Consider the following 144,179-nt stretch of genomic DNA (forward strand, 5'->3'; position numbering starts at 1 on the left):
TATCTCTAAAGGTATTGACTTAACCCCAAAGTGCATACTAGATGTTGGCTTTTCAGATAATTTTTGTATTTTTTTTAATGTTGCTCTGCTGACCGAATATGTACCTGGTTTAAAGCTAGTCAAAAAACAGGCCATTTGTGCAGAGACATCTGACAGGTTTATTGCTAGATATACAAACTCTGTTAGGGGTAGTAGTTCACAGTCTGGTTTTAATCTGTCCTTATGTGACAATTTGATCAATAATTTAAAAAATTCAGTGACACGATTTATGGATGATGTTGTAGCTATGAAAACTAAACTAATTTCTGGTAAAATAAAAGCTCCTTGGAGGAATATGGAAAGTGTGAGGGAACTAAAAAGAACCTGCGGCAAATCTGAACGCAAATGGCGTAAATTCAAATTACAGGTTGATTATGGCATCTATAAGGTCCTGCTTAGTAAATATAACAAAGAAATTAAAATAGCTAGACAACATTATTTCTCTCAAATTATTACTGAAAACTTAAATAGCTTAAAGTGCTGTTAAGTACTATCGACAAACTGGTTAATCCGCTTAGATCAATTCCTGCTGAGTTTCACTCTTCAGTGAAATGTAATGAATTTGCCACATACTTTAACGATACAATTTCAAATATTAGAAATACAATTGTGGCTTCCGCTACTGATGGGTGTGACCAATTTCTCTGCACCCAACACAGCATTACCAGCACTCTTTCCAGCTTCACACTGATTCTTTCCAGTGAGCATCAAGATGTGGTGCAGCAGCTCAGTTCTGCAACATGCTATCTTGATCTGATGCCTACAAAATTATTCAAACATGTTTTTATCTGTTTGATAGAGGATGTCCTTGATATTGTTAACGCCTCCCTACATTCAGGAATCTCCCCCTCATGTCTCAAACATGCTATTGTAACACCTCTGTTAAAAAAGGGTAATCTTGATCCACTTGTATTCAAAAATTACAGACCAATATCAAACTTTCCATTTTTGGGGAAAATTCTTGAAAAGGTTGTTCACCGACAATTATATAGGTATCTGTCAAACCACAATTAGTTGATGTTTACCAGTCCGGTTTTAGAGTTAACCATAGTATCAAAATTGCCCTGCTAAGAGTTGTTAATGATCTTAAAATTAGTACAGACAATCATGAAGTTTCTATTCTAGTTCTTCTTGACCAAAGTGCAGCTTTTGATACTGTCGATCATAAAATTCTTCTTCAGCACCTTGAACACTGTCTAGGCATTAAAGGCACAGTTCTTCACTGGTTTTCTTCATATCTTACTGGAAGATCTTTCTCTGTGTCCATTGGTAATTCTGATGAGGTTAGCATTTCTGATGAGGTTGGCATTTCATATGGAGTCCCCCAGGGGTCAATTCTCGGTCCTCTGTTGTTCAACTTGTACATGCTACCACTTAGGTCCATCATACAGCAACATAATATTTCATATCAGTCATATGCCGACGACACACAGTTATACATTTCTGTTTCTATCGATATTCTATGCCCCATAAATGATCTCATCCAGTGCATTACAGACATCAGATGCTGGATGGTCCTGAGGCTCTGAGGCAAAATATTCAATCCTTGTTAACTCCCCTGTCTGTAAAACCATGTGAGCATGTCAATAACTTGGCATACCTTCCTAAGGCATATCTCTAATGTTTTTGAGACTGCTTTTTATCATCTTAGAAACATATCAAAAGTTAGATGTTTCCTGTCTCAGTCAGACTCTGAAAAGCTGGTTCATGCTTTCATTTCCAGTAGACTGGACTACTGCAATGCTCTTTTTGCTGGACTGAATAAGCAGACTTTACTTAAACTCCAGCGTATTCAAAATGCTGGAGCCAGAGTCCTAACGAAAACTAAGAGGTTTGAGCACATCGCTCCTATTTTATCATCTCTTCATTGGCTCCCAGTTAAACAAAGAATTGATTTTAAAATACTTCTTATTGTTTTTAAATGTTGTGATGGCTTGGCTCATTCTTACGTTATTGACATGCTCACTAAATAAACACCAGTGAGATCCCTTAGATCATCAGCTAAAGAGCTCCTATATACTATACCTCCCTATACACTATACCCAGAATCAACTCCAAATCAGCTCATGGCACTTTCAGCCACTATGGTCCTACTCTCTGGAATTCCCTTTCACATGAACTACGGTCTGCTACAACAGTGTCTTCTTTTAAAAGTAAACTAAAAACGTATCTTTTTTTGAGCTTTTAGCTCCAAGCTTTTAGTTATGTTTCAGAATGGGTTTTATTTCTGTCCTGTTTGTTTGCTTTAAGAATTGTTATTATCATTATTATTACTATCTCCTTTTTAAATTATGATAATAATACATTCTTGTATGATTATATAATGTCCTAAATGTTTTTTATGCATGTAATATATTTTTTTAATTTTTTAAATTATTATTATCCTATATGCTATTTTATGTTATACAATGTATCTTTGTTTTAATTTCTTGAAGCGCATTGAGTTCACGCTTGCCGTATGAAATGTGATTTATAAATAAATTTGACTTGACTTGACTTAATGCTTTTCCAATGCAAAAAAAAGATTTCTGAAATTCCGCCATAGCTGATGAGGCTTCATCACTTTAAAAAAATAAACTTTTTTATCTTTTTATCTTATTTTAAATGGCATTCCTTCGCTCCCTGACCTGAAGGCTCCAATAAATGCAGAAAATCACCAGCAGAAAAGATGTTTCTGATACAATAATGCTGATTCAGATTTATATGTTTTACCTGGAATAACCTGACCAAATAATTGTAATGGTCATTTAAATGCATGTCCTGATTACATAGTTATAGTATTATGCTTGGTGCTGCATGATACTTTGTCATTTTGACAAAGTAATAAATCCATCCAAAGGCTTCTTTATATATCACATATGAAATGAATCAACAATATATGCCACCTCATAGGGACCTTTTCAATTATGTAAACATTTTCTGTTGCAGTGTATGTGAATGACATCAGCTGACAGGAAGTTAAGGAACACGGCTGTTGCCTAGCAATGGAATTCCGTTGAAAAGGTCTGTAATATTCTTCAACTTGTGTTATGTTTTACAAATAAATTCAACCATAAAACAATAAACTGACATGATACAATTTAGGCTCCTGGAGTTATCTTTAAAACAGCTGGATGATAAATAGATAGATTATGAAAAAGGTGTGTCGGGAAAGACTGTCCAACTGGTGGCTGGAGTCTTTTGAGTCTGTGGTGGAGAGGAGAATGCTGAACAAACTGTTATCCATCATAGACAATGATCAGCTCCCTCTCCGTCACACAGTGGTCAGACAGCAGAGCACCTTCTCACACAGGCTGCTCCAGCTCCATTGTCCAAGGGACAGATACAGGAAATCTTTCCTGCCACATGCATCACACTGTACAATAACAATTCAACTGTTCAGAACATTACAACCAGAAGCACCTTGTATGTTTTTCTCAAAATCTGTCCACTGCATCTTAGATTATTATATGTTTACATTTGCACTGCAATTAGTCTGCTTATTTATACATTTTATTTTTAAGGTATCTTTTATATTGTATTTTTATATTACTGCTTTGATGTGTCTGTGTGTAATGCTGCTGTTACACTGCAATTTCCCAGCTTGGGATCAAAAAAGTTTTTCTAGTCTATTCTCATGTAAGCTACTGTGATGAGAAAAGGCTTGGTACCTCACCTGATCCCACATCCTGTAGTTGATTTGTATATTCTGAATAATAATAAGAGACAGAAACCAGGAGACATAGTTGAGACAGTTAAGACCCATCTGCAAAAAGAATGGTACTCACATTTACAGATTCACACAGATGGGTCTAAGGATCCAGAGAGTGGAAAAGTGGCACTCAGGGTAGCCATTCCCAAATTAAGAATTAAAAAAGACATAGAATTCCTGACCAGATGACAGTGTGATTGGGTTCAATATGTTGTGGTTGGATCACTCACACTTTCTTGAGAAGAACCAGCAGGATGGAGACAGATAACTTTCTGAAGCAGCACTTTACTGTTTATATCTTCATCTGCTTCACAATAACCACACTTCCTGTTCCTGACTCACAGGTGACCGCACTAAGCAAGAAGAAGCTAGCAGGTTTTAGACTGAGTTACCACAGGGGTAGATCCAGTAGATTTAATACTTCAAATATATGAATTAACCTTACTTCTGAACCTTACAAATGTTCTGTTTTTGTAGTCTTCTCCGATGATAGGCACAAAGGACCCTGGGTAATGTAGTTCCTAAAAGGCGCATATAACAACACTACAGTATTCACAGCAGAGATGTTGGCGCTTGTCTGGGCACTTTGGTGGGTATACAATCAGACTGAGAATCAGAATCAGAAATACTTTAATAATAATGAAGCTGAGATCCTTCAACGTGTGCAGCAAGATGTTGGAGATCTTTTATCAGTCTGTGGTGGCCAGTGTACTTTTCTTTGCTGTGGTTTGTTGGGGAAGCAGCATTGATGCCAGCGACACCAACAGACTCAACAAACTGATCAGGAAGGCTGGCTCTGTGATTGGCTGCAAACAGGACACTATGGAGGCTGTGGTGGAGAGGAGGACACTGAAAAAACTGTTATCCATCATAGATAATCCTCTCCACCCTCTCACTGGTCAGACAGCGGAGCACCTCAGCTTCGCTGTCGTAGCAACAGATTCAGGAAATCTTTCCTGCCACAATCCATCACTTTTTATAATAACTCTCTCACCTCTGCCTGACAGAGAACTCTGCTCTCTACTGTTTTTTTTTGTATATATTATTATTGTTTATTGTTTATGTGCACTGTATATATACACTATGTATATATTTGATTCTATTTATGTTATGTACAAAGTTTTTATTTGCTGACCCACTACTGCTGTTACAAAATAATTTCCCAGTCTAGGATCATTAAAGTAATTCTATTCTATTCTATTTGGAAAAACAGAAATATAAAATAGTATATATATATATATATATATATATATATAAAATATCAAATACAATAATTCCAATAATAATAGATACAGATCAAAAGTACTGTAATAATACATATATAACCCAGAAAATGCAGTTATATGTAGTGATTCAGCAGCATGATGGGATCCCCCAGTAAGAGCTGGTTAATGTGGCCTGGGAATGGGAAGTTTGGGGTCCCCTGCTGGAGATGCTGCCCCTGAGACCTGATCCAGGATCAGACGCTGAAGATGAGTGATGAGAGAGATGAGAAATGAGATGTACAGGATATTGAAAAGACCAACCGACATCTTTATTGACTTTTCTAGATAATTGACACAGTCACATGAACTAGAAGTTATTGTAAAAAATAACACATGAATTTTCCATATTTATATTCATTTATAATTATAATTCATGAATAGAATATGCAATACAAATACAATCTAAAGTGACATGTATTATATTTTCTAATTTAAATAGACCTATTTGTTATAAATCAATCAATAATGAATCAAAACGAGTCTCCAGTCAATTCTGTTTTGATTAAAATGTTGAACAGTATGGCCAAGTCAGCATGAATTAATTTTTAAAAATCTGTTCTGTGTAAACTCAACAATGCAGTTCGTATGAATATTTAGTTTAAACTAAACAGTTAGTATGAATATTTAGTGAAAAGTAAACAATACAGTTAGTATAAATATTTAGTGTGAACTCAACAATACAGTTCGTATGAATATTTAGTGTAAACTAAACAATACAGTTAGTATGAATATTTAGTGTAAACTAAACAATATAGTTAGTGTGAATATTTAGTGTGAACTGAACAATACAGTTAGTATGAATATTTAGCGTAAACTAAACAGTTAGTATGAATATTTAGTGTAAACTAAACAATACAGTTAGTGTGAATATTTAGTCTGAACTAAACAATACAGTTAGTATGAATATTTAGTGTGAACTCAACAATACAGTTAGTGTGAATATTTAGTGTTAACTAAACAGTTAGTATGAATATGATTCAGGATAAAGTCACAATATGCAGGGTTTCCTCCAGAAAAGTTGTTAGCCATTGGGGCAGGTGACCAACCGACATCTTTATTGACTTTTCTAGATAATTGACACAGTCACATGAACTAGAAGTTATTGTAAAAAAATAACACATGAATTTTCCATATTTATATTCATTTATAATTATAATTCATGAATAGAATATGCAATACAAATACAATCTAAAGTGACATGTATTATATTTTCTAATTTAAATAGACCTATTTGTTATAAATCAATCAATAATGAATCAAAACGAGTCTCCAGTCAATTCTGTTTTGATTAAAATGCTGAACAGTATGGCCAAGTCAGCATGAATTAATTTTTAAAAATCTGTTCTGTGTAAACTCAACAATGCAGTTCGTATGAATATTTAGTTTAAACTAAACAGTTAGTATGAATATTTAGTGAAAAGTAAACAATACAGTTAGTATAAATATTTAGTGTGAACTCAACAATACAGTTCGTATGAATATTTAGTGTAAACTAAACAATACAGTTAGTATGAATATTTAGTGTAAACTAAACAATACAGTTAGTGTGAATATTTAGTGTGAACTGAACAATACAGTTAGTATAAATATTTAGTGTAAAATAAACAATACAGTTAGTATGAATATTTAGCGTAAACTAAACAGTTAGTATGAATATTTAGTGTAAACTAAACAATACAGTTAGTGTAAATATTTAGTGTGAACTAAACAATACAGTTAGTATGAATATTTAGTGTGAACTCAACAATACAGTTAGTGTGAATATTTAGTGTGAACTCAACAGTTCGTATGAATATTTAGTGTAAACTAAACAATACAGTTAGTATGAATATTTAGTGTAAACTAAACAATACAGTTAGTGTGAATATTTAGTGTGAACTAAACAATACAGTTAGTATGAATATTTAGTGTAAACTAAACAATACAGTTAGTGTGAATATTTAGTGTGAACTCAACAGTTCGTATGAATATTTAGTGTGAACTAAACAATACAGTTAGTATGAATATTTAGTGTAAACAATACAGTTAGAGTGAATATTTAGTGGGAACTAAATAGTTTGTGTGAATATTTAGTGTAAACTAAACAATAGTTAGTATGAATATTTAGTGTAAACTAAACAGTTAGTATGAATATTTAGTGTAAACTAAACAATACAGTTAGTATGAATATTTAGTGTAAACTAAAAAATACAGTTAGTATGAATATTTAGTGTGAACTCAACAGTTAGTATGAATATTTAGTGTAGAGTAAACAATACAGTTAGAGTGAATATTTAGTGTAAACTCAACAATACATTTAGTGTGAATATTTAGTGTGAACTAAACAATAGTTTGTGTGAGTATTTAGTGTAAACTCAACAATACATTTAGTGTGAACTAAACAATAGTTTGTGTGAATATTTAGTGTAAACTAAACAGTTAGTATGAAAATTTAGTGTAAACTAAACAATACAGTTAGTGTGAATATTTAGTGTGAACTAAAAAATACAGTTAGTGTGAATATTTAGTGTGAACTAAACAATACAGTTAGTGTGAATATTTAGTGTAAAGTAAACAATACAGTTAGTATGAATATTTAGTGTAAAGTAAACAATACAGTTAGTGTGAATATTTAGTGAAAAGTAAACAATACAGTTAGTGTGAATATTTAGTGTGAACTAAACAATACAGTTAGTATGAATATTTAGTGTAAAGTAAACAATACAATTAGGATGAATATTTCGTGAACTCAACAATACAGTTAGTATGAATATTTAGTGTCAAAGTCACTTTAAACCTAAAAAAGCCACTTTAAAACTCTTGTGCAATAATAACATGTTCCACCCTAAATATACATATTTTATTTTAGTATAGTTCTGTTCTCCACCCATCTGTTTATACTGTTCCCATCTGTTTATACTGTTCCCACCTGTTTATACCGTTCACATTATTATATTGTTTATACTATATTGTGTGTTTATTGCTTATATTATACTTTGCTTATTGTTTTATTATATATTATTTTTGCTAAAAATGTACCAAGGGGGAGTAGCACTCGAATTTCGTTGTATGCAAATGCAATGACAATAAAGGCTATTCTATTCTAGTGTAAACTAAACAATACAGTTAGTATGAATATTTAGTGTAAACTAAACAATACAGTTAGTATGAATATTTAGTGTTAACTAAACAATACAGTTAGTGTGAATATTTAGTGTTAACTAAACAATACAGTTAGTATGAATATTTAGTGTTAACTAAACAATACAGTTATTATGAATATTTACTGTAAATGAACAGGGCTGTGTGTGAACGCTACGTCCTGCTACGTCACTTTTAACAGTTACGCGCTTTTAATGTGAAGCTGCACTGCACATATAGGAAGTGTTCCGTTTTTATTCACAGTAGCTTAACTTGTCCTGAGCCATGAGGAAAAAACTCTTGACTCACCTCACCTGCGCCTCGTTTCAATACTTTTCAATACAAAGCCATGATAAAAAGTCCTGTCCGCATTCTCTTATCTCCTTCTGTCTCTCGCGCTCATAAAAACGGTTTCGCGCTAGGTAGAGAAGAGGACCAAACCATTACTTCTAAATTCACAGGGGGGTACGCAAGTTTGAAATTGTTACTTTTAGTCAGTCATACTTTTAATGAAAATTATTAATCAACGATGACAGGTTCATTTAATAAAATGTCCTCATGTTTTTATATCTAAGGGTCCGGTACGGTGGCCCTGAAGTGCAAATCACAACAGCAAATAGAAAAACGCAACAGCAAATCATAAAACAAAACGCCAAATCATAAAACAAAACGCCAAATGAGAAAACAAAACGCAAAATAAGAAAACAAAACACCAAATTGTAAAGCACTTCAACAAATTGGAAAGCACTTCATAAAATCCTTAAACACAACAACATTAACTCTCTCTAATCAGAGGATGGACCCTCCTGATTGGACAGACGGACTGTTTGTGGTTTAACAGGAAGGAGAGATGGAAACTCCAGAAAAGAGCCTATTTTCAAAGCATGAGTATTTCCGAAGATACTTTTGCTATTATTAAGAATTATTTTTGATGCAGGGCATCTGTACGGCGTGACAGATGATATGTTGTCAACCAACCTTGACATCAGGATGAGTATATCGGACTATGGGGGAAGTACTTCAGCAAAAACACTATCTGCGCGTTAAACGCAACCCTTGCTCACAGCAGATAGCCGAGTAGCTGCCCTGGTCCACGCAGCTCTGTAAGGAGTGCACGTCTTACCTCATCTAGATGTGAACAGTTCTTCCTTCTGTACAACCCTGCTTCTCTCAAACGTGACTTTCATTATAGAACTTCACACTACTTTTATGGGGCTGTAACGAACCAGGAGAGTGAGCAGACACACAGAGAGAGTCTGACTGAGACAGAAGTCATTTATTATTTTTTTACTTAGTTATTACTTTGTTTTTAAACCAAGTAATCTAACAAACACTGATGCTGAGTGTTCAGCAGCTTTTAAAACCCATAACTCATTGGTTTGAAACAACATACCGGATGTTTTATATGTAAGGTTGACTTATCTCTTTGAGCTTGCAAATACAACTAAATAGATGAATAGTCACATTAAAAAAGGGTATCCTATTAATAAAACAGTAAATTAAAGACCCTTTTAAAACTGAATCTGGGTTATTTTCCGTACTATTTTTTAAGTATGAGATCATCATTACCTATTTCTACCTTTGAAATGTTTCTATCATTATTAACTGTAGATATTGTGTCCATATAACCAGGCAGTATTATAACACAGCTAAGATGCAGGTCGTCTGCTCGGCCTGTGGCAGGCACATTAGAAAGCTCTTACCTTCACTAGTTCCATCATCAGGAGACAGTTTCCAGAAGGAGAAGGACTTTAGATTATGAAATGTTCCGTTTAGGTGACAATCTACAAAAATACTCAAAGTGTCATACTGTATCAAAACATTTCATGCAGTTAAGATCAGTTACTGCATTAATGTTAGGCCTGCATACAGAAGTTAAACTATTTACCAACATCCCAAAATATGCAAACAATTCATGTATTTTTATATTCAGGAACTACAGTTAAAACAATAAGAAACATTCTGCAATACAAATGTAAAATAAGAGTTAACTGCACCAGCAAAACTTAAAACACAAGACTGGATCTTTTAAAAATGTGAATGTGGATGTGCCAAATGGTCAAAAGTAAAAAAAAAAAAACAGATGGATTCATTTAAAACTAGAGAGCACTCATTATATTGTACAATCCTAAATTAACTATTTTATTATAAGAAAAATGTTTTAATTGATCAAAATATACAGACAATCATGAGATATATGCAAACAATTTTCTCAACTTAGTTAAAATATGCAAACGTCAATAGTGACAAACAGGGCCGGAGTGGTACTCATTTTCAGCCCTGGAGTTTCATACCTTAGACCGGCCCACTTTAGATCACGACCTATTATATTAAAATAATGTAATTATAACTTTACATGTTAAGCAAACAATAGCGCACTGTTCTCTAAAGCCTTGTAATTCCTACTGTAATTCTTACTATTACTAATGATCAAAAGTATAACGGGCCACTACTATCAGTGGGGCAAAGAAAGTGGTTTTATTGGAACTGATGCTTGCTTGTTCACACACTAGCTCACCTGTTTCTTCCTCACCACTGGCTCCTGGCTCTGCCTCTGCCTCTAAATCATAAAAATGTTCATAAATCTCGTCACAAATCTCCCCTTTTTCAAGTCAAAAATTCAAGTCAGTTTCATTATTGTAGTGCTGAATCCTCTATCATCATCAATTGCAATCTGGGTCCAATCAGCTCTCGTTTACATCTTCATGCAGTGTTTGTTTACAGCCTGCGCGCAACGAGATTCCCGGCCAAACGTTAGCGATTGGTTATGGCAGATCCAGAGTGGCACTGGGCAGATCCAATAGTTTTAAATTTCAACAGACACCTGCCTGCCAAGTTAGTTAAAGTTTATCAATTGAGTAGGTCCAGACTCTCTGTGCAAATGAAATGAAGTACGAGTCTGGTAGGACCAGGCTAGGTCTACACCATACTCTTCATTATCTCATCTCATCTTCATCCGCTTATCCTGGATCAGGTCTCAGGGGCAGCAGCTTTAGCAGGGGACCCCAAACTTCCCTTTCCCGGGCCACATAAACCAGCTCTAACTGGGGGATCCTGAGGTGTTCCCAGGCCAGTGTGGAGATCTAATCTCTCCACCTGGTCCTGGGTCTTCCCAGAGGCCTCCTCCCAGCCGGACGTGCCTGGAACACCTCCCTAGGGAGGCGCCCAGGGTTCATCCTTACCAGATGATCCTGAACCACCTCAATATTCACTTAATGAGCAATCCTACCTGCACACTCTGGACCTGTGGGCTGATGGCTGGTGCTTGGTGATGCATCTTGTATCTGAAGGGCTACAAATCCCCTAAAGTTTGTGGCCAGTTATGTGGCGTTGCATCATAATATTATTTAAATTATGTAACGTTAGGTTAGACAGGCTATAAGAAATTATTATGCCAATTATTAGTAACATTCAGGGTTGCCGCGGTATGCGGTATTACCAGTGGTTGAGGCCAACACCGAGTTATTTTGTATTATTTTTTTCCAGTAATAAAAAAAAATCCGGTCTTGTGTGGAACGCGGAAGACCGGTTCCACACAGCAACGCCGGTAAACAAACCCCGGGAAGCCCAATCCCTACGAGAGCTCCTCGTGCTACGGCCATCCGGAGGCGCACAGAGCTTTTGGCCGTGATATTATATATAAAATTATATTATACTATTATATGATCGTTATAAGACGCTGTCACCGAGAATTTGCGCGCTGCCAGGTGCTGTCACCGAGTGTGAGAGGAGAGTTGCCGATTTTTGCCCATTTGGCTGCATCTGTCTCCAGGGCTTTTCTCTTTTTAATCCTCGCTTTTTCTGCGCCACCCTTGCTCTTTTTATTTTCCATTTTGGTTTATTATTTTCCTTGTACATCTGTGGTTGGAGCTAGGCAAACACCACTGAAGTGTGCGGACTAGTGCACGACACGTACGTTACATCAAGCTGCGTCTGCGTCTTGTTGGTGGGCGTGCCCTTAACCTGCGTCCGCGTCCCAGTTTCATTGGCATGATCTAACAGACCGCCAGCTCCCTGATATGACCAGCGACAGCGGTAACAGCATACACGTGATACCCACTCCACTCAGTGCCATGACTGAACACCGGCACAAAATAAATAAAAATAATAATTGAACACCGGCCCTCGCGGCCCAAAACTCAGACCGGCCCACTGGGAATTGTCCCGGTCCTCCCGATTAGCCACTCCGGGTCTGGTGACAAAGGTAAAAACGAACATCTTGCAATGTTTAGAAAACCTTTTTTCATTCATATGAATTGTAGACTTTGATCTGACTTTTTCTTGACGAATAATAATCTTAAGCAGTAAACTTTCACACTGATGTCCTGTGTTAAACTGCAAATGTTGTGTGAGAGACAGGCTGTCCAGCTGTCCCCGGGGATGTTTTGGCAGGATGTGGAAAGGGAAGGCAGCACGGCTCTCTGGTATAGCTGTCTTTGATGAGATGATGATGTGATGTCGTCCTCTCTCTGTGACTCTGTTAGGGCTGATGTGAAGGCTGAGGAAGCAAACACATGCTTTTAGATCACATTCAGTGATTCAGTATCTCCTTGATAGGGCGATCAGACGTCACCATCACTGGTCCATCAACCTCTCAGCTGCCATCATGGTTTAAAAGCAGGACTGCCAAGAGAAGCCTGGAGAAAAAGCAGATTATACGGTTTACAATGTGATCATTTGTGAAGAAATACAGAAGTAAAGAAAATATAGTATACAAATGAAATCTAGTATGTAGAAACTTTTTTTTGTATTTTGTAGATTAGGGGATAACTACCACTCTGAATAAAACTGTTGCATTAAACACTGACAATAAATAGATAATGTAGTCAAACACAAGGGCCCTGCAATGAATTCAATATGCATGACGTTTATAATGTGTTTGTTAAAACTGTTTTAGAGATGATTTAACTTTATTGTCTGCAGTCGAATCGTATTTGAGGTGTTTATAAGTCCAGCTTTACTGAGATGAGTTCATCACATTATGTCATTAAGATTATCATATAATATTATCATTGAGGTCAGAGGGACTAGTAGAGTTGTGTCTGACTGCATCATACTCAGTGGTGTTATTTTACACACGTCATGTCAGTGGAGTGGATACATGTTAACTAGAGAACATGTACAGTCAACAGTTCATGCTAAATAGCAGAGTAAATGCACATGTTTTTGTTCTGAATCTACAACACTGTAGCTCTGTAACTGAAGGTACATCTGTCCCTACATTAACGTTACTGACAGTCTCTCCATTAAACTTAGAAACTGTCGTTAACACACCAACATTGTTGTTAACGTTACTTGCCTGATATCTCCGTTTAACTGACTGTGGGCTGTCTGGACCCAGGCAATAACAGACTGTTACAACCATGAATTATAAATACATTAGCTGTGCAAACATAATCTCAAACTAATGCTCTGTAACTACACTTCAGGGTTTTAACATTAGCGAACTGAATTTGTTACAGAATTTGACGCTAGGTTTGATAAAATCCGATGCTAACTGCTAATGCAGGCTAACAATACAGCTTATTAGCTGGTGTGTTTTGGCTGCTTTACAGCAAGAGGACTAACCACACCTCGGTTCTTATGACTGAAACACTTATGCTGGTTCATGTGGAAGCTGACAAACATTAGAAAATTAAACTTACAATGCACAGTTCATGTTTTCGTCCAGCTGAGTCTCCATGGCCATGACCATCCATCCCACCTGGGGCGTCAGCTGCACCGGAGGCTGACGAAGCTGCTGCACTGAAGGAGGTGCACTAGCTGTCTGCCTCACATGTGTGTGTCGGTGTCGGCTTCAATATCTCACTCTGAAACCCGTCATATCACCGGGAAAATCAGAGAGCGCCCTAACATTACACAGCCATACATGTACAGCTGCAGCGGGTTTCTTCTTCTTCTTCTTTGCGGTTTTACGGCAGCTGGCATCCAAAAGTTGCATTGCTGCCACCTATGGTACTAGCACCTTAGTGCTCTATACTCTACTATACAGCCCAGTGTCACTGTATTTTCCGCAATTCTCTAAGGTCTTGTCTTTGGCGGTCATATTTTCTGCAAGACATAAAAACAGGTTTTACTGTCTCAAGTTCCAGACAGGAACACAAGCCATTCTGGTGTTTTCCTAGAATAAACAAAGTGCTGTTCTGATTTGTGTGACCAATTCTCATTCTAGAAATAATAACCTCTTCCTTACATCTAAACCCCCCTCTTTTGCAGATGTTAACTAAGTCAGTACCCTACTAGATAATGCGAATAGGTGCCTTCCTTTGTTTTCTTGCTCCCAGAGCTGCTGCCATTTTAAAATGGTTTCCTGCCACACTATACTTTTACCCTCTGCCTTTGATAGATTTATGTTGACATCTACAGTTTCCTTTAGAGCAGCTTCCTTGGCCAACTTATCAACCTTTTCATTTGTTGCAATACCGTCATGAGCTGGGACCCATAGAATTGATATTTCTACCCCTCTCCTTTTCACATCTCTTATTGCCAGAAGAATGTCATATTCAAGGTCTTGACGACTCTTTGACGATCCTTTCCCAACACTATTGCTAGCTGACACAGAGTCACTACATATCAAAACTTTATGGTTCTGGATCTGCTCTGTCCATTGCACTGCCATCAGGATTGCATATAATTCCACTGTGAACACGCTTTGAGGTGCTCTTAAAAGCTTGGGCATTCCATCCCTGCACAACGAAAGCTGCTCCTGTAATGCCTGTTTCTGGATCCTTTGAACCATCAGTGAAAATTAATAAGTAAACTTGATATTGTTCTATTATATGACACCGGAAGTGATGCACCAAATTTGATTCAGGATTATCTGATTTAATCTCAAGTACCTCTAAATTGATCTTTGGTACCTCCTGTTCCCATAAAGGAACTAATGGCCACAGTACTCCTGTACAAAAGTTCTTATCATATATTGACATTTCCTGTGCAACTGCCTTCCCAGTCCATCTAAAACTTGGGAGTCTTGCCACCTCTCTCTCCCAGCTTTCCTGTATTGATTTTTTAACTGGGTGGTCATCCGTTTGACCCATCAAGCTGACCCAATAGTTAGCCTGAAGCTGCTTTCTTCTTAGACATAGTGGCATTTCTCCTGTTTCTACCTGCAAAGAGCATAGTGGAGAGGATCGCACCGCTCCTGTACATATTCTAAGTGCCAGAGCTTGGACTTTATCTAATCCAGCTAAAACTGATTAGGCTGCAGATCCATAAACCAAACATCCATCCATCTTCAACCGCTTGTTCCTGTCGGGGTCGCGGGGGGGGGGCTGGAGCCGATCCCAGCTGACATTGGGCGTGAGGCATGGTCCACCCTGGACAGGACGCCAGACTATCACAGGAAACCGAACACCTGCACGTCTTTGGACTGTGGGAGGAAACCGGAGAACACGGAGAAAACCTACGTAGACGCAGGGAGAACATGCAAACTCCACACAGAAGGGCCCCAGCCGGGATCAAACCAGGAACCCTCTCGCTGTGAGGCGACAGTGCTTACCACCACACCACCAAACACCCATATTCAATTCTTGCTCTGATTAAATATACATACATTTGTTTCAAAGAAGTTATATCTGCTCCCCATACTGTTCCAGCAAGACATCTCATTAAATACATTACTTTTTTACCTTTATCTTCTAATTTTGATACATGATCCCTCCATGTAAGTCCTGTATCAAAAAACACACCAATAAATTTAAAACTTTTAACCCTCTCCAAATTCCTACCATACAGCTCCAGTTTTATACTTTCATCTATTTTCTTTCGAGTAAAAAACACAACCTTAGTCTTCTCAATAGAGAATCTAAAGGCCCATTTCCTTCCCCAGTCCTCCACTAGTGTTAGAGCTTCCTGTACCTTCTTCAGGGTGTACTCTACATTTCCCCCCCTTTTTCCATAAGCTACCATCGTCTGCAAATAGTGATTTTCCAATACCTGGCTGAACGTTAGCAAAAATATCATTAATCATGATGTTAAACAGTAATGCACTAATCACACTTCCTTGTGGTGTCCCATTTTCGACCAAGCACCTTCTTGATGTTTCTTTCCCTATTTTCACCTGAATACTTCTATTATTTAAAAAGTCCATCACCCAGTTAAACATATTTCCTCCAATTCCTAACGTATGCATTTTGATTAAAAGGCCCTTCCTTCCATTCACCAACCTTTCCATTAATTTATTTTAAGTGAGAAGTTAGAGCTATTGGCCTATAATTAGCTGGATTACTAGCAGCTTTTCCTGGTTTTCTTATTGGAACAATAACTGCCTCCTTCCATCCTGCAGGAATCTTTCCTTCTTCCCATACTTTATTAAATAAATGTAAAACCTTCTGAATTCCAGTTTCACTTAAATGTCTTAACATGCTATAACAGATTTCATCTTTACCAGGAGCCGAGTTCTTACACTTATCCAAAGCATTTCTTAACTCTCTGTGTGAATGGAACATTATATTTATCCTCTATTTTGACTTTCTTTTGAATAATCTCAGTATATAGACTCCCTGTTTCTTCCCTACCCCTTCTTTCTTCTTCTGATAAATTACTTGAACTATGTACCTTACTCAGTGTGTTCACCACCATTTCTCACCAACTGTTCTCCATCTGACAGGATTGGATAATTCCATTCTCTTTTATTACCTTCCATTTTCTTGATCATTCCCCATACATCATTTATTCAATTCAATTCAATTTTATTTATAGTGTCGAATCATAACAAAAGTTATCTCAATAATCTTTAATAGGACTTCCAATTGAGGTACAATAATCTCTCCAGTATGTTCTTTTTCTTTGCCTTATAGACCTTCTCACTACTGCCTGTGCTTGTTTATAATCAATCAGATGTTGAAAGTTATGAGTTCTTTTTAACCTTCTAAATGCTCTGTTCCTTTCCCGAACTGCCTCTTCACATTTAGCATTCAACCATGGAACCACTTTTTTTACTAGTTTTCCTGAACTTTTTGGTATTGAAGCCATTGCAGCCATATAAATACTGTGTCGTAACTGACTTTCATTTCTTTCAACATCATTTGTTTCTTGGATTGAACTAATGTACAAATCACTTTCTTCCTTAAATCTCTTCCATTCTGCTTTTTTGAAAATCCACATTCCAAGGCTATCTTCTAATTCAATTCAATTCAATTTTATTTATAGTGTCGAATCATAACAAAAGTTATCTCAGGACACTTTACAGAGTAGGTAAAGACCACACTCAATGACTTATTTATGATTTACATAGACCCAACAATTCCTCTGTAGAGTACGGTGGCAACGAAAACCTTCCCTTTAACAGGCAGGAACGTCAGACAGACGCAGCTCTGTGGAGGACGGCCATCGGTCTTGACCGGTTGGGGAGGAAGAAAAGGAGAGAGAAAGAGAGAAAAGACACACAGATGGACAGAGAGAGACAGACAGACACACTTCCAGAGATGCAAGCAAAGCCTAACAGTAACTATAATAATATTTATAGTAATGTGAATATAACGTATATGTTAAGACAGTTAATACAACAGAATAGTAGAAACAAGCACAGCTAAGGTGACAGAATATGAAAATGATAATAATTATGGTGGCAAACATGATCAATGATGAGTAGTGGCAATAGCAGCTACGATACAGCTACAAATTTTATAGTTTATTAAACAAGTGATAGTATATATGAGTAACAGTGATAATAGCAGCAGGAAGCGTCATGTAGGACCACGGCAGCAGGCACCACCACGATCAGCAGAGACCTGCGAGACGACAAAGCACAAACAGCTCCGGGGAAGAAGCTGAATTAGTAACATGCATTGATGAGACATGAATGGTACACACAGAGAGGAGAGAAGCTCAGAGTATCAGGAAAAGTATTATTCCCCGGCAGACTAGGCCTATAGCAGCATAATTAAGCAGAATAAAATCTTATCGTAAGCCCTGGCTGTAAGCTTTATCAAAAAGGAAAGTTTTAAGTTTACTCTTAAATAAGGGGACAGTGTCTGCCTCCCGAATAACATTTGGGAGTTTGTTCCACAGGAGAGGAGCTTGGTAGCTGAAGGCTCTGCCTCCACTTCTACTTTTGGAGACTCTAGGAACGACGAGTAGCCCTGCATTCTCAGAGCGCAGAGATCTAGTTGGGTGATGTGGTACCATGAGCTCTTTAATATACGACAGAGCCTGACCAATAAGAGCTTTGTACGTAAGGAGAAGGATTTTAAATTCTATTCTAGATTTTACAGGTAGCCAGTGCAAATAAGCTAATACAGGAGAATTATGTTCTCTTCTATTTGTTTTAGTTAGTACATGAGCTGCAGCATTTTGGACCAACTGGAGACTCTTAAAAGACTTATTTGAGCAGCCTGATAATAAGGAGTTGCAATAGTCCAGCCTAGAAGTAACAAATGCATGGACAAGTTTCTCTGCATCTTTCTGAGACACAATGTTCCTAATTTTTGCAATATTACGCAGGTGAAAATATGCAGTCCTTGTTGTTAGTTTTATGTGAGAATCGAAGGACATATCCTGATAAAAAATAACACCCAGATTCCTTACTGTGGTGCTGGAGGACAACACAACATCATCCAGAGTAACAATGTCTTTAGCTATTGAGTTTCGGAGGCCTTTGGGGCCAAGTACAATAACTTCAGTTTTGTCTGAGTTTAACATCAGAAAATTGCAGGTCATCCAGCTTTTTATTTCCTTAATGCACATTTGAAGTTTATCTAACTGATGGGTTTCTTCTGGTTTGATCGACAAATACAATTGTGTATCATCAGCATAACAATGAAAATTTATGGAGTGCTTGGTAAATGGTAAATGGACTTGTACTTATATACCGCCTTTCTAGTCATCTGACTACTCAAGGCGCTTCACAGTGTCCGTCACATTTACCCATTCACACAGACATTCACACAGATGGCAGTGGACATCTACATACCATCTAATTTGATCTAACCTTTCACAGCTCATTTACACACCCATGCACAGCACGGGGAGCAATTCGGGGTTCAGTGTCTTGCCCAAGGACACTTCGACATGTGGGGGGGAGATGGGGATCAAACCACCAATCTCTCGAACAGAGGACGACCAACTCTGCCACCAGCCCACAGCCGCCCTGTGCCCTGCTTCCTTATAATATTTCCTAAGGCAAGCATATATAAGGTGAAATAATTTGTTAAGGTCGACTGTAGAAAAGCAGTCCAAGAATATATCAGGTCGTACAGTTTGTAAGGTTTCTTGGTTTGATGAAAAATTGGTGCCAAGCGAGTTGATTTTGTCTCTAATAGTTATAATTTTGTCATTAAAGAAGGTCATGAAGTCGTTACTACTGAGGGTTATAGGAATACATGGCTCAATAGAGCTGTGGCTCTCTGTCAGCCTGGCTACAGTGCTGAAAAGAAATCTAGGATTGTTCTTATTCTCCTCTATTAAAGATGAGTAATATGCTGCTCTGGCATTACGGAGGTCCTTCCTATAGGTTTTAAGACTTTCTTGCCAAACTAAGTGAGATTCCTCCAGTTTAGTGGAGCGCCATTTACTTTCCAACTTTCGCGATATTTGTTTTAATTCACGGGTTTGTGATTTATACCACGGAGCTAACTTCCTCTGTTTTATTATCTTCTTTTTTAAAGGAGCAACAGAGTCGAGTGTTGTTCTTAGAGAGCCTGCAACACTTTCAACAAGGTGATCAATTTCAGAGAAACTAACGTTAGTGCAGGATTCTTGAATATTAGGATAAGGCATTAAAGTAAATGCAGATGGAATTGCTTCCTTAAATTTAGTTATAGCACTATCAGATAAACATCTAGTGTAGACACTTTTACCCAGAGGTGAGTAGTCCTGTAATATGAATTCAAAAGTTATTAAATAATATTCTTTCCACAGAATCCTATTTTATCAGACCATTAAGTCATTAATTTCCACACCATAAACCAAAACAAGGTTGAGGGTGTGATTAAAACAGTGAGTAGGTTTATGTACACTCTGACTAAAACCAATCGAATCTAATAGAGAGATAAACGCGATACTGAGACTATTATTATCGCTGTCCACATGAATATTAAAATCACTTACAATGATTACTTTGTCAGATTTAAGGACTTAATTTGACAGAAACTCTAAGAATTCAGACAGAAATTCAGAGTACGGACCAGGAGCACGGTACACTATAACAAATATAATTGGCTGCACAGTTTTCCAGGTTGAATGTGAAAGACTAAGAACAAGACTTTGCAATGAATTATAATTTAGTTTAGGTTTAGGGTTTATTAATAGGCCTGAGTCATAAATAGCTGCAACACCTCCTCCTCGACCACTGCCTTGAGGAATATGAGTATTAATATGACTGGGAGGAGTGGATTCTTTTAGGCTAACATATTCTTCGGGACACAGCCATGTTTCGGTCAGACAGAGTAAATCAATATGGTTATCTGATATCAGATTGTTTACTAATACAGCTTTAGATGACAGAGATCTGATGTTTAAAAGTCCACATTTTATTTTCTGATATTGTTGCATTGTCGCAGATTTTGTGTTGATTTGTATCAAGTTTTTCTTTATAGCTCCTCTTCTGTTCATTTTTGATCTGTTTAATTTAAATGATCGTGGGGCAGACAGTGTTTGTATACTAAACTGAGCTGGAAAATGCTCCACAGGGAGCGCAGAGAGGTGTGTAAGACTGCCACTCTGCTTCCTGGGCACCTGCAATAAGGGCAGCGCAGAGAGGTGTTTTAAACTGCGACTCTGCTTCCTGATCCCAACACTGGGTTGTCATGGTTTTAGACCGCTAACAACTGCGTCCAGGTTCTTAGATATGAGAGCGGCACCCTCCAAAGTAGGATGAATACCATCTCTCCTAATAAGACCAGGTTTTCCCCACAAAGACTGCCAATTATCTACGAAGCCCACATTATTTACCGGGCACCATCCAGACAGCCAGCGACGGAATGATGACATGCGGCTATACATGTCATCTGTACAGATATACAGCTCTTCTGAGCTCAACCTTACATCAACATCCAGTTTACATATAATTGGGGAGTGATCACTTCCAATAGTGCCTTCTCCGTGCACACCCCATTTGCATTTTGGAGCCATTCTACTGGACAGAATTGTGAGGTCTAGTACAGACTCTTTACCAGTTCTAATATCAATCCTAGTCCTTCTACCATCATTCAAACAAACTAAGTTCCTTTCATTCATTAATTCTTCAATTACCTGCCCATTGTTGTCTGTCTTTTCCCCTCCCCACAGTGAATTATGGGCATTAAAATTTCCACACCATACAACATTATCTCTATCCTGACCTTCTATATCCTCCAGTTCATTTAATGCTAGCTGTTTACAAGGGTTATTGTCATGATTGACGACGGAGGATACACGGAGGAGGGGACCCAAATGCAGACACGGAACTCAGGAGACGGTATTAACAAATTTAATAAAACTAATTTACAAAAGGTGCACTAACACAAAGGAAAAACACAGAGAACTAGATACCAACTCACACGGAGAATGGACACAAGAGGAACAGGTACACAGGGAGACATCAGGGTAGGTAGAAGGTATGATCCGGCACTGAATGAGGCTCAGTACCGGATTATATACAGAGTGGCAGGTGATCAATGCAAACAAGGATCACCTGCCAGGAAAACAAACTCAACACCAGAAAGAAAGCACATACAGAAGAACACCGACAGAGGGAGACAAAAACAACGACTAAAGAGGAGAACGAGAGACTGTCCAGAATCACGACTAATTAATCACTACTATTTTCTTTTTATCTGACCATACTTCCACTACCACATATTCTTGTTCCTTCCCTGTACCCAACACCCTATAGGGAACACCCTCCCGTACAAAGGTAGCACATCCCCCACCATTTCCTTGTTCTCTGTCTTGTCTGATGACAGTATAGTCAGATAAAACAAAATCAAATCTAGGTTTTAACCATGTATCTTGAACACATATTATTTCTGGTTTTATACTCCTACTATCTATAAACTTTTTAAAATCTTGACCATTTGCCAACAGACTCCTTGCATTCCATTGTAAAATGAACATATCCTTTCCCTACTTCCTGGTTTGAGTGCACAGCAAGACAGTCCCTTACTTCTTCCCATTTTAGGTGTCAGGGTTTTGGGTCCGGTGCACTCTGCTGGTCTGTTTGTGTGCTGTTGGCCATGCCTTTGTTTGCAGACCATGTGCTTTTGTGTTTGTGGCTGTGACGCCACTCCCCCTGTTTTTTCCACCACTTATTGTCCACACCTGTCCTGCCAATTAGTTTGCTTGTTACCTTGTTTTCTCCTGCCCAATGATTGGTCTCTGTCTCCCTATTTAAGTTCAACCCTCTCAGTGTCCTTTGTCAGATTGTTTTGCAAGATTGTGTGCCACACTGCCTGTCTTGTATTTTCTCTGTTGTTGTTCGGTTTACTCTGCCTGTTTTGGATTCACTCTGCCTTTTTTTGGATTCACTCTGCCTGTATTGGATTCACTCATTCAGTTTTGATTTTTTTGTTTCTGTCCACTGCCTGAAAGAGGTTCACCCTTTGTTATATAAACCTGTTCATTGAATCTGCTTCTCACCAGGGCCCAGTATTTCAAAATTTGTAATCTGGATCAGAATAATCCGGATAATGAAATCCTCCTTTTCTCAGTCATGGATCACGGTGATCCTGCTGACTTTATCTGAGTATTTCAAAACACAGGCAGGGTGGATCACCGTGATCCCTACCTGGCCGGATACGGATTTCCCAATCTCAAGTCTCCGCCTCCGGGATCTGAAACATGGTGGACTACTTCATGAAAGGAGTAGCGGAGAGCCGACTTTCACGTCAAAAGTGTAAGTTAACCGTCGTCTATTGTGTAGCGGTTTTAATACCATACGAACGGCAACCAACACATCATGCAAGCCAACTATTTGAATTGTCACCTTATTAAAAGCAGGCCGTGGCGATCTCTAATTGAGACGCGGCCGTGCTAACCGGAGCTAACGCGGCTCCATTGACTTGTGTGTTAAGCAGCTAGCGGGCTATCATTAGCGGCTATCATTAGCGTCACGGCAGATTTACAGTATAAGCAGGCTGCATTGTGTACAGACCTGCTCAGTGCTTAGAAAACACAACGCAACACAGTTTGAGTATTAACTACAAGGTTTGTTCAGAAGGTTCAGAATGCTACAGTAGCCTAATGCTGGTGATGATATCATGTTTTTGTGTAGGCTACATAAACACAATTTGGGATTGTGGATTAAGATACTCATACACCTTCTACCTTCAGAGTCCACTCACAGCCATGGACCACTCAGCTACAACAGGGTGAGTGCTGGAAATCCTTGAAAATGCTTTAATTGTATTGATACATTTAAGACTTTCAAGTAATTGGAGTTTGAATAAAGTGCTTGAAACTGCTTAAATTTGTAATGGCATTACTTTCATGGTATTGGTCAGTGACACAATTAGAAACATTTCTTCATCCTAATTCCTCCAACATAATTATGATAATTTATAAAAGGATCTGATTTGATGAAGTAAAATAATCAGTGTGTAAAACACTAACTGAAATACATTGCTACATGTTTTAAAATCACATTCAAGCTATATCCAAATATTTTAAAGGTGCATTTTTAAGCTTGAAGCAACTTTGTCTTCAATTAATCAGAAGCATGAAAATATACCTTGAAAATGCTTGGAAAGTGCTGAAATGTGCAGCATGACATTAACACTGACACAGAAAAAATGTGCACATTTTTCTTTAATCATTCAAGTGGAAAAATAAAGATTAACCATGGCATTTCTCACAGCTCTTCCAGCAGGACCATCAGGCTGCTGCGGTGGTGGAGGCAGCGGATTGGGGACTTCTGCGAAGGGAGGAGGTCCATCAATGGGAGCCCCAAGTGGCACTCTCCTCGTTTGTGCAATGTTGTGGAGCACAATGCAGGCACAGATGACGTGACAGGCCTTCTGTGGCTCCACACGGAGATAGTTCAGGCAGGCAAATCTGCGTTTTATCACGCCATTCAGGCGCTCAATTGTCCCTCTTGTTGTGGCATGGACACTGTTGTACCTCTGCTGAGAGTCATTGGTGACAGTAGCAAAAGGGGTCATCAGCCAGGGTAGAAGGGGGTAACCGCTGTCACCGAGGAGGATGCCATTTGGGGCGGCCTGCTGGAACCTTTGAAAGAGGTGGCTTGACCTCAAAATACGGGCATCGTGTACAGACCCAGGCCATCTTACGACACAGTTGGTGACAATGAGGTCAGCGTTCCCCACAAGCTGCACGTTAATGCTGTGCGGGCCTTTTCTGTTGACATACTCTCATTCCCTGGCATGAGGTGCCTGAATATGCACGTGAGTACAATCAATAACACCAATACAATTGGGCATCCCCCCAATGAGAAAAACTTCCTCTTGGTCCTTGCCATGTCGTCTTCATTTTCAGGCCATTTCACAAATTGACCCAGAAGATTGCTGAGGGCAGATGACACTGAATGCACCACATGGCCGACTGCTGACTTTGTCACTGCCAGTCCATCCCCAATTACCTCAAAGAAGGAACCACATGCATAAAACCGCAAGGTATAAAAGAGTGACTGGTTGATCAACCTCCAGACACCATGGAGGCCCAAAAGAGTAAGGGATTGAACTTTACAGCTGCTGAAACGCATGCGTTGCTGGATGGGGTGAGGTCACATTATAGTGTTTTGTTTGGCACTTTCAGCACCCCTGGCCAGACCAGTGTCTGCAAAGACCAAAGGCGAGATTTGGGCTGCTATCACAGCCCAAATAAATGCCACTGGTAGTGGCCAACTACGGTCGTGGAGCAGGTCAAGCTTCGGTGGAAAAACTTGAAGCAAAAGGCCACCAAGGACCAGGCGGAGGCGAAAAACCCCCAAACAGGGAACAAGCCCTTCAAAGGTAAGACTTAACTGTTTGTCTTCTAAATTCCCATATTATGTTACATTAATGGTACAAGTACTAATTTCATGTCACTTTTGTGAAGCACTATGAGCTACATGTCTTATATGAATGTGCAATACAAATGTTCTTTATTTCGTAAAGCTGGAGAATTCTCAGATACTGTCCTCGATATACTTGGAGGGGAGAGTTCCCATGCCCTCCATGGGATTTTGCCAGCCAGTGTGGGGGAGTCTGACGAGCCACTCAACCTTTCAGCTGACTATGTGCTGCTCACACCTGTGCCATCAACACCATCAAGTGCCAGCATTGCTCCACCCGGTCCACCATTGGTGAGAGCTTGTTTTTTTTGCATTTCACTACACTGTTTTTAAACCTTGGTTTTAGCTTTGCATGTGACCAATAAACTTATCTATCTACCACATCAGGCACGGGGGCCAGCGCCAGAGCGACGGCGACAGAAGAGGCATGCCGGGGATGAGGAAGCCTATGAGAGGCTCCTCAAAATGGAGACCGAAAGGGCAGTCAAACAGACTGAACTGGCCAAACGGCAAATTAAGCTGACGCTGCTTCAGCAAAAAGAGACAGAATTAACAATCAAGCTGTTCGAGAAACAGCTTGACATTTGAAATAGCATGGTCCTTAGTGGTCACATTATTTTTTTGTTGGAATAAAACTTTGTTTGGACCCTGCATTCCTTTGTCTTTCTCTGTTTTGGTACATGCAAGTTACAATGTTTGGTGAACTAGAATTTGAGAAATAATTGTAATTTTATTTACAGCAGTTTTACAGTGTGGTCAAAAATTTTACTATGCTTTACATTTTTTGATATTACTTAAATTACTTGTTAGAAGTACAACACTAACACTTAAGTGTAACAAACATCTTGAGTAACAATATCTAGGAGAAGTATGCGCTGAGAGTTTGTCAAAGTCAAATCCACCTCTGAGGTGGGATTCAAATGATCCTGAAATTTTGGTATCAAGTTGATCCAGATATCTGACTTAACTTTTGAAATACCCAAATCAGCCTTTTATCTGGATTCAGGGGAGGATTGGATTACCAGAGCTGAAACCCTGATCTTCAGGATCAGGATTCTCCTGATCTGTGTTGAAATACACAGTTTTCAGATCTAGATTTAATCCAATCCGACCAGGATAATCCTGTCAGATCACGTTTGAAATACTGTGCCCTGGTCTGCTTTTGGGTCAAAACCAGCTAGCCTAACACGCACTGAGATGGTTAGGGGGAGACAACAGGGCCAATGCACTCATTGCATCAGATGGCTGGGCAGCCCTCAGTAGTATTAGGACCATGAAGTCATGTAGGCAAGATCTAATCATGGAGATCCATCAAATGCTATATGACCTTCAAAACAGGGGGAGGACTGTCAGTTTTTCTGTGGGTTCCTGCTCATGCAGGGGTTGAGGGCAATGAGGATGCAGATATACTGGCAAAACAAGCACTCAGATTACAAACAGTAAACAATATCCCACTAGGGAAAGCAGAAGGAAAGACAGTCATTAAAACCCAAATGCAAAGGGTTTGGCAGGAATATTGGGACATAAATAAGACAGGAAGACACTTTTACGGTATACAAAAACTGGTGGGAAAAGGCGGAGTGGTGGGCGGGAGCAGGAAGGAGGAGGCGGTCATTACCCGCCTCAGATTAGGACACACAGGGCTTAACAGCACGCTAGACAGAAGTGGTAAACATCCTACTGGTAAATGTAAACTGTGTGATCATCCTGAAACTGTGCAGCATGTTCTCATGGAATGCAAGGGATATGAGAGAGAGAGGAGAGATCTAAAATCAGCACTGCAAAGGGAAAAGGTGAGATTTACGGTAGAGAACATGTTGCAAAGATCAGAAAGCATTAGGAGGTATGTGTGTAAATACTTGAGGGAAACAGGCTTAATGGATAGGGTTTAAGGTTTTTTTTTTTCTTTTCTTTTTTTCTGTCATCTAATGTTCCACACTCCAGTCCGGTAGGTGGCGGCAATGCACCTATAAGCTGGATGCCAGCCGCCAATCAAATCCAGAAGAAGAAGAACAGTACAGTAGCCGTAGCAGTAGCTGTAGCTAAAGGGGCGGGAGCACCCGGTGTAGAGGGAAGCTCGAAACCCATCGAAGGATGCTCGTCTTTCAGGTGAGATACAGCGGGATATAATGATAATTCATCTGAAGTGAAGGTGGACAGACGTTTCCGAACGTCTACCGCTTTACAGCTGAAGGGAAGGACACTGTCGGAAATATGCAAACAGGTTAGTAAATGGTCACAGTTAAAACCTCAGCTAAGCAGCTAACGTTAGATGAACCGACGTTAGCTAAAGTATGTCGGTTGCTCTGAAAAGAAGTCAGGTTTCATTACCCTACCAAGGCCTATATAACCTACCAGGAGAGCATTAGGAATTTTGACATTCCTATTAGCAGCTATATTACCACCACCGAGCTAGTAGAAACGATTTCACACACAGGAACAGGGTGAGCTGGAAACCAATGATCCACATCTTTTGCTAGAAAAGGCAATCATATAAAAATAATTTATATGAGGATATGGTCTTGGAGGGCTAAACCGCTGTTCATGTTTTGTGGTTGTATGCGCCAGGTAATGATGAGCACAGACTGGGTCACAGTGATCTCTCATCCAGCTCTGGGTTCTGTGGGACTGAGTTAAACTGCACAGGCCTGCAGCACTGTGCTGCTCACTGTTTGACCTCTGCTGTGACAAAAAAGCTTTGACAGGCCAATACAACTGACCAGCCCTAACCTCTGCTACTTGTCATGAGATTCTGTATGTCCTAATGGTGTAATTCACAATTTTTTTTTCCCTTTTCTTCTTTCATGGGGCTGCAATCGATAATTTAACAATATAACAGGAGAAGGAGTGCTGTTGTGCGAATATCAGCACTAGTGTTTTTCGGTTGCTTTTATACAAAAGTTCTACAAGCGTGTTTTATTAGTTAACAGTAATAAGTGACAAGGGATTATGATTTGTTTATTTATTTAATCATTTATTTGGCTCTGCCAACACAAATAGTTAAGCAACTGGATGGGGGACAAGGCTGTTGCCAGGCAACACATAAACATTCACTACACACAAGCTAGCTGTGTCTGCATATTACCTCTATGTATCATTTACATTTATCTGTATGTTTCCATTTATTGTGAATCTACTAAAATAAGAGTCTGTTGACAGCTTTTTTGGCATGATGTGTTTTTCTAATGAGTTAACAGCTGATCAGACAGCGCCTTGCTCCATTGTTTCCAGCTCTCCATAGATGGTCTCCAGTAAGTTTTTGTTTAGATATGTATTTAATGTTCTGCAACACATTATCTATGAATCAAAATTGAATCATACTTTGTGTTTGTTTAGATGAAGCCTCTCACCTATGCCCACTCACTGCCATGATCTCCCTCACCTCGGGTCCCGCATCAGACTGTTTCTGTATTACAGTGGCTCTCAGGCTGTGGTTGGTGTAAGACGTGTGACCTTGCTAGGGTTGTTCAAAAAATCGATACTCGGAAAATAATTGATACTCAAAATTAGTGTCAGATCAGATACTAACTTGCCATCAACAGTGCAGCCTCTGCCTCGTCCAGTTGAAGCGTTAACATCAATAAGCATTGCTGTAGACAAAACAAGACAGAAGCTCCAGCTCGTCTCTCTGAGCACATGAACACTGGTTCATCACATCAACAACAATGAGCTGATTGAACACAGCTAGAGCTGCTGCTGGAGGACCTTCAAGGCCAGTTTTAGTAGAAAATAAACAAAGGAAAAGTGTTGCGTTGAAGTATTTAGCATACGAGGCTAACAACCAGGGATAGTCTAAGGATATAAACAAGCCGCTAGTGTCTAGCATCAAATAATAAACAGTAATGTTAACGGAAGAGCTAAGCAGCTAACATCAGTCCTTTCCGTCTAACGTTCAGAGACGTTAATTTAACAGGAGGACACAATAATGTGTGTGAAAAGTCAAAAAGAGAGAAACTGTGACAGCTGCTTTACCAACTCTATTTAATCAGCAGAGATAATATGGAGCCAAGTCAGCAGAAACAGTAGATAAACAGGACTGTAGCTGAAGACATTAGCATGGAGCAGACCCCCTTTTACACTGTGGAGAAACCTGACTAACAACAACTGATTCACCAACTGAATCCAAGGTTTAACCTCCTTCATTAAGTCATTTAATGTCCACAGAAAACTTTGAGCTCTACAACATAATGAAACAAACAAGAGAGTTTGAAGATATTTGTCATATTTAAACCCTACAGTTATGTGTTTTCTTTTTTCATTTCACTAAGTCCTGACAACTTTTTAAAATGTTGTGGTATCGAGTATTTTCCTGGGTATCGGTATCGACTTTGAAATTCTAGTATTGTGACAACCCTGGTCCAGTCCCAGCCTGGTCAGTTGCGTACATGAACTGATGAAGCCTCTTGGATGAGAGGTGAAACGTGTTGTCTGGAGCCTAGTGCTCCTGGTAGGGTCTCCCATGGCAGGGTGGTCTCATGCGAGGGGCCGGACTAAGAATGGTTCACAAAAACTCTATGGACAAACGAGGAAGTGACAGAGAGACGCTGCTTGGAGGAAGCCCGGGGCCCCCGTCTGGAGCCAGGCCCAGACAGAGGGCTCGCCGGCGAGCGCCTGGTGGCCGGGTTTGCCATGGAGCCTGGCCGGGCACAGCCCGAAAAAGTGACGTGACGCCTCCCTCCTCTCCGTCCTGTGGGCCCACCACTTGCAGGAGGAACCACTGGGGTCGGGTGCGCTGCTGCACGGGTGGCAGTGAAGGTGAGGGGCCTCGACGGACCAGACACGGGCAGCAGAGGCTGGCTCTGGGGACGTGGAATGTCACCTCTCTGTCGGGGAAGGAGCCTGAGCTTGTAAGGGAGGTGGAGCGCTATCAGTTAGATCTGGTGGGGTTAGATCTTACCTCCACACACAGTCTGGGTTCTGGAACTGTACTCCTGGATAGGGGTTGAACCCTATTCTTCTCTGGAGTTGCCCAGGGTGTGAGGCGCCGGGCGAGTGAGGGATACTCACAAACCCCCGGCTTTGAGGGTTGCCTCCTTACACCTGCGGGTGGTAGGGGGGAAAACTCTGACTGTTGTTTGTGCACATGGACCGAACAGCAGTTCAGAGTATTCGGCCTTCTTGGAGACCGTGAATGGAGTCCTGCATGGGGCTCCAGTAGGGGACTCCATAGTTCTGCTGGGAGACTTCAACACCCACGTGGGCAATGATGGAGACACCTGGAGAGGCGTGATTGGGAGGAACGGCCTCCCTGATCTAAATCCGATTAGACTTCTGTGCTAGTCATGGATTGTCTATAACTAACAACATCTTCAAACATAAGGATGCTCATAAGTGTACGTGGTACCAGAGCACCCTAGGCCAAAGGTCGATGATCGATTTTGTGATCGTATCATCTGATCTGAGGCCGTATGTTTTGGACACTTGAGCGAAGAAAGGAGCAGAGCTGTCAACTGATCACCATCTGGTGATGAGTTGGGTCAGTGGATGGGGAAGATTCTGGACAGACCAGGTAAGCCCAAAAGAGTAGTGCGGGAACTGGGAACATCTGGAGGAGACCCCTGTCCGAGATATCTTCAACTCACACCTCACACCGGCGGAGTTTTTCTGGCATCCCTGTGGAGGTTGGGGGCATTGAACCGGAGTGGGCAATGTTCAATTCTTCAATTGCTGAAGCTGCAGCGGTGAGCTGTGGCCTCAAGGTCTTAGGTGCCCACACCGTGGTGGACACCGGTGGTCTGGGAAGCTGTTCGACTGAAGGAGGCTTTCCGGGATATGATATCCCAGAAGACTCCGGAGGTAGTTCCAAGGTACGGACGGGCCAGATGGGCTGCAGCCTCTGCTGTGTCAGCTGATGGGAAATCATTGTCAATATCTCCGGCAGAAGTCACTGAGGTAGTCAAACAACTCCACAGTGGCAAAGCCCCAGGGATTGATGAGATTCGTCCAGAAATGCTGAAAGCTTTGGGTTTGGAGGGGCTGTCTTGGGTTGACACGTCTCTTCAACATTGCGTGGAAGTCTGGGACAGTGCCAAGTGAGTGGCAGACCGGGGTGGTGGTTCCCCTATTTAAAAAGGGGGACCAGAGGGCGTGTGCCAATTACAGGGGTATCACACTACTCAGCCTCCCTAAAGTCTACTCCAAGGTGCTGGTAAGGAGGGTTCGTCCTATAGTCGAACCTCAGATTGAAGAGTAACAATGCGGATTCCGTCCTGGACATGGAACAACGGACCAGCTCTTCACTCTCGCAAGGATCCTGGAGGGGGCCTGGGAGTATGCCCATCCAGTCTACATGTGCTATGTGGATCTGGAGAAGGCATATGACCGGGTCCCTCTGGAGATACTGTGGGAGGTGCTGCGGGAGTATGGGGTGAGGGGGTCACTTCTGTGGGCCATCCAATCTCTGTACCTGGTCCTGATGGCATCGTCGGTCAGTGACCTTCAGCACTCACTGGATCGGTTCGCAGCTGAGTGTGAAATGGCTGCGATGAGGATCAGCATCTCTAAATCTGATAGACACTGGATAGACACTGCTGTCCGCGTCATCTTCTTCGACTTCTCCAGAAACTTTAACACCATCCAGCCCAAGCTGCTGTCTCTCATCCCCTCCACGAAACCCTCGACAAGCTTAAGAGCAGCTTCAGCAACAGATTCATTAAACCTCGCTGCCTTAAAGAACAGCACAGGAAATCATTCCTACCTGCTGCCATCAGACTCTTCAACGCTTCACAGCAACGCTCAGGAAACACACTCACATAATTTAAGCAACTTATTACTTAAATCCTACCACTGTAATTAAAAATACACCTTTCTCTCTCTTGCACCTTAAAATCCACATTGTATATTGTAATATAGTGTTTTAAATCTCCGATACTGTACTCTTATTGTAGTTTATATTTTGTATTTTATATTTTGTATTTCTGATTGTTTTGTACCGCTGCTACGATGACCTAATTTCCCCTCGCGGATAAATAAAGGTATCTATCTATTTTTTTGCAAATATTCACTCATTTTGAATTTGATGCCTGCAACACGTTCCAAAAAAAGATTTTACTTGGCACCAAGTTGTGCATTTTGTAAATTTGTGATTGCAAATTTAAGGAAAAAGTCAAAGACTGACAGGTTCTTGCTTCTCAGATGTGAGGTTTTGTTGCTCTCTGTAATTTGATTGTAAATGTAACATCTGTTTTAAATAAATGTATAGGCCTTTATGGTAATTGAGAGTCTGTGTTTCAGTGGCGTTGCTTGTTAGACACTGCAGAAACTCTGGAGTCTCTGGTTGTTGCAGTGAATATTTAATCACAACTGTTGATAAAATGCTTTTACCCTTCTCCAGAGAACCAAACCTTTATCTTGCCTCTAAACTACAACCCCCCTGCCAATCTGGTCCAGTATGCGGTGACTGAGACTGAGGCCTGAAGGCACAGTGGATCCAGCGGCAGCAGCAGGCATCTTGCTTAGATGAAGGATGAAGAGCCCGGTGCACAGATGCAGGGACGCGGAGCAGGGGCGTGGGCAGGGCAGGGCCAACTGCCTACAGGCCGAGCAGCGCATACCTATCTCCAAAGACGTCATCACTTCCTCCTCTGCCTCTGCCATGTGGTTCATCAGGGACGTCTGTGGCATTGTGTGCGCCATCATCACCTGGCTGCTGGTGTTGTATGCAGAGTTCGTGGTGCTGTTTGTAATGCTACTGCCCTCCAAGAATCTGACGTATAGCATTGTGAACGGGACCCTGTTCAATATTCTGGCATTCCTCGCCCTTGCCTCACATCTCAGGGCCATGTGCACTGACCCTGTAGGTGACACATACACACAAATTAAAAATTAGGTGACAGACTGTCATGGACATGAATATCCTGTTTTGAGATTTATGGCGGATATGATTATATTCTGGATATGGTGTTTACATGAGCACAAAAAGATTTGGGCTATTAATATTCCTCATACACATGATATGTTTACTGCATTCTGTTTTGCAGGTGCTGTGTTTACACAAACAAACCTGCAACAGGAAATATCCTACACTGTACATTTGCTATCACACACAAACAGACAAACTATGTACTGAGCTATTCCTGAAAGCAGCTACGCTATAACTTCCTTCGCACTGGTGCCAGCCTGTCACTGTCACTAACACCATCATGTAGGACAGGAGGATGAAGATACAATCTCTTTTATTTCTGAAAGACAAAACTCTGTTTCTACATAACTACAGAAAGTGAGACACTTTGCTGCCACCATTGTTTTTGTTTCTGTTGTGTTACGTCACTTGGCCTGCACAGAGAGTCGGTGGCACTCAGTAATCAGGATATGGTGTATACATGCACCAGTATCCTTGTTTATGGAGTACTTCAGGTAGCATGTTCAGGTTTCTCATGAACAGGATAAGGGCTTATCCAGGTTTCTGAAAATGGGATATGGTGTTTACATGGTTAAACTTATACTTAACCACATAATCCAATAACCTGATCATAAATGTGATATTCATGTCCATGTAAAAACACTCACTGTCGCAGACAGGTTTAGGTTCTTAACATTTTATATAGTCCTGACTTCTGATTAATGGAGCTGAACTTTCCTAAAATTATACAATAATATTTAGCTTCTACTGTGATGACTAATGAGCTGCAATTTACGCTGAATTCATCTGCTGTACTGTGTGATCATGTTTCTTGTTAGGGGGCGGTGCCAAAAGGGAATGCCACTAAGGAATACATAGAAAGCCTTCAGCTGAAACCAGGGCAGGTGGTCTACAAATGTCCCAAGTGCTGCAGCATCAAGCCTGACCGAGCACACCACTGCAGGTAGGGCAAAAAGGACATCAAACTGTAACTGCTGCATTAGACACTCACACACCTGTTCCCATGCTTACAGCTGCAGTGTTTTGGTGCAGACTGTCATCATAAATTCTCACTTTGGTTTAGAACTATGATCAGGCCCAACCCTACATGAACCAACATAGTTTCTGTCCTACCCCGACTGAGCCCGAACCACAGCAGCATTTTTTTTTTTTTAAACTCAATTGGGTTTTTATTCATGATGTTACACAGACTATAGGGTCTTCATTTGAATCGAAAAGAACAAGAACACCATGAAATTTGCATTAACTCGGCCCAGTTTAAGCCCAGACCAATTGGTTTCGGGCAGAGAGTCAAACTTGTGCTCTTGCTAATAAGTGAAATAGAAATCGTTCTCAGAGTAGTGCCCTTGGCTTTCTACTAATGTTGATCTTGTGCTCTTATTGTTGTCTTGGAGGGTTGATGTCACATACATTTTATTTTAATCTATTTGTTTTCCCCTTAAGACTTAACTTGCTGTGTCTCTCACAGTGTCTGCAAACGCTGCATACGCAAGATGGACCACCACTGTCCCTGGGTCAATAACTGTGTTGGGGAGAACAACCAAAAATACTTTGTGCTTTTCACAGTAAGTTTACTCCATGAATGAGTCTTATAATGTTGGCTGACCAAAAACCCATCATAGATTATAAACTGAAGAAGGTTGCCAAAGACCAATTTTCAGCTTTTGACTAAAAACATTTCACTAAAAGTATTTGTTTTTGCCAATGACAGAAGTGTCTGACTCAATTATGGAAAGATGGAGAAGTTGCTGTTTTCCTGCCATGCATTGGTTTGTAGCTACTGATGAAGGTCAACACAATAAATTTAGCTAATAGGTTTAGCCTACCTCTGCTGCAGAAAGTGTTTCAATCTTGAAACAGCATTTTTCTGTAGTAAAGTGTGCTTTGGTTGGATTTGGTCTTCTACTCTTTGTCTGGCAGAAGTGTCCGGATCAAATCTCTTGGGACATGTGATCACTCAGACATGATATTCTGAGCGATGCAGTGCATCTGGAGTTATTAGGATTAATTTGTAGCGCAACTAGCCACAATTTCTGCCTCTCTGCATTCAAAGGGAACGTTAGTCTGTGAAAGCTGCCTGAAGTGGAACTCCATGTATTGTTGGCACAGTTTGGAAATGCGCAAAAACTGTCTATAGGCACTATCCCATGAGATTTCAGAATGAGATTTCAGACTTCTCCATCTCTCCAAAATCCAGTCAGACATTTCTGATAACAATCTGAGCCTGTCAGTGGCAAAAGCTAATACTTTTAGTGGACGTATATTGTCGGTGTGCTGGTGCCCTGTTTGATGACATTGCAGCCGGGTTTGCAGCAGCCAGACTGCAGCACTCCACTCAATACTGGACCAATGCAGGGATCCTTTAGTGAATACCACTCTGTTTGCAGTTACTGAATGTGATAAACAGTCCTCATTTTCTTTTCTTTTTTACCTAGATGTACATTGCACTCGTCTCTCTCCACTCTCTGCTAATGGTGGTCTTCCATTTCCTCTACTGCTTTGAAGATGATTGGACAAGTGAGTGTTTTTTTTTTTTAAACCCATGTAGCCCTCAGTTCCCTGCATTTCTTCAAGTACTCAGAACTTGAGTTTCAAACTGGCTATGTTCCTTTGAAATGTTTGTTATACATTTAACCACCCAGCCCAATTTGGGGGAGGGGGGGGGGGGGGTACCAGCATGGGGCGTGTCCACTGGATGTGCTAAAACCACGCCCACCTGCCTCTATTAACTGGAAAAAATCAATGCTTCATCTAGCCGCAGAAAGATAAACAGACACTTCTTAGTAGTTGTTTAGGCTAACTTTAGTTCTGTGACACTGAAGCATTTTGACAGGCAAATTCAGCACACACATTGTTTATTAAGCATAATAAAGGAGCTCTTATGTTAAGATGGGGTTGTGGTTATTTAGTTAATTTTCGTGGTGTGTTAATGGTAATTCCAATTATGTGTTAGCATTGTGCTAACAGACATTTAATGTACTTTTTTATAGTAAATCAGTTAACATTGCAATGATACAAATGAACAGTAAATGCTAATGGACTAAGCACTAGTCCAACCATACAACCATGAGGTAACCAAACTCACGGTTGTAGCTGTTATGCTAGCTATAAGAGTTATTTTTCTTGTTAGGATGGGGCCATCACAAAGCTGCATGCATTTACATGTCATGCTAAATTAACATTCTGTAGCCCCTCCCTCAACCAGACACCTTTCTTTTCTTTGGCCATATTAATTTGTAGGCGGTGAATGTATCATCACTAAATCAAATGGTATGGATTTTAGTATGTAAATATTTGGTTTAGTTTGGATAAATGAGATCTATGACATGGGGACATCAGCTTCATCAAGCTTTCGCTACAAAGACAATACTGGACTATCTTGGTGTTTGTTAATGATAAAAAAGTTTAAATATATGGATAAAAAAAGGAAATACAACCCTAATTCAGATGAAGTTGGGATGTTGTGTAAAATAAATAAATAAAAACAATATTCAATGATTTGTAAATCGTTTTCAACCTATATTCAATTGAATCCACTATGAAGACAAGATATTTAGTCTTCAAACTGATAAACTTTTATTCAAATATTCACTCATTTTGAATTTGATGCCTGCAAACTGATCCAAAAAAGCTGGGACAGGGTCAACAAAAGATTGGGAAAGTCAAGGAATGCTCAAAAAACATTCCACAGATGAACAGGTGAATTGGAAACAGGTGATTGTCGTGATTGAGTATAAAAGGAGAATCCCCGAAAGGCTGGGGTGGAGCAAGGGTGGAGTGAGGTTCATCACTTTGTGAACAACTGCGTCAGCAAATAGTCAAGCAGTTTAAGAACGTTTCTCAAAGTACAATTGCAAGGAATCTAGGGATTTCATCATCTACAGTCAAGTCAGGTCAAGTTTATTTATATAGCACAATTCACCAACAGAGCAATTCAGAGTGCTTCCCACAGAACATTGAAAGCATTGAAAGTAAACATACAATAACATTTAAATCATATATAAAATTATATTCAAATAAAATAATTAAAAGGTCAGAAAATTTCTGAAATGGAACACGCAGTTAAAGTTATTCTTACCTTTCTGGCATGTTGCTCACCACCTAGAAAAAATTTGAACATGATGAACTCCCGGCAGGTGGAAGAGGGTGGGACTTTGGAGATAGGCTCCAAAGTCCCACCCTCTTCCACCTGCTGGACCTCTGACGCTCACGACATGTGCGGTGAAAAAGTGAGCAGTACAAGTGAAACGGCTGGTTTGTTTATAATACCGGTGACGTTAGCGTTGACGCTGATCCTAACGCTAATCTTCCTTGCACAAATAACATAGTATTACAGAACTATAGTAACCAATAACTGTCATCATATCGAATGCTACGTTCGAGGATTAGGCAAACTAAAAGTACCTGTCCAGCAGAAACTCTGCAACCATCGTATCTCTTTTTAGCTCCGGTTGAAGCTGCATTATCCCCTGCCATCGCTAGAAAGCAGAGCCCGTGTTGACTCGCGTCTTGCCTCGTGACGCATCAGTTCTTCACCGTTCCTTTCATTCTCTCACGGACCACTCGCTCTGCAAAGGAACGCGCGACTTGCAAGCAGTGACAGCGGTAGGCAACTTGAAGGGATGCTGCAAAGATGACAGGCAGCAAGCTTGACTAAAATGATTAGTCAGACTTTTTTCAGAAATATATGAGAATTAAATATTGATGAGTTTCAGCAACTGGTGGATTTCTTTTACATTTCAGTGGGTCATATTAGGAGCATTTTAAGAATACAAATGAAAAGTGTCAAAATGACAGAAAGGGAATAAGTTCTTTAATACATTATTTTGTTTACTGGAAGGCAGCTGCAAACAGAATAGTCTGCAGCTTTGATTTAAAAGAACTAAGAGTAGCATCAGACCTGCAGTTTTTATGGGAGTTTGTTCCAGATTTGTGGAGCATAAAAACTGAAGGAGGGAGAGGTCTGGATGGTTCGTAGCTGGGCAGAAAACTGAAATATATTTTGGCCCTAAACCATTTAGTGCTTTGTAAACTAACAGAAGTATTTTGAAATAAATTCTTTGACAGCCAGGAAGCCAGTGTAAAGATCTGAGGACTGGAGTGATATGATCGACTTTTTTGGTCTTAGTGAGGACTCGAGCAGCAGTGTTCTGAATTAACTGCAGCTGTCTGATCGACTTGTTAGGGAGACCTGTAAAGACACTGTTACGGTTCATTCACACTAAAAGCGATGGAGGTGATGAAAGCGTCAAGCTGCCATTCAAAATCAATGTAAATGATGCAATGTCACGAATGTCGCTCTGGGTGACGCATTTCGTGCTATAAGAGCGATGCAATGAAGCGCCCATCGCCTTATCGCATGTGGTTTGAAAAATTAAACTTTTCAAGCAGCATCGCGTGTAGCTGTGCCGTGACAGCCAATCAGTGTTGAGATTGTGGTAAGCGCCAATCGAAGTTCTCCGTTAAACATCCAAGGGCTCACCGGGCTACCCATAGCTGCCATTGTTGTTGTCCTTGGGGGGGGGGGCAGACTGTTCCTATGGATATAATAGATAGACTGTATGATAAGTGGACGTAGCCTCTCCGCCAGGGCCTGTTCTCTCAACTTGATCAAATCATATTCGCCTCTGGGAGTCTCCATCTTGTCAGACGTTGACTCCTCCTCATTTCCTCTTACCAAAAAAGGGCATTGATGTGACGGTGGGGGGAGGGAGATACGTCCGTCTGGATGACGTTTACAGAATTAGCCACATTAGCTCAACCCAGCCCGGGAGCTAAGCTGACACAACACGTTACTAGATAAAAAAAGAGTGGGAGTCCCGTGTCTCTAGCGGAGAACACATCGGCTCCGGGAGTAAAGTGCAGGCAGCATTTCTAATCAACGATTTAAACTGATATTCAACACAGTACCATGCACATAAACTTTAAAACACCGGCCCGAATCCTCCCGGTGCTCCAGATTAGCATCTAGTGCACATGTGTCATAGATAGCAGGCTATATTGCAAGTCATGGTGCAACTGCAGCTATTGAAATAGCAAAACAGAGCTTACGTTAACATGGTGTGTTCCTAAAACATCTGTTTGTATAGTTGATCGAAGAGAAAACCATCTTGTCACAAATGGTAACACCACCACACGAATAACCACAGTCCAGGTCGAGATGACGGAGTTAGCATGCTGATGATGCTAATCCTGACAACTGCCCTCCGAGGAGAAATGAGGGTCGGAGGCTAACTGTCACTTATGAGACCACGCCCCTAATTATCCATAAACTTTAACCTCTAATAAATTAAAAACGAACCTGTTAAAAAAATATTCACCCTCCTACGTGTAAGTCCTAAACATAAAGACTACAATGTTTTTTTGTAAACAAGCCCTAAATAGATTTAATTATGCTGTGAAAACGGCCTGCTTAACATGGGGGTCAATGAGAAACTGTTGTATTTTGCAAACTACTCCTACTGGCCACTCAGAGAAATGCAGTTTTTTGGCACTTCCGTATTTGATCAACCAGGAAGTCGCTGTAGTGGGAGCTAGATGTAATATAGTGGATGTAACTATGAACTGTGGAGGGCAGCGTGCCTTTTAGGCATTTCGTCTGCCAGAAATCGAGAAGAAGAAAAGAAGAAAGCCATCAGTGCAGAGTGAAGCGTATCCCGGTCTGATTTACAGCAGCTGCTTTTGGTGTGAATGCACGGTTAAAGTAGTCGAGCCTGCTGAAGATAAATGCATGGACACATTTTTCCAAATATTGCTGAGACATAAGTCCTTTAATCCTTGATATATTTCTTTAGGTCATACACTGGAGATCACAATTTGATAAAGTATAAATACGTGATTTATTCTGAAATTTTGTTATTTGTTATTGTTCAGAATTTTGATAGATCTTTTTAAATAATCAAGGCACTACAACAAAAACCTTTAATTTTGTGAAAGAAGCAGTGAGCAAAATTAGAGAACAGTAACCTTTCTGTCAGAAGATTTCAACAATGTCTTCTTAGGGCTATAGGATTAAAAAATGAACAAAGTGTAGAGGCCACAAACTAGTGATGCCCACAGGACATCACTAGTTTCTCACACTGCTCTGGTTTGATCTTGGTCCATTCTTCTTCAGTCTCTTCCACAGTTCACTAACTGTAGTGGGTTTTTTAGGGCGCACTCACACTGTCCATCCGTACCGTACCCAAGCACGTGTCACGGCTAAAGTCTAGTTCGTTTGACCAGTGTGAGTGCAACCGTACCGCGCCTAGGCGCAGTACACTTGCTGGCCACGGACCGTTTGGGAGAGGTGGGCTTTTGTAAACCAATTTGCACATGTACGAGCACGACCTTTCGCATGTGTACGAGCACGAGCATGAGGCCTACGGCAGTTCTGACGTAATTTTATGTGTGCCTGTTAGGACATAGAAAAAAGAAGGACGGACCATGCGCAGACTTTTAAAACAATGGCGGCGAAATGTTCATGTTGGTGTGATGCGGAGGTGGAGTGTTTACTGCAGATTTGGTCAGATGAAAATTTTCCAAAACAGTTGGACAAGACGCACAAAAACTCTGAGGTCTATGGAAAGATTTGTAAACAAAGCGAGGCATCGCGATGACGTGAATCAATGTGAGTGTGTTAGTGTGATGACGTATAGGCAGGCAAGAAGCATTCACCGAGGCCCAGGTAATGTGAGTACAAACGGGCCTGGCCAGCGGGGGGAAAGGGAGGGGGGGACAAGTACCCTAAAGCAAGGGGCACGGTACGGACTGACAGTGTGAGTGCGTCCCATCCTTTGTTGCCAGGGCTTTTCCAGATATTCTCTATGAGGTAAATTGAACTTGAGCGATGTCGAGTCATGGTTTGAGGGATTGTGCTGAAGTCATTCAAAGCTGTGGCCTCTACACTTCCTATTCATTTTTGAATCCTAGAGAAGAAAACATTGTTGAAATCTTCTCTTCTGACACAATGGCTACTGTTCTCTCATTTTGATCAACAAACAACAAAAACCTTTGATAAAAGTGCCTTTGTTATTTAAAAAAAAAAAATAATGCTAGTACAGCAGTGGTATAGCCTAGGTTGATATTTTATCAATTCAAAAAATAAAAATAACAATTTCAGAATAAATCAAGTATTATATTGTGGTTTTTAGCATTGGCGTTTGGACTTAAATGATATGATAAATGTAATCTTAAAACGGCTCTTCCCAACTACTATCAGCATGTCGAACATCCAACTAGGGTAGCACACATTCTGGATCATTGTTACAGTAATGTGAAGTCTGCTTATCGATCCAGCCTCAGACGAGCTTTTGGAAAATCATATCACTCCTCTGTACTACTACTTCCTACATACATACAGAGGAGTAAAAAAATCAAAGCCTACATTACATTCTGTTCAGTGTTGGATGAAGGAGAACGAAATTAAGTTACAAGGATGCTTTGATGTTACAGATTGGTCTGTATTCCACTCTGAAAATCTAGATGAGTATTGTGATTCAGTCACTGGGTACATTGAATTTTTTATTGACTGCGGTGTAAGGAGGGTTATAAAATGACACGCTGTGGTATAGTGCGAACTTGAATAATAAAATTTAACAGCGGACTGAGGCTTTCAAATCTGGAAAAGCTGCAGCTTATAAGTATATATATATTCTTTGGAACGGTCTATTAAAACAGCTAAACAAGCCTATGGAGCAAAGATAGAGGGACATTTCATGGAGGGAGACCCACCACGCATGTGGCAAAGGTTAAACTCCATCACCACCGGGAAACCTAAAGGAGGATCCATTACAAATGTTGGCCCATCTTTGCCAAATTATGTGAGGGCCACATCTCTCTTGATGAAAACCTTTGAGCGGTTGGTGCTGGTTTATATATTAGAGATCAAATCCCTGTGTCTGTGGACCCGCTCCAATTCGCATACAGAAAAAACAGAAGTGTTGAGGACGCCATTTCCTTTGCTTTGATCTCAGTCTACAAGCATCTTGACAATAGGAAATCATACGCTAGTATGCTATTCATAGACTACAGTTCAGCTTTTAACTCAATGGTCCCAACAAAAACTCAACTACCTTGGACTCGACGATGTAATTTGCAAATGGATTTTAAATTTTTTCACTTGCCGACCACAAAGGGTCAAAATAAATGCTTGTTTTTCTGATGAGCTGCATGCTAGCACTGGCTCCCTGCAGGGATGTATTTTGAGCCCCTTCTTGTTCATACTGTATACTCACGACCTTGTAGCATCTCATGACAGTAATGCGAAAAAATGAATAGCTTTTTCGTGAGGAGGTAGAAAATTTAGTTAAATGGAGTAAATAAAACAACTTGCTTCTGAACACATCAAAGACGAGTGAATAGAAATCACATGCCTATTAATATCAATATTTCTGAGGTGCAGATTGTTGAGGAATGTACATTCTTGGGCGTGACTCTTTCTCATGACTTGAATTGGAGCTGAAACACCAGTAACATTGCTAAGAAAGAGATACAGCGCCTCGTCTTCTTACACAAGCTCCATGCTTTTACTAAAAATGCAAAGATTCTTTTAAACTTTTTCTATTGTGTAAGCGAGAGTGTCTCACCCTGAAAGAAATACTTTGAACAAAGTGGTTGGCTCAGCCAACAGGACCACTGGCTATACGTTGCGCTCCTGGAGGCCACACATAAAGGCAGACTCTTGAATCAAGCTCTACAAATTGTAAATGACGCCTCAGGCCACCCTGCAAGGGCCATCTTTGAAATGCTTTTTTCAGTGAAAATATATCGTTCTATGAAATGTTCCACTGCTCGCCATTTGAACAGTTTCTTTCCACAAGCAGTGATGACTTTAAATAAGGCACTTTAATGCTGTGTGGACGGGTTTTTTTGTACAGCTTTAACCTATACAATGTTATGTGGCATTGATGGATTGTTTGTTTTTTAAACAAGGTACTTAAATTTTGCACTGACCTTTTATTGTACAGTGTTTTACCCTACAGACATTTTATGTGGCACTGATTGATTGATTGTTTGTGTGTTTTTTTATAACATGAATTAAATGTTGACAGCGCTCCTTGCACATTTTTTCCAATGTGATTTTCATACCACAAATAAACTTGAACTTGACTTGCTTGATGCATCTGCTCAGTGCTTTTTTTGGATAGTTGGATAGTCGCCTGGTGATATCGTTAGGTAGAATTGTGTGTTGTGTACTTAGCTATGGTAAAGTATTTTGTTGTTTTTCTGAGCCAATGGAAGCATGTAGATATTAAACAGAAGAGCCTTGGGGAACTCCACATGTAACTTTTGCCCGCTCAGATGTGTAATTACCTATAGACACAAAGTAGTCTCTGTCCTTCAAGAAGGACTCAAACCATTTAAATACTCTGCCAGAAAGTCCCACCCAGTTTTCAAGACAGTCTGGTACAGGGGTGTTCAACTTATTTAGTAACTATGGCTGCAGGTTTTCATTCCAACCAAGCAAGAACACACCTGACTAGACTAATTCAATCGCCTGAATTGTCTTCATTGATTTGTTGGATCAGGTGTGTTCTTGCTTGGTTGGAATGAAAACCTGCAGCCACAGCGGCCCTTTAATGGATCACTTTGTCACCCCTGGTCTAGTAGTATGGTATGATTGACTGTGTAGAATGCAGCACTGAAATCCAGGTGTCTTCTATGATGAACCATTTTTTGATGACTTTTCTTTGAACATTTGAGACAGCAATCTCAAAGAAAACACAGGAATGATCAGAGAGCACCTTTGGTGGACATGACCAAGTCCAGAGTGTGACCTTTGTTGTGTCTTGGCTCCACTGAGCCAGATGATAGTTATCCTTGATAAGTGTGTGGCATCAGAGTGTCACTCTGATGCCATTTAGCCACTTACATATTGATATGGTGAAACATCTGGTAGCAAATGCGCGACCAGATGTAAAATATGGTAGCACACTCTAAGATTCTGGACCATTTGGTCGCAGTCTTGAGCCCTGCGTCATTTAAAAATACGTTATTGAATTCCTAAATAAAGGAGAGCTTTAAAATCAATTTGAAAATGCAGTTTTAAAAGAAGAAATAAATAGTGGAGATCACGTGACACGAAGCAAGATGGCTGTTTGAGATTATACTAAGAAAAAGGCGGCTCAACAAATGGCTAGCATGGACCAGGTCGACAAAGCCAGCCTACAATTATGGAGCAGACTTTGGCCAAAATAAAGTCTGTGCTTCCTGTGTGAACGACATGAATGGCTCAGTTGGTGCTCGTCTGGATGTTATGCCCTGGATGAAATCAAAGCATCTGTTGCCTTGGTCGAGGGTTCTCTTTTCAAGCTTCAAGGTTGAAGACAGAGTCTCTGCTACAGAGGAGAGCTAGGGTCATTACGACTTCCAGCTGACACCTATGGAGAAGACATAGTTACTTATGTTACTTATGTGCATTTACATGCACATAAGTAACCCGGAAATGGCCTTACCCCGGTTAAGGGAATAATCAGGGTTTTTGAAGTTCCCCTCATATACATGAGCAGGGGTAGAATGGGAACTCGGCCTCCGGTACAGCTGGACTGACTATGACTTTTTTTTCTGGTTCCTCTTTGTCAAGAACACAAACGGCCGACTTTTGGACAGAATTACGACCGAAACGGGTCTTCTTGGTAGTAATGTTACTTGCCGCTGCAAATTCCTCCCTTGGTTTAAAGTTAACGCTCTATTGTTGTTGTTTTTTCACGTTGTCTTCAGCAACGTTGCTTCTTGTTTTTTTTTTCTGTTTCTACTACTCTACTGTATCAAAAGCAGCAAACTGTCTCAATGGCTTATTTGATGTATATAAATGCCGAAAAAGACCATGGAATGATTTAGCTCGCTGACTGGTTTGAATGTTCATGATAATGTGAATCTACTGTATAAGTAATATGTGATATGAAGTGAAATTCATTGTATGAGAGGCATCATTATACAATCTGGCCCCAATTCACCACCTCACCATCTGTGTTGATATGCACCTACCTCTAGCTTGTCAGAGGGGGCTTAATAATGCTCTGAATTAAGCAAATTTTTGGCAAGGGAAAAACTGTCAATGCCCACAGTCCACACAAAAATTAATGTACATACAACAATTCTAACAGCAATCTCCAAAAGTTTTTCATCCCAAATTACAGCACAGATTTTTCTACAGTGGTAAATGGACTTATATAGCGCCTTTCTAGTCTTCTGACGACTCAAGGCGCTTTCACACTACTTGTCACATTCACCCATTCACACAGACATTCACACTGATGACAGTGGACATCTACATACTATCTAATCTAACCATTCACAACGCATTTACACACCCACGCGCAGCATGGGGAGCAATTCAGGGTTCAGTGTCTTGCCCAAGGACACTTCAGGAGCTGGGGATTGAACCGCTGGTCTCTCGAATGGAGGACAACCCACTCTTCCACTGAGCTACAAACGCCCCAGTGTCTGGGTGTCCTGGTGTGGACCATTTTTATCAATTCTCCAAATGTAAAAATTGGTTAAATGTTGCACCAAATTTGTGTAACAAATGGTATCAACCTTAAAACTGCTGCAACAACCTATGAAACATAATAGAGCTTATAAAGCTTTATATGCTGTACTTGCATTGTAATGTTGTAATCCCTTTTACACTCTAAACTTTCAACATTTAAATAGGCCCCTCATTAAAACACAATGTCTATGACTACAAGACAGACAGGGCTGAACTGTATCTCAAATTAATATTCAGGTGCCTTCTTTCAGATGATGTAAACCACATGACATTTACTGTTGACCTGCTCCTCTCCCTCTTAACATCCCGTCCCCCACCCTCACAACAGTAGAGCGCAGTAGTTTCATTTATTGAAGTGTATAGCAGTTCCTCATATGGTCCTCTTTTTTACCCTTTCACTTCTCTTCCTCCATGTCCCTCCATCCCCCAGAGTGCAGTTCCTTCTCTCCTCCAGCAACAGTCATCCTTCTCATACTCCTGTGCTTTGAGGGTCTCCTCTTCCTCATCTTCACCTCTGTGATGTTCGGCACGCAAGTCCACTCAATCTGTACCGACGAAACCGTAAGTGCTTCATTTAGTGACCCTCCTTCCTCTTATCTCTCTACTTCTGTCTGCTGTACTCCCTTATGCAGCCACCCTTTGCTTTTAACATTGACATCTTCAACCTTCTACTTCTAACTCAAACTGTCAGTCTGAACTTTGAATGGAAACAGTCTGAAAAGTGAGTAACTGCCATCAGCTACTGATGTCATTGTAAACTTGATATTTTCTGCACTGTGAGCTTGACAGGTGTAGCAACAGTTACTAATAGCCCTTTAATATGGAGAGACTGAGCTGTGAAATGTGAATGTTCATTGAAGTACCATGTTTTTTGGATCGCTCCGGAGTATAAGTCTCACCAGCCGAAAATGCATAATAAAGAAGGAAAAAAACATATATAAGTTTCACTATATAAGTCCCCTTTGGGGAAATTTTTTTGATAAAATCCAACACCAAGAATAGACATTTCATCTTGAAAGGCAATTTAAAATAAAAATAGAATAAAGAACAACAGGCTGAATAAGTGTACGTTATATGACGCATAAACAACGAACTGAGTACGTGCCTGGTATGTTAACGTAACATATTACGGTAAGAGTCATTCAAATAACTATAACATATAGAACACGCTATGTTTACCAAAAGGTCTGTCACTCCTAATCACTAAATCCAATTAACTCTTCTTCCTCTGTGTCACTTCTGAACAACTCCGCCAACTCTAAAGGTAAACAATGCGCCGCTTAGCTCAAGCATTAGCAGGTAGCAAATTTTTTTTCACAATGCACTTCTGCCATGACCCGCCCCCGCCGAATTTGATTGGTTGACGTGTGTGTGTGACGATTGCTGATATACGCCTAGTCTGTTACGTGACTGAGATAAATAATAGCCCGGAATATTATTTGATATTTTACGGTAATGTGTTAATAATTTCATACATAAGTCGCTCCAGAGTATAAGCATCCCCGGCCAAACTATGAAAAAAACTGCGACTTATAATCCGAAAAATACGGTAGGTCCCATTCACTGTTGGCACAAACATCAGTCTGGTATCGGTATAGATGCATCAGGTATAGATGCATTTAAACATACCAGAATAACACTGAGTTCCAAGTTTAAGCTTTATTGGCATCAGCTCGAATACTTAATACCAGAAACATTTATAGAACTTGATGTTTTCATTTTCGACAACAGGCAACATACTTTGCTGCTAATGTAGTACACAGGCTGTTCTCCCCACTTAGATATGGCAGTCTTTGAGCATCGGGGAGAGGGATAAATTCTGGATATATAAACCTCAGTCATGGCTTTATATTTATTAAAGAAAAATAGGAAGTGAGTTCCGTCTCAACCTCTTTTTTATAAGGAAGTGAAAGCAGCCTGGCCTCCCTGGGTTCTCTGTTCTGCCTGTAACAGCCTGTTTCTATGGCGGGGCTGTGTCCACTCAGTCTGTACATTGATAACATTTTCCTTAAGTTTCTATCTGTCACGGTGGTCAGGTAAGATGCCACCTTTTGTTTAGGGTCAAACAGAATTCTAATTTACTTTGTTGTTTGGTGGTTTTGTTCTAGTATTTGATGCACTTTTCTTTTTGTTTTGAGATGATTTGGTTGGGCCAGATTGTTTGGTGTGTGTCCTGAAGCCCTGGTGTGTGTGGGCAGAGCGTCAGGACCAGCTGGCAGAGAGGACCCTCATCCTTGTACTGGTAGGAGTGGGGTCACTAGATAGGTGTTAATTAAATTTGATGGCTTGCTTTTGAATATTTAATATAAGTGGGTATTGCCCATGTTCAGCCCTGCATGAATTATCGTCTGTGTGTTTGTGAACTCTAAGTATGTTTTTGCTCAATTCTGCATGCAGGGCTTTTAGCGGATGACTTTCACATTTTGGGAGTTCTCTGTTGGTTAGTGGACCCCACACTTCACTACCATATAATATTGTTGGTCCTATTGCGAATGTCAATTGGAATTTTCTTTTGATGGCACAAAAAGCCCTTCTTGCCTTCCTCTTCAGCTCATTCACAGCCATGCCAAAATGTCCAGTGAAAATTACGTGTAAGCTTAAGACAGATGTCCGTCCTCCATAGAGCTGGGTCTGTCCGATGTTCCTGTCATGTTTTCATAAAACCAAGGCACTTCAACAAAAACCTTTATTTTGTGAAAAAAAGAAAACTTGATCAAAATTAGATGAATGACTTCAGCACATATGTGCTAGTTTCTCACACTGCTCTGGTTTGATCTTGGTCCGTTCTTCTTCACTCTCTTCCACAGTTCACTAACTGTAGTGGGTTTCTTAGACGTTACTTTGTTGCCAAGGCTTTTCCAGAGATTTTCTGAGGTAAATTGAACTTTAGCAATGTCGAGTCATGGTTTGAGGGATGTTTTCTGCAGCAGGAGTTGGGCCTCTTGTACAGCTACATGGCAGTGTGAATGCAAATGTTTATGTGAACCTCCTTCAACAACATGTAATACCTCCACCGCAATTGTCTTCCAATCAGCCCAGCCCAGAGTCCAGATTTAAACCCCATAAAGACTCTCTGGAAAATCCTTCCTAACTTGTTTTGACAGTCTTTGTTAAACCACTGCTACTTTTTCTTTTGGCTTTCTTTTGTTTTGACAGCCTTACTTATGCCTTCAGCAGTTGTGGGGCAAGGAACTTTATGCTTAACCTATGCTTATTGCTTGCTCTCTGGTGTTGCTCAGCGCTGTAAGGGGCCATCTATAGGTCGTGGATTTGTTAAAGCTTGCTAGGTTTTGTGTGTGTGATATTGTTCTGTTTGAGGAAGAGGGTGATTTGGTTGAGGTCTGATAAAGGAATTTGGGGTTTGACTGTAAATGCACTGAAAAAGAATGGGTCCATGTCTGTGATCATATAATCTAAGGTGCTGTTGCCAAGGGTTGAAGTGAAGCGAATACCCTCGACCCGACCGTCGACAATGTACAGACTGACGGCCCATCCACACAAAGACAGTTTTCCCTTAACCGCACATTTTTAGTCTGGTTTTGGCCGACCATCCACAGCAGCCGGCGTTATCGGAAAAAAAACTGGGTCCCCCAAGTGGGAAGATTTGAAAACGTGGCGTTCTCGTCTGGACGGTGAAACCTCATACTTTGTTAAACAATGTCATCATTGTCCCACCTCTGACGTCTAACCCCGCGGCGTCACATAACAACAACAGTGCTGCTGCGTGAGAGGAGAGAGACGGACCCATAGACCGTTTACTGAACTGGACTCTGAGCCACATGCATGGGAATGAATTAGGCCGAGCACAGATTTCTCCCTTTTCCCTGATGCTCTGAATAAGGAGCTAAACTGCTCTCTAGTCTCTTTTTCTAAATCAAGTTCTAAGAAGGTGTGGCAGTTACAGAACCACATCCAGGCCTGGCATTTGTATTAAAGCGTTTTTAGCTGTTTTTCACTGCTTTCGTGTGGACCCAGAAAGAGAACGACAGAGAAAAAATTGGACGTACCCTGAGAGGCTTCTGCAGAGTTGCAACAGCTCCTTCCCATTCCTGTTAATCAGTGTTACAGTCTCTCTCTCTCTCTCTCTCTCTCTCTCTCTTTCTCTTCTCTCTCTCTCTCTCTCTCTCTCTCTCTCTCTCTCTCTCTCTCTCTCTCTCTCTCTCTCTCTCTCTCTCTCTCTCTCTCTCTCAATTCAGCTTAATTGGCATGAATGTCACAAAGACTATGTTGCCAAAGCATAAAAATTCAATAAAACAAAACAACAATACATTTCATAGGTATAAAAAATAACAAAATCTAAATAGTGAAATAAAAAAAATTATAATAATAAAAAAAGGAATGTGTCGTGCGTGCGTGCGTGCGTGCGTGCGTGCGTGCGTGCGTGCGTGGTTGGTTACGATCTGGTTACGATCACTCATTGTCTCTCAGGTTGTGGCATATTAATATATACTGGGCAGCTAAATGTACCCACTTTGAACGATCAATCTTGAGTTTTCAGTAGAGGTAGTGGTTAATGTGTAATACCACTAAATGATGTACTTGAAAGATGCAAATCTATTTTCATGCATCAGTGGAAGATGGAATCAGTACGCCCTCTATGTGGTTTAGTGTGATCCTAATAATCCTTCATCCTATTGGTGTCTGTGTATAACCCCAATCCCAAAGAAGTTGGGCCGTTGTGTAAAACGTAAATAAAAACAGACTACAATGATTTGCAAATCCTTTTCAACCTATATTCAATTGAATACACTACAAAGATATTAAATGTTCAAACTGATAAACTTAATTGGGTTTTTTTTGCAAATATTCTCTCATTTTGAATTTGATGCCTGCAAAACGTTCCAGAAAAGTTGGGACAGGGGCATGTCTCCGTTGTTGTACTTTGTGCTTCATAAAGCTCTACACATTAGGGGTGATCCTGAATAGTCGACTATCTACGATTCACTCCGAGGAGCCTGATCCGACTGCCGATCTCTCATTCAAATCGTCAAAAAATGTGGTTATGAAACAATGGATTATTCCATTCTGGCTCAGGGGGTGCTGAATGTCTGATTTGACATATAGATGCTTGGTTCTCCCAATAAACCATGATAAATAGCCTATTTGGGTATAAATATAAGCCTATAAATAAAAACTATTGCTAAAAATGTTAAAATAAGACATGCTTTTAATCTATGTCCTTGATGTGAAGGATTAACCCCCTAGCCCTGTAGACTAAGTTGTTCTATCCAGGATCCATCAGAGCTCAACTTGGCTGGGCTTTAAATCTATCTGGGCGTCAGAAATACAACAGTCTGCTCCTGTTTGATCATCAGCATCATTTACTTTGAATATTTGCCCATTTGTTGTTTTTCATTATAGATGTTCAATCCCACACACAGTCTGCCGTGAAAGTGAGTTCTAAATATATACCGTCAGCTACTGTCAAAGAAAGATACAAACAAAACACATTCATGTTCTAACAACAAATACTTTTAATAAGTTGCTCCTATCAGAAATCAGAAATCAACTCTCTCAGTAACCCTCTGCCTGACACACGTGGCCACACAGAGCTGGACTCACATGCACCCGCCACTGTCTGCTTCATGTCCATGGCTCACCACCCTGGAATAGAGGGTTTTTCATGCTGCATCGCGATGCGTAGCTTTGTTTACAAATCTTTCCATAGACCTCAGAGTTTTTGTGCGTCTTGTCCGACTGTTTTTGAATATTTTCATCGACCAAATCTGCAGTAAACACTCCACCTCCGCATCACACCAACATGAACCTTTCGCCGCCATTGTTTTAAATGTCCGCGCATGGTCCGTCCTTTTTTTGCTATGTCTGAACATTCATTCATTCATTCATCTTCAACCGCTTATCCCGGGGTCGGGGTCGCGGGGGTGCTGGAGCCGATCCCAGCTGACATCGAGCGTGAGGCGGGGTACACCCTGGACAGGACGCCAGTCCATCACAGGGCACATAGAGACGTACAGAGACAGACAACCATTCACACCTACGGGCAATTTTTAGAGTCATCAATAAACCTAACACATGCATGTCTTTGGATTATGGGAGGAAACCGGAGAACCCGGAGGAAACCCACGCAGACACGGGGAGAACATGCAAACTCCGCACAGAAAGGCCCAGGCCGGGATGCGAACCTATAACCTTCTTGCTGTGAGGCGACAGTGCTAACCACTACACCACCGTGTAGCCTATGTCTGAACAGGCGCACATAAAATTACGTAAGAACCGCCGTAGGCCTCATGCTCGTACACGTGTGCATGCTCGTGCTCGTACATGTGCAAACGTGCTTTACAAAAGCCCACCTCTCCCAAACAGTCCGTGGCCGGCAAGCGTACTGCGCCTAGAAGCGGTAGACTTTAGGCGTTAAACGTGCTTCGGCACGGTACGGATGGACAGTGTGAGTGCGCCCTAACACATTTATATACCATTACAGCTGGTGGCTTCTGAGCTTTGCTCTGATAACAATCTGGATGGTCCCTTTCCTCTTAAGCCCGGAGGACACGACGTCCATGATTTCCAAAAACGATTTATCAGTTTGCTCATTAAATATCTTGTCTTTGTAGTGTATTCAGTTGAGTATACACTAGGTTGAAAATGATTTGCAAATCATTGTACTGTGTTTTTATTAACGTCCCAACTTCAATTGGGGTTGTATTTGGGCTTACCAAACCAAGTTCCCTTCCCTGCTTTGAACTTCTTTTTGTCTGCAACTCTAGGTTAGATATATTGGAGATATTTGCTGATGAGTTTTATTTTGTCTCTTTTATATTTAGTGGACCAAAAAAATGGTATTTGGTTTATGAATACTGATCTGATGGGTCACAGAAGCACACCAACTGAAGTTTGGTTGTCTCTCATTTTCAGGGAATAGAACAATTGAAAAAGGAAGAGAGAAGATGGGCTAAAAAAACTAAGTGGATGAACATGAGGGCGGTATTTGGACACCCTTTCTCTTTGTTGTGGTTTAGTCCCTTCTCCACCCCTGACCATGGAAAAGCTGAGACCTACCAGTATGTGGTGTGAGAGCTCAGCACATTGAACAAGGAGACTGGTTCAAACCAAAGTGGAAAACCCTGTCCAACCCCATAAACCTCAGCTATGGCATTCTGTTGCTCCCAATGAACACAAATTACATTGTATCTCCCGCGCAAGCCATGGACAGCTTTCCATTCGCTTTCTGTTTTGCCATCTACGTGTGCTATATGTTTATTTTTGTGTTGCCTTTAGTGAGTTGAGTTGCAGAGAAAAAGAAAGCATTTCAGTTTGTGAATCCTGTTTAAAAACACTGTGATAAAAATTTCTATTGTTCTAACAGAAGCCTTGCACCGTTTTCTCTTGCTTTCCCTTAAAGGGTCAGTTCAGTTAAATTTCAAAAATGCATATCTTATTCTCACTTATCTCTCGTGATGACCATGCGGCTAGTTTCAGTTTTAGATATTGAAACCGCCACCCCAAGACAATGGAATTTAATATAGGGTTGTCACTAACAATTATTTTCATTATCGATAAATCTGCCAAATATTTAATAAATCTATAAAATATCAGAGTAAAACCAGTTGTTCAACCAAACACTTGAACATTTGAAAAAAAGATATTCAATTTACATACTACAAATAAGTGGAAAAATGTGTCTTTGTAATTTTAATGAATTGACCCTTTAAATCAAGTACCCTAAAGCCCGGGGCGCGGTGCGGAAGGACAGTGTGAGTGCGCCCTTACATAAGCCTTGTTTATTGAGTCCTCCCAGGGTACAGTGAGCTTGACGTGGGGACCTTTAAGTGAGGGGGACCAGAGCAAAGAGCACGTCCTGCTGGGAAATGATCGAGCAGATTTCCATTGGTCAAACAGATTTCCCAGCAGGCCATGCTCTTTTGTAAATGTTGAGAATAAAACTAAATAAAGTTATTGTGATGATGATTTTTTTTTAATTCACGGCCAAAGCATCATTACTGAAACCAAATAAACAGACATTAAAGAAAATGAGAAGAAAATACATGAGTTGGGTGGGATTACATACAAGCATGACTGTGATGTAGAGAAAGTGGAGAAATACCAGTCAGCTCCATGTTGTTTTTCACAGGCTATCAGATGATGGTGAATGGTGAAGTGGTTAAATCTTGCCACACGTTTTCGCCTAAGGAGGATGCGTAGCACTAGGAGCACCGTCCCTACGCCACTGGGCCTGGAGCGTAGCTAACTATGCTACTCCACTGAATAATGCCAAATAAAACCAACTAATAACAGCACATTTCTGTAAATTTAAGCATTATTCATATTGCGATGTTAATTTACCATTTGTATGGGTAATTTCATTGTTTTACAACGTAAAATGTTTGAAATTAAACGTTAAAAACAACTTGAAAATAAGGCAAAATCGTGTTAAAATTATAACTACAAAATGTATTTAATTATGGAAAAAAACGTAATTTTCTGAGAAAGTAATTTTCTGTTATTTCACGGTATTTTTTTGGCGCCCCAGATGCTGGAATTTTTTTTTTTTGCCATTGAGCAAAAGCCATTGACCAGATTCAAAAAGGCTAAATGAAGGTCCCCTTTCTCCACCTCGGCCAATTGCATCTGGTGCCAGATCATGCTAGAATGTTCTAAACACCCAGAGAACCATGGCATTTCTGCCTTCTGTACAGATGTATCAATGGCTGATCAGTCCAGTAGGGTTCCAGATTAGCTGCCGACAGACAGATAAACAAACATGCATGCAGACGTGCGCACACACAACCAAACGCATTACCTCCTCTCAGGCCGATGCCTGGTGGAGATGAAAGGTCCTTGTAGTTGCCTTAAAGTGTTGTATTTGAGCCTCCCATGACTAGTGAAGTGAATGAAGTATACATGAGAAAACTACATACAAAACCAAAGTCTGGAACAGTCTTCCTGGTTCCTCAGCAGACCTCACAGACAACAAAACAAGCAAGGAAGTTTCTGTGCGATTCACCAAACAGAATCTTACCAGCTTGCTTTGAGCGTAGTAAGTTTTGCTGAATCATTCTTGCAATGCCCTCTGAAGAAATTAAATGGTTTCAGTCAGTACAAAGGTCAACCTCATCTGGTCTTTCAGTTGCAAATCATGGTTGTTAGAATGTTGTCCGTAGAGTTGACATCCTGTCAACAACCATAATGTAACATAGACGCATTCTCCATGTAAACAGTGAAACAAACAGCCTGTGTACTCTGAGCCCATGTGGTGTGTTGATGTTGTGAGCATGTGCCAAATTCAGTGAAACCCACATTACATGAGTTGGGAAATTTCTTCTATCAAAATCCTACTTTCAAGTTGAAATTGTATGAAATCTTGTGTGGAGTCAAAGGGAAGCATCGTATAAAAATATATAGCTCTGCATACATCTTATTCTGAAGCTGCAGGGTATTAGCTTGTCTGTATTTGGGCATTATTCCAGCCTCCTTCAAAGCATTTCATAAAGTACTAGCTTTTATCATTCAAATTTTACTATATTGTACAAGTACTAAAACAAGCTTACTGGCCCTCTGTATTTCTCCTTGAGATTTTCTCTCATGTGCACTGCTCTGTTTTAAAGTTTGCATTTTATTCTTCGTGTCCATGATATTTGATGTATCCTTTGTTATCTGAATGCATGGTAGAGGTGAAGGTTAGTAATGTATGTGAAACACTGCTGGTATGATGAGTCTCACTGGTGACTGATGGTGGAGATTTTTTTTACTGAAATTTGAATCAAGTATATATTTAAAAATATCTCAGCTCATGCACAGAGAATAAATACTTCTCAGTTGCAATGCAAAAAAACTGTGTTTGGTGAATGTATTTATTTCTCTTTGATTGTGGAGGGCTCACTAAACCCAAATATGTTTGAACCTCTCATTTTTTATGTTTAAGTAAAGTTAAAGAAAAGCGTTGTGCTTTCCCTGCATACAGACCTCTCACACCCGGTCCCTGCATTGTTCAATTGCCACTGTCTTTGTCTTCCATTCTTTTCCAACTTTACTGTCTGTAATCTACCTCTTTCCCTTGTAATGTTCTCTCTACACTCATGCATTTGCTTTGGTTGATAACTCATTCTGCCAAAAGCTTTCTGAAGCAGACAACTCTTTGTAATCTTGAGGAGAGGTAAGCTTGCAGCAGAGGACACAGAGAAACACATCACAAGCATGGCAATTTCTTTTTTCCGCTATTTCAGATTCAACCAAACATTGTGAATGAATGAGTGAAATCTGTGTGTAACAGGATGCATGCATCATTTTGATCATTTGACTTTGCTTATTAACCAGGAATTTGTTTTTTTGTCTATAAAAGTGCATGTCAGTCATTTTGTACAGTATTTTTTCATTTTGAGCATTTTTCCTGGGAAAAAAAATTAATTGGAACTGACACAAAAATATTTAAAGGGTAGACTTAAATCTATTGTGTTACAACACACATGTTTTATGTACAGTGCCTGTAGAAAGTCATGATGCCCTTTTGAAATAGTCCCTTTTTTTGTTTTACTGTCTAAAATGATAATACATAAAAAATATGTTTTTCCAGTGTGATTTACACCTTGCCTTACAACATCATTCAAGTGGATTTTTTTTCCCCAAAATGTATTTAAAAAAAATTAAAAACTAGACTAGCAGTGTTGGAAAAGTGATGAGTCCTTTTAGAATAACCATTCTAAACATTCTCAGGTCTAACCAATCGCCTTCCAGATTACACACCAAGTAAATCCCCCTCCAGAGTGGAAATGTTTAAAACATAAAAAGATAAACCCCCCTCCAGAGTGTAAATGTTAAAAACATAAAAAGGTAAACCCCCCTCCAGTCCTGTTAAAAAGGCTCCAGTGTTGTGTTTGTGTGTAAAGGGGTAAAAACAAAAAAGTGTGCTCTGATCTGCTTACGCTGGCTCACGTGGCGTACGTGTTTCCGCAACATCCCTGTGCAGAGTTCAGGTAAACAACAACAAACATGTGGGACTGTTTCCATCAGTGGGACATTCAAGTGTCCTGGGTGGAGCCGAGGCGGTGGGAGGCTGCTTCTCCGCTGTTAGGGAGAGAAGGAGGAAGTTTCTACGCATGCACCAGCTCTGGCTGCTGTTGTGTGGCAGTGCTTCACAGCTCCACCTACACACCTGACGTGCACACTACATCCAATTTACACACTTTATTGTCACCGTATGCATGCAGATTTCCCTCAAAGACACTCGTCTAAAAGCAGCATAAAAAGGGAGAACGCCACTTTAGTGTTTCCTTTCTAGACAGAGTCTTAATGGCAGAGGTTGGTCAATCTGTGCATGTGACAACAAGTTCTACCTGTATGGCAGGGTGGAGAGAAAGAAGCCTCTTCTGATGAATGTCACAGAGTCTCGTAAAAAAAATAAAAAAAATACTGAAGATTCTGATGCCATGTAGCAAAAGGTTTAATGGTCAGGTGAGACCAAAACTGAACTTTTTTGGCGGAACTCCAAGTGATATGTTTTTAATGTATTATCCTTTCAGGCTGTAAAACAAAAAAATCATGACTTTCTATAGACACTGTCAATTGAAAGGGCAACCACTCCCGTCTATACTGGCCGTGAAGTAATTATTTCACAACTACACTGTAGAAGAGGACAAAATCCATAGTTGAAACTCGAGTTGTGCAAAAATGCATTCCAGAGTGAAGCCTAGGCTAATATTAGGCTGCTATTTGTCTGTCACTTTAAAATCTAGTTTGAACAAATGAGAACAATGTACTGTTACTGCTGTGGGTGGAGGCAGCAGCTAAACAGTTTAGATACATTTTGAAAAGGAGCACACAATAAATCAATATCCATTAAAGTGTATGGTATATATACCTTTACCTTACTGTCAGACAGCCCTTAGTGATGGGGAACTGAAGCTGTTTTATCTATCTCTGCTCTCTGCAAAGCCACCAGATTCGACTAACAACAGTACATTTACCTCAACAGACGACAGCCGTTGCTGGTCTACTGCTGCTTTGATCTGTTAGTTGTGTTTTAGTTTTGTTCAGTCTTAACCCTTTAAAACACTAAAGTCACATGATGATACAAAAGTGAACTAATTGATCGAGGCAATGGTAGACCAGCAACTCCTGTGTTCTATGAAGTAAAATGACAGTTTTTGTCAGTGGAGTCTGGTGGCTTTGAATAGATTGATATAATGGCTTCAGTATCCCATGTAAACAAGACTATCTGACGGCAAGGCAAAGTGGTGAAAATATTCTCAACAAGCTGATATTGAGTTGTTTTTTAAATATCAAAAATATGTCTTACTCCTGCCTATTCTTCAAACTATGCGTGTGCCATCTACTGTATAGTAGTGTAGCTAGTAGTCTGTACCAGTAGAGTCAATAAAGTAGCTAAATATGCTAATGTACGTTATCTGAGGCTACTTATTCAGGTCGTCCTCCATCCCTTAATAGAAGAAGGCAGAGGGAAGATCATATTCTTCTCATATTATCCTCTGACTTTTTTATCCAGGAGCAGCAGCAGCTCAAACTGCTCAATATTGTGTACTCTCAACTGGTAATAGGGTGGATTGTCACAAAATGTTGGACAGACATTTATGGCTCTTAATAACTTGGCGGGTCCCTCAACTTTTTCTGTAGCGCCGCCATCAGGTTGAGACTTGTGGCTTTGTGTGAAATAACTCAACTATTGGCTGGATTGCAGTGAGGTTTGGTTCTCACAGACATGAACCCCTAAGGATGAGTTGCAAATTGTATGAGCCCCTTAACTTTTCATCTACCTCCATCATAAGGTCTTTTCATTTTCCCAAAAGGTCGGCTTCTGAGTAGCCCCACATTGCCAGACCATATTCGTGCTGCAGTAGAGATCCACCAATATGGATTTTTTTTAGGGCAGATGCCAATATTTTACCACAGACTGCTGATTTTCTTGAGCCGATATTTGGAGCCGATTCTACTTTTGCTCCCTTAATTTACTTCATAAAAATGACAATGATGATAACAAATGTAACAATTCTCAATTTTTAAAAAAGGCGCCAAAAGCAACACGGAGCTGCCTGTCTGTAAATAATCCTCTGGCCGATGTATGGGTCTAGCTCTATGCTGCAGGAGTTCAAATTCTGGAGCAGGGCAAAAACTGCTGTGGGCTGTTTCTAATCCTGTGAACCAATTACAATCGTCTGGGCAGAGCAAAGCCCCGGCTGCAGCAACGGTGCCTTCGCAAAGCAGAAAGGGAAGGAGTCGAACATCTGGTGCCTGAATATCAGCCTTAGCTGTACTTTGTGTCGCTTTAGGAGGGGATCGCTTTATGGCCAATATGGACAGGACTGATTACAGAAGCCAATAAATCTGAACCTATGCTTACATTTATATCTGAGGGCTTTTTTTTTTATAGTCTGAACACCATCATCATTTGTTGTTTCAGTTTTAGTCATCAGCTTTGTGTCATAGTTGTAATCATTAGTGCATGTGGAAAAAGACATGCAGTCCTTTTTGCCTCAGACCCTCATTGTTGTGTCTTCTCCAGGGAATCGAGCGTCTGAAGGGGGAGACGGGGAAGTGGGGGAAGGTGCCGTGTTGGGAAGCCATGCAGTTGGCGTTTGGTGGCCCATTCTCTTTGTCCTGGTGCAGCCCCTTTGAAGGGCTGAGCTGTAAGAAGAGTCCTCCAGAGCACATTCCCGCCCCACAGGGGGAGATCATCGAGGAGGATGTCATAGAGATACCACTCAACTAAGGCCAGCTGCAGTCACAAAGCCATTTCTTCTTTATCAGGTAGCGCCTCTCTACAAGCAGATTGGAATTTTTGGACTTCACACTTTATTGGGGGCTTTCTAAATTGCAACATTTGATTTTATAAATTTATATTTATCTCAAATACTTTCTCTCCCAGCTAAATGCAGCCATTTGCCAGTTACCTTTTGTGAATACCAAACTAGTATATTGGTTTCTGAGCAGAGGTGAGAAGATGATGGATTTGAAAGTATCTCAGGAGAACACTAACAGTAAAACGAAGCCTTTTTGAGGATTTGAATTCCCTTTGTGCCTTAGCTGTCCTAACGAGGAAACGTTTGCCTACAGTGTTGAAAACTCTTTTGTTCAACTCCTCATCTGTCCAGTTCTGGTGTCTGTGTCTGGAGCTGTTACGTTCATCTCTGTCTCTGTTAAACATATGGGATATGTTATTTACTTCTGGTGGGTGGAGGAGGTTTTGTGAAATTGAGTAAACTTCTGGATAAGGGCTTTTAACTGTTAAATGGGTGCTGGATATCATAGGACCATTATTTGAATTTTCTGTGTTTTATCAATGTTTGGGTTCACTCATCACTCACTCATCTTCAACCGCTTATCCGGGGTCGGGTCTCAGGGGCAGCAGCTCCAGCAGGGGACCCCAAACTTGCCTTTCCTGGGCCACATTAACCAGCTCTAGCTGGGGGATCGTGCCTGGAACACCTCGCTAGGGGGGTGCCCAGGGTTCATCCTCACCAGATGATTCTGAATCACCTCAACTGGCTCCCTTCAACATAAAGGAGCAGCAGCTGTGTGTAATGTGTGGGTTTCCTTTTTTAATTCTATAATAACATTTTGACATATCTGTACTTTAAGAAGAGTAATGTTTGCCACAGTATTTACAATAAAAATGAAAAAAAAAACACTACTGTTGGCTGTTTCAATCAATTGTCTGGCAGAAGAGCAGGAATAGTTATCTACCTGTCTACAACTAACAGCTTTGCTTTATCTTTCTATTTTATGTTATGTGAGATGTGATATTAATACAGTTTATTATAATATCCAAAAGGTAACAGGTCAGCTTCACTGTCACATCATAATGTCCATTATTCAACACCATAATGCATAAACTGAAAACTGTGCTGACTGAAAGGTCCTCTGAGCTGAAGGATTCCTTTTAAGTGACCCGTCCACCTGTGCTGCACATTTGGCAGCAGAGTGATGCTTTGAGGCTTGCGTGATCCATCAGGCCCTTGGTGACTCACTGCTGTTTATCCAACCACCTGCTCCATACATTATGCCCTGAACTGGTAACTGGGGCAGATGGTACTGAACGTACCATGAGCTCTGTTTAACTGCACTTAAGACTGTGAGTTAGCACTTTCTATTAGCAACAGTTCCACTTTTAAAGCCAGGCTGCAGAACTTTTACGAATGAATGTCTGTTACTTTCAAACCCTTGCCCTAATAGTACACACAATACTGTTGTTGTCGGCTCTTCCAGATGCTTTCAACATTGTTTTATGGTCATACAGTTCAACGTTGAGGCAGTGCAGCGGAAAACCCTGCACATTACCTCCCCTTTTTGTCCTCCTGTGGGAGAGTCTGAGGTGTGGATCCATGAAGAACCAGCAGTCCACACAGAGTGACAGAGATTCCCACCCACCATAGAGCTCCATGACCCTCTTCAAACATCACCCTCCCCAGGATTGCCTGGACACACAAATAAAAGAGAGTCACTGACACACAACACAAGTCTGAATGCTTTTTTCTTTTCACAGGCTCAATACTGTTCAAAGTAAAACAATGGAAGGGTAATGCTTACTGAGGAGATGAAGTTTGATGCAGTGGTAGTGACTGTAGCCCTGGCTGAAGAGGAGCAGTGGCGGAGAGCCTTGGAGAAGAAGGTCCACATGACAGCGTTACAGGTAAACAGCAGGCCTCCACACAGCAGCCTCAGGGGGATGTGGAGCTGCAGAGACAGCAGTCAGCCACACAAATGAAAGAAGAAAAAAAGTGGTGTTCTGCTGGGTTAACATCTGGATCTTCAGGGTCACCAGACTATACGTACTGTAGGCCATGCATTCTATTTTTTGCTTGTTGAATAACAGGATTAATACAATTGTTAGAAAGGCCAGCAGTAGACTCCAGACTCAGACACATCACAGTAACTTTAATTTGTTTCCACTGCCAGCACATATCATCATAGAAGAGAGTAGCACATGAGGCCACGCCCCCATTCTACAGAAAACAAACGGCCGGCTTTGACTGGCGGTGAATACAAATCCCGTCACAATCTATCCTGATTTCGCCTGTTTTACGTGAACCGGCCTGGAAACCTCCTGCAATGGCTAACGTTAGTCAGGCAGACAGCTGTGTTAGGGCGCTGCAGAGCGATGATTGGCGTTACATGGATAAAATCAAACAGTTGGTGAATGTTTGTCCAGTTTACCGGAGAAGTGGGTAAAGGAGCCCACTCAGTGTCCAGAGGGGACACACATTTATTCTACCACACTGAATCGGCAGGTAATGCAGAACTATGACAACGTCCTTAATATCCTGTGGTTTTAGTTAAGCTCTGTGAAAGAAAACAAACAGCCAAGGCTTTGTCCGCCTGAGGTTAAATGATCTTTCTCTCTCTCTGACGCACGCACGCACAGACACAATTTTTTTTTTAACATCATTCTGTCAATAAATGTTTAAATATTAATGTGATCAAATGTATTTTTATAAACTGAGTACTCACTCCTGTTTTTCGAACACTGTTTAGAACACTGAGGTCTTCTCCTTTGTTTTCAGCGACGAGGGGGCGTGGCCTTTTATGTGACGTAGGGTTACTCTCTTCTATCGACTCAGTGGGGATTTTTTTCCCCTCTGCAGATAAAAACAAACAAACTAAAACAAAACTGACAACAGAAACTGAGGGCTATGGCAGGAAAGAAAAAGCCAGCCTTGATCTAGTCTAGTCTGATCATTCTGGCTTAAGTTGCACGTACACCGAGCCAGGATGAGAAGCAGCAGCTATGACTTTTACCTGTAACAGAGTATTTCTACACTGTGGCATTACTACTTTTATTTAAGTAAAAGCTCTGAGTAGCCTCCTCCTTCCACCACGACACACACACTGGAGATCAAAATTAGAGAAGTATTAGAGAGTATTACTTCTTGGTTTATTCTGATATATTATTTCTTTATTGAATAGAATTCAATAGAATATCCTCTGTCTATACCACTGCTGTACTAGCATGTTTTTTAAATAACCAAGGCACTTCAACAAAAACCTTTATTTTGGGAAAAAAACAGTTAGCAAACTTAGAGAACACTTTCGGACCCTCCCAGTTATTGGTGTTATTCTGCACCTGGTGACAATTGGCTTCGTTGTTGGACACGTCCTATTTATCAGCAGCTCTCCTGGGGCCTCATTTCTAAAGCTTGCTGCTCACAAAAACCTTGCGTAGAAAGATAGAAATGTGCGGTGGCAAACGGTATTTATAGAAAAAGTATTTGCGGAGAAGCGTGCGTATTACTACGGCAACTATCACCCGTGAGTAGAGCTCCTGCAAAGTTTTCCAACTCAGCAATCAACGCCACTCAATGGAAATGAAACGAAATACAGCAACATTAACTATACAATCATATTTGCAGAAAATGCATTTCTTACATCCACATGTTCTCTGAAAGGCACTGAATCTCTGGATACAGACCACGACACATTTCTGCACAAAAATCACAAAAAATTAAAATCCTATTATTTTGAACTGCTAGGCTGAGAGTCCAATCACCCAAAACTTTGCAGGAATTATCCTTTAATCATCTTGATGACAAGTTATTAAAATAATTGAAATAGTCCAAAACATGTAATTTATGAAGAAACATCTTCCTGTATGTTGTACTCATAACAGGAAGTATTTTATATCCTCGCAATAATTAGTCTGATTAACATCAAACTGGGACTGATAGTTCCCCATGGTAATTTGAGGCTCTGTGCAAACGTTGAGGTCAATCCGATATTAGTTGGCACAAACCATGCGAAAAATATTCAAAACCTACTTTTGCAAACTGGTCCTAGGCCAAGAGTCAGCACAAAATTTTGCAAACATGGTAAATGGACTTGTACTTATATAGCGCCTTTCTAGTCTTTTGACTACTCAAGACACATTCACCCATTCACACTGATGACAGAGGACATCCACATACCATCTAATCTGAATTTCTATCTGAATTCTCAGAGTTTCTGTCAAATTTTGTCCTTAAATCTGTAATCATTGTAGGAGATTCTAATATTCACATGGACGTTGATAATAATAGCCTTAGTACTGCGTTTATCTCTCTATTAGATTCTATTGGTTTTAGTCAGAGTGTACATAAACCTACTCACTGTTTTAATCACACCCTCAACCTTGTTTTGGCTTATGGTTTGGAAATCAATGACTTAATAGTCTTTCCACATAATCCTATTTTATCAGACCATTATTTTATAACTTTTGAATTCGTATTACAGGACTACTCACCTCTGGGCAAAAGTTTCTACACTAGATGTTTATCTGATAGTGCTATAACTAAATTTAAGGAAGCGATTCCATCTGCATTTAATTTAATGCTAATATTCAAGACTCCTGCACTAACGTTAGTTTCTCTGAAATTGCTCACCTTGTTGACAGTGTTGCAGGCTCACTACGAACAACACTCGACTTTGTTGCTCCTTTAAAAAATAGGATAATGAAACAAGTAAAACAAGTATTGCGAAAATTGGAAAGTAAATAGCACTCCACTAAATTGGAGGAATCTCGCTTAGTTTGGCATGGAAGTCTAAAAACATATAGGAAGGCCCTCAGTAATGCCAGAGCAGCGTATTACTCATCTTTAATAGAGGAGAATAAGAACATCCTAGATTTCTGTTCAGCACTGTAGCCAGGCTGACAGCGAGCCACAGCTCTATTGAGCCATGTATTCCTAAAACCCTCAGTAGTAACGACTTCATGACCTCATAGTACCGTATTACCCGACTAGATTGCTGCGCTCTGAGAATGCAGGGCTACTTGTCGTTCCTAGAGTCTCCAAAAGTAGAATGGGAGGCAGAGCCTTCAGCTACCAAGCTCCTCTCCTGTGGAACCAACTCCGAAGTGTTATTTGGAAGACAGACACTGTCCCCATATTTAAGAGTAAACTTGAAACTTTCCTTTTTGATAAAGCTTAGGAGCCCTTAGCAATGTTGTTATTTTTAAGCTGATTTTTTTCTGCTTAATTATGCTGATATGGGCCTAGTCTGCCGGGGGATAATACTTTTCCAGATACTCTGAGCTTCTTTCCTCTCTGTCTGTATCATTCATGTCTCATCAATGCATGTTACTAATTCACTTCTTCCCCGGAGTAGTTTGTGCTTTGTCGTCTCTCAGGTCTCTGCTGATCGTGGTGGTGCCTGCTGCCGTGGTCCTGCATGACGCTTGCTATTATAATCTATCACCTTAGCTGTGCTTATTTCTACGATTCTGCTGTATTAACCGCCATTACATATAAGTCATATTCACATTACTATAGATATTGTTATAGTTACTGAAAGTGTGTCTGTCTTTGTCTCTCTCTGTCCATCTTTTCTCTCTTTCTCTCTCCTTTTCTTTCTCCCCAACCGGTCAAGACAGATGGCCGTCCTCCATAGAGCTGGGTCTGTCTGACGTTCCTGCCTATAATAGGGATGGTTTTCGTTGCCACCGTACTCTATGGGGGAATTGTTGAGTCTATGTAAATCATAAATAAGTCATAGAGTGTGGTCTATACCTAGTCTGTAAAGTGTCCTGAGATAACTTTTGTTATGATTTGGCACTATAAATAAAATTGAATTGAATTGAATTAAATTAACCATTCACACCACATTCACACACCCATGCACAGCACGGGGAGCAATTCAGGGTTCAGTGTCTTGCCCAAGGACACTTCGTCATGCGGACCGGGAGAGCTGTGGATCAAATGGCAGATCTCTGGAATGGAGGACGACCCACTCTAACTCTGAGCCACAGCCGCCGCCCCCTACTTAATCTTTCTAATGCTATGATCAAAAGTTATAAAAAATAATTATTTTCATAATCCAAACAATATGAAAGCTATAGAGGAAAGACTTGGTACACTGTAGTCAAAACAGGAAGTGATGCGTTAATTTGAAGTAGTTTCTCTGATTATCACAACTTGGAAAAGTTATATCCCTTTTTCAAACTGCAATCTGTGCTGCGTTTAAGCTGCGACTTGTGTCTTGCCCATGGACCTGCAGGTCCAAATTGCATCGCCTCTGCGGGTCGCCAGGTCAGAGTTGCATAGGGGGCATGGACCCTGTTGATACCTGCTTGCAGGTCTAGTTGAATTTTAGAACTGCATATGTCGGCAGGTGTGTTCGTTTGGCCGAAGTTGTAAAAAAGTTTTGTACAAAGTTATGGCTTCTATGTCCACATGAAACCACAAAATCCACCTCAAACAAAGTCATGCACATGCCAAAGCAGTACACTCATAACAGGAAGGCCATTTGAGCCAATTACAATTTTTTTTTAAATAAAAATGATTGTTGCTGGATGTGACTGAGTAGTTGTAGACACACACAAAGTGCTGAGAAGTTACTAAATAGCAGCAGTATTTTGGCTCAGTCTTCCATAACAACAACTCTGTTATCTGGTCACAGGTCTCCATGGATACACTGTTTACCGTCGCACAGTGGGACGTTTTCCTGCGCACACATGACTGCTGAAACTGAACTTTTCCAAAAAGTTCACCCTGGACTCCGGTTACAAAAAAACTCCAGTTTCAGGAGCAACAACTGTGGTTACGTGTGGATGAAAGGCCAACCCGCGTAGAGAAACACATGCTTTCAAAAATACCTTAGTTTGTGTGGACGGCCCCTAAGGAGACTGTAACCCTGAGACAGCAGGTTGTCCAGATGAAGGCCAAAGGGATGACCCTCTCAGCCATCAGAGAGAGGTTGGGCGTTCACAGTCTGTGATTTCAAGGATATTTAAACTTTACAAGGACACAGATTCAAGTCCCTCAAAAAGGCCAGCCGTCCATGTAAAACAAGTGCAGGAGAGGACAGGATTATGAGAAGACTCTCAATGGGGAATCAGTTCAACACTGCAGCTAGAGATGGTCTCCAGTTCAGTTCTCAACAGGGCAAGGATCTGTCTCTGCACACAGTGTCTCATCTTTAAGACTTTTTGGAGTGAAAGCCACTCTGCCGTGACCAAAGCTCTCATCAGTAGAAAGAATAAAAAGGCTAGACCTGCCTTTGCTGAGGAGCATGTTGTGTGGACAGAGGATAACTGGTCCAAAGTGACTTCAGTGATAAGAGGACGTTCAGTTTATTTGGGTGTAATGGAAACATTATATTGTGCCGGCTGGTTTGACTACGGAGAAGCGAACGGCGGCTCACTTGACCGCAGTGGGTGTTCGTAGTGTTGCCGATGTACTTGACTTTCATTTCCAAACCTTGGATATTAAATGAATCATGTCCAGCACCATGTGACAAGAAATTACATCAGAGAAAAAGACCCCTGATGAGGGGGAGACCATGTGCTGATATAGCATGTGCCCATGATAATGCCTGTCAAATTAGATTTTAAATTGAAATGTCAAATGGTGTAACTGGATAAACCATTTGACATTTCTATCCTCCTATTAAAAGCTTCTCAATTTTTGGCCAATCTTTTCAAATGTCATGAGTTAATGATACTGGTTTAAGATGTAATATTAGATCACTTACAATTTAGAACTATTTTTAGGTGTTTATTTTCTTGTGTTTTCTAAAAGTTGAGGTAATTTTAATTAAAGGTGAAACTTTATGATCAAAGCTGGTTAAGGCTATGATCAAATCACTATGTGGCAAGGCCTTGGTGTATGTTAAGCAGACTGACTTGATAACTTCAGAATCAAACTTAAAGCAGACTGACCTGATAACTCCAGAATCAAACTTAAAGCAGACTGACCTGATAACTTCAGAATCAAACTTAAAGCAGACTGACTCGATAACTTCAGAATCAAACTTAAAGCAGACTGACTTGATAACTTCAGAATCAAACATAAAGCAGACTGACCTGATAACTTCAGAATCAAACTTAAAGCAGAATGACTTGATAACTTCAGAATCGAACATAAAGCAGACTGACTCGATAACTTCAGAATCAAACTTAAAGCAGACTGACTTGATAACTTCAGAATCAAACTTTGCAGTTTCAGGACCTGCAGTTGATTCAGGCCGGTCAACTTGACATCAGGTCGGTGCATGTCAGTGTTTCGGGGGCTGTAGGCTGTTCTAATGTCTCATTATGTCTGCTGGTGTCTGTGCTGACCTTTTCTAACATAACCTTAAACAGTTTACTCAGAAGACCTGCCCGACGGGAGTCAAACATGACCACGGGTCTTTCCTTTCCTTCCCAAACACTGTCTCAAACTTCTGGGCTACAGCCCCGACTGTTTTAACGAGCAAGCGACGCGCCTGTCCAGCGCCAATAGTCGACAGAAGGAAATGTAAAGGAACATACGAGAGGTGTGATATTTACCCAGTCACAGGCTGGACTTCCACCGGGTGTTTCAGTCAAGCCGCTGAGCCCAGATTCACACATCTCTGTCAGGTAGTCTGCACCGAGGGACAGCTTGGCACACAGAGAGGCAGCGGCGCCGCAAAAGCCCGCGAACACCGCGAACACCGACCCTGGAACCATATTTCGCTGATACATCACCAGGACTGCAGTCCGTGCCTCACAGTTACACACTTACTTACACACGCACGCACACACACTTACACAAACACACACACACACACACACTTGTCATTCCAGTTTGCAACTGAGGAAACAGCGTAAGTGCCGCTCTATTATCAGTCCCCGCAGCAACCAGCGGAAACTCGAACGTTCCACCTCACTGCTGCCTCATACAAGTGGACTTTTCTCGTTTCTTGTAAGTGCACATTATTAAAAAATAAAATAATCTCATTACCAAAAAATAATTCAAATAATTTATACATTAAGACAACGGCGAAAATAGATCCTTGCATTACAAGGAATTTGACTTGATTTGAAGGTGCCTACAAGGAGACAGACATAAACATAAAAATAAATCTAAGCACATTAAACTATTAACCAGAAAGATAGAAAGTATACACATGTATGTATTTACACAAGTAGTACAGAAGGCAGTGTGCAGTTAAAGTGTCCAGTGATGGTGGTGGTGGTGGGGGGGGGATATATGAGGTCCATAAGTTTCGGTCTTTAGCTGTGTTCCAGAGCATGATGGGGAGAGACTGTCCTTGTGGCGAGAGGTTTTGGTCCTGATAGACCGCAGCCTTCGGCTGTAGGGGCGGGTTTCACACAACCTGTGCGAGAGAGGGGAGAGGGGTCAGCAGCTATTTTCCTAGCTCTCTTCAGGGTCCTGCAGGAGTAAAGATCCTGAAGAGAAGGGAGGTTACAGCCGATCACCCTTTCCCAGGGTGTGTTATTTAATTTGCTGTGACTAATTCTTAAGCTACTAAAAATGTCTTGCTCTCTTCAGTTTGCTCCACTGTTCTTACTCCTACTTTATTTTATATTTCATGTATTTCAAGTGTCTTCCTTTTGTTGCACCATCCCTGTATTGTTGCCACTGTTGGGAGTTTTTCCCTCCACACACTATGCTTTCCCCCTCTGACTTTGACGGTTAAATATTCATTTCCATATTACCATAACATATCTACCTTCACAATTTTTGGAATCCCTGTGTGTGCAGGCACCAGAGGTGTCAAGTAACCCCACTTAAGTAAAAGTTTGGGTATCTATACTTTACTGGAGTAATTCTGTTTCAGACAACTTTTTACTTCTACTCGTTACATTTTATGCAATCTGTACTTTCTACCCTTAAAAAATAGCTTCGTTACCAGGGCAGGGTTCTGAAACCCGATTCTAAATTTTCCCTGGGGCAAGATTTTGAAATACGTAGTGGTGACAGACAACAACTTCACCGGGTTTCACCATTTAAATTCAAGTTTTTATCTTTTAATCAACCAAGCCTCACAAAACACTCTTTATTCAAACTGGACAGAAACTAAATAAAACCCAAACCCGTCTGGTAAATCTTTAAACTGTAAAAAATCTGGCTGGAGGCAATTAAATGACAACATATTTGAAAAATCGCCCTGCTTAACTTGGTTGCTTTTCCAATAAAACTCTGGTTCGACTTGGTCCTTTGCTGCATGTCTTCCCCTCTCTCTATCCCCCCATTTCCTGTCAAATAAAAGCAACAATGCCAAAAACCAAGCCAAAGTTTTTTTTTCAAGACATTCACTGCAGCAGAATGATTGAGTTTCTGTTGGCATTGGAGGGAGATTTGGGCATAGAGACTGCCAGTCAATGTGCTCTCAGCAGCTCCAGGCCCCCACAGAGTGAGCTTTGGGCTTTGCAGCCAATTTGAAAAAGTGGCTAAAGAGTGGAATTGAAACTTCTGTGACATTCTTGACAATTTGTAATTCAGTGGATACACTTTTTTTAAGCATCACAACCTCCCCGAAATTACTTGTTTTTCTATCAGATCCATTCGGTCTGATGACGATCGGAAAGTCTAGAAGAGCTGCACAATTAAATAGTTTAACCCCATTCAAGTAAGAGGCCCGCGGCAGGCTAGTGCGCCTGCTCTATGGGCCATACAGTGCGGAAGCAGTGCTGATCATCCCAGTAAATATGCAGCAGCTGAACTCTTTTGTACCGTGGCCCTGAGGGGCAAATGACAACAACAAATCCAAAATGACAACGACAAATTCAAAATGACAACGACAAATTCAAAATGACAACGACAAATTCAAAATTACAACGACAAATCCAAAATGACAACAACATTAACTTCTACTGGAAAGGGTAGGGCCCATCTCGCAGAGGATGGACCCTCCTGATTGGACAGACGGACAGAACAGGAAGAAGAGAAGGAAAAACACGGAAATGCGGCTATTTTGAAAACATGAATACTTCCGAAGATACTTTGGCTATTATTAGGAATTATTTCGATGCAGGGCATACATACGACGTGATAGTTGATATGTTGTCAACCAATCACAACATCAGGACGAGTATACGCACTCTGAAGTCACGTTTGAGAGAAGCAGGGTTGTACAGAAGGAGCAACTATTCACAACTGGATGAGGTGAGACGTGCCGTCCTTACAGAGCTGCGTGGACCAGGGCAGCTATTCGGATATCGGATGTGGCAAGTACTCCAGCAAAAACACAAGCTACGTGTTAAACGACACACAGTGATGAGATTGCTGAAGCAACTTAATCCACAATGAACGTAAACAAGAACACGCCGGAGGTTTGTGAGGCGAACGTATCACTCCATGGGTCCAAACTACATATGGCATGTAGATGGAAACGATAAGCTGAAACCCTTTGGCTTGGCACTCTCAGGATGTATAGACGGGTTTTCAAGAAGGATCATGTGGCTTGTTTGTGGGGCTACAAACAACAACCCATCGGTCATCGCCCACAACTATATTAATTGTGTCAAGAGTGTTGGTGTGGTCCCTATGAGACTAAGGACAGACCATGGAACCGAAAATTGCACCATGGCTGCCATACAGTGTACCCTCAGACACGAGCATACAGACTACTATGCAGGCTCGTTGGGCCACAGTTATGGATCATCCGTTGGGAATCAACGTATCGAGGCGTGGTGGTCCATTCTGAGAAAAGGAAGGTAAATGAACCACTATTATGGCTCTAACCGCATAAAAGTATAATTATGTGTTACGCCCTGAAAAGGGGAGTGAATGAATGAAACTCTCGGACACGATACTTCTCTTCTGGCAGCTTCATTCAGAATTTATTGTTTACACAATTATATTCACAAATAGCATCAGGGTAGAAAAACATAAAACATTCAGATAATCAATAACCAACATTTCAAATATTAATATTATCTATAATTGCAATGAACCAAATAATATTCAATAGTAAGCAATTTAGTCTTTTAGCCAGTTAATTCACACTATAAACAACAACATTCATTACTAAATATACACATAAACAGTCAGTTATGCACACAAAATGCGCTGTGCCTGCGGTCACGTTACGCTCTGTGCCTGGGACGGCGCGACGGAGTTTAGCTAGCTGCTAGTTAGCGTCTCGGTTAGCGCCACTCCAGAACCCGAACATTAATACCCAAAACACCAAACTCAGTCGGCTCATCAGCAGAACAACATCTCAAACATATTATTTTACCATTCCAATAATATCAACTCCATAACCACTCTATACATCCTCTACCTGAAAAGGGGAGTGCATGAATGAAAATCTCGGACACGATACTTCTCTTCTGGCAGCTTCATTCAGAATGAGGCATCGTGGCCGAGAGCCCCCCCCCCTTTGGACCTCTGCAGGCATAACTAATCGAGCACAGGGAATCAAAAGGATCAACGGATGATCACAGGTTAATTCAACTTTTGACAGGTAAGTATTCTTATGCCATTAGTTTTTAACTCTTAATTCAACTTCTTAACATGCAGGTGACTGTATTCATTGCTTTTTAAACAACTTTTTCTTTTTTACATAAAATCAATCCATCACACACTCCCCTGCTAAATTAGATGTCGTCCCGACATCTCAATATTCATGAACCAAGAGTTCTCAACAAAAGGATAAGTATGGATGTACTGCTTATACATGACCCTACTCAATTTGGTGATGTTTTCTCTTCAGCCAAACAGTCTTTTTCAGTACTGACCAATCCACATATGTTTTATGCCTAGTAACTCTGCATCAGTACCGGTTGGTAAAAGTGATATCCATTTGTCCACATTGGCTGAACTCCTCTATATAATGCAGGCTGATACTGGTAAAGCATTTCATTTGCATGTGCTGCACTGTAACACGCTGGAGTCCCGAGTCGGTCGTAGGTGAAGATTTTCGGAGCTCTTCTTTCTCTCCTCTGCAAGTCATGTCTTTGTTCTCTGTCATTCTCACCCAAATCTGGACACAGGGATTCTGGAATCTCATCCTGTCCCACTGGTTGTAGATCCTCACTCCGATCATCTTCTTCTTGCAGCACATTCTCCTGCTGTATATTAGGCTCATTTGTGTTCGATTGGAGTCTTTCTTCAAACACTGGCTCAGCAGTGCTCAATACTGGTGTTTCTTGGTAATCCCCTTGTGTGACGTCATGTTCCATGGTTGTTTCAGCGCTTGGCCCTTGAGACTGTATTACTGGCTTGTAATTGTACTCACATTCATCATCTTCTTCTTCCTCTTCCAGATTTGCATTTTCTGTGGCTGTCTTTGTCAACCTCTTCTTTTGCTTTGATGACTCTTTTGGCTGGATCTCGAAGGGTAAGTGATCACACGGTAGCAACAGATTGCGATGTATGACTCTTGACCTTCCTCTTCCCTGCTCAGGTTTAACTTCATAGACTGGGATGTTTTCCCCAACCTGGCGTGTTACAACATGAATGTTCTCTTCCCAGTGATTACGTAGTTTTCCAGTGCCTCCCCTAGGAGTCAGATTTCTAACAAGGACGCGGTCACCTGGACACAACACTGAGATTCTCACTTTTACATCATAATGTCTTTTGCTTCTCTCGGTTGACTTATTTGCATTTTGTTGTACTATTCCATATGCTTCCTGCATTTCTCGCTTCCATTTCTCCATGTATGCTCGATGGTCTGTTTTTCCTGTGTCTGAGGTGAGTCCGAACAGGAGATCAATAGGTAACCTCGGGGACCTTCCAAATAGAAGATAAAAAGGGGAGAAACCTGTTACCTCACATCGTGTGCAGTTATATGCATAGATCAACTTGTTCAAGGATTCTTTCCAGTTAGTCTTCTGTTTGTCTGTGAGTGTCTTTAGCATTTGTAACAGTGTTCGATTAAAACGCTCGACTTGGCCATTCCCTTGTGGGTGATATGGTGTCGTCCGCGACCCCAACACACCACAGTTCTTTTTCAGCTGGGCAAAAAGCTGGTTCTCAAATTCGCCACCTTGATCATGGTGAATCCGTGTTGGCAGTCCAAACTTCAGGGCATAGTCGTTGAATATGCGATCGGCAACTGTTTTGGCAGACTTGGAGGTTGTAGCATAAGCCTGTGCAAAACGAGTGAAGTGGTCAACTATTATCAAGATATACTCGTATCCACCTTTGCACTTGTCCAAGTGGAGAAAATCTATTGACACTAGTTCAAATGGCTGTGTGGTAACAATGCTGGTGAGAGGAGCCCGTGTTTCTCTGCATGGTGTTTTTTGTTTCAGGCAAGTACACATTCTGGACACATAATGTTCAATCTCCTTTTGCATGTACGGCCAGAAGAATCTGTCTCTGATCAGTGATGTCGTACGATCAATGCCTTGATGGCCCATTTCATCATGCAAATCTTTCAGTACCATGGTCTTATACTTCTCAGGTAATACAAGCTGTGTCTTGTTTACGGTCTTCCTTCGAAGAATGCCATCTTCATCAATATGAAGTCTTTCCCATTCTGTAACTTGTCTGTAACTTGTCTTATGCTAGTTCTGTGTTGTGGCACATTGTTGTCTTCTGGTGTTCCTTTTAGCAAGTAATACAGTGGTCCTGCGATGCGAGAGAAATTCTGTATGTATTGTCTGTAATAGCTTAGCAAGCCCATTATGGCTCGTAGCTCTCCTACATTGTTCGGTCTCTTGTCTTTCAAAGCTCTCACAGCAATAGTGTCGGCTGGATCAATTTTGCTACCTTCTGCTGAAACAATCCTTCCCAAATATCGAACTTCATGTTTGAATAATTCACACTTAGTGGGTTTTAACTTGATCCCATGTTTTCTCAACAGCTGGAGCACCTTTCTGACATGATTCACATGGTCCTCAAATGACTGACTGTACACAAGGGTGTCATCCAAGTAGGGGATACAGATGTTGTCTCGCACCTCTTCCAGACACTCTTCCATGCAGCGTTGAAAGGCTGCGGGTGCATTCATCAGCCCGAATGGAATCCTTATCCATTCATACAGACCCCATGGCGTCACGAATGCAGTCAAAGGCCTGCTGTCTTTATCCACGAAGCCCTGATGGTAGGCCTTTCCTTGGTCTAACAGTGAAAACCATGAGTGGCAACCAAGGCTGTCGAGGATGTCCTGCACTCGAGGGATTGGCTGTCTGTCCGGGTGAGTCTTTTTGTTTAACTCTCTGTAATCTATACAAAGACGTAGGCTGCCATCTTTTTTTCTTACACAAACGACGGGTGAGGCATACGGTGAGTTGGATTTCTTCACCCATCCTTGTGCAATAAGATTGTGCAAATAGTCCTTCATCTCTTTATATAGTGGCTTTGGTACTGACAGGTAAGTGCGTGCTACAGGATCCATGTCCTTCAATGATATGCTCAACTTCAGCTTTTCAATACATCCAATGTCATCCTCTGATTTAGAAAAGGAGGAGCACTCTTCTCGGAGCATGTTCTTTGCTATTACTCTTTCAGGTTCACTTAGATGAGTCAAGTTAATTGGTGGATTCCATGGAATGTCAGTACTTTGCTCACGTTCTGCATTCAGGTGACTCACCGACACTGGAGGAGGATGATTGGGTCTCTTGAACACTGTAGCTGGATACACGGCCTGAACTTGCTGCACAGTGCCCACAGAAGTTCTTCCTGACAGTTCAATATCATGGTCAGTGGGATTTTGCACATCAACAACAATGTATGGTGAAACACCACGTCTGAGTTTTATCAATGTCTCACTAAACTCTAAGCCTTCAGCCCACTGAGAATTTGTGTCAGGCTCAAAGAGAAGTGTAGAGTCTTTTTTCAGTGGCTGTGTCTGTACCTTACAGTCTATTTGAACAGAGGTGTGTTTGGGTACAATGACTTTCTCTCTAGTTGTTTTCACAATATAGTCACATGTCTGTTCCACAGTCACCAGATCAATGAAGGCTGTAACATTTTCTTTCTGAAGGCAAGGGAAAGCTGTCCTCAATGCCTCATGCAACTGCTCTCTTCTCATAACATCTGGTTCTCCTATGGTGTTAGTCTTTATTATATGCTCAATGACATTAAAGCCTAGGATGGGCTGTGAAAGGCTTCCACCTTTCATGACTAGCATGGGGACAACAAGTTCTTTGGGGTCGGCTCCATCTGCAGCTAATCCAAAAGTGACTTCAATGAAGCCCTCATACGGCATGTTCTGTCCATTAGCAGCCGTGATTTGCAAATTGTTGGGTGCATCAAGTAACTCAGAGATATCTCTTAACTTCTCATGTGGTAAATGTCTCCTTTTCCACTTTTTATCAACAATGCAGACTTGAGAGCCAGTATCCCATAATGCTCGAGTTTTGTGGCCTTGTATATAACATTCAACCATACATCGTTTCCCTACTAGATCAATGAGATGGGAATGGCTGTCTTCTTTCTTGTTGTTAGAGGCATTTGTACTTGGGTGAAAGCACTGATTTACTTGCGAGTGAGGGTGTTGGTTGCACAGTTTTCTGTGTTTTGGCCAATGTTCAGCTTGACAAGTTTTAGAGCAGTAAGTGTCTTTTTTACAGGATGCACATCTTTTCAATCTTTGTTCCTTTCCGGAGACACCACAGTGAGAACAATACAGTTGGGACTTTGCACTGTTGCTGGTTACTCCCTGTCCCGTGGGGGTAACCCTCTTTCGTTTAAAGGACCATCTTTGTCTTGTCTGGCTCCTCTCATCCTGCAACCTATGAAGTGCTCGCTGCTGCCACATCTGTAGCAATGGGTGCAATACTCACTCCCACTCCGCTGACAGCCAAAGCATTTCCTCAGGTGTGCGTGATTTTGGGCAGGGTACTGCCGCTGTGGGGCAAATCTCTGTTGGTATTGAGCTGTATCTCCTCTTCGCCCTGGCCCTGGGGGAGGCCAACAGTTTTGTGGAGACTGCTGGAACTGTGGGGGCGGGCTGTATTCCTGTGCTACAGTTGTGGCAAGATACTGTTTCTGTGCTGGGTTAGGCTGTTGAATTGACTCTCTGATTTGTGCAACTTCAGCGCCAAGATTTTTCAGTTGTGCCATTTCAGTACGCATTTCTTTCAGTTCATTTAGTACATCTGGCTGAAGTTTGCTGGTGTGTTCCAAATTTGGATTTTTAATTTTTTTATCTGCAGGTGTGTCATTAGACTGAGCTGAGTGCACAGTGGTTGGCCGGTGTTGGATAAGTAATTTCTTTTTATTTTGTCTCTCTGCTTCATTTGCACAAGCAATGTTGAGTTTCTCAAGGAGCAGCTCATGACTTGTTGCTGTTTGTTGCAGGTATGGCTGGAGGTCGCTCCTGATGCTGTCATTCTGCAGGCCTGTCAGGACGGTATGGAGAAACATGCTCTGTACAAGGACAGGATCATATCTGAGACCAGATTCTGCTTCCTGTGAAGCAAACAGGATTTTTTGCCTCAAGTCCAGGGCACGGATCAGAAAGTTTTGTGGGGTTTCCTTATTACTTTGGACCTCTGAGGTAAGTTGCTTGTACAGTTCTGTTGCCCCCTTTTCTTGGTAATGAGATCTGAGAATTCTTCTCAAGGTAGGTAAGGTAAGATTGTTTTTTCCCTTAAGATAGCTGCGTAGTTGTAAGCCAGGCGCTATTGCTCTGATCACTGCATCAACGATTTCCATTTCAGGAAATCCCTTGCTAATGCCTTGCTCAATTTGATGTGCTAAACTGGAGAAGGTAAGCTTGTCTCTTTGTCCTGGCTCACCAATCTGACCTGCTATTTTGAATTCTTTGTTCCACTGGAGTGAGAGACGAGGTGGAGGGGTCAGTTGGGCAGGGGCATGTTCTTTTTTAGCACTGCTAGCTCCCCCACTGACTTGACTTTGTTTCTCTTGTAGGGACAATGCTAGTGCTATTTGTAGTGTCTCGATCTCTTTTTTTAACTGTTCGGTTTCTGAAGGCTGAACAACCTGCTCTTCCACCAGGTCCGTCGGTTTTTCATTTGAGGCTGCATGTTCTGTTGCACTATTTTGAGCAACCTGTTGAAACTCGACAATTTTATCTCTCAGTAGCAGTAGTTCTGCCATCCCCTGGTCCTCAAGTTCTTTTAGCTCTTCTCTCTCCAAATGACTTGTGAGATGTGAGATGAGAGAGGAGCGACTTTTACCTGATACCCTTTCAAAGGTGGGACCAGCAATCGTTAGAAAATCACAAAGTTCAATCAACGTGTCTCTTGTGAGTGTATACAGAGCTCCACCAATTTCTAGTTTTAAGTCTTCTAGCTCCGAAGAATCCATTTCCAGTCTCTGACCCGTGGACCTCTGTGTGATGAAGAATCCTCTCCTTACAGATTAGACAAAGCAGCTCTCCTGGTACCCGTGGTTGACCTCAGATTGCATGCAAGTCCCTCTCCGCAGTTGATGAACCACCACACACTCTTTGTCCACCTCGGATGTAGATGTGGAGGGTTGAATGATGATCAGGGACCTCTATCTGGGACAGCTAGCCCTCGTCACATTCATCCCAGCGGTGCCTCCAAGATGTTACGCCCTGAAAAGGGGAGTGAATGAATGAAACTCTCGGACACGATACTTCTCTTCTGGCAGCTTCATTCAGAATTTATTGTTTACACAATTATATTCACAAATAGCATCAGGGTAGAAAAACATAAAACATTCAGATAATCAATAACCAACATTTCAAATATTAATATTATCTATAATTGCAATGAACCAAATAATATTCAATAGTAAGCAATTTAGTCTTTTAGCCAGTTAATTCACACTATAAACAACAACATTCATTACTAAATATACAGATAAACAGTCAGTTATGCACACAATATGCGCTGTGCCTGCGGTCACGTGACGCTCTGTGCCTGTGGTCACGTGACGCTCTGTGCCTGGGACGGCGCGACGGAGTGTAGCTAGCTGCTAGTTAGCGTCTCGGTTAGCGCCACTCCAGAACCCGAACATTAATACCCAAAACACCAAACTCAGTCGGCTCATCAGCAGAACAACATCTCAAACATATTATTTTACCATTCCAATAACATCAACTCCATAACCACTCTATACATCCTCTACCTGAAAAGGGGAGTGAATGAATGAAACTCTCGGACACGATACTTCTCTTCTGGCAGCTTCATTCAGAATGAGGCATCGTGGCCGAGAGCCCCCCCCCCTTTGGACCTCTGCAGGCATAACTAATCGAGCACAGGGAATCAAAAGGATCAACGGATGATCACAGGTTAATTCAACTTTTGACAGGTAAGTATTCTTATGCCATTAGTTTTTAACTCTTAATTCAACTTCTTAACATGCATGTGACTGTATTCATTGCTTTTTAAACAACTTTTTCTTTTTTACATAAAATCAATGCATCACATATGCATCTGCCAAAAAGGGATTTCAGTCAAATAAAAATGTATTTCAGCAGGTAAAACAGACTGGGTGGGCTCTAATCTGTCCCGTATAAATATAAAAAAGTATATGCTGTAATCACGTATATGTCATGACTGATCACGCAATGAATTGCAAATTCGACTGAATTATGTAAGACATTTAAGTTTTAAAAAGACCTGTATTTGCTGTTACTATTTGCTGTTACCACGGATAAATAGTTATGCATATTTGCACATTATGATCCTGATAGAAACAGCTGTCCATATTAAACTGGGCGATGTAGCAGGCTCTGTCCGTAGACAGAAATCATTTTTAAGCAGAACACACAATTAAAGTCAGAGTACGGTCATAGCCAAATGAACAGACCGCATAGAAATAGCTTCGTGTTGTGTTAATTCTTTTCTGTTCGAGAGCGAACCCTTTCCTTCTGGGGGCTCAATTTTGGATGGACCTGTTTGGAGATCTGAGACACTCTGGAGCCTTTAATGGCAGCCATGAACATCAGGACTTACTGAGATTCTCCTACAGTGATGTTCTGCAAAAAGACCTGGATGAGTGCACGGACCTCTGGAATAAGCACAGGATTAGACCCTCCAGACTTGCATCATGTCCTGGGGGAATACCTGACGAACTCTATCTCTTGCCTTACAGGTAAATCCACATTAACTGACAATGAATTGACTATATCTATTCCTACAAAAATGCATATTGGAATGCAACACATATTGGAAATACAGTTTGCCTTTATGATGAATTATGTCACTTTGCAGGTTTGGTTCAAGGGACTGTGGATTGGCCATTGAAGACAGGGAATTGGATACATTTCCTGAGTCAAGGCAAACTCTTCATACATGCAGTGATGCAGACATCCAGGATTATCTTCAACAGACTGTTGAGCAAAGTGGATTACAGCAGCCACATGATTGGGAGTCAGCCTCCGAACTATTTATCACTTTGAAAGAAATAGCTGGCCTATAAATATGCACTACTACAGCCAACTCTTAAAGGTCAGGCAAGGTCTAGGGTTTTGTTGATTTTGCATACTTTTGTAAATTCCCCTTTAAAGCGTTCTTGCATACAACATATGACCCAAGTGTTTATATGGAAATTGTCAGAACAAACTTAGCTTTATGCATAGTGAGGCCCAAATTTGTCCTAGAGCAATGTGTAAAGAGAGTATTAATCCCAAATGCTGAAAATGGAATTCCACTTTTTCAAATTCTTCATATCTCTTTTGAAACATACCTTTACTCATGTGGACAAACTGTTTTGAAAACATTGTCAAATGTGTTTATTTTTCATTTAACCAAGTAATGAACAGCAATTAAATATGTTGAACTGAACTGAGCATGCACTCTTTAATCTTTATCAGCTGCATTTTTGCAGACTGGACCAAAATCCAGACATTAAATACACCCAAAGCCTGGAGAGTTCTGTAAGCCAAACTCCATGTTTGTCTTAAAGACAGTGTACGTCTCAAGGAGAGGGAGCTTTAGTGTATTTGCACAAGTGTTTGCCATAGGGAATGGCAAATTTGTTAAGAACTCGATGCATGGTAGTGGTGTTATTCCAGCAGGTGGAAGTGATGTGAGCCCTGTAGCAAACATCAGTACATCCTCTAGGGACACAGCAGTTGCGTTTTCTGAAAGGGAAAAGTCAACATTGTTTTAGTGTCTTCATCATCTAACAAGTAAATTAAGTAAATTTTTTACAAACAGCATATAAAGAAGCCATAACAAACCTTCACAATCAAGAAGAAAATCTGCCCAAAATCCAAGTGCCTTGCATTCTTTCTGGCGACTGTTACTTCCTGCTGGACTGAGGTGTGGTTTAAACAAGCTTTCCATGTCTGCAGCTGTCAGGTTCGTCTGAGAGTGGCACAAAAGTGGGGCCAATACACAAGGATGCTGCTGGAGTGCGGTCAGAAAGTGTAGACTTGCAAATCCTTCTTTGAAACTATTAGGGACAATGATCATATAACAGAAGGTTTCAGTTACTATGCTAATTACACCAGAGTCTGAGGGCGTGATCACACTATCCTTTTGGCCGCGGCCAAAACCGGTTTTTCAGCTAAAGTCTAGTACCTTTAAGTAGTGTGAGTGCACCCGCTCCGCGCTCAACTGGGGCCAGCTGGCCCTCCACGGCCCGCTTGAAATAGGTGGGCTTTAGCGGAGCCGTTTGCACATGTACGAGCACGAGCGTGCGCACGTGTACGAGCACGAGCCCTACGGCAGTAGCGTTATGTCCGCCTGTTCGGACATGTAAATAGAAGGACGGACCATGCGCGGACATTTAACAACAACAACAATGGCGGTGAAAGGTTCACGTTGGTGTGATGCCGAGGTGGAGTGTTTACTGCAGATTTGGTCGGATGAAAATATTCAAAAACAGTCGACAAGACGCACAAAAACTCCGAGGTCTATGGAAAGATTTGTAAACAAAGCCACACACACGCGATCAATGCGTGTGACGTGTTACGGCGTGATGACATATGGACAGCAAGAAGCATTGGCCGAGGCCCAGGTAGTGTGAGTACAAACGGGGCTGGGGCGCGGGGGGGAGATGGAGGGGGGACAAGTACCCTAAAGTCCGGGTCTCGGTCCGGGAGGACAGTGTGAGTCCGCCCTAACACTCAAACAAACTTTTCACTAAACCTGCTTTACCATTTGTGAATGTCACACAATCTTATCTGTAGCCACTTTTAAAGCATTCAAGTGATAAATCATGGGACTGGAAAGCATGTGGTTGTTAAACATGAGATTGAAATATGTTTGATGAATGGAGAAAGAGAATGAGTCTTTATAAGTATTACCTTTGAATAACACTCTGGTTTCTGTGTAGAATATACCATTTGAGGTATTCCTCCGCAAGAGTTTGCTTGTCCTCAGAAGACTTCACATGTAGGAAGCATCCAGCAGTCTGGAACATGGAGCTGTTTTGCAAAAGTAAATTTTGTCTGTTTCCTGGACCTGTTAAAAAGACTTTGTAAGACTTACCAAAACCCATCCCTGATAGGTTAAGAATCTTGCAATGGTCAAGCAAATGGTAAACCACTCAAACAAAACATGGATCAAATTATTTTTTACTTAAATGTTCTCATACTGATAGAAGTGGAGATCTGAACATTCCGATCATCTGTTTATTTCACTATAACCTTACTCTAAATTAAATACTGGTTTCTCTTAGTTAACTCATTCCTTGAATCATGGTCACTTCATACCTGATGCAGAACTCTCCCTATCTCCTCATCTGTAATATCTCCGACAGTGGCGCTGAAACTGGGATTCCCTACAATGTGGTTAACAAGGTCCTTTGACAGGAAATGTGGTGCTGGTCCCCCGTGTACTATAGACACAGCAATGATCTTTCCTGCCAGGACATATTCATTTTCCCTGACAGCTGTCAATCAGAGTACAGAAAAAGTACAGTTAATTGGCATATTTATCTGCTAAGAGCGACTTTCTGTTAGAGTCAGGCAGGTGGTGACCCAGATGACATGAACCCTTTAATTTCATTCAGGCTTTTTTTTATAAAAGATTATATGTATGGCCAGGAAGTTTAACAAGACTAAAGGGGTTGTGTACAGTGTCAACTCTTATATTAAAGTGCTTAAATTTGGCAGAAAGTGGGACTTAATGTACAACAAAAATAATGCATTTATCAAAATATATTCACACTTTCACACACAAAATACATAAACTGTCATGGAAAAAAAGGACAACTGTAGCGTTGTACACCAGGTAACGGCTTTGTGGAGGTCCGTCAAAGATGGCGCGATGCTTCAGATCATTCATGAGAAGTGTGAGGAATTCCCGTCTGGGTCCGCCAGTATCTACACCTTCTTCAGGGGAGCCAGCATCATCACTAAACTTAACGAACATGTCACTTGCCTCGGAGTACGTGCAACGCTGAAAACCTTGGACAGCACCATCCCATACATTAGATCTGGACACGTTGAATCTTCTTGTGGTCAATGGGAAGCGCCAAATTTGCAATTATTTGAGGTGCACTTGTATGCCTAGAACAAAAAGTAGAAGTTACTTTGTAAAATTTTGTAGCTTATTAGCTGAACACAAATTGGATCAATCATCCCTTCCATTAAATATTCATAAATTGTACTGATAACACTTGATCATGATTCCTAGGGCACTCTCAAGGCAGTTAATAAAACAACATCTACAACATCAATACATTCAAATGGAGTTCCTTATAGAAAGACATCTCTCTACTGGACCTAGCACAAACTGTTTTTCTTGCTACAGTAACTGAGATTGTTTTTTCACCCTTCTTAATACAGTGACGTTTATTTGTTTAATAAGTACTCGCACTCTGTTCAAGTCTATTCTCCATTCTACAAAGATACAGGAAGATGGATAATACCCTAATAATTTACTCATGACTCACACAGGTTAATTAGAAGATGCCTCATTTGTTTCTTTGACAGTTAGAACTTCATCTATGTCATCATCATCATCATCATCATCATCGTCGTCGTCGTCGTCGTCGTCATCAATGACGATAGGCGCATACAGGTCTGTGTAGTTTCTGCACAAAGAAAAATATGTACACAAAATACAATAATAATGAAACATACCGTGTGTCTTCTTATCAGAATTCAAGAGCTTTAACATTCAATATGTTCCCCCTAGTATATATCTCTTACTTCCTGCTTTGCTACAGTGCGGACGCTTTTCTGCTTGCTCTCGCCTTTGCTTGCATTTTTTGCTACTATCTGCTACTATTTGCTTCTCCTCAATAAAAAACAAAGAGCAACAGCTCCTGGATATTTACAAAACCAGTGGGATTATATTTCTTTTAGATAACAGAGGCATTTTTCAATATTTTTACGACTTCCTCAACGCTAGGCAGGGAGGCCTACCATTCAAGATAAGCCTGAGCCTGTGCTACAGTGCTAAAGGTAATCACCAGAAGATGCCTCCCTTCTCTATGGAAGATTACCACAAACTACTATAGAAGATTTTGCTGTTGGAAACAAAAATTAATCGGCTAGAAGTATTTATAGAAGTGAATGGATATTGTGACAACAAAACCACTCTAGCACTGACTGAAAACAGTGGACAGGGGCAGGCCAGAGCCCAGCTAACTAGCAATGATGAAGCTACGAGGAAACGGGAGGTCCCTGTACAGGGTAATAAATCTACCAGCGATAATCCTCCCTGGAACACACTTGGGGCAAAGCCAAAGAGAAGACCACCTCCCTGCGACAAGGGAGAACGGATAACCGGGAGGACCCAGCGCCCCGATATCTCTGATCTGACCGGTTGGCCTGCGCTACCATCTCTATCCAGGCATAGCGCTTCATCAACTCCCCTGCCACGTAGGACACAGCAGCGGACAGCTGAGAAGAGGAAAAGTACCAAGAAACTTCCCCAGCAAGCAAGTGTTCAACTAAAGAACAGGTTTGCTCCACTGTTGCCCGACAATGGATCCCCCTCTGATTGCCTGAATAACCCACCATCACCACGCAGAAGGGTAAGACCTGCTAACTTAAAACCACAGAGAAAGCTAACAAGTGGGCCTGAAAATCTGATTGTGGGTGACTTTTCTGTAAAAGATATGAAAAGCAATAATAGCGCCAAAGTACTCTGCTTTCCGAAGGATACGGTGTCTGACTTGGAAAAAAGAATCCTGGATATTGTGGCTGCGCACCCAAATGTGAAAAATATCATTCTGCACATTGGTTTTAATGACATTGAAAAACAAAAATCAAGGGAGCTGAGAGAGCACTTCAATAAACTCTTTGAAACAGTCAGCGCTGTGAATGCTGAGGTGTTTATCAGTGGTCCTCTACCTCCGATCAGGAGAGGAGCTGAGAGATTCAGTCGACTTTACTCGCTGAATGAGTGGCTCTCCAGCGTTTTTGTTGCTCGTTCGATGCATTTTATTGACAATTTTAGCTTTTTCTGGGACCGCAGGCAATTTTTTAAGGCAGACGGACTTTGTCTAAATAAGCTGGGAGTAAAGCTTTTCATGACCAACATGTCTTACTTCCTGCGTCATCCATCTATCATCACTGCCAAGGACAACAGACAAGAGGAACCAACGGAAAAGACAGACACAACACAGCTTATCATGAACGTCGAAGGAGGACCGCCATTGCAAAAGGAGAGCGCTGACCATGAGAGACACCGGAGCAAAGAGGAGACGTGTCCATCCCCCTCTACCTCCCCTTTCATTTCAAATGGGCGTGAAGATCCCTCCCCCACACCCCCCAAGACTAAATCCAGGTCTCCATCCTTCTCCCTTCCTCAAGTAAGCCTTTCTCCCCCCTTATCCCCCTTGGAGTTCCGGGAGCTACCCCCACCCACTCCCCGCCCTACTCCTATTTTTACCCCCCTTGACCGACCTCAGCGATCCCCCCCTCAGCGTCATCTCAGTGGCACCTCCCTCCCACCTCCCCCCCCCCCCCCTCCACGAAGGCGTGCTTCACAAACCCTCAGCCCTACTCCGCCCCTCTTACGTAAACCCCCTCTACGCCCTCAACGTCCACCTCCAGTAGTTCATTCCAGCTCTGACGCTGCCCACTCCTCCTCCCCCTCATGGCCACCCCCGCCCCGCCCTGACAGCAGTCCTGAATACTACTGATACAGAAAAGGGTTCAGCAGTAGGCCACATTATCAGCTGGGCCCAAGGCTGCTTACGTCAAAGCTTGGCACCTTCTACATTCCTGTTGTGACTACCAAGAGAGTGAACATTGGGAAACGTAGACACCCTGCTAACCTAAACAATCTCATTCCTATCCTCTCCAAATCAAAGTCAACATCGAAGCCTGTCAATAACACCATTAGGATGGGTCTGCTCAATGTTAGGTCTCTGAATAACAAATCATTTTTAGTCAACGATTTCATTACTACTTCCAAACTTGATTTTATGTTTTTAACTGAAACATGGCTGGAGCAATATAACAGTGCAAGCATTCTGATCGAGACAGCACCCCCCAACTATAACTTTATTGATGTATGTAGATCTGGGAAAAGGGGGGGAGGGGTTGCTGCTATATTTAAAAACATATTTCAGGGGAAACAGATGTCACTTGGTGATTTTACATCATTCGAATACCTGTGTGCTGTGTTGAAATGCTCTCCCAAAATTCTTCTGTTAATTATTTACAGGCCACCTAAATACTCAGCAAATTTTTTCGATGATTTTACCGAATAATTGTCTAGTATCTCCACTGACTTTGACTGCCTAGTTATAACTGGTGACTTTAATTTTCATATTGACGATTCGAATGACAAGGGTGCAAAGGAACTTTTTACTATTTTAGATACATTTGACCTGTCTCAACATGTGAAAGAGGCTACTCATTGTAAAGGACACACCCTGGACCTGATTATCACAAAAGGTCTCAATGTTTCTGATGTTCTTGTGACTGATCTTTCATTGTCTGATCACTTCTGTGTTTTCTTTAATATTTCTTTAATTCCGGAGACACAAACAGAATCAAAGAATGTCAAAAAGCGCTACATCAATGAACATGCTAATGTACTCTTTGAAAATGCCATCTCCTCGCTACCACCTCTAAACCCATGCCATGCTGATGATCTTGTAAACAACTTTAATTCCAAAATTGTGAATATCATAGATGTCATTGCACTGGTTACAGTTAAAACGATTTCTGGTAAGCAAAAGGCACCCTGGAGAAAAGCTGCTGTTGTAACAGCCCAGAGAAGAGAGTGCAGGAAGGCTGAACGAATCTGGCGAAATACAAAACTTCATATTCACCATGACATCTATAAAGAGAGGCTCCAGGCCTACAATTTAGTCTTAAAAAGTGCTAGAGAAACATTCTTCTCCAATATCATAAACAGCAACACTAATAATGCCAAAACCCTATTTGCAACTGTCGACAGACTGACCAACCCCCCGACACAAATACCAGCCGAACTCCATTCCACACAGAAATGCAATGAGTTTGCATTCTTTTATACTGATAAAATTGAAGGCATCAGACGTGCCATCAATATCTCAAACAAAAAAGTTGGATCACCACCCCGTTTAGGCCAAAATAACACAGCAAAGATGGCAAGCTTTAATGCTATAGACTCTAAAACTCTAGTGGAAACAGTGACCGATCTAAAGCCAACCACCTGCTGTCTCGATGCTTTACCTACCAACTTCTTTAAGAATGTTTTCGACTGCCTATCAACAGACGTATTGCAAATAGTTAATAACTCTATTCAATCGGGCAATTTCCCAAAGGCCTTCAAAACTGCAGTCATTAAACCTCTTCTAAAAAAGCGGAGCCTAGATGCCTCTATTATCAACAACTACAGACCAATTTCAAATATACCATTCATAAGTAAAATAATTGAGAAAGTTGTACTCCAACAACTAAATCCCTTCTTGGCTTCTACTGGCTGCCACAACAACCTCCAGTCAGGATTTAGACCTTTTCATAGCACCGAGACGGCCCTTATTAAAGTTATAAATGACATCCGTCTTAACACAGACTCTGGCAAAACTTCAGTACTAATGCTATTGGACCTCAGTGCTGCATTTGACACTGTCGACCACTCAATACTTTTGGACAGGTTGGAAAACTGGGTGGGGCTCTCAGGCACAGTCCTAAACTGGTTCAAGTCATATCTACAAGATAGGAACTATTTTGTTTCCATTGGCGACTTTGTATCAGAACAAACCAACGTAACGTGTGGAGTCCCCCAAGGTTCAATCTTGGGGCCGACTTTATTTAACATCTATATGCTCCCACTAGGACAAATCATGCAAAATAATAACATTGACCACCATTGCTATGCCGATGACACCCAAATCTATGTAGCGCTATCACCAAATGACTATCGCCCCATAGATCTTCTGTGCCAGTGCATTGAGCAAGTCAAACACTGAATGTGCCAAAATTTCCTTCAACTAAATGAGGATAAAACTGAGATAATTGTTTTTGGTGCTAAGAAAGAAAGGTTTAAAGTCATCCAACACCTTCAATCACTGTCCCTGAAAACCTCAAATAAAGCCAGAAATCTTGGGGTTATTATGGATTCTGATTTACATTTCAACAGTCACATCAAATCAGTAACAAAATCGGCCTACTATCACCTTAAAAATGTAACAAGACTTAGAAAAACTTGTCCATGCCTTTATAACCAGTAGGCTAGACAACTGTAACGGTCTCCTTGCAGGTCTTCCCAAAAAAACTGTCAGGCAGCTACAGCTTGTTCAGAACGCTGCTGCTCGAGTTCTAACAAAGACCAAAAAATGTGAGCACATTACACCAATTCTTAAATCATTACACTGGCTTCCTGTACGTCAGAGAATTGATTTCAAAATCCTCCTGCTCACATATAAATCACTACATGGTCTAGGGCCGAGGTATATCACTGATATGCTCCCACTACATAAGCCTTCTAGATCACTAAGATCCTCTGAGACCAATCTGTTAGTGGTTCGCAGAGTAAACTCAAATCAAGGGAAAGCATCTTCAGTCATTATGCAACAAACAGCTGGAATAAACTTCCTGAAGATGTGAGACTTTCACCCACTCTGACCACTTTTAAAACTAGACTGAAAACTTTTATGTTCACCTCAGCTTTCTGCTAAATCTTCGCACTTTTAACGTCCGCACTGTTTTGATTATTGTCTATGTTTTTATTCTCTTTGTCTTTCTGTAATGCATTTGAATTCATGACATGTTGTGCTGTGAAGCACTTTGAGTCTGCCTTGTGTATGAAAAGTGCTATACAAATAAAGCTGCCTTGCCTTGCCTTGCCAATATGCTAGACTATTTAAAAAAAAGCCCCAACACCAAACCTGTAACAGGTTCTCTTCGTTCCAGGACATTTTGAGGTACTTGGACCAATATCCTCTGTGTTCATCTGTACTGGACTGCTTTCATGCAGAGGTTCAAATGGCTATATTGAAGCATTAAAAATCATTGCGGTTGATCAATTCTTCACATAGCAAACAAAAACAACATTTTCATTAAAGACACACCCAAATATGCTTTACATTGCACTCACCAGCGTGTCAGCTAGGTCAAACTCTGTGGGGGGTCTTTTTATCATAATCTCTGTGTCAGAGTCAGAACTGTCTGACACTTCTCCAACTGCAAAAAACAAAACAATTTAAGTTAGCTTGATTGTTGTCAGTCAAAAACAAACATTTTAAAAGAAGTTTACACCAGAAGAAGGTGATGAATGTAAAGCTGCTTTGAGACACTGCACCAGAAACAGTTGGTTTTGCCACATGGTGGAAAAAGTTCACTGAATGGTTTTTCATGCATCTACTACTCCAAAGGGTTTGCAGTTATTTTATCATGAATGCAGAATACACGATGGGGAGCTATTTTCAAACGTGTTTTTTTTAAACGTGAAACATCTAGCCACAGAAGTAAATGGCATGACAACTTACCTTTTTCAAAGTCCTTCTTTGTGCAGATATAAATTTTGATTCTTTGATATGGTCTGCCTAATTCTGCCTTATATTCTTCTAGAATAAAAGGTCTCTGTGTCCCAGGGATATTGATAACTTCAGATCCATCCGGATACAGAAGGATGAAGACTCCTTCTTCCAAGTCTTGGTTGAAGTCTCTCATTTTCTTCACACTCTGATGAAGAAGACTTTGAGCGGTGATGTCAGTGTCGGTTGATAAGGGAATGGTTTTCCCATGTACTGGCTTTAAACCACCCGTCTGAGCAGTCATCAAGCCAAGACTAATCTGCAATAGAAAACACAGGAACTGGCAAGGATCTCTTAATCAGGTTTAAATAACATGGCTTAATTGAAGTGGTTGTTCCTCTGTTTGCAAATGTTACACCCAAAATAGATCTTAAACATAAAATGTGACTCAGAGCAGCTCTAATCTTTCCTTCAAATCTTAGTTAACAGCAGTTATGTAATTAAAAAAATAAAAGCTCCACCTTGGCCAAATAAAGGCTATTAAAAAATTCATTAAATTTCCACAGTACACAACAATTGATATTCATGATCAGAAGTCACTTTAAAAGAAAGAGATATGTCAGCCTGCGTCCTTGATAACTTCCAATAAATTAATACGGCGCAAGAGAGTACATCATTTAGGAATACCACTATTAGCTGCAAATAAGGTTACGTTAACTTACCTGAAGTTAGGCCATCTTTGGGTTCAGCCAAAGACGTTGATTTAGCGCCCAGACTTTCTCCAAGTCTCTCGCCACAACCACTGCAAAAATTCGGTTGGTCCTCCAACAACTTTTTCCCACAATGACGGCAAAACATCCTTCACCAAATTGTCTGGCGCCGAATGAAGGGACGCGGTTTAGCCTCTAGCAAGCTAGTTAGAGAACTCATTTCCTGTTAAAGGACCGACAGTCCGTCTGTCCAATCAGGAGGGTCCATCCTCTGCCAGATGGGCCCTACCCTTTCCAGTAGAAGTTAATGTTGTTGTAATTTTGAATTTGTCGTTGTCATTTTAAATTTGTCGTTGTCATTTTGAATTTGTCGTTGTCATTTGCCCCTCAGGGCCACGGTACTTTTGGCTTCATGTGCCAATTAGCAAATTTCACCGGAATGAACGGGTCACCACCGCTGGCCATATCCTCCCCACTGCAGCAGACTTGGGCTAAAATGCAGCTGAATATCTGTAAAATGTACACAGTAAAAAATCCATCCTCGTCCATAACATCCTCTGCACTCTCTGCTGGAAATGTAGTTAGTTTGCAAGTAAGCGAAGAAAAGAACAAGGAAGGTTTTGAGTTGCATTGAGCCCTATAGATAACGAAATCTGTTGTTATTCACTGTAACATCAAATGACGTTAATGGCAGGAAGAACAAGATATTTTGCACCGCCCCCAGAGACACAGAGGACACCGGAAAGAAGTGCAGGCGTCATCAACACTATATCCCTAATTTAGATGCATAAAGTTGAAAATATGTGGCAAAAAAATCCAGTCAATATTGGACATGTATTTATTGTCTTATTGCTTTCAGTGGAAATGTGTCATATTACGTCATTGTCATAGACATTTTCTGTCAAAATTAATTCTTTTGACAAAACTGTAAAGTAATTGATGATTTTGTTTTATATGTGAGAAGAATGTCAATTAAATCAGCTGGATAAGTACAATGTCATTCAACTTTTTTATATTTATAACAGAAAATGAAAGCACTCTATTCAAACATATGACACATGAATCATAGTGAATGGCCTTCCAATGCTCTTCCAACACTCAGCACTCACACTGTCCATCCGTACCGTGCCCAAACAGGTTGCACCGCGCCTAACTGAGGCCAGCTTGACGGCCACGGAGCGTTTGGGAGAGGTAGGCTTTTGTAAGCGCGTTTACACATGTACAAGCACAAGCTTGCGCACGGGTACGAGCACGAGCATGAGGCCTGAAATGTTAACTGTACATGTTCTATAGTAAACAGATGTATCCACTCCACTGACATGATGCTGTGTAAAATAACACCACTGATTATAATGCAGTCCCGACACAACTCTACTAGTCCCTCTGACCTCAATGATAATATTATATGATAATCTTAATGACATAATGTGATGAACTCAACTCAGTAAAGCTGGACTTATAAACACCTCAAATACGATTCAACTGCAGACTCATAAAAAACAATAAAGTTAAATCATCTCTATAACAGTTTGAACAAACACATTATAAACGTCATGCATATTGAATTCATTGCAGGGCCCTTGTGTTTGACTACATTATTTATTTATTGTCAGTGTTTAATACAACAGTTTTATCAGAGTGGTAGTGATCCCCTAATCTACAAAATACAAAAAAATGTGTTTTGTTCTACATACTAGATTTTATTTGTATACTATATTTTCTTTACAAATGATCACATTGTGAACTGCTTTTTCTCCAGGCTTCTCTTGGCAGTCCTGCTTTTCAACCATGATGGCAGCTGAGAGGTTGATGGACCAGTGATGGTGACGTCTGATCGCCCTTTCAAGGAGACACTGAATCACTGAATGTGATCATAAAGCATGTGTTTGCTTCCTCAGCCTTCACATCTGCCCTAACAGAATCACAGAGAGAGGATGAGATCACATCATCATCTCATCAAAGACTGCTGTACCAGAGAGCCGTGCTGCCTCCCCTTTCCACATCCTGCCAAAACATCCTCAGGGACAGCCTGTCTCTCACACAACATTTGCAGTTTAACACCTGACAACAGTGTGAAAGTTTACAGCTTAAGATTATTATTTGTCAAGAAAAAGTCAGACCAAAGTCTAAAATTCATATGAATAAAAAATGTTTTCTAAACATTGCAAGATGTTTGTTTTTACCTTTGTCACTATTCACGTTTGCATATTTTACTAGGTTGAGAAAAAATGTCGCATATCTCATGATTGTCTGTGTATTTTTATCAATTAAAACATTTTTCTAATAATAAAATAGTTAATTTAGGATTGTACAAATATAATGAGTGCTTTCTAGTTTTAAATGGATACATCTTTTTTTTTTTTACTTATGACCATTTGGCACATCCACATTTATATTTAAAAAAAAAAGATCCAGTCTTGTGTTTTAAGTTTTGCTGGTGCAGTTATACACTCTTATTGTACATTTGTATTGCAGAATGTTTCTTAGTGTTTTAACTGTAGTACCTGAATAAAAAAATACATTATTAGTTTGTTTATTTTGGGATGTTGGTAAATAGTTTCACTTCTGTATGCAGGTCTAAAATTAATGCAGTAACTGATCTTAACTGCATAAAATGTTTTGATACAGTATGACACTTTGAGTATTTTTGTCGATTGTCACCTTAACGGGACATTTCATAATCTAAAGTCCTTCTCCTTCTGGAAACTGTCTCCTGATGATGGACCTAGTGAAGGTAAGGGCTTTCTGTGCCGGCCACAGGCCGAGCAGACGACCTGCATCTTCAGCATCAGCTGTGTAATAATACTGCCTGGTTATATGGACACAATATCTACAGTTAATGAGAGAAACAAAGGTAGATATAGGTAATGATGATCTCATACTTAAAAAATAGTACAGAAAATAACCCAGATTCAGGTTTAAAATGGTCTTAAATTTACTGTTTTATTTATAGGATACCCTTTTTAATGTTACTATTCATCTATTTAGTTGTATTTGCAAGTTCAGAGATAAGTCCACCGTACATATGAATCATCAGGTATGTTACAAAACCAATGAGTTCTGGGTTTTAAAAGCTGCTGAACACTCAGCATCAGTGTTTATGTTAGATTCACTTGGTCTAGAAAATGTGATAAAGTAAAAATAATAAATGAGTTCTCTCTCAGTCAGACTCTGTCCTTGCTCTCCTGCGGTTCGTTACAGCCCCATACACGTAGTGTAGCAGTACATAATGAAAGTCACGTTTGAGAGAAGCAGGGTTGTACAGAAGGAAACTATTCACATCCAGATGAGGTGAGACGTGCCGTCCTCACGGAGCTGCGTGGACCAGGGCAGCTACTCGGCTATCTGCTGTGAGCTAAGGTTGCGTTTAACAGGCAGCTAGTGTTTTTGCTGAAGTACTTCCCAAATAGTCCGATATACTCATCCTGATGTTTAGGTTGGTTGACAACATATCATCTGTCACGCCGTACGGATGCCCTTCATCAAAACTAATTCTTAATAATAGCGAAAGTATCTTCGGAAATACTCATGTTTTGAAAATAGGCTCTTTTCCAGTTGACAAGTACCCTAAAGCCCGGGGCACGGTACGGACGGACAGTGTTAGTGCGTCAAAGTCATTAAGTTATAACAGTGCTGAACACCGCAAACACCTTTACCTATGATGGTACATGATGCTCAGGGTCTCTGCAATCTACTGTCTTTTGTTTTGTCTCCTCAAGCTGCTAGGGTGTGCGTGTGTGTGTGTGTGTGTGTGTGTGTGTGTGTGTGTGTGTGCGTGTGTGTGTGCGCGTGTGTGTGTGTGTGTGTGCGTGTTGGTGTGTAAGCTTGTTGTTTTAAATGTGTCTTTTAAAGGTCTAGCCTTTTCTTTTTGATGCTTTTAATGTTAAATTATTTCTGCAATTTAAGGGATTGTACTGTAAATTTCATTGTACTGGTACAATGACAATAAAGACAAATCAATTCAATTAGATGAAAGAAAATGTATATCCTCCCTGAAAGTAATGAGAGAAGGTTTTCCAAAGGACAGAGATGAAATACATTTTTGAAGTCCACATTATGCATTTAAAACTGTTACTTTCATAAAGTTTGGGATTTCAAGTTGAACTTTATCATTGGAATGACTTATTCTATTTAACACATATACCAGCTGTTTCAAAGTAGGATTGTTTTTTACCACCCACACATTTTGATACAGGGGAAAAGGAAAAGAAATATGTTGCTAACAATCAAGAATTGAAATATCCTATCTACTGTATTTATCTTCCAGGTTGTCTTTACCAGAGTCAGGAGTGCCGACTGGTGATTCACTACGAACAGGGCTTCTCAGTGATGGCTGAGCCCAGACTGGGAAATGGGGATAATGGGAAGGAGAGAGGAGCTCACACACCCAGCAGGCCCCATGTGCTCCTCTCCTACTCCTACGAAAAACTAAAGATGTCCTCGATGATGGAGTTCGCCTGCTCTTCCTTGACTTCGGAGTGAAGGAGGGGGTGATTGTGAGTGTTTCCTTTTATTATGTTTTGACACAAAATGTAAACAGATATGTTCTGATAGGAACCCCGGTGTTCCACTGAAACTCCATTTTGTTTTGTGCACAAGGTAAAACACAGATGATGTGAAATTGTTAGTAGAGAAAGACTAATGTTTAAACAAGCACGCAGGTAGAAAACCTCCACCATAGAAGAGGCTGATCTGACATTTTGGGCCTCTGTGGTAACTTCAATAGACCAGAATGCAATGCTGCATCGTTTCAGCTAATCTCTGTGAACAGATATCTGCCAAATCTGCCAGCAACATAACACGATTTTGGTATCTGAAGCATTGTACTTTCAGTTTGTAGTGCATTCTTAGTATTGGCCAATCACGTTTGGGCAGGTTTTGGTTCCATACTGGTAAACAGTCTGTATCTCATCTCATCTCATCTTCATCCGCTTATCTGGGGTCGGGTCGCGGGGGCAGCAGGGAACCCCAAACTCCCCTTTCCCGGGCCACATTAACCAGCTGTAACTGGGGGATCCTGAGGCATTCCCAGTTCCCTTGGTGCCCCCTTGGTGCCCCCCGGAAGTCGTTATATTGAACCCCACTTGTCTTCCACAGGAGTAGACATCCAGCTGTACTTACAAACAAGTATAAAGTGGTGTTATTTGATTAATTCTTCAAATTTAACTAAAGCGATTTGAGAATATTGATAACCTCTGTAAGCCTGATAGTTACCCTTAAGATTTTGCTATTGCTGCTAGCTATTCAAGTTTGGTTTAGCATTTGAATATCACATATTCAATGCAATCTAATGAGTCTTGTCATAAGTTGTTGCTAAATTAAGTGCTCCTTCCCCTTAACTCATACCGTGCCCCCGGCCCTATGAACCAGAGAGCTTGAACTGTTGGAACTGCCTTGCATTTCAACCTGAGTGGAGATAGATAGAGCCACAGTGTGCTACCAGCCCCTGTGAAATAAAGTTACATGCCCAGCTGTTTCTTCCATGTGTCTCAGCTTGAGTAGTACTTTACAGATATTATTCCCTGACTGACTGCCCTGCATCTCAGTTAGTGTAAATTCTGGTCCCAGAATCCCATGGAGCTGTAGTAAGCAAGAGTTGTGGGAATTTTGGATATTTGTAATTCATAATCATAGTTTTGTCAGGTCAGACACAGTTCAGTGTCTCCTCTGTCTCACATTCTTAATGGATAATGCAAATAACTAACTCATGATGATATATTGGCATATTTGTGCATCTGTACCCTGTGTTAGAGACCTTGTGATAAGAGAGGTTCAGAATGTTCAGAATTGTAATGTCTAAGGCATGTTTTTGTTTGGTCTAAAGACGTCACCCAACCAAGGCTATTCACGTCCTGTCCCTCTCCCTAAAAGACTGTGCAAGATTTGGCAAATCGTCATTCCCTACTAGACTCTAACTTGTGAGGATGTAGGGATGAACGTATTTTTGTCTGCAGAAGAAAATGCTTTGGCAAAATAAACCACGGAGAAAAAGCTGATCCTGTTTGTTGATCTTTATTGAAGAATCCATTTCCACTACAGCAAGCTACCCACATAGTGTAGATCAGAGGAACTGTTGTTTTAGGCTAGTGTACTGCCCAAGTCAAATCACAAGGTGTCTGCCAAGCAACACCAGAGCCAAAACAATTGCATTGTTGTACTAGACAACAAGTTTTAATCCCACCTTCCATTTTAACACAATGAAGAACCCACGTGTAGAGAATTTCATTTCTTCCCTAACACAGAGCCTCGAGCCTGGCTACCCTGAGTTCATTAACACATTGAACTTAAGTGAGTGCAGTAAATAAATAGACTCCCTTCTCAGTGACTCATCTAATGGGTCAGTGTTGAGATCAAAATCTAATTGACCTGCCCAATGCAACACAGAGTGAGAAAGTTAAACTTGTGTGGAAAACCAGCTCAAAAGCTGTCCACAAAGTTATACAGTCTCAACCTGCCAGGGTCAGAAATGACTACAATGAGCTCCGTCATGCACTGACAGAAGAATTCTCTTCTACTGCAGACGAAATCACTTCTTTGGTTGCAGCTAGTCAAATTAAACATTCCCGTCAAGAGAGTCCCAGAGACTACTATAGACGTTTGAGACACGTATACTTTCAAGGAAAGAATGCACCAGGCTTAGAAGAGAACCCAACCTTTAAGTCCCTGTACTTGCAGAATCTTCATCCTTGTATACGTCACACGTTATTCTGAGACAAGAAAAGATAACCTCTCTCTTAACGAGGTAAGGAAAATAGCACAGGTGGCTTGGGAAACTGTTGTCAATTGCAAAGCAAGGGAAACAACATCTGCTTCCAGCAGCTCAAACACACCTGAGATCACACAGACCTTCTGTCTCAGAACCCCACCCTCAGAACAGATCGAAAGGGGGGGGGGCAAAAGACAGCATAGGGACGCTGAGCGTAAACGCCATGTCCGCCAGCTGCCACGGGATAGTCATGCCCACAGCAGGAGCTGTAGAAGGCCATATTCTGAGATCCTGGCCCAGCATAATGACCTGCCAAACCACTGCTCAGATGATGACCACAGCATCTCTGACCGCAGCTCAGAATCCGAAAGTGACAGCGCCTCTGAGTGTCTTTCTGTACAAGGCTACAGGCAGCGTTACAGCCCTGAGCCGTGTGAAGAAGAACTTCAAACAACAGAGCTCCAGAGTCCGCTCCTCTCGGTTCTGTAGGTAACAGTCCGTCTGTACTGATAGTAAGATTAATGCAAGCTCAGCAGCCTTACTTTTCTTTAAGTTAAATGAGTCAACTTTGATTTGTTAGAAGCCGCAGCAAACGCCATAAGACCCAAATTGTAATTGGACTTAACACCTTGTACAAACTTTGCAAATACTTTTGGATCAGCTCCTTGTATTTTGTAATAAGCTCACTAGTAACACTTGTTTAGGACACATTTCATGATTGACACACCAGTCATACACCTGTCCTCATGCCCTAAGACATTTACATAACTAACACTTCTGTTCTCACTAACCTGAAGAGTAGCTGAGAAACAATGTTTATTATGTTTTTTTGTATAGTGCCATTGTCATGTTTAGATTTTGTTTTGTAACTTTTGTTCTTGCCTAGCCGAGATATTAGTAGTGTTTAGCCAATTCCCAGTTGGTGAAAAGCTGCCCAAAATTTTGCAGACACTAAATGAACTGACAAATGAACTCTGTACATCTATGGACTGTGAAAGATGCCCTTAAAACCGCACATAGGGTGCAGTCTCAAGGACATCGGGGGTATATGTAGGTGCAACCGGCACCCCAAAGATGATTGTTCATTTCTGGATTAACTCGAACTTTCAGTTTGACTATGAGAAGGCCTCAGCCTTGCTTAGACAAAGGAGAAAAGACTAGGCCCAAAGCCTGGCAGCCTTTGTGTCTGAGGGCATGGTCACAAACAAAGGGCTGCCATGCAACCTTCTCCCCCACAGGTCACACCCAGGTGTGAATTATTCAAGGGACCCCCAAACTGTTAGTTCATTGGCTGACCTGACCTCTGGTGATGACATCATCAGTGTCTATAAAACTGTAGGACACCCACTTCCTCACTCTCTCTTTCGGATTCCTCTTCTTTGGACCTCCGTCGAATCTCCACACTCAATTCGACGCTCTCCTGCCGGATCCAGGGACCAGCTGCCCGTTGTCCCTCGGCCATGAAAATGGCCTGTATTGAGTAGGATCATCAACCGGTTACCAACTCAACTGAGCAGAACAAAGAGCGATCTGAGTCCTCTTTTGCCTAAGAGCAACAACCAAGAGAAGAACCTTTCTTCAACCAGCCACTGGCATCAAGCAACGCAAAACATCTCCCATCTCATGGACTGGTAACTAATCACCAACTGGGCATTACTACATGTTATAGGACTGTATGAACGGCTAGATAGAATTGTAACTTTGTCATAACCTGAATAAGAACTGAGATCTCCAGCCTGCTGGCCTTTGTGTAACTTAAATGTTCACACCTTCTCTGCAGGGGTCCAAGCCCCCACCTCTCCTCTGTCTTACTCTCAGACACACACACACACACACACGCACACACACACACACAGACACACACAGTTGCTGTTAGCTTTAGTTAGTTTATTGTGTTTTGTTTGTTGCATTTATTAATTTGTTAATAAATGTTTGTGTTTACCATATGTCTATATTATGTCTGTATTTAATATTACACAAAGATGAATGAGCCAGCCTCTACTAAGAAAAGAACTTATAAATCCTTCAACTTTTCAAACTTTTACATTTATCGGTGTTCAACCCTTAATTAGTAGTTTAATATATTTAATGAGACTTTTATATTAGTTGTCACTCCGTCTATGACGGATGTGCCCTGAGGAACTCTGGTTTAACTAGAGTCAATTTTATTATTATCTTTGATAATTATTGGTGATAACTAATATTTACTTGATTAACGATAAGTTTATTGAGAATACTCAATCTCATAATCTGAACGTGAGTCAAGGCCCTACATTTAATTGGTTCTCCGTGTGAAGTTTTTATAAATTAAAGTTATTAATTTTTAGTAATTTTTCTTTATTCATTTTCTTTATCAAATATTTCATTTGATAGTCACACTATTGATCCAATTAAACCTAAAGTACCTACACACACATACACACACACACTTACACGTACACACATACACACACACACACACACTTACACATACACACATACATACACAAACACACACGCACACATATACACTATGTGAGGCAGTTCCCTACTGAGGTGCAGCTTCAAATCCCGCTTTATGTATCACTCTTTCATGCTGTCTGTTATGCTGTTAATAATATAATACATAACCCAATCAGGCTGAATTTGGTTTTAAGTGTTAACATGCATTTACATAGCCTAAAGATGGCAACATAAGACCAAGATGCACCTTTAAGAATATACAGTAGTCCAAAAGAGAGAATAAACATTGTGGACCTATTAGAAATATGCTGTAATTGTGTGCCCAGATAAAAAAAAAAACCTCCCAGCACACTGTAGCAGGAAATACAGGCCTATATGTGCATCAGGAGACCACTGATATGTCCATAAAAATATGGAAAAAAACAAACAGTAAAAATCCTCAATTTATTGAAAATGTCATGTTAAAAGTTCAAATCTTAAAATGTTAAAAGTTTCCCATTAAAAAAACAATAAGAAGTATGAGGAAAGAGGTTTGAATCCTTGACATTTGACATTATTATACGTAATTAGTGTTTTTTAAACAAGTAATGTGAATATCACCTTGATGTTCGTCTTCTCTTTTGATTATGGTAGATATGAGTTCCTGAGAGGTGTGTGCTAGTATTTTCTATACATTATTTTCTAAAGTATTTGAAGAAAAAAACCTGACTGCAGTATGTGGACTAAAATACTAAAGTAAAACACAACTTGACATAATTACACTATTATAAATCCTTGATATACTTATGGATATTTTAATCCAGTTATTAAAATGACACATAGTTGTAAATGAATGAATCATGTTGTTTATTAAACAGTCTTCCAAAAATATAAACAGGGAAATTCATCTCACTCACTCACTCACACACACACACACACACACACACACACACACACACACACACACACACACACACACACACACACACACACACACACACACACACACACACACACACACACACACACACACACACACACACACACACACACACACACACACACACACACACACACACACACACACACACACACACACACACACACACACACACACACACACACACACACACACACACACACACACACACACACACACACACGTCAAGTTGCAGGTCTATTATGTGGAACAGAGTCCAGAAATAATAGAAGACCACGGATCAGCGGTGTTCCATGTTCACCTCTAGGTCCACTGAGACGGTCTAACCGTCCCCTAATCTGTCCCATTAGAGCATCATCCACTGTGTGCCGATTATCAGGCACAGCTATCCTCTCTGGCCAGTCGAGCAATGAACCCGTATCAGCTGAAGCTGGAGCACCAGATACTACAGCAGCAGCAGCAGCAGGTGGTTGTGGCCCAGCAGAAACAGGGGGGGGTGTAGAGCAACAGCATCTGGTGGTGGCAGAGGAGCATCGGATTGTGCAAAGATACTCTGCATAGCAGTTGACTGTCTTCCCTGCTGCTGGAGACATCCTCTGACAAAGAGTTGCAGTGGGCTGCTGTACCTTTCGGTCCTCAATCCATGGTGGTTCTACTGATTGGTAAAGTCTGATAAATCTCTGTTCAGCCTAGGAAGGTAGATATCATGAAGAGCCCAGAGGTGCTGTTCATTGTCTACCACACAACCCTCGCTCTCCAGGAAGTTGAAAAGCCTGTGGTAGACATTAATGATTCCCGCCACATATCACCCCACAACCCCCCGCGACCCTGACAGGGACAAGCGGTTGAAGATGAATGCATGAATGAATCCATGCCATGGTACTGTTAGTCATTGCAACGTTTGCCTAGCATACTGCTAAACTTGAGGCCACCTAGCATTAGCTGCTACTTATAAGCATCTGAAACTTAAAACTTAGCGGTACCTTATTAAAACCTGCTGAAACACATTTGGTGATACAACATCGTCCATCAGGAGCCATCGATGGCAGTCATCCAAAACTTGCTTGCAGCGTGATACGAAGGTTCTCCAAGCCATAATCTCCACAAGAAGCCCAAAATGTGGAACAACTTTCTTCTTCTTTTGCTGCTTCTTCTTCTTCTTCTTCTGCTTAGTCACTTCCGGGGGCTTGACGGAAGTGACGTATAACACCAGAAAGTACGCGGGAATTTGAGGATACTCACTTTCACTGTCCAGAATTAATGAGATTACGACTGTAGCAATTAAATGTCCCCATAATTTCTATAGTCGCCACATTTCAGTTCAGTGTTTATGCTTCAGTACATACTGGATTTAAGTCGTTTAAATACAATTTTATAAATGCCTAAAATGTTGGATGCAGCATGGTTTGCATGATTCTGTATTCAGTGTAAACATCTGGTTGCGGTCCTTGTTCTAAACAAGCAGAGATGAAGTGTTCAGGTTGGTAGTTCATCACCTGCCAGGAATTAACTTTTTTTTAAATCTAGTGTTATTTTGCAGATCAGATGTTTATGCTTTCAGTTATATTTGACCTTTCTAGAGGATGCATCTTTATTGGCAGTCACAGGACTGTTGTGCTCTTGGACTGACTTTAAGTATCGTCCTTTTCTACAGCAAAATATTTTTATTTTGGAATTTCACATCACCCTGTTATAAAGGGCTTTATTAAAATTGCATTTAATTTTTTGTTTCTATTAAAACTTTGCAGATGTTTATCTTCACTAAAACATCCACATTGTAATATTTTATTTTATTTTTATAATGTCACAATATTCAGGCCTATATTAACTGTAAGATACACTAACTGATGAATATACAGTAACAGTGTGTGTATGTGTGAAGGACTGAGACCTGACTGAATTTTTTTTTTAACCTTATTCTACCATGTCCAGCTGATGTGATGTGCTTCTAAAATGTTAAGCTGCAGTAGTTCAGAGAAATCTGTAAAAGTAACAATTGAACACTAAGAATTCTAAGAAAAAAGATAAAGATGATGATGCATTTCATTAATAAATTGTATTTTTTGTGTTTTCTTTACTCAGGCTCTGGTTTAATGGTAAAGTCATGTTTAATATGGTTGATGGAAAGTATTTTTAACCTTCATATTAACCGTCTCTGTAATCCCACAGCCATCTTGAGTTGTCATATAATGTGACAATAAAGACAGACTCATACAAACACATTAAAGCCTTGATTTAGTTCTGATCGTTTACCGTTTGTTGGCCGTAGTGAACACAAGTTGTGCATCCACTCGGCTCCGTTTTAAACAAACACAAGGACATCAAAATAATAAAAAACAACAAAAAACCCTACCCAATGTTAATGACCCCAGTAGATGTTATCAGTGTTTTACGACCACCAAATGTCACAATTTGCAACCCCCATGTGACTCCTCCCCTAGCACCTATCCACAGGTGGACTGTTGTGTTAATCAACATACAGAAACCAAGGATTTACATCATAAAGCCTTCTCCAGCACCTATCCACAGGTGGACTGTTGTGTTAATCAACATACAGAAACAAAGGATTTACATCATAGAGCCTTCTCCGGCACCTATCCACGGGTCGGCTGTTGTGTTAATCAGTCAGTTAATCAATGTGAATTGTGTAAACCCTGGTTATTTCCCACAAACTCTAAACTGAAAAAGCTGCAGTGAAATATCCATCCTAACAGAACTGACTCCTGGTTACTTTTCCATAATCCACCTGTCAGATATTTAAACTTTTACATTTACAAGGCATGTTCTGGGGTCATCACTTAGGTCACCCCTGATAATGTGCCCTAAGTATTTTACGTTTTAACAGTTTCTAGCTCTTGCTCAGACAGGTAAAAGGAGGGGAATTTGAGCTTCTGATCCTCCTTAGTTCTTACTATCATTATAAAACTCTTTTGGGGATTAAATTAGATGTCATACTGTATACCATACTTTGTACAGACTCTGAGCAGTTGCTGTAAACCAGCACTATAAAGGTGACATACTACAAGAATTAAGTCAGCCGCATACATTAACTGATCAATAAACTGATTCCCCAGTGGGGGGAATTAGAGTGAAGGACTGGGTGTATGGTGGGGAATCCCCACCATACACCCAGTCCTTCACTCTAATTCTCTAGACGGACCATCAATATACAGATTAAAAAGGATTGGTGACAATATTCCACCTTGTCTGACCCTATGAGTAACAGGAAATGGGGTAGATATTGTTTTGCACTATCTAACTTGCATGATTATCTAACTTGCTTATTTTTTAATCCAAATTGGCTGTTGTTATAGTATATACTCGAAGCCTATCAAGCAAGATCCACTCTAACACTTTGGATAGTATGTTAGCTATAGCAATTGGTCTGTAGTTATCTATGCTAGAAGCTTTGCAGGTTTTGTCTTTGATGACTGGTGCTAGCAGTCCAGATAGCATGGAGTCAGGTAGTATGCCATGAAACAACAATCCAAAGCAACACATAGCAGGTAACAGTTTGTGGCTTGCTTTTTTCATTATTTTATCAGGACCACATGCTTTGTTCGCTAACAATTTCCCTCTTGCACAGTACACTTCATTTGGCCTAATAACCACATCAAAAAACTTAAACTCAGCATTCACGACAGTTAAAAATTCACATTGTTTTTCACTGAAAGACTTCAGCCCTTTGCAATGACAATAACTGCTAATACATAATAGCAATTATGGTTTATCAACATAATTCCCATGTAATGTCTCCAGTGTATGTATAAATCAATGCATAAACTAGATAATCCCAGGCAAATAAAAGGTAAAAAAAATACCTTCTTGTGAAGACAGGATAGCCTGTTCCCTATAGACTTCACTGGCAATACATATAGTAATTTTACATATCAATACTACGTATGATATATTTGTCAGATGTGCCTCTAAATAATTACTATACGTAATACTAAATAACTATCTTACAGTGATGTCGTCAGGGTGATTTCAGCTTTAGTGTGTAGACTCAAAAGCACAAAAGAAAGACAGTTGTAAACTGGGCTCATGGAGTTCAAAAGACATACAGGCAAAAGCTGTGAACAAGTGGTCAGTTTGAAATACGACAACATCAGTCAGCAAAAAAACCTTTAACTGGCTAATTTAACGATAGAACAATCAGTCTATGGCCTTCAAAAGGGTAGGACCGTAAAGAGAACTGTGAGAGCAGAAAACTAGCAATTATGATCATTAACTGTACACAACACATGTAATCACCACCAAATGACCACACTGATGCTTTAGCCCTGTTGTGTACATATTGTTTTCTAAGATAGAGAAAAATAGTACCTGTCCCTTAACTCAATAAATTACATTAGTTAAAGCATGGATCACACTTCTTAATGCCCATCTCTCCTACAACAGTCCATTATCATAAACATACTGTCCATTTCCACATTAGTTCATTTTGGAGTAAATAAAAAAAATATACAATACAATACAAATAGCACACGTGACACTCTCACATATAATATGGTTTATAAAAAGGAAGCTACAAAGTTCATGAGTCACTATGTGTCGAATCATAGAAGTAGCAATATTAATTTTATTGTACAGGTGACATGATATTTTGAAAAATAAACATGAAAATCTATATCTATAGCTATCTATTGTAGGTGCAATCGGCATCCAAAATATGATGGATTAATGTGAACTTTCATTTTGATTATGAGAGGGCCTCAGCCTGATCAAACAAAGGGAAAGACCAGGCCCAAAAGCCTGACAGCCTTTGTCCCTGAGCGCATGGTCACAGACAAAGGCCTGCCATGAAACTGGTCACACCCAGGTGAGAATTCTGCATGGGATCCCCAAACTGTCAGGCCATTGGCTGACCTGACCTCTGGCTGATCACATCATCATGTCTACAAACTGGAGGACAGTCACTTCCTCAGTCTCTTACTTATCTTTCCCATCTCATGGACTGGTAACTAATTACCAACTGGGTGATTACTACATGTTATAAGACTTTATGGACAGCTAAGCATAGAACTGTAAGTTTGTTATAGCCTGAATTATAACTTCTGAGGTCTTCAGCCTGCAGGGTTTTGTGCGACTTATGTTACTTGTGCATAAGTTGACGTGAATCATACTGGCCGTCTTAAATCAAACTACAAGTATTTCTATTTCTCACTTTGAGAAAGAGCAGTGCGCTGCTGTAACACTGATCAGCTGATCACCGGCGATCCAAACCCATTCAGAGTGGTACGTCATCTCTGGGTTCTCATAAATCCCTCTGGGGCCCTTTTTGTAATGAAAACACAGCGAGTAAAAGGCCATTTGAGACGCCTAGAGGCTTGGAACAAAAATACATGGTCGGTGGAGTTACCTTTTTCACACACACACATACACTCACACACCTGATTTGGTATGAAGCCCACTCGCCATGTCAAGGTACAGGCCACGAGTGAGAACATAGAAGACGCTGGACAGAACAATACAAACAGAGAGGGGGTGGAGTCCTTTCTCCAGGGAAATAGTTGGGGTGGAGTCAGGAACCTGGACTTTCCCAAACCCCAGGGACCCAACGAGAGCTGTGCTCATCATTGCAGCAAAATCGTCCTCACCCCCCACGACACTTGGCAGGTAGAGGTGGAGGGCACAAGTGGAGGCATAGGGAAGCCTGGGCTCCTGGTCATAAAACAGGATTTCACATTTGGATTCAAATCCCAGGGCAGGAGGATTATCAGCTCCCGTAATGAAGACTAAAAGGTCTTCAAAAGTGGTTTCCACCTCTCCCTCTGTTGGTATATACATAGTGTTCATTTTTTTGCAAGGCACATTGTCAGCTTATAAGAATCAACTTGTCTATATAACGATACCTGTTGGATATATATATATATATGTGGCTTTACAACACAGTCAGGACTTCCACATGGAAAGATTAATTGTTATATATGCAACTTACCTGGGAAGAGACAATGAGTTTTTGTTCACCCAAGTGCACCTCTGTCATTGCTTATCCTTGCCTTGGACTGTTTTTTTTTTTTAATTATGAAGAAGGTAGGCTACAATCTTTCCTGGTAGTTTATGCGTTTAGCAAGAAATTGGGCCATGCAATTTCTGTTTTGGTAAGTTATTCATTCAATCTAAATCAGTTTTTTTCTTTTCTTTATTATTTTGTGTGCTGAGCTCTAAACAATGTCCAAATAATGTTCTAAAATAATAATACAGGATCTTTGATAAGTTTTCATTTTTTTCCCCCGTTCGGAGTGTGGCCTCTTCTTAAGTTTTAAAAGATCTTTGAACACGTTATCATTTTTAAAGATTGTTTCAAAGCTCAAAGATCCTTTATTATTTTGTTTAAGAATTAATTCCTACAAAAAACAACTCAAACGGAATGTAACTAATTAATTGATTTCTCTATGTTGTTGTGTTTGAACTGGTTTTTGGTTTAACTTTAACTCACTATTTCTGTTGGAGAATATTACTTGGACATTTTTTAGAGCTCAGCACACAAAATAATAGAGGATAAATAATGCGGCAATGCACAGCAGTGGTGAGTAGTGTTCCTTACTAATAAGAGACTAACTGGGTGAGTTCAACATCTTGTTATCTTAATGTCAATCTAGTTGTGAATGGAATCCAGTATGTGCAATATTTCTGTGCACTATTCAATAACTAGTGATGTTTAATATGTGGTCAATTACATGTCCATTACACCAGTGTTATTCATTCTTAAAAAAAACCATTTTGATAATGACAACTGTATCCTGAATTAGCCTCAGCCTATCCTACTTATTCTTCTGACTGAACTTGCCGGGGAATTGACTAGGTGTTTATAACAGGGTTCTCTTATCCTTACTATCAAGTGTGGCATAGTCACTATTTAATCATTTATAATGGCGTTGTTAATGCCTCTTCCGTGATGCAAAAAATAGGCATAAACTGCTCCCAATTTGCCTTTGCTAGGTCGAAAAAACGTCCACAGGCATTCATGCCAGAGACGTATTGCAGGACCATACTGGCAACACTGTTGAGGAGATTGTTGCAATGTTAGCTTTTGTGCATCCATTTACAATTAAAACAAACACACACACACGACGTTTGCTATGAGAAGGATGTGTGTAGGGTTGCAGACTGAGAATAACATACCTTGCTGGAACACCAGGCTGGCTCCCATCCCGTCTCTGGGGACTACTATCCGGGTCCCGTCTAAACATAGAATAATAACACGCATATAGAATCAGAGCAATGTGCTATGAGAAGGATGTGTGTAGGGTGGCACACTGAGAATAACGTACCTTGCTGGAACCCCAGGCTGGCCCCCATCCCGACTCTGGGGACTACTAACTGGGTCCCGTCTAAACATAGAATAATAACACACATATAGAATTAGATCAATGTGCTATGAGAAGGATGTGTGTAGGGTGGCACACTGAGAATAACGTACCTTGCTGGAACCCCAGGCTGGCCCCCATCCCGTCTCTGGAGATTATTATCCGGGTCCCGTCTAAACATATAATAAGAAAACACATATAGAATCAGAGCCATGTGCTATGAGAAGGATGTGTGTAGGGTGGCAGACTGAGAATAACATACCTTGCTGGAACACCAGGCTGGCTCCCATCCCGTCTCTGGGGACTACTATCCGGGTCCCGTCTAAACATAGAATTCAATTCAATTCAATTCAATTTTATTTATAGTGTCAAATCATAACAAAAGTTATCTCAGGACACTTTACAGAGTAGGTAAAGACCACACTCAATGACTTATTTATGATTTACATAGACCCAACAATTCCTCTGTAGAGTACAGTGGCAACGAAAACCTTCCCTATAACAGGCAGGAACGTCAGACAGACCCAGCTCTGTGGAGGACGGCCATCTGTCTTGACCGGTTGGGGAGGAAGAAAAGGAGAGAGAAAGAGAGAAAAGACACACAGATGGACAGGGAGAGACAGACAGACACACTTCCAGAGATGCAAGCAAAGCCTAACAGTAACTATAATATTTATAGTAATGTGAATATGACGTATATGTTAAGGCAGTTAATACAACAGAATAGTAGAAACAAGCACAGCTAAAGTGACAGAATATGAAAATGATAATAATTATGGTGGCAAACATGATCAATGATGAGTAGTGGCAATAGCAGCTACAATACAGCTACAAATTTTATAGTTTATTAAACTAGTGATAGTATATATGAGTAACAGTGACAATAGCAGCAGGAAGCGTCATGTAGGACCACGGCAGCAAGCACCACCACGATCAGCAGAGACCTGCGAGACGACAAAGCACAAACAGCTCCGGGGAAGAAGCTGAATCAGTAACATGCATTGATGGGACATGAATGATTCAGACAGAGAGGAGAGAAGCTCAGAGTATCAGGAAAAGTATTATCCCCCGGCAGACTAGGCCTATAGCAGCATAATTAAGCAGAATAAAGTCTCATCGTAAGCCCTAGCTGTAAGCTTTATCAAAAAGGAAAGTTTTAAGTTTACTCTTAAATAAGGGGACAGTGTCTGCCTCCCGAATAACATTTGGGAGTTGGTTCCACAGGAGAGGAGCTTGGTAGCTGAAGGCTCTGCCTCCCATTCTACTTTTGGAGACTCTAGGAACGACGAGTAGCCCTGCATTCTCAGAGCGCAGTGATCTAGTCGGGTAATACGGTACTATGAGCTCTTTAAGATACGACGGAGCCTGACCAATAAGAGCTTTGTACGTAAGGAGAAGGATTTTAAATTCTATTCTAGATTTTACAGGTAGCCAGTGCAGAGAAGCTAATACAGGAGAAATATGTTCTCTTCTATTTGTTTTAGTTAGTACACAAGCTGCAGCATTTTGGACTAACTGGAGACTCTTAACAGACTTATTGGAGCAGCCTGATAATAAGGAATTGCAATAGTCCAGCCTAGAAGTAACAAATGCATGAACAAGTTTCTCTGCATCTTTCTGAGACACAATGTTCCTAATTTTTGCAATATTACGCAGGTGAAAATATGCAGTCCTTGTTGTTAGTTTTATGTGAGAATCGAAGGACATATCCTGATCAAAAATAACACCCAGATTCCTTACTGTGGTGCTGGAGGACAACACAACATCATCCAGAGTAACAATGTCTTTAGCTATTGAGTTTCGGAGGCCTTTGGGGCCAAGTACAATAATTTCAGTTTTGTCTGAGTTTAACATCAGGAAATTGCAGGTCATCCAGCTTTTTATTTCCTTAATGCACATTTGAAGTTTATCTAACTGATGGGTTTCTTCTGGTTTGATCGACAAATATAATTGTGTATCATCAGCATAACAATGAAAATGTATGGAGTGCTTCCTTATAATAATTCCTAAGGGAAGCATATATAAGGTGAAAAGAATCGGTCCAAGGACAGAACCCTGTGGGACTCCGTGACTAACTTTAGTGTGCATGGAGGATTTGTCATTAACATGTACAAACTGAGATCTATCTGATAGATATGACTTAAACCAGCTCAGTGCGGTTCCTTTAATGCCGATCAGATGCTCTAGTCTGTGTAGCAGGATGTGATGGTCAATAGTGTCGAAGGCAGCACTAAGATCTAGTAAGACAAGTACAGAGACAAGTCCTTTGTCTGAAGCTATTAGAAGGTCGTTAGTAATTTTCACCAGTGCTGTCTCAGTGCTATGATTTGCTCTAAATCCTGACTGGAAATCCTCAAATAACTCATTATTATGTAAAAAGTCGCACAACTGATTGGCAACTAATTTCTCGAGGATCTTAGAGAGAAAAGGAAGGTTAGATATAGGTCTATAGTTGGCTAGTACCTCAGGATCAAGACTGGGCTTTTTAAGAAGAGGTTTAATTACAGCTACTTTAAAAGACTGTGGTACATAACCTGCTGACAAAGACATGTTAATCATATCTAATACAGGAGTGCTAATTAAAGGTAACACTTCTTTAAGTAACCTAGTTGGAATAGAGTCTAGAAGACAAGTAGAAGGTTTTGATGCTGAAATAGTAGATGTTAATTTGTTAAGGTCGACTGTAGAAAAGCAGTCCAAGAATATTTCAGGTCGTACAGTTTGTAAGGTTCCTGGGTTTGATGAACAAATAGTGCCAAGCGAGTTGATTTTGTCTCTAATAGTTATAATTTTGTCATTAAAGAAGGTCATAAAGTCGTTACTACTGAGGGTTATAGGAATACATGGCTCAATAGAGCTGTGGCTCTCTGTCAGCCTGGCTACAGTGCTAAAAAGAAATCTAGGATTGTTCTTATTCTCCTCTATTAAAGATGAGTAATAGGCTGCTCTGGCATTACGGAGGTCCTTCCTATAGGTTTTAAGACTTTCTTGCCAAACTAAGTGAGATTCCTCCAGTTTAGTGGAGCGCCATTTACTTTCCAACTTTCGCGATATTTGTTTTAATTCACAGGTTTGTGAGTTATACCACGGAGCTAACTTCCTCTGTTTTATTATCTTCTTTTTTAAAGGAGCAACAGAGTCAAGTGTTGTTCTTAGAGAGCCTGCAACACTTTCAACAAGGTGATCAATTTCAGAATTAGAAAACACATATAGAATCAGAGCAATGTGCTATGAGAAGGATGTGTGTAGGGTAGCAGACTGAGAATAAAGTACCTTGAGTCAGACAACAACATTATTGACACCAAAAAAGGTTAACTTTAGTAGCCTATTTATTGATATTCATTATGACAGGGTTATATCTTAAAATACCTTGGGACGGAGGTATAAATTGGACCTGTTGAGTGCATTTCGGGTTTTAATATCCAGAGGACACTGTTCAACTAATGGAACAATCCAACGGTCAGAGGTGAGCCGGCAGAGTCCAAAGTCCTCTGGGATACCTGGCACATTAGCTCCAATAATTCAAAAAATGCCTCTGGAGTGAGGTCTAGGGAGACCACCAAAGACATAGAGTTTGTGGTGTCTGTGAACAGATGGAAACAAAAAGGTATTTGAATTATAATATGACATATGACAAAACAGCATTCATTCACTGATGACATTGTGATAAATGCATGTAAATTATATTTTCGATACAGCACATAATCATCTCTCTCTGTTGATGCCAAATAAGAAAAATAAATTACCATTCCCGGACCTATATCGACTTATGGCGTCGCGCAACACCACAATCTTCAAGTTCATTTGATGTCCACCTGGCCGCTGTCGCGGCCTGGCACCCATGCCGTTAAAGCTCTGTAAGCTGGATACATTACAATATCATGAGCATTTCTTGATTTATGAATTATAAAATGGAAACATTTCTAGCAAAATTTCTTGAAGGCAGTACCAGTGTATTATATTGACATAAAGAAATTGACACTGGGAATACTGGATAAAACTAACATGGTGTAATCAGTGTATCTCTTAGTAAAAGTACAGTATTTTTTTAAATGAGGTAAAGATGTGTAAACAGCTGCTCATTGTTGTTGCCATATATATATATTTTCATATTTTACACGAGTGCCTGTCATTTTCCAGTGGGCTTAACAAACTACTTAACAGGAAATACGTATTTATAGTTTATTTTGTTAAACTGATTTCCTGTTTTTAATAACTCTCTTTACAGCATTTCATGATATTGGCATGATGTCAAATGTTATAGTTAAAAATATGAACTGGTAAATAGGTTTTTTGCACTGTCCCAAAATCAATAAAAATGTATCAACAATTTTTTTTCTGCTATTATTGGGTTTGAGAAAATGGTACATTCATACAAAAAACAACTAAAACGGAGTAAAACTAAAATTATCTTTATTTTGTTGTTGCTCCTCAGAATCAGTGGTTTCTTCCTTTCTTTCTTTGTCAATTGGTCAGTTATGCCACTGTTATGTTTTTATTTGTTAAAATAGTCAAGTTATAGAAATGCTGTCTGAAGCCCATGTAATAAAAAGTACATGGGCTGAGTAACAACACTCTGTCAAATGGAACTGCGTAAAAGTGCTGTTCTTTCTTCAAATATATACTCATGTAAAAGTAAAAGTATGTTTCAATAAAACTACTCTTAAAACTACAAATCATCTCAATATATAATGCCACTAGTTTGTCCAGTCAAAAATGGCGGCAAATCAATAATATACATACACTCATTTTATTTTAATGCAAACAGGCCATAAAAGATAGGTTAAAAGGGTAGTTAGGCAGTGATTAAGAATTAAAAAAAGACAGAAAACATATAGCATATGCCAAAGAGTGATACAATATGCAAATTATAGTATCCCAGGCTAATACATTGATACAAAGACAATTATTTAAAATCATAAATAGACATAGGCCTAGTATAATTAATTCACTCACTTGTCAACGACAGACATGTCATTCCTCCAGAATACGATTGAACTGTGCGTGTAATTCATCACAAAGTTGTGATAGTCTCCTTGTCATTTTGGAAAAAGCTGGAAAGGCTATTCAAAGATCTGTTTGCGGGCTTTTGTCTGCGTACTAACAGTTTTGCAGCGTTCATTTGTAATAAAAAAATCAGGAACTTCCTACTTATAATTCAGGCTTACAGTAAGGACAGAATAGAAAATGTTATAGGTACATTTGTGTGTATGGATTTAAGAGAATTACATATAGGGGACATACTGGAAGAAGAGAGGTAAATGTGTTTCAAAAAAGTTTACAAAAGAGCCAAGTAACTTAAATGGACTTGGTAAATGGACTTGTACTTATATAGCGCCTTTCTAGACTTCTGACTACTCAAGGCGCTTTCACAGTGCAATTCGGGGTTCAGTGTCTTGCCCAAGGACACTTCGACATGTAGAAGGTGGGGATCGAACTGCCAATCTCTCGAATGGCAACCCACTCTTCCACTAAGCCAACGTGACAAGGTGGAGGGCTCTCAAAGAACCAAGAGCAGGCTTGTGGCTTGTTGCAATTACATCTTACTGCCAAAGAGGCCGCTAGATACAAGATATCTACCTTTTTTTTTAACCTAATCAATTCCCTTTCCACTGTTTAACAGTTCTTTCATGTCAAGAAAATTAATTTTGTCATCCGCCAATGTAATAAATTTTAATTTACTTGATACTGTACAAATATAATTTAAATACAAGTATAAATAAGTTGGGGCACAAAACTGAACCTTGTGGAACACCACAGGTTATTCTCCTAAAATGTAATTCAGTATTTGTAATTTTTACATATTGGAACCTGTTATTTAAATAACTTTTTAACCAATTTTACGTGACACATCTTATACCATATCGTTCCAATTTCTGCAAAAGTAAGGAATGGTCAATTATGTCAAACACTTTACGTAAAGCAATAAATATACCTACAGTGTGTTGTCTCTTATCTATTGTCGTTGCTATATTTTCTACAAATTCCATCACTGCCAAAGTTGTTGATGTATTCCTAAACCCAGATTAATGGTCACTCAGTAACTCATATTTCTCAATAAAGTCAGCAAGTCTATTTACAATTAGTTTTTCTAGTATTTTAGCAAACTGAAGTAGCAGAGACAGGTCTATAATTTGATACATTATGTTTGTCACCATTTTTTAGATTGGAACAACCTTAGCCATTTTCATTTTGTTAGGAAAGATACCTGTTCCAAAAGACTTATTGCACACATAAGTAAATGGCTCGAGGACACAGTCAATTACTTCTTTTATAAGTGACATATCAATAGTGTTACCATCAGGTTTTTTTAATTCTTAAACTTTCTGACAACTTCTAACACATCACTCTCACAAACTCCATCAAGGAATACAGAATTGCTTCTGTTAAATGCTAAGTCATAAATATAGTCTTCATCTCTAAGGTTTATTTCCTTTACCAACTTTGGGCCTATATTACCGAAGAAATCATTAAACTCTTGTTGTGGGAATTTTGGATATTTGTAACTCATAATCATAGTTTTGTCAGGTTAGACACAGTTCAGTGTTTCCTCTGTCTAACCTTCTCAATGGATAACGCAAATAACTGCCTCATGATGGTTGTAATGGCATATGTGTGCATCTGCACCCTCTGTTAGAGACCTTGTGATGAGAGAGGTTCAGAATGTTCAGAATTGGCATGTCTGAGGCATGTTTTGTTAGGTCTAAAGACGTCACCCAACCAAGGCTTAGCTGGTTCCTCCTCTAAAAGGCTGATTACCAGTGGGCTCGAGGTCATTCCTGCTAAACTCTGAGCTTTGTGAGGAAGCAGGGGTGAACGTGTTTTTGTCTGCAGAAGAAAATACTTTGTCAAAAAAAACCACGGAGAAAAGGCTGATCCTGTTTGTTGATCTTTATTGAAGAAATCCATTTCCACAACACTCATTAAAAACTTCATCTACATTTTCAATGACTGAATTGTCCTTTTTTTAAAATTACGTTAGAAAATTATTTTTACTACAGTTCTTAATCATATCATTAAGCACACTCCAGGTAGCATTAATATTATTCTTATGTTTTGGCAACAGTTGATCATAAGTCTTTTTTGCAATCTCATAATGATCAATCTAGTTTTCTATTTTTAATACTTGTCCTCCTTTTCCTTTGTTCTCATCTCTCATCTCATCTTCAACCGCTTATCCGGGGTCGGGTCGCGGGGGCAGCAGCTTTAGCAGGGGACCCCAAACTTCCCTTTCCTGGGCCACATTAACCAGCTCTAACTGGGGGATCCCGAGGCGTTCCCAGGGCAGTGTGGAGATATAATCTCTCCACCTGGTCCTGGGTCTTCCCCGAGGTCTCCCTAGGGAGGCGCCCTGAGGGCATCCTTACTAGATGCCCGAACCACATCAACTGGCTCCTTTCAACGTAAAGGAGCAGCGGCTCTACTCCGAGTTCCTCACGGATGGCTGAATTTCTCACACATCTCTAAGGGAGACTCCAGCCACCCTCCTGAGAAAACCCATTTCCGCCGCCTGTACCCTCGTTCTTTCGGTCATGACCCAGCTTTTATGACCATAGCTGAGGGTAGGAACGAAGATTGACCGGTAGATCAAGAGCTTTGCCTTCTGGCTCAGCTCTCTTTTCGACACAACGGTGCGGTAGAGCGACTGCAACACCGCCCCCGCTGCTCCGATTCTCCGGCCAAACTCACGCTCCATTGTCCCCTCACTCATGAACATGATCCCGAGGTACTTGAACTCCACCGGTTCCCTGCTGAGAGCCATGGCCTCAGATTTAGAGGTGCTGATCCTCATCCCAACCGCTTCACACTCGGCTGCGAATCGATCCAGTGAGTGCTGAAGGTCACTGACCGACGAGGACCACATCATCTGCAAAAAGCAGAGAAGAGATCCTCAGACCACCGAACTGCATCCCCTCGCCACCATGACTACGCCTCGATATGCTGTCCATGAAAATCACGAACAGGATTGGTGACAAAGCGCACCCCTGGCGGAGGCCAACCCCCACCAGGAAGGAATTCAACTTACCGCAGAGGATCCGGACACAGCTCTCGCTTTGGGTGTACAGAGATGGGATGGCCCACAGAGGTGACCCCCTGACCCCATACTCCCGCAGCACCTCCCACAGTATCTCCCGACGGACCCGGTCATATGCCTTCTCCAGATCCACAAAACACATGTAGACTGGATGGACATACTCCCAGGCCCCCTCCAGGATCCTTGCGAGAGTGAAGAGCTGGTCCGTTGTTCCACGTCCAGGATGGAATCCACATTGTTCCTCTTCAATCTGAGGTTCGACTATAGGACGAACCCTCCTTTCCAGCACCTTGGAGTAGACTTTACCAGGGAGACTGAGTAGTGTGATACCCCTGTAATTGGCACACACCTGAGATGTCGAAGAAGCACCTTGGTGCCGCTCAAAAGTCCTTCTCTATGACTTCTCCGAACTCCTCCCACACCCGCTGCTTTGCCTCTGACACAGCAGAGGCTGCAGCCATTCTGGCCTGTCGGTACCTTGCAACTGCCTCCGGAGTCTTCTGGAATAGGCCTCCTTCTTCAGTCGGACAGCTTCCCTGACCACCGGTGTCCACCACGGTGTTCGAGGGTTACCGCCCCTTGAGGCACCTAAGACCTTGAGGCCACAGCTCACAGCTGCAGCTTCAGCAATGGAAGCTTTGAACATTGCCCACTCCGGTTCAATGCCCCGAACCTCCACAGGGATGCCGCAAAAGCTCCGCCGGAGGTGTGAGTTGAAGATCTCTCGGACAGGGGCCTCCTCCAGACGTTCCCAGTTCATCCGTACTACTCGTTTGGGCTTAACTGGTCTGTCCAGAACCTTACCCCATCCTCTGACCCAACTCATCACCAGATGGTGATCAGTTGACAGCTCTGCTCCTCTCTTCACTCAAGTGTCCAAAACATACGGCCTCAGATCAGATGATACGATCACAAAATTGATCATCGACCTTTGGCCTAGGGTGCTCTGGTACCACGTACACTTATAAGTATCCTTATGTTCAAACATGGTGTTAGTTATAGACAATCCGTGACTAGCACAGAAGTCTAATAACTGACGACCACTCGGATTTAAATCAGGGAGGCCGTTCCTCCCAATCACACCTCTCCAGGTGTCTCCATCATTGCCCACGTGGGCGTTGAAGTCTCCCAGCAGAACTATGGAGCTTCTTTTTTTTTTTTTTATGGAGCTCAAGCTTTTTCCAAACCCTTTGTTAACCATGGTTTTCTCTTTTTGGGATTCTTTCAACGGACAATGTCTGTCATTAAGTAGAAGAATGTATCTTATGCATCCTATAATTCCTTAGTATCCTGTACATAAACCTCCTGCCAATCATGATTCATATGTTCTGCCTTAAGGGACAAAATTACCTCTTATTCTTAACATATTATTAGTCTGACTGTTCTTAATTTTAACTTCCAACACTGCAAAAACAGGGAAATGATCACTTACATCAGTCACTAATAGACCACTTATTTTCCCTTCAGTTACAGTTGTAAAAATATTGTCAATGTTGCACTATCCTTTGTTATTCTGCAAGGTTTAACAATTAACGGATAGAAACTCAAGCTAAACATAGCATTAACAAATTCTGGTAATCTTTCATTCTGGAGAAGTTACTGTAGAGACTCCTACTGTTAAATAACTGGAAAACCCTCCATTTTTACGTAGGAATTGAGCCTGTCTTCAGAATAATAGTCACAACTTGTATTTATATTCTGGTAGAAGTGGATCTCTGGATCAATGTCATTTTTTAATTCTTAAAGTTTGTTTCATATTAACCCATAAGAACCCAGACCCATTTCTCCTTAAAAGAAAAATATGGGGGATATAACACAGACCAAGCGGACCACAAAGAACACATTTCTGAAGTTTTTTTTCAAATACTACCCATAATGTCAAAGATCTGTGATGTGACAAATATGTCACAGTGGGCGTTTATGGTAAATGTATTTCTTAATTGAAAATGAATCAACATGACAGTTTTTCTGCTTAATAACATGCATTTGCATTTTGTTTTGCATTTCAACAACATGGAAACATTCTGTTTAACAACAAATCATTTTGAAGATTTGTATTTCGTCCCAAATGCGCATTCTGAATAGAACCGCATAACACATCTCATAAAGGCAATCACATAACATTGCCTCATTGGAGCACCTCTCAACAAGCTACTGTATCCGTAGAAACCTGAACAACAGACTTATGTACTTGGGAACACAGACATAGTGCAACAGACCAAAACATGCTGAAGGGAAACAAAACCTTTGTATTATCAGCACCATGTTTGAACCATGTTTCTCAGTTCTTACATATGTTAGGCATCTTCTGCAGTTTAGCCTAATGGTAAGATTTGAAACAATTTCAATCAGTAACTCAAGCATGTCAGGTGTTATGAACTTTCTGAAATACTCCAGGGGAGAAAGAGGATTGTCTGGAGCGATGACACTTGGTCCTTTGAATGTGCACTCAGGGACATCAAAAGATTTCTTTCTCCAAGAAAACTGTTTTTTTTCCATCAACAGTTGTGTTTGGTTGTGGCACTTCATCTACATCACTTGATTCACTAGAGTCTGAATCGCCATACTCATCCCTCTCCATTTCTTTTTTGTTGGGAGTGTAATCAGGGTCCTCATCCGAGCTATTGTCGTCACAGCCTTCAAATGATCTCAAGTGCATTCTCAACAGTGTAGTGCTTATTATCAGTCATACTACAAATCAATTAAAAAATTTAACAATTAGCCTTCTACATTCAAATGGGACCAGCATAGGACAGTGAATTGTGTTTGTTTTATTTACAGATATGCAAAAATAGTTTTGTAATATATTTGATCAATAACATAATAATTTATCATTATTTTTTAATTATATATGTTCAACTGTACTTTGAATTGCACAAAATAACATATATTAATTCAAAATAATTTAAACAGTGTACTTAAATTGAGCGGCTTATTAGCATTCTTGTTATTGTGACAAATATGTCACATCAAAATTTCCAAGAATATTTTAAGGATAACACCCGATGTGACGTATATGTCACAGCGATATTTTCGTAACTTGTTCTACATTAATTTGTTCATGAAATATGGTCAAACTAAGTTAAATGTAATACAGGACACCTTATTAACGCATAACAATTGTTCAATTGGTTTTAACTCACCTTTAGTAACAAAAAAAAAGATTTTTAAAATGAGCTAGGTCCTTCACTTGCGTGCACATGTCAAAATGCAATTTTTGGGAAGTCACTTCCTGTCACAGTCACATGACTGTCACATTACCACCACACCAGGATGTTGAGAATATGTCACTTAGGGACTTAATGAGTAAAAGTCAACAAAAAAGCTGTATAAGGAAGATTGTAGGACATTCAAAGTGTGTGTTACAAGGGTGTCACCATGGGTTAAAGTTTTCTTGTTATGCAGCTTTTAGTCTGTAATTATGTCCTGTGTCTGTAAACAGTCTGCTGTGCTGTCAATGGCATCTGAGTTTCCATTTATCTACCTATCTATCTATTTACCTATTGAAGAATTAAAAATCAATGTGTGAAGTATAGTAATCATGTGTTAGCATGTGTATTAGTAATGATTAATAAGAAGTGTGATAATCAATGATTCAATTAATAATCATATGTTAACGTGTGTATTAGTAATGATTAATAAGAATGTGATAAGTGTGATTATTAGGTATGATCATTTAAAGTGTGATAGTGATTATTAGTCCAAGCTCAAACTTTTCTGTTTCCAAAAGCAAACAAACTTTTGACTCAAGCTTTTCTGCTTTCTCCAAAAGCACAGGAACAGTAAGTCGGTCAAGGTCACAAAGACAATGAACTAGCCATGTTGCAAATATGCACCTGGCAAAGTTAGTTGAGATTAGGGAAATTGCTGTGCGTGTTGTGCTTTCTTCACAGATAAAGAAGAAGACTCCTGCTATACAGAGCCTACTCCTACGCACAGGGAGGAAGATGGAGGCTGGAGCAACTGCTACTTCTGAAATACACACATGCACGCACAAGCGCACACATAACCACGCCTTTGTAACAAGTTTATATGCTGGAGTAGTTAGAATAGATATCAGAACTTCTTGACTCTGATCACGGGTACTGTGTGCTCACAGTTACTCTAGATAGAGAATAGAACATTTCTCCAGACGTCTGTATCATCCGATATCCTTCTGCTAATAAATGCCTGCTGGCGCACTAAACTACCAACGACTCTGCTGACTCCAGAAAGCCTCCTGTAGAATTTGAATTACGCAATATATAACTCTGTTAGGTCCTTTTGATTGGTGTGAAATTCTGAAAAGTATTGTGTAAAATTCCTACAGAGAAACTTGGTGACCCCGACGTGATTCTGACAAGGAGGCTCAGGCAAAAGGAGCTGCAGAGGTTGGACCGGTGACCACGCGGAGTCACTGGGAACCTCCTGGGGCCGACTGAACTTCTCCACAAGGGCCCATCACTGACAAAAGGTAAGCAGTCACCTATTCTTCTTAAGAAGTGAAGACTGTGATTCGGCCTTAAAATCTAAATTGGTGGAGAATGTCCGTATGTTTCCTAGAGGTTAATTTGATCCAAATTTAGCCGGGGGACTGACGATTGAAAAAAGGCCTGTTAAACTGATTTGGAATCAGTATAAGTAAAAGGTAAAGGAGTGTTGGGATCATAAATCCTGACAGGTCCTAGGCGCATAAACGGTGCTCAGTAAGACGTTCAGGGAACGCAGAAAGGCCGGAGGCTGTAGAGACCCTCGAATATACATTAGGCTTTAAGGACTAAAAGCGCCACAGGGGGATAGCCCCTAGGTGAGCCTAGAAAGCCACCATAGGTCTGGGACCTAAAGGTTCTGGGAACCAAAGAAAAAAAATGTAGGTCTGGGACCTAAAGGTTCTGGGAACCAAAGTATAAGAAATACTTAAAAGTTGTGTTTATTTGTGGGATTGTTGTGTGGGAAGTTTCGAGGATAATAGAGAACACAAACAGATAAAAGTGTGAGTAGGTTTCTGTGGTGGTGGATACACCCTGTCTGTAGCCACTGATGGTGAAACACTGTCAGTAGAAGCTTGTTGCAGACATCACAGAAAAGCCTGACGATTAAACTCACCACTGGTCTTCTCTTATCTGGGGGTACATAAATAACGGGGCTGTGACACTCGGCTTTTGGTCATTAAAAGTAGTGATTTATATCGTCTCACTCCGCTCTATCACGGTAGAGTAGAAGCTTGAGTGAGGGGAGGATCACTGGGGACTAGATCCACTGACCAGATAACGAGTGTGTGTGAATAAAGAATAAATAAATACCTGTGAATAGTACTTTAACAGCTGAAATAACTATGACAGGCCCTGTAGCGTCCCCGGCTGATTGATGGTCGGACTCTTTAACTGATGGTTCACAAGTGTTTATTTTTGGGCAAAATAGATGATACCGTTGCTCCATTAAATCTTTTATCACCTTAAAGACTCTGAACACACCGTGAACACAACGTGAACAATAAGAGTAAGAGCTATGGAATGAAACAAAAATAATATGTAATAAATAAATAAATAATACCATCTATATAATATCATGTTCAACAATATCAAAATAGTGTGTTTTTAACCTTTTACAGAAAATGAATTGTCATTTACAATCATGAAATATACTTTAAACCTATTTTATCTTAATTACAAACTCAGAATAGAGTGCAATAAACAAACATATCTAACTAAAAAAAATGATATTATAACAGTTATTATATCAGTTTGCAGCTTTAACTTCCAAAGATTGTTAATGCACACAAAAATAATGCTGTATTTATTAAAAACTAGCAAGCAGTGTAATGAAATAATTGTCTCCTTCAGAGAGACAGATGCTCTGAATCGCTCCAAAACAGCGTTACTGATTAAATTAAAAGCTTAAAATAGACTTGTATAAAATGATGCAAAGCAACACAAGGACATCCCGTTTTGATAACGCATTAAGCACCACATGAAACAAAATGATGACAAACCTTGTGCCTTTATCCACCAGGTGCTTAACAAACTTGTCGGTTTACATTTCCTTGAGTTTTTGCACTTTTGATAGACCCGTTTGCAATACACTTAACTTTCTGTAAAGTTGTTCTTTTTTTTCCGTTTCCGGTTACACTCTATCAAAATAAAAGCACAAGCCTAAAAACAGGAAGTAACGGTAAAATGCAACTACACATTTTAAGAGATTTCTCATGAAAATGCAACTACACATTTTGGGATTATGATGTGCTATATTAAAGGTAATTTACAGGCCCAGGATTAGGTTGGGATGAATACTGGCAGCGAGTAGCAGGACGGGTGAAGCGAGCCAGAGAATATGGTAAAATATGTATGTATATGTATGTAATATATGGTTCAGTTAGAGGAGGAGTTAGAGGAGGACAGAGCACGTGAAGAAGTAGTGGGAAACAGAAATAATGGTCTGAGTAGGTTGTGGCATAAGAGAAAGAAGGAGGAGAAGGAATAGGAGAAGAGGGAGGAGCGAAGAGCAGATTTGCATATGGCCGGACTGGCAGCTGAGAGTGTAGAGACAGCTGAGAAATAGGGGAGAAGAGAAGGAGGCAGAAATAGTACCCCCACCCTATCCACACCCACCCCCGTCACCATCAGCCCCTTCAGCAAGTAGAATTTATCCAGATTTGTCTTTACAGTTACCTACGATTGAGGCAGAAGGAAGTATGAAGGTAAGAATGAGAAGAAACGCAGATTATGAGGATACGAAAAAGAGGGAAGAAAGACTATAGTATAATAACAGGTGATTCTGAGAGGGTGAGACTTCAGACAGAAGAGGAGAGACAGTGGGAGGAGGAGAGACAGCGTCAGAGAGGAGCGCGATGTGAGGAAGAGAGATTGCATGAGAGGGCACAACAGAAAGGAGGGGCTTTCGGAGAGACAGTATGAGAAAAAAAGTATGAAAGGGAACATGGGAAGTCAGGAATACTAGGAGAAGAGTTAGAGGGAGAAATAGAGGGAGCAGCAACACACACGACAGCGACACAAAGCAGGAAAACCCAAACCTGAGACCGACTTAACTGACTCAGACCACTCTGACTATGACTGTAGAAGCCAGAAAAGCGACAAACACGGGAGAAAGAGACAGGGATTTAAAAACAAACACGTAAATCTAAAAAATCAGTATGATGAGTTCTGGCTCAGAGGGGGAGGAAGAGGAGATACTATGGTCAGAATGCGAAAGCAGAGGACCAGGAACTAAGACTAGGGACAGGACCACCGATATATATAAACCATTTAGTTTAGCAGACAAGGAACACATGAATGCACAACTACCACCACTTAGTGACGGAGCTGGAATATGGTTACAGAAATTAGCTGGTCTAACCGTAGGCACAGAGCTCACCATGAATGAATGAATGAATTTAAATTTTTGGTTCTACATCAGATGTTAAATAAAATGACATAATGTTTTGACAATTTCAACCAAAAAAAAAGGATTAAAGGGGCTGAAGCAACTTGCTTTTATTAGCCCACCCTAACATCACAGTTCTGACTGTTTAAACACAACGTATTTACTTATGATTAAACATATATTTGATTAAAAGTATATTTATTTATACCTAAATAAATGAAATAATTTACTTACTTTATACACATTTAAACATATTATACATGTAAACATACATACACATACTCACAAAGCAAAAATCAAAATCTGCAAAATCAAATTTCATATTTGCTTTTATAAGGTTTACTTTTTTCTCATTTCCATGTATTAAAATGAATAACATTTCCCCTTTTCTTATTCATTTATTTATTTTGCTCTTTTCCAATTATAACATTTATACATATGCATTAATTATTTTCAAATTTCAAGGTCTTTTAAATATCGGTCGTGTTGTAATTACTTTCAGTTTATCATTAAGGTCATTCCACATTTTTACACCAATAACGGACACGCACACGCATCTTTGTCTAATGTTAGTTCTTGCTTTTCTTGTTTCAAATCGAAGCAGTCCTCTTAAATTATAGCAATTGTTTCTTAATTTAAATAAAGATTGAATAACTGAAGAAATATTTTTTACAGCTCTGAATAAGATTTCAAGTATTTTTAGCTTGACTATATCCATAAATTTAAAATATTAGATTTTATGAAAAGCTCCTTAGTAGAGTCACAGTATCCCATTATAGGTGATGTGAGAGGACTAAGATTCAAGATTCAAGAAGCTTCATTTATCCTGAGGGAAATTATTGTGCAACAGTTTCAATACAAAGGTGAGAAAGGATCAGAGTAACAATAAGCATAAAAACATAATAAAATAAAATAAAGCTAACATCAAATAAATCAAACAATAACTAATGTGACAGAGTGCAACAGACGTTGTGGTTAAGCGCAGGTTTATACAATATACAACAATACGCAGCGTGCAGTTTAGCAGGATATGAAATAAAATAAGTACAAACTAAATAAGTGGTAAAGAGCGATAATTGAAACAGTGTTAAAAATGTAGCAGCATTTCCTACAGAACTCAGAATTAATGGAAAGAAATACGGATTAGGGACAACAGACCAATTAGATTTAGATGTAGGAAAGACTGGCAGGAAAGGTCAGGAACAAACCCAGGGTCAGATCCACTGCAGGGATCAATGTTTAAAGCTGCACTTATGAAAGGAACAGATAAGGAAGTGCAGGCAAAGATGGAGGATGACCCCAGAGCAGACACAGAGCCTCCACACATATGGATGAGGACACTTCAACATCACATGCGTAGAGCAGATGAAAGAAAGGCTGCGAGCAAAACAGAGATAGAGAATTTTAAAATATAACTGACCAAATTACAGTTAGCAAAAGCCAGAGAGGAAGGCACAAGCCACAAACAAGCAGCTAATGCAAAGACACAAGATCAGATGAACCAACAACAGGCCGAGCCAGCGCCAATAGGAATCCCCAGTTCCAGTTGCCCCAGTTGCAGGCCAATTTTATACAGGACCCCCTCCCCAGGGACCATGGAACCCGCCAGGACCATGGGGCCCACCACAATCAAATTATAGAGGAGGAAGAGGACGAGGCTTTAATCCTCGAGGAGGTTATGGAAGGGGCAGGGGCGGATCACCGGGGGCTAGGGACAATGGGTGTTTCGTGTGTGGAGGTCATGGACATTGGGCACGAGACTGTCCACAAAACCAGAGAGGTCTACCAAGAGGGGGACCCCCGCCACAGCAGCAACAACAGCAGGTGCCATCACAACCACAACTGGCCCCAGGTAACCAGTTGCCCCAAGGCACCGGGTATCCAGACCAATACTAGGGGTGCCCAGGGTCAAGGGCAAGGGGAGAGGCTGACTCCTTGCTACGGGAGAAGTGAACGAACGAAAAGTGAACTTTTTAGTCGATACAGGAGCAACACATTCAACTCTGATACAACCTCAGTTCGGTCAACAGCTCTCCAAATATTCCATAGACCTTGTGGGATTTGGAGGACAGCCAATGCCATTCCTTTCACAGAACCCCTCCCCACTAAAATAGCTGGTTACCAGTTTCATCAAAGCTATGTTTATTCGCCACAATGCCTAATCCCACTGCTAGGAAGAGACGTCCTAGTCAGATTAAAAGCATCTATCCTATGTGGCCCACAGGGGGTGCAAGTTCATTTCCCTAATGGGGTAAAAATAGACTGTTCAGAGACAATTACTTCAAGATGTAACAATGGACAATAGATCCTAGGGGAAGATCCTGATCAGCAGCAACAGTCGGCCAACGTTTACTGGACTCAATTGAAAGAGGACCCAGACCCGCCAATTACCAATGTTTTGAAACTGTATCAACAATGGACACCGTGGATTCACTCAGTGCACCCATATGAACCGGTCCCTGACGTTCCCCACTGTACTCTTCTCTATGACTGTACCCAAACTGAAGAAGTGTATGAGGAAAGAGTTAGGGAAGTAGAGGGTTCCCCTTGGACACTGACTTCGGACTGTATATATCAGAATCAGAAAACCTTTAATGTCCCGCAGACGAGGAAATTCTTTTGTCACAGCAGCAACAGAATATTACAAAATAAGATAAAAAATAGCAAAAATAAGCAATAAAGTTAAATTTTAAAAAGGTAAGAAATAGAAATAGACATATATACATATTCACATGATATAGTGCAGTTGTTCTTGTTTTGTTTGTTTTGTAATAATATAATATGAAGTGAATAAATATGATTAATAAGACCAAATAGTGCAAAAACAGAAGTGACCATAGTTCATAGTCCATATGTATCAAAGAAAGGAGTAGTAGCACAAGTCCTGCTCACTGTAGAGCAGGCAGAGTGGTACAACATGGGTGACACTGCAGCACCCCATATTAGCTTAGCATTAGGAGCAGGAATTTAGGGCCCATGGTAAAAACAACATCTCAGTTACAGGACTGGGAACAAACCACAATCCCGGCAGTCACATACTCTAAAGGACAGGTGTACAAGATCACTCATCACATCACCTCACAATCAGAATTAGAGAAAAAGGTAATCCAGGCATCCACTCAAAATTTTGACCAGGCATAGTGTAATAACGTTAATCTCATCATCCGTTTTTACTCTATCAGACTCTCGACTGAGAAAAGTAGAGGACGGCTTAGATGCAAATATAATGTACACACACAAAGGAGTTAATGCAGCGAGCTGTTTAGCAGTTCCAGATGACGAAAACCCACATGACTGCATTCCACTGACAACGCAAGCCATTATAGTGAGACCCGACTTGCATGCAAAACCACAGGATCGACCAGACATTGACTTGTATGTATACGGCTGCTGTTTCAGAAAAGATAATGGAGGACTAAACGCAGCATGGGCAGTGGTTATCAAAGATCAGGGAAAGTTTGAGACACTAAGTACAAGAGAAGTGAAAGAAAAAACCGTCAGCTCAGCTAGCGGAAGTGATGGCAGTAACAGTAGCTTGTAAGCATGGTGAGGGAAAGAGAGTGAACATATACGACAGACAGACAGACAGACAGACAGACAGACAGACAGACAGACAGACAGACAACTTTATTTATCCCCGAGGGGAAATGAGGTCATCGTAGCAGCGGTACAAAGCAATCAGAAGTACTAAAAATAAGATAAAATATAAAATACAAAATATGAACAACAATAAAATAAAATAAAAGTACAGTATCGCGAATGAGAACATTCACAGGCAGTATCGCAGATAAACACTATATTACAAAGTGCTGTGTGGATTTTAATGTGCAAGAGAGATAAAGGTGCATTTCAGTGATAGGTCACTTTGAGTAGTGTTAGTTTATTCCCTGAGCGTCGCTCAGCGTGGCTGTGCAGCGTTGTACAGTCTGATGGCAGGCATATGCAGACTCTGCATAGGCCAGTGCAGCAGTGCATTGTCAGTTGAAAGAGTGAGAGAGAGCAGGTTTTGTGACAGCTTCAGGTCTGCCTATTAAGCATGAGGAGGAAATGAGGACAGAGAAAATAGCTAAAATGATGGCAACTATAGGTTTATCATGATTAGACTGTTTGCCTATGACATTATGCTCTAAGAGGGCTAGTGTGAACAGAGAAAAGAAATTTACCCCTTATGAGTTATTTACAGGTCGCACCATCCCTGGACCAAGACACCAGGAAACGCTACAGCCAGGGGCCACACCAGGACTGGCATGGTCCTACGTGACTCAACTCCAAGGCTGGGTAAAAACATTGGCAGGAAGCCAAGGGGGGTCAGGACCAGTACCAGCCCCACTGACTTTGCTAGGAGAACCTTGGGTGTATGTAAAGACATTGAAAAGAAAGTGAACACACCCCAGGTGGACAGGACCCCATAAGGTAGTGGAGCAAACCTCCACAGCAGTAAAAATACAGGGAAGTGACAAGTGGATTCACCTTTCAAGGTGTAGACAGGGGGAGGAGCCCAAAAGGTCCTTAGATCAAGTCAGAACAGATCTAACCGATCAGGGTTAAGGGACTTCTGTAAATACATATAATCTATTATTGACTCACATACACCATTAGTAAAAACACCACAGTAGGAAAAAGAGTGAAAAAAAAAAAAAAAAAAAAGAGATCATTATTTTAGTGGCAATCTATCTCATATGCGCATGGTTTGATAATTGTTAGAGTTATGGAACTTGGCAGGCCACGTCCTTGGCATCACTTTAGACATCCAGGATTTTGTGGTCTCAGAGGAATGATCACTCTGGTGAGTGATCAACAGGGGGAATTGAAGAATTAAAAATCAATGTGTGAAGTATAGTAATCATGTGTTAGCATGTGTATTAGTAATGATTAATAAGAAGTGTGATAATCAATGTTTCAATTAATAATCATATGTTAACGTGTGTATTAGTAATGATTAATAAGAATGTGATAAGTGTGATTATTAGGTATGATCATTTAAAGTGTGATAGTGATTATTAGTCCAAGCTCAAACTTTTGTTTCCAAAAGCACACAAACTTTTGACTCAAGCTTTTCTGCTTTCTCCAAAAGCACAGGAACAGTAAGTCGGTCAAGGTCACAAAGACAATGAACTAGCCATGTTGCAAATATGCACCTGGCAAAGTTAGTTGAGATTAGGGAAATTGCTGTACGTGTTGTGCTTTCTTCACAGATAAAGAAGAAGACTCCTGCTATACAGAGCCTACTCCTACGCACAGGGAGGAAGATGGAGGCTGGAGCAACTGCTACTTCTGAAATACACACATGCACGCACAAGCGCACACATAACCACGCCTTTGTAACAAGTTTATATGCTGGAGTAGTTAGAATAGATATCAGAACTTCTTGACTCTGATCACGGGTACTGTGTGCTCACAGTTACTCTAGATAGAGAATAGAACATTTCTCCAGACGTCTGTATCATCCGATATCCTTCTGCTAATAAATGCCTGCTGGCGCACTAAACTACCAACGACTCTGCTGACTCCAGAAAGCCTCCTGTAGAATTTGAATTACGCAATATATAACTCTGTTAGGTCCTTTTGATTGGTGTGAAATTCTGAAAAGTATTGTGTAAAATTCCTACACTATCTATGCATATACCCATCTATGTATCTCTTTCTATCTATCTATATAGACATATATGTTTCTCTTTCTATCTCTCTCTTTATTTATATATATATATATATATATATATAAAAATATATATGTGTATGTATATATAAATATATATGTATGTATATGTATGTTTGTATATATAATATACATATGTATATATATATATATTGTATATATATTAAAAGAGAGATATATAACTTCACTTTGTACCAAAGGGTCATGTGGCCACCGAAGATGTGCAAGATAGACAGCCAATGGGTTGGATAGGCTAGCGAACTCCTATATCAGGAAGTGGCTAGGCCTACCACGTTGCTTCTCCGACACAGGGTTGTTTGGGGAAACTTCGCTGCAACTGTCGATCCAGTCCATCACCCTGGGCTATAAGCAGGAGAAGGCCAGTTTGGTCCTGGAGCTGAAGGAATCGTCGGAACCTACCGTGAGGAAAGCACTCGTACCCACCCGAACAGGCCGGAAGTGGCAAGCCGTGCCAGAGGTTGCAAAGGCCATCGGCAGGCTCCAACACCAGGAGATAGTTGGCAGGGTGCAAGTAGGGAGAACGGTGCTTGGCTGGGGAGATTATCCATGTCTCTGGTCCAAGGCCACGAAGAGGGAACGCAAAGCCATGGTCGTGGAAGAGGTGTCAAGGACAAACCAGGAGCAGTACACCATCAAGGCTGTCTCACAAGGTCGTCAAGGAAGGTTGACCACTTGGGAAGGCACCATCAAGAGGCCGATCAGCTGGGCCGACCTGTGGAAGATGCCACAAGCCAGACTCAGCTTTCTCCTCTGGGCAACCTATGACACCCTGCCATGCCCCAGAAACCTCCACTAGTGGTTTGGCAAGGAGGAGAGCTGTCCCCTGTGCAGTGCACCCAACGCCAGCCTACAGCACTTGCTGTCTGGCTGCAAGACCACATTGAAGCAGGGCCGATACAGATTACGACACGATCAAGTCCTGACGAGACTGGCCAAATTCCTGGAGAACAGCAGACGAGAGGCCAACAACCAGCCCACATCCAAACAGCTGCTTGTCAGGTTTGTGAGGCCAGGGGAAAGCAGAGGAGACACCAGCCGACGAGGCCCCCGGAGTGCCGTCTCTGAGGCAAGGGACTGGAGCATGAGGGCTGACATCAGGAAGTAGCCCTGGAAGACCTGGCAGCTGAGTGCAGAGAGGCAGGCTGGTCCACTACCATCTACCCTGTGGAAGTAGACTGTTGGGGCTTTGCCGGCACATCAACAACGAGGCTGATATGAGATGTGGGAACAAAATTGCCAAAATAAACAGGTGAAGTAAAAGATGGATAATTTGTTCCTTTACTAACACCCACTTTTGTACATAGCCAAATTATAAGTGACTGACAGGACTGTTTCTGTCATAGAACCATCTGCTACACTGTCCACTGCGCCGCAGACGAAGGCTTCAGAAGTAGATGGTAAATGCATTATACGCATTTCTGTTCTATTTAAACTTTTCTCTCATATACACCTTGCTTCTTTACATTCAAACCTAATTGATTGCTTTTTGTTGTCTGTCCTTCCCTGCAGAAACAGCTCTGCCAGCTGTGAAGAGACCTGTACCCCTTCCCAAGGAGGGAAGGGGGGCAGTTTCTTCTGTATCTATTACCGACAGCAGGACCCCCGCCAACAGAGAGAGTTTTTTTTATCTGTATTCGCATTAAAGAATATAAGTGTGAATGTGTCGGCATATTTAGGTGGTGTATCAGTTAAACGAGACGAATATTAATATTGTTTCTGAAGCGTAAAAATTATCAAAAGTTGCAGGAGTGAGACTCGACTCGTGTCTACTCCATCTCAGCCAAACCGGAAGTCCAATTATTACTACTTGTTTTGATCAGCTGTTGTGCTGTTGCATATTGAGGCCTATTACTACTATTTACATTGATAAAATAAAGACACTACATGCACTCCTTATTATCAGGCTGCTCCCATAAATCTGTTAAGAGTGTCCAGTTGGTCCAAAATGCTGCAGCTCGTGTACTAATTAAAACAAATCGAAGAGAACATATTTCTCCTGTATTAGCCTCTTTGCACTGGCTACCTGTAAAATCTAGAATAGAATTTAAAATCCTTCTCCTTACCTACAAAGCTCTTACTGGTCAGGCTCCCTCTTATATTAAAGAGCTCATAGTACCGAATTACCCGACTAGATCGCTGCGCTCTGAGAATGCAGGGCTACTTGTCGTTCATAGAGTTTCCAAAAGTAGAAATGGAGGCAGAGCTTTCAGCTACCAAGCTCCTCTCCTGTGGAACAAACTCCCAAATGTTATTCGGGAGGCAGACACTGTCCCCTTATTTAAAAGTAAACTTAAAACTTTCCTTTTTGATAAAGCTTACAGCTAGGGCTTACGATGAGACTTTATTCTGCTTAATTATGCTGCTATAGGCCTAGTCTGCCGGGGGATAATACTTTTCCTGATACTCTGAGCTTCTCTCCTCTCTGTCTGAATCATTCATGTCCCATCAATGCATGTTACTGATTCAGCTTCTTCCCCGGAGCTGTTTGTGCTTTGTCGTCTCGCAGGTCTCTGCTGATCGTGGTGGTGCTTGCTGCCGTGGTCCTACATGACGCTTCCTGCTGCTATTGTCACTGTTACTCATATATACTATCACTAGTTTAATAAACTATAAAATGTGTAGCTGTATCGTAGCTGCTATTGCCACTACTCATCATTGATCATGTTTGCCACCATAATTATTATCATTTTCATATTCTGTCACCTTAGCTGTGCTTGTTTCTACTATTCTGTTGTATTAACTGCCTTAACATATACGTTATATTCACATTACTATAAATATTATAGTTACTGTTAGGCTTTGCTTGCATCTCTGGAAGTGTGTCTGTCTGTCTCTCTCTGTCCATCTGTATGTCTTTTCTCTCTCCTTTTCTTCCTCCCCAACCGGTCAAGACAGATGGCCGTCCTCCACAGAGCTGGGTCTGTCTGACGTTCCTGCCTGTTATAGGGAAGGTTTTCGTTGCCACTGTACTCTACAGAGGTATTGTTGGGTCTATGTAAATCATAAATAAGTCATTGAGTGTGGTCTTTACCTACTCTGTAAAGTGTCCTGAGATAACTTTTGTTATGATTTGACACTATAAATAAAATTGAATTGAATTGAATTGAGGCTGAAAGGGGAAAGAGGGAAGGGGGTATGTATATATCTTTTGCTCATTTTAATTTACTTTAAAGTATTTCTCTATTTTTTATTAATATGTCTGTCTTTAATGAAGGCTGCTTTTTGACTTCCACTCTTCTGCACCTCCCCTCCACATGCAATAAGGAACCTGGATGGACAAGGGCCCTTGATGCTCCAAGAACCTGGACAAAATCCCCTCTGCCCGCCTGGAATGTCTTTAAACGAAATATCCCCTGTTTTAAGTTACATAGTATTTTTTATTTATATTTTATTCAAAAATTTCTGAAAAAAATTGCAATAGAAATACTAGTTTTATTGTCAGTAATCAAAGTTCAAAGTATTTTACCCTATTCACCTGCAGTGTCCAGAGATGGGCACTAGAGTTGAGGCTTGGACTCATGTCGCACAACGACTCGAGTCCGAGCCTCAACTCGAGACCCCTTTAAGTTGCACACAAATGAGACTTCAGACGCGACTCGGACTCGAGATTTGAGACTCGTGCACAATCTTTTTGTTTACATAGTGTTTGAAGCATCAACATCTGGAGCAGAAAGTCATTCTCTCCCACAGAGGTGCACAAGCCCCCACACTCCACCAATGACACATCACCTGCTGCTGCTGCTGACCAGGGTGAAGTTAGTTCAAAGTTGGATAATCAACGGACCCACCCCAGTCCCAGCCTATCCAAATATCCAACTTAAAACTAAGTTACTGCAGTTACATTACTGTTCGTCATATTGTTTGGCTTTAACTTAATTACTTCAGGCACAGCCGAAACAAAAGAATCCCTGAATGCAACGTCTGTGTATTAGACTCACTCATAAGCTATCCACGTTAACTTGCTACTAATGTTAGCTTTGTGAGGGATTCTCTTTTAGACTGATGTTCATTGAATTACATATTATTGAAATGTGTTTTCTTGCTGCCATTAAACATCTCTTTTTTCCGGAGACAGACAGCAGCAAGGCTGACATTTTGACAAACATAATGAGCAGTCAATTCAAAATACATGACTATAATACTATATAAATATATATCTATATCTATATATATAGATATATATATCTCTCAAATAAGTGAAAACAGCAAATATACATCCAAATTGACCATAACCATGATTATTAGGGATGTCCGATAATATCGGCCCACCGATATTATCGGCCGATATTGAGTTAAAAATGTAATATCGGGAATTATCGGTATCGGGTTTTTACATCCGATGTTAGTTCTGTAGGCTTCAGCATTTCCGAGTGTACCTGAATGCAACACGGGCCGTTAACAGGCGCGTGCTTGATGACGTATAACACAACAACACGCTTCACTTGTAGGTTGCTAACCGTGGCTAACAAGCTTCAGCTCTCCCGGTGCATGAGATGTCCGTGGTTTGGAAGTATTTCCAAGTGTCATCTACTAACAGTAAATGTGCGCTTTGCAATGACTGCAAGGCGTCCGTTCTGAGAGGAGGAAACAATGCGTCTTCCTTTAAAACATCAAATTTGATCACCCACCTCAAGAAGAATCATGCGGAGTTAAACGCTACATCTGTGCAGCAAAGTGATGGAAAGAAGCAACAGCCGACACCGAGAAAAAACCTTTTTCTATCGTTCAAGATGCCGGATTCACCAAACGTGTGGAGTTCCTCGAGCCCCATTATGTCTGTATAACGCCCAGTCGCAAGTATTTCTCAGACCAGTGCTTACCTGAATTGCACAGCATTGTTTACAGTCACGTCGAGAAGCTAATTTCTGGTGCTGTATCCGTTAGATCCAATGCAGGTTAGCATGTTGAGCTTAACTGCTAATTTATTGATTGTATTATTTGCCAAGTTCCGGCTCAGTCGTTACTCAGTCTGGGAAAAGAAAACTATGTTTGTTTACTACTCTGGACTGAAGCTATGCATCTTCCTTGTGTTGATAATGTCTGTAGTGTGTTTGAGGCAAAATATTCTCTCTAAAAACACAAACAAATAAATGAATGGCACTTTTTTCAATAACTTATTTTGTACAGACTGTGTTTACATTTGAAAAGCTGTGTTGCATTTATGTGTGCATCCAGTGGGGCATCACATAAAATTAGGCATGTGTTAATTCCATAATAGGTGATATGTGGTGAATTTTGGTGTAAAAAGGCTGCATATATCGGTATCGGGTGATATCGGTATCGGAAATTAAGGGTTGGACAATATCGGAATATCGGCAGAAAAGCCAATATCGAGCATCCCTAATGATTATATCATGCAGGATATCTACAGCCAGATGTGTCTGCCTCTAGGTTATTATAAATGTCTTCAAATCCTCTAATGAGAGCAGGACCTGAAGTTTCAGGTGTCTGAAATTAGTTCCAGGTAAAAGTGCGTTCATTTACAGTAGATTATAAACTGTCGTTAGTTGGGACCTTGGGTATTTATACAATACAGTTGCACTGCAACTCTATTTTATTATTTATTAAAACCATAAGAGACTTCATTAGGGCTTGCTGCTGCCCTTAGAGACTTGAGACTTGACTTGGACTTAGAAAGTAACTTGTGACCATCTCTGGAAGTGTCTCGATTTGATGTCAAATTTCCATGTTTATTTATTCTGAAGATTGTCTGATAAACAACAAAATGCATTAATTTACGTTGATGTGAAAAGAGCCATGAGTATATCAAGGTCTTACAATGCTACAATGTTTTGCTAGTATTTTTGTCCACATACTGCATTTTACTTATTTCTATTAATAAGTAAGAATATAAATGTTAACAGAGTTTGGTTTCACAGCTTAACGTATCACACTGCACGCTTTGCTCTCTTTGTGTGAACAACCGCAATCACGGCACACACTAGTTTTATTCTGTACAGCTACAGGTAATCAACAGAACAGTCACATGACCACATTACGTCGTCAACATAAATCAGAGCCGTAACAAAACAAGACTCATTCATAAAAGGGGCACAATAATTAATTAATGAGAGCACATCTATCAAAACCCCCACTTGCTCACATTTAAGGAGGAATCTATTCTCTAATAAACATTGTACAATTCATAAGAAAAATCAAACATTTCATCTCTAATACATACTGTACAGATTCATAAGAAAAACAAACCTTTCATGTGCCAAACAAAAACATTTCAAACTTTGTCAGCTTCAATTTTGTAGCAGGCTTGGTTAGTATATCTGCAACCACATCGTTTGTTGGGCAGTACTCCAAGCTTATCTTGTCTCCTATCAGAGACCTTATGAAGTGGTATTTAATATCCATATGCTTACACCGTTGTCGATGAACAGGGTTTTTGGCTAAGGCGATAGCGCCTTGATTGTCTTCATAGACATTACATTTGTACTTTTGACCATCAAACCATTCTAACAGCTGTTTCAAGTATAAGCATTCTTGCAAAGTCGCAGCTAATGCCATATACTCAGCCTCACAGGTGGACAATGCGACTGTAGGCTGTCGTTTAGTTTTCCATGTAACCAGTGGGCCGTTTCTGTTCAAGCTAAAGCAGTACCCTGTCGTACTTTTTCGATCACTAGCATCAGCAGCCCAATTAGCATCACTGTAAGCATGCATTTCTCCATCTTCTCTGTATTTTCTGAAACAGAGTTCTTTGTTTTGGGTCCCTTTTAAATACCTTAAAACATGCTTGACAGTTTGCCATTGTTCAACAGTTGGTTTGGCAAAATACTGAGACAGTTTGCTCACTACAAAGCTTAAATCTGGCCTGGTACAGGTTGCCAGATAGATTAAGCTACCGACTGCCTCCCTGTATTTTGTGACATCCTCCGTTTCTTCAGCATCATCACTGTAGTCTAATTTCTGCTCACAGGTAGTGGCTCTCGGTCTACAGTCCAGCATCTGAAACCTTTCAAGTATTTTCTGTACATATTCACATTGTGTCATCTTCACACAATCACCACTTTGGTCGAAGTCAATACCCAGAAAATGAGCTAGCTTACCAAGATCTTTCATGCTAAACTTGGACTTCAGCATTTCCTTAACACAGTTCAATACATCATCGTCACTGGCAGCAATAATCAAATTATCTACCCATATGATTATGTGCACTTTTTCTTTGTCAGTTATTTTGCTATAGACACAATGATCAGCTGGGTTTTGCACAAACTTCATCTCACATAAATAGTCATGCAACATTTTGTTCCAGTTGTGCCCTGACTGTTTCAGTCCATACAGAGATTTCTTTAGTTTACACACTAGTTTACTGTTTCCCTTCGCTTTAATTTCATAACCTTCAGGCTGTTCAATGCATATTTCATGTTGGATAGGGGCATGTAAATAAGCAGTCTTTACATCCATCTGGTGGACAATCAGATTGTTCTGTGCTGCTTTCTGTGCAAGCACCCTAATGCTTGTCATGCTGGCCGTAGGAGAGAAAGTCTCGTCATAGTTCACACCTCTTTTGGCTATACCCTTTTGCAACATATCTTGCCTTGTATTTATCTGTTCCATCACTGTTCTTTTTGATTGCGTAGACCCATTTGCCCCCCACTACATCTTTGCCCTCAGGTATAGTGGTCAGGGTAAAAGTTGAATTCTCCTCTAGTGACTGTACTTCTTCGTCCATAGCATTAGCCCACTTTTCTGCATTTAAGGAAGTTACAGCTTCTTTGTATGTCTGAGGCACATTACACATAAGTCTGTAACTATAGTCAACATCGGCCATGTCTTCTTCAAAACTGCAAATATTGTCACCATAGTAATCTGGCTTTCTCCTCTCTCTTTCAGGGTAGTGCCTTTCTATGGGGTCTTCTCTCTGTTCTTCCATTTTTACTGTCAGTGTCACACTCCACTGTGTCATTTTTTGTGTCAACTTCTTGGCTTTCTGCCTTCTGGGAGCCAAAAGGTGTGGGTTTCACAGATAGTTTTTTACTTTGGATTTCAAGATCATCATCTTCAGCATCCAGCATTTCTTTGTTCATTCTAGATGTAAACTCTACAAGTCTGTGTTTTTGTATTTTTCTGTTGCTGGGTACACCATATAGGCTGGACTTTTTTTATCATAGCCGACAAAAATGCCTCTCTCACGTCTAGAGTCTAACTTACCCTTTGGACGCTTGTACGCATAACACACTTCTCCAAACTTCTGCATTCTGGCAATATTGGGCTGTCTGCCAGTTAACATGTAAAATGGGGTCTGTTTAGTGCGGTTGTTAAAGCACCTATTCCTCACCACTGCAGCTGTCTGGACAGCGTAGGTCCACAATGTTTTTGGCAGTTCACTCTCTATCAACAGACATTGGGCCATCTCAAACAGGGTTCTCCAATTGCGCTCGGCAGTACCATTATGGTGCGGAGCCACATCGGCTATAAACCTTTCAGTACCTTGGACAGTGTCGCTTTTGTTTCTCAAAAAATACGTACATATGGCCGCTATGAGACATTGGATCTATGGGACCTGCTAAACCTGTGTGCACCATGTCAAGTGGAGCCTTAGCCCTTACATCTGGCCCTCTGTTTCGAGTTTGAACTAACTTCCCTTGAGTGCAGACTTCACAACACGGTATAGGATTTTTACCCTCTTCTTTAATGTCCATCCCATCACCAACATTTCTCAGTTTCTTTATATCAGCATAATTGCAATGACCTAGGATTTCGTGCCAACTCTGTAAATCAAGGCTTTTCTTACAGTGATCATCACATTCATCTTCTGATGTGTGTAGATAGTAAAGTTTGTTATGTACATGTATGGGGAATTTTGTACCGTCTCTATGGAGCAGAACATCCTTCTCCTCACTGAAAATCACCGTGGCTCCGCTGGAGGTTGCAGCTTTTACAGAAAATATATCCTGAGGATATGTCGGGATGTACAGGGCGCTCCTCAACGTTGTTTGGAAACGCCGTCCCCTGCTGTCGAGTAGCCACACCTCCGCGTCACCTGGAGCCGTCGGCCAGCTCCACGCAATGCGTCCTAGCCTGGAAACGGCTGTCAAACGTCTTAAACTTTGTGTTATGTGATTATGTGGGACGTAGCACCCGCATCGACCATCAGACCTCTCCTCCTCACAACTGGCACCTGCACATCCGCGTCGCTCACCCGGAATGCGTACCGTCTATCCCCCGTGTTATCGGAGGCTTTCCGCGCGTTGTCCCGCTGTTTCTTCCGTCTGCAACTTGCACTGTTGTGTGTGCTACTTTTGCAGTGGTTGCACCACTGTTTGCGCGGAGAGGCTCTGGCTATGTGGCCTCTTGTTCCGCATCTGTAACACACAATGTCCATATCTCCACTGTCCTTTAGTCCCTCTGGCGCACGCTTTGTGCCAAAATGCACTCTCGCCTTCATAACATTATCTTCAAGCGCTGTTGCGCGCATACTTTCAACATCTTCATAACTTCGGAGCTTTGTCTTGAACTCAGCAAAAGTCAATTTGGCATCAATCTGAGTCACATGTATTGCAAACGGTTTGAATGACTCCGGCAACCCTTTCAAAACCATTGCTATTTAAAGGCCTTCACTGAGTGCCTCCCCAGCACTTCTTAAGGACGTGATCGCAGTCTCGGCCCTGATTACATATTCTGTGACATTTTCAGTGGGAAGTTTTTGCAAGGAGGTCAACTCTGTGTACAAGTTTATTACCCTTGGCTTTCCTTTTCCAGCATAGTATTCTTGGAGAATCTTCAGCGCCGCGCGACCGTCATCTGCTGCTTCGCGCATCATCAGCGATAGGCTCTTATCATCTAGGAACTGGATAAGCTCTGCGTAGGCTGCAGCGTTTTTCCCTTCATCCTCGCCGTCATCGTCAGCGGGTTCATTTAAAATAGTGTCTTTTAACCCTTGCAGACAGAGGTGTCCCAAAAACTCCGTTTCCCATAACTCGTAATTTTTCTCATCGCCGTCAAAAATGAGCCTCACCCAGCGGCTTTTTGACCCAGCGGCTCTGTGTTTCATGCTCATGTTGCTTGCTGATCAATCTCAGCTTCCAGGTGCACGCTGCAATCGTCGCGACTTTCACCCAGCAACTCAACCAAACTGTGCATTATGGATCTGGGCCCATAACCTGTTAACAGAGTTTGGTTTCACAGCTTAACGTATCACACTGCACGCGTTTGCTCTCTTTGTGTGAACAACCGCAATCACGGCACACACTAGTTTTATTCTGTACAGCTGCAGGTAATCACCAGAACAGGTGAGTCACATGACCACATTACGTCGTCAACAAAAATCAGAGCCGTAACAAAACAAGACTCATTCATAAAAGGGGCACAATAATTAATTAATGAAAGCACATCTCGCAACAATAAAGTATAGAAAACATTTGCACACATACATCTCTGTAACTCTCATCTACCATAATCAAAAGAGTAGATGAACATCAAGGTGAAATTAACATTTCTTATAAAAAAAACATGTAACCCAGGTCCCATGTAGTTAAAAATAAAGCTAGAGTGGTTAATTCCATGAGACTGGGCCTGGGCTCGTTGTAGGAAAAATACAACTTTTTTTATGTTACTTTTAGAATGTGTACCTTTAATAATGTTTACTACTTTACTAATAATGACCACCACAACTGTACTTTAAATGCAAAAATAGTCCTTTCATCGGTATTTATTGGCAGAAAATGAAATGAGTTGAATGATTTTTAGGAAAAATATATAAAATAAAAAAGCACAGAATTATTCACAACTACACAAAACCTCAACAATTGTACCTGTGGGCCCACACACTCATATGAAACACACTTTAAATGAGTTAAACCCGTTGCAGGCCTGTTTATTGGAGCTTGTGTGCGGTGGGGCATAAAAACTGTAATGGCCGCTTCACTCAAAGCTGAGCACAAAATAAAAGCACGTGCATGTGTATGTTAGTACTCACGATTCCAGAGTTTTAGTTAGTAGGGGTAGAAGGGGAATGGGGGATGAAAGTCTCACGATGATAATGGCAATGGCGGTGGCATTGGTGATCCAAACTCACACACGCGGGCAATGGCGTAGCGAAGGAAGAAAACACACAGCAGCAGCAGGACTCGGCACGACACAGTCGAACGCAGAACAGGGCAGAAGAACACACACACAGCAGCAGGGCCATCGGCTGGAAACCCGTCTCTCTCTCCAACGTCCGTCTCCTTAAAGCATATTATCCGAATTGAGCCACAATATCAAAAGCTATCTCATGGCGAATTAGCATTAGCTTAGCTTTAGCTTCAGAAATATCACAATGCAAAAGCTACGATATGCAGGCACATTAGCACTGGATGCTACCGCTAGCTAGCACGTCGCTAACCTCCTTACACATTCAGTCTCGGTTCACTATAACAGTTAGATATAGCACAAAATACAGGCATACACATTATATTCACCTCTTGCAGGTCACACAGAAGTTTCTATCAGGACCACGAGTAGTCGACAACCACGATAAACCGTAATGCTTCCCACAACACGATGCCTCCTCTCTTTAGCTCTCTGGTCGATAGCTTCTGGTCCTTTTTTCGCGCGTGCTCATACTTCCCACACTAACCTGCGGCACTAGTCCCGCCCCTTACACGGTGACTTTTCTCTGATTGTCTCGTGAGTTTTAACCACCAAAGGTAAAACAGGAATGAAATGATTGACAGGTAACAGGTTTGGTTACACATATAAACACGGCTTCTTCCTCTCTCTTTTTTATCTCGGATCACAGATATTTTACAGATTTACTGAACTTAAAGACCTTTATATGAATATATCTTTTAACTGTAAATAGTCTTATTTATTAAACTGTACATATTATATTTATGCTTTTAACCAGAACACATTTTAACAGTTTTTAACTATTATAAACTCTATTTATTTATGAACTTTTTTAATAAAGCAAATTATTACACTGTTAATTACTTTTTATGCTCTGTAACTTATATGATTTTTGTACAGGGTTACAAACAAAACAAAACTATATACCCTTAATAATGTCACATGTCCTTTGCCCGAATATGGGTTTTGAACTTGCAGCTAAACAAGACCGAAGACGAAGGGTAGGTAGGATTTTGAAGATATTACACTGGCATACGCTGTTTACATTGGTATGCACACAGTATAGGTATATCAATGACAATATACCTTAGATAAGATCAGTCAAAAAGCTATTAAAACATCAACAAACTGTGGACATGCAGCCCACTGCACTACTCTTTCTCTAGCCTCAACAGCATAACAGACAGCATGGAAGAGGGATGGACACTTAAAAGTGATGCATAGAGTGGCAGCTCAGTAGGTAACCGCCTCACAAACTGACACTAACCATTCCACTATCAGTCCTTCTCCCAGTGAGTTTTGGAGTACCAGATGTTATATATGAGATTTTTAAAAACACACTCTACACTAAATGAACAGCATAAACAAGTAGGCTTGTAGTAGTCTGAGCAAACGTTGCAACAGCAAAGATCTGCCTAAAGGAGATCTGGCATCGACTGATGTGGTCTGTTTTCCCTGGCATATGATAGGTGGAAAGCAGTTCACATCTATTGGCTGAGAAAATCGAGGAGAGGAGATTATTAGCATCTGACAGTTTAATATGCAACGCGTCCTAGAGGAGTACTTAACGCGTCCTTAACACGCGCCAGCGCGTTTGAAAGTCGGTCAGAACACGTTGCGGCACGCGCAAAGTCGGTCAGAACACGTTCCGGCACGCGTAAAGTCGGTCAGAACACGTTGCGGGACGCTCAAAGTCACGCACGAATTGTGGCACAGTCGGCCTGCATACAGCGCTACATCTCAGCGCGTCAAATCCCGGCGCGCTGAGAGACTTGCTTCACGCACTCCCTGTAGGCGCACGGCCACAACGCTACGCACGCTCCCGCTACGCACGCTCCCGCTACGCACGCTCCCGCTACGCACGTTACCGCTACGCATGCTCATTTCATGTTCATTTCAGTCTGGTCAAATCCGTGGTTAAATCACCACATCAATGTGTCTTTCTACTCTGAAAAAAAGAAAAGTTGTCAGAAAACCGTCAGTTCATCAGAGAACGGACAGAGAAGTTTTTGTTTCTGTCACTGAGAAGCCTGTGTTTACTCTGCAACCATATCTGAGTGGAAAGAGGATACGTTATTAAGGCATTTCTAGAAAAATCATGTTACTCTGCATTTATGTTACGTTAATTTGTGTCAGCCCAGTTTTTGATGAATAAACTATTGTTTCATATGTGCTTGTCAGCCTGGTAAAGTAACTAGTTACTGAAGTTATCAGATAAATGTAGTCCAGTAAAAAGTAGAATATTTCCACTGATTTGTAGAGAAGTATAAAGTAGCATGTAAAAAAAATATCCAAGTAAAGGACAAGAGCCTCAAACTTGACTTTAGTCCAATAATTAAGTGTAAACCTCCGGTTCACAGGTTTGTTCATTTAACAATGATTGTTTTTTGACAAGCTTGTTGCACTTTGAGGTCATGACTAATATTCACATTGATAAAATAAAGACAATATATGTACTCCTATGTCGCTGCATTGTTTTACAATATCCATTAATGTGATGCTCATATTTTTACAGCCCCTCATTTTGGATAATGTTCATCAACCGGCCTCAATTACACATTAATTGAATAACCCTGATGTAGCCTTTATTCAGTGATTGCTGTTTGTGCATATTTTATTGAAAGAAAACCTATTTTCTTCATGTTTTCTAAGATTTGATAATGTATAAGTTATTATATTCTTACCTAGAAGGCAAACAATTGTTTAGCTTTTTGCCAACTAAATATATAAACGCGTAAATGTAGCAATGTCTTTCCTACTCTTTCAAAATCTCACTTCACTTTGATTTAAGATTGTTACAGTAATTCCTAAACAAGCTGCCATATTACTTCAGTTTTTGCATGATTGCATGACATGTCCTTAAGAATATCTGATTAAAATTTTTTAGGCTATAGATCTGATACATGGTATTTTTTAGAATCTAAAAGAAATAGAAAAAACCCTGAACCGAACCGAAAAACCGTGACCCCAAAACCGTGATATGAACCGAACAGTGGATTTTGTGAACCGTTCCACCCCTACTATACACACACACACACACACACACACACACACACACACACACACACTTACACTGTTAGAATAATTGTACATAAAGTAATCTCATATTTACTCCAATTACCATTACATATAAACTAACCTTACTCGGTATGTGTGAACAGCTAATTTGTGCAGAGTTGTTTTGCAGGTAGAAGAAATCAGATAAGCATGACTGCTGATGAGTCACCAAAGAGGTATCCGTGCAAAAACAGAAACTGCTCATCTGGTTAAAGACAGAACATGTTTCAAGGACGAGCAACATGTGCCCCCTCTCCCTCAGAAATGTAACTCATGAAGATAATGAATTGAGCAACATGTGAAGAGTTGCAGTTGTGTGTCCAATTTCCCTTACAGCTATAACTCATATTGTAACTAAGGTCCAACTAAAGGAAGTAAAAAGAAAGGGCTCGGCAGAGAAATAGGTAGGAGATTGTAACTGAACGCATCTCTGTCCGTTCTGCTTGCAAGTTAAACATATAACTGTTGTCTTTCTCTCTTTTGTTATGTTTTCGATGTTTTAGGTTGCTTGAACTTGACATACACACGCACACATACACGCACACATACACACACACACACACACACACACACACACAAGCACACACACACACACACACACACACACACACACACACACACACACACACACACACACACACACACAAATAGCCTGTCACTTACTGTAAGAGTTTTCATCTGTTTACACCACTCAGCAGTACTCAGCACCACTCTGTTTGGAAGTCCAGGTGGCTCATGTCTATACCTGAAAACAACCAATATCACTCTCACTACCCAATGTATTTATTACTTCTGTTGGAAAAGGTTCAGTTTGTAGCCTCTTGAATTTTATTTGAAAATACGGAGATGTTTCTCAATGTTGGTATCAGGAGGATGAGCTCAAGTAGCTCTTTTAATACTTCAGCATTACCTTTTTACTCAGTTTCATTATTCATAAAGTCAAAGCACTGTGGTTTACTGGAAAATAAAGTGACATTGAAAACATTTACTCTCTTTGTTTATGAGATTTAGAATCTGAGATGTTTCATATCAATATCTGCAGTACAATAGTCCACATTCTGTACAGCTCCGTTTAAAACTTGTCATGTTTCACCGCACAGATGCAAAGACTTTGGAGCTTTGATTCAAAACCCTCTGTTCGCTAGCTTAGCTTGTGGATGTTGCTGATGGCTTATTAGCTCATTATTTGAAAGTGGAATCAGCTGGGCTTTGTTTCAAAGTTGTGACTATGCCGCATTAGTTGGCAGGAACTATATCTAGTGTTGTCACAGCAACTGACAGTTCTTCTTCCCCATACAGAAAAAATACGGTAGAGCTTGGATGAAGCCCAACCTTAAAGCCAAAAGAACAGTGACAGCAGCTCTTTAAGGCTGCACTCAGGCTACGATCACAACTGGCCATTATTTTCCATTATCCATTAATCTGATGATTATTTTCATAAATTAACTGATTAATCAATCGGTCTATAAAATGTCAGAAAAATGTCCAGCCTAGTTTCTCAAACCTACAACTTTTTTTGTCCAAAGTCGATATAAAACAGAGGCATATCCATATTTGAGAGGCATGAAAATCTACTTTGTAATGATTTTCAAAATACTTTGGAATTATTTTTCTGTCGGCTAATTGATTAGTCGACTAACTATTGCAGCTCTCACACCCGCACACACATACACACACACACACACAGACACACACACACACTTTGTGCTAAATGCTGACATACTCACAAAGACATTGCAAACATACTGATGTTTAGAAGGTACCATGCATACCATTTTCCCCATCTTAGTTTAGCCTGTCAACATGCTTAAAATGTGCTAATAAACTTAGGCTGACGAGAATGTCATATTTAGCAGGTATTTTTTCATAAACCACAATGTTGGACAGACCAACTGATATTGCCACTACCAAAGCTAAAACTAATTTATTTCAACTCCTGAACATATGAGTTTTGGGATGCAAAAGATGTTTGTGGATTAGTAATAATGATGTGTAGATCTACTCATATTTCATCGCACTGGTTTTGCTGGAGATGAGGTATCCTCTTAAACGGCCTCTGTGTGAACAGGATATGAGTCATCGTGCAGATGTTTAGTCAGGCTATGAACAGAGAGCTCTGTTCACAGTGATGGGGTTTGTGTAAGTGCAGTGCTTAGCTCCAGCT

General features: G+C 40.7%; 2 protein-coding genes, 1 long non-coding RNA gene and 1 pseudogene across 7 annotated transcripts; 2 read left to right on the forward strand and 2 right to left on the reverse strand.

Annotated features, from left to right (window-relative positions):
• Nucleotides 1-22,861: 22,861 nt before the first annotated feature.
• On the forward strand, nucleotides 22,862-25,696 carry LOC310950363. The gene is made up of 3 exons (XR_014593288.1): nucleotides 22,862-22,930; nucleotides 23,368-23,405; nucleotides 25,433-25,696. It is a non-coding gene; the product is annotated as an uncharacterized lncRNA (long non-coding RNA).
• On the reverse strand, nucleotides 23,850-24,754 carry LOC310950031 (putative nuclease HARBI1; annotated as a pseudogene). Its single transcript has one exon. The product of its transcript is annotated as a putative nuclease HARBI1 (transcript).
• Nucleotides 25,697-27,097: 1,401 nt separating the features above from the next.
• zdhhc3a (zDHHC palmitoyltransferase 3a) lies at nucleotides 27,098-59,058 on the forward strand (the record flags this gene model as incomplete). 4 transcript variants are annotated; one of them, XM_083918208.1, is made up of 7 exons in its annotated part: nucleotides 27,098-27,154; nucleotides 32,379-32,840; nucleotides 33,725-33,849; nucleotides 34,375-34,471; nucleotides 35,342-35,423; nucleotides 45,809-45,939; nucleotides 58,850-59,058. In XM_083918208.1, the coding sequence occupies exons 2-7, from the start codon at nucleotides 32,511-32,513 to the stop codon at nucleotides 59,054-59,056; spliced, it is 972 nt and encodes a 323-aa protein (XP_083774334.1). In that variant the 5' UTR covers nucleotides 27,098-27,154; nucleotides 32,379-32,510. The 4 variants fall into 4 exon arrangements, with proteins under 4 accessions (XP_083774334.1, XP_083774335.1, XP_083774333.1 ...); XM_083918209.1 differs by having other exon boundaries at nucleotides 32,435-32,840; XM_083918207.1 differs by having other exon boundaries at nucleotides 27,106-27,269.
• Nucleotides 59,059-60,617: 1,559 nt separating this feature from the next.
• LOC310950412 (transmembrane protein 42-like) lies at nucleotides 60,618-67,849 on the reverse strand. The gene is made up of 3 exons (XM_083918211.1): nucleotides 67,583-67,849; nucleotides 60,874-61,020; nucleotides 60,618-60,761 (listed from the first exon to the last, which is right to left on the reverse strand). The coding sequence occupies exons 1-3, from the start codon at nucleotides 67,757-67,759 to the stop codon at nucleotides 60,621-60,623; spliced, it is 465 nt and encodes a 154-aa protein (XP_083774337.1). The 5' UTR covers nucleotides 67,760-67,849; the 3' UTR covers nucleotides 60,618-60,620.
• Nucleotides 67,850-144,179: the final 76,330 nt, after the last annotated feature.

This window comes from Echiichthys vipera, assembly GCF_963691815.1.
Source record: "Echiichthys vipera genome assembly, chromosome: 8".
NCBI classification, from domain to species: domain Eukaryota; kingdom Metazoa; phylum Chordata; class Actinopteri; order Perciformes; family Trachinidae; genus Echiichthys; species Echiichthys vipera.

Excerpts from the sequence above, each read along its gene's own strand:
- LOC310950412 (XM_083918211.1), bottom strand. The coding sequence starts at position 67,759 with ATGTATCAGCGAAATATGGTTCCAGGGTCGGTGTTCGCGGTGTTCGCG. Across the intron at positions 61,021-67,582 it reads GAAGTCCAGCCTGTGACTGG|CTCCACATCCCCCTGAGGCT; the intron begins GTAAATATCACA and ends CTGTCTCTGCAG. Across the intron at positions 60,762-60,873 it reads CATCAAACTTCATCTCCTCA|GCAATCCTGGGGAGGGTGAT; the intron begins GTAAGCATTACC and ends TTGTGTGTCCAG.